This window comes from Lissotriton vulgaris, chromosome 6, assembly GCF_964263255.1.
Source record: "Lissotriton vulgaris chromosome 6, aLisVul1.2, whole genome shotgun sequence".
In the NCBI taxonomy this organism is placed as follows: Eukaryota; Metazoa; Chordata; class Amphibia; order Caudata; family Salamandridae; genus Lissotriton; species Lissotriton vulgaris.
The window spans coordinates 1,272,928,830-1,273,073,008 of NC_141694.1; the positions used below are offsets into that span (position 1 = coordinate 1,272,928,830).

The window sequence follows — 144,179 nt, forward strand, 5'->3', positions numbered from 1 at the left end:
ACTTAGATCACTCCTGGAACAAGAAACCTTTCTGCCAAGGAGATGAACCAAGTAAGCTGCAGGAGTTGGACTGCCCCTCTGCCAGTGTGCTGTTTGCTGGGTTGGCCTGCAGTGGTTGCTTCATTGCCAAGGGAAAGGAGAAGGAACTTTTTGAGGACTTCCATTCATCTACAGAATATTCTCCAAGGGCTTGAACTGTGCTTGCCTCCTGCTGAAGTCTAAGGGCCAAAAGACTTCACTTCCAGCTCCCTCCTGAATTTCTTTGCTGGGAATTCTGACTCCAGTCACTTGCTTGCCGCTGGAACCTGGAAGCGCGACGCATCGAGAAGAAGCGTGTCACCGCCGCAGCTGAAATCGTCGCAACGCCGGAGAAGCGAGCTTACGTTGCATCTCCCTGGAAGCGTGTGTCCATCAAAGCTGTCTGCTGTCGCATCGCCGGAGAAGCGCGACGCACGAGAGCCGCCACCGCATCACCGGAGAAGCGCGTCACAGGGCCTGTCCCGGGTCCAAAGTACAGAGTCGTCGCAATGCTGCCAGGGCGTCATCGCATCGTCATTGCATTGCCACATCAAGGGCGCCTTCTTCTCACATCGCAACTGGATCGTCGCATCGCATCAAGGCGCCATCTTGCGCACCGCAACGGGCCCGCAGAATGAGAATCCACGCATCACCTCTGCACCGGTAAGAAGCACGACGCATCCCCTACTCTGCGCAAGCATTGAGGCACAACACATCATCTCCCCAGGATCACGGAACCGACGCATCTCCCCTTTTGCGAGCCTTTTGTTTACTTTGTTTCACGCATCCAGGTACTTTGTTGAGAACTTTGCAGCATTTATCATCAACTTGAACTAAGCAACATGAATCATCTTTTAAGCAATCTTAAGTGTAGTATTGTGGATTTTTGTTGTTTATGGTCTTGTGTTTGAGTCTATAAAAACCTGTGTTGTGTCCATCTGTAGTGTTATCACTGTATTACTGTGTATATTCACAAATGCTTAACATACTGCCTCTGAGATAAGCCCGTCTGCTTGTGCCAAGCTACCAAGGGGGTGAGCAGGGGTTATTAAGGAGTGTAATCCTCTTATCCTGACTTAGAAGTAAGGATCCTATTTGGACAAAGGTGATAACCATTGCCAACAAGAGACCCCCAGATCTAACAAATGTTATGTAGGTTTGAGGCTGCATTGTATTGGGAAAGAACTGACAGCGACTTCTGTTGTCCACTTCTCCCTCTGTCTCCTCAACCTCCAAAACCCCCTGCCTCTGACAGGTAGATAGGCCTGTTGTTTTAGCTCTATGGATTCCTTATTTATGTTTATACGATTATATGTTTCCTTTATTCCTTATTTCCCTGGGGATACACCTGCCTTCTACTTCTGTCCTACTTTTTCCATGAATACAATGCATCCCAAATCAACAATTTATTCTACCTCCCATTCTACTCACTTGCTCTCATGCATTTTTCTAAATAATCCAGTTTCTTTTCTCTCCAACGTCCCACCAATGGGGAATTGCTGTGTTAGATCTTTGGCTGCGAGTCTGACTTACTCCTGAAAGTACAGCCATGTATCCCCTTTTTTCCCTCATAACATACTATACTGATGAGTCTATAGGTGGTGTTTGGCTAAGACGGTCTAGCGTCCTTAACTCTCTACAACATTTAGATATATAAGAAAAATATCTTATTTTACTGTTAAATTCATGTTAAAATGTGATTGCAATCTCAAAAATAACATACTTTTATACTGCAATTTAATCTACAGAGTCCCACTATTATACCTCCTTTGGCCAAGGACAGGCATCAGTGTATCCTTGTACCATTCCTTGCAATGTTTTTCTATTTCCTTTATCCCTAATTGATATATCTTTCTCATTTATTCAAGAGGTGTCCCATTCCTAAAATGAATTCTACATTGTTGCCCAGTCTCGGTCAAGTCCATGAAGGTTATACCTCCAGGATAAAACTGTGTAATACTTCAACCTAGGTCTTCCAGGGTCCAGCACTGGGTAATCTACAATATACACTGCATTTTAATCTTACCGTCTAACCTGGGTAAAGCCTCATCTAAAATTTTCCTAGAATCGGAGGAATGAACAAAATACAAAACATTTAATCATCAGGTTTAACTCCGGTTAATCCTCAGCTCGTATTTTTCTAGAATATGAGGAATCCACAAAATTAAAAACATGTAATCTTCCGGTCTAACCCGGGTTATGCCTCATCTCATATTTTCTTGATTATGAGGAATTCACATAATAAAAAAACATTTAATCATCCAGTCTAACCCGGGTTATACCTCATCTCATGTATTCTAGAAAATGAGTAATCCACAAAACCAAAACATCACTGTCCTGTCTTCTGTTTCTCTATTGACAAAAATATGTGAGGTATGGAGTCCGAGTCAGTATTACCTACGTGAAGGTACTTCAGGAAGACCCCCATGTATGAATAGACAGACTTCCGTCAATCAAGGTGTCTGCTTACTTGCCTTGATGTATGTACACTACTATTCATTCTGGGCGCTGTCACTATAGACTGGAGTTGACTCCTGGCTGGCTTGCCATATGTTAACAAGGAAAGAAACAATCAAAGACACAGGTCAATGGTAATAGAAACATAGCGTAACTTAGAATACTGCTGGGAGACAGTCAGCACAGTAGGACTAAAGACTGTGTCAATTTGCTGCACACGGGCAGCTGTTTATGCAGTCACAAAAGGTATCACCTTAATAAAAGGATACTTTTGTGGTATACCCTGAGGTATTTTTAGTTTAGTAACTGGACCCATGCTAATATCTAAGAACTCCCTCGGGATGGCCGAACCCGAGGTCGAGTCCGCTCTGGTAGTATCACCTTACCAGGATGGGACGATTCCAATTCTTCTCACCCTTTTCCAATTCTTGAAATTGCCAGTTTCAGTAAGTGAACCTCCAGCATTTAAAAAAAAAACTGGATCATCTGAGTAGCTTCTGGTATTTCCCCCAGGCGCTCCCAACAAAAGGACACCACACCATTGTTTTGTGTTAAAGTTACCTTAGACCAAATATTTCTTAAGTCAGTCTCAGCTAACCACGGGAATGGAATACATGCTTGTATGCTGTGTTTGTAAATTCTTCGGGGCTAGTTAAACATGGTTTTCCATTTAACTGAAACTTACTGAACTTGTGATCTGCTTTCTGGTGAACTCTCAACTTTTTGGTGTCCTTATCTTTAATCACTTACCGCTCTACCACGCAGTCTATTGATGTCTGTGGTAATGAGATTTCCTCGCATTTTATACTTTCTTTCCCAACTTTATCCTTCTGGATAATTCTCTGCATTAAGATCTTCTACTCGTCCTCCATGAAGCAGTTTCCAGAAAGATTGAGGGCAGATTCCACCAGGGCCAAGGCTGGTACCAATAGGCTGGCACAGGCAGTGCTTGTCCTGGATATTTGTCAGGCTACAATGTGGGCGTCAGTGAACATGTTCATGAAGCATTTTGGTCTTGACAGACACAACTAACGAGAAGAACATATTCCACATCACCCTCCTCCCTCCCTGTTCTGTGAAATTGACTATTTTGCATGTAAATAGAGATCTGCACACCGATGGGGCGGAGCGAGGTCGATGAGGAGCCACATAATGCTACCTACTGGCTTGCAAGATCTATGCTGAAAAATCTTCTGGGTCCAGTCTGGCACCTGAGGATATTCTAAAGGTGAGGAATTGGGGGTTACATAGAGTATTCAAAAACACAAGGGGGAGAGTAGAGGTAGGCAAAACAGGGACTTGTCCTGCACAATGCCATGCAAATAACTAAAATGAGTCCCTTCTATATCAGGTAAAGAGAGAAAGAATAAGAAAAATGACCCCAGCAGGAACTAGAAGAAAGAAAGAAATTTCTTTCTTCCTTCTAGTTCCTGCTAATGTCATTTTTTTCTTTCTCTCTTTCCCTGATACGGAAGGGTCTCATTTTGGTTATTTATATAGAGTATTCACTAGAAAGAGCATTCTAATATCTTCGTTTGACTCCTGGAATGCATATTTCACTATTTCAGCCTTTAGTAAGAGGGTGAGAACCTGGAAAGATGCATGTCTTCTTGATCAATTAGTTCAGTCAACGTGGATTCAAAAATATGTTAAGTTATCGCCTCATTACCTTGCTTGGGCTGTATGGTTGACAAACAATAACATTCACTTATAACTTATGGGTTCTGTGAAAAAGGAATTACTATCAAACAAAACTCACAACTGTGTGCCAGGAAAGTCATTTGATCAGGTAGAGCAAAATCTTTTTTAATAATAGACGAGTCTTTTATTTGCATGATTAAGGTTATATACAAGAATCATGTGGGTCAGGTTGTTAGGATATGTTATCAGCATCTGTATAGTAGACTTCTGAATAGTCCTTTCTCTTCCTTTACTATTTGGTGGGACTCATCAAGTATGTTTTCTCTCTCCATCAATAGGCTTGGTATACATTGAAGAATTTGCTGAACAGAGTTTGGCAGGGTCAGCCTGACTAAGTATTTAGAAGTCAAGAGTGCCAAATTTAACATATTCTGTGGCATTGGCTCAGTGAAATTATGGGAGACTGAGTGCACAAGGCTAACATTCTTGTCTGGTAAGCAAGCAATACCATACAGAAAAAAAACACTTGCAGGGAAACAAGGTTAATATCCCTCCCAACTAGACCTGTGCACAGAAGTCTGAGTAGTTGCTGGCGGATACAGTGTTAAAGGTACAAATGCAAAGATGATATCAGCACAGTGGACACACAAAAAACGTAGCTCGAACCGGAGGAGACACACACTATTGGAAATAAGGTTAGTGAAACTGGGACAGAGGAACTAAGAGTCACTCAAAAATGTCTTGAGGAACATACAACAAGGAAAGTACAGGAAATTGGCAGGGAACGCTAAGGGGTAATATCATGGCATCAACATGCACTATTTAGAATAGGAGGATAGGCAACTCAATTACTGTTCATGAAACCTTACAGTAGCCCCATCTTTGAAACTGTATCATATCAGAACAAGTGCCAAATTAAAAATAGAAAATGTGCCTTTGAAGCTCTCTTGGGGGCACCAGCCAGTCAATACAGGTTACAGAAGGAAACACTGCATGACTGTAGCTTCTGACACCTTATCAAGCCAATTGAGAACACCTATTCTCTAGGCCTACATGCAGGAGCACCCTCTTCTGACGTGAGGGGCCCTAAGGTCCAACTCCATCTTACGTTGGCCTCGGCTCCATTTTGACTAAAGGATGCCGCCATTTTCAATGAAAGTCACCATCTTTCCCAGTTTATGCAGAATCATTGTCATGTCTGCTATTAGACGCAGATGTTGCCTGACCTTATCTTTCTAAGAATTGGGAAAGCGTTAAGCCATTCGATCAATGACACAGATACAACCATCGATGAGTCATTTGTCTGGGTTAAATGTCTACTTTTCACCATGTCACGGTTGATTAAGAACACATACAGACATATAACCAAAATAGTGTAGTGTGAATTGACGTCCTTTTACCCTATATGTTCATAAGGAAACTTCTAGGACGCGTACTCTGATGCACATAATCTATGTCAGACATGCTTAAATGTCAGAAATTCTAATTCCTGATAAGATTTAGTATATAAGGATGACCACTTGTCAGGAGAGGTCCTTTGCCCAGAATATTGCCTGAGATTCTGCCAGAGACAGCCCTACTACTGCCAATACACGTTGCACTTCGCAGATGTTCTATCTCTCCGGAAGACTGAAGCTGATAATGCTGAGTCCTGGACGAAGACTGACTGACTTCTACCGCAGCATGTTTGCCCTTTGCAGGGAACACTGTCTTTGCGTCTCCGCTGATAAAGACAGCCTTTGCTGTCAACAAGGTATGCAGTGCATCTCTTCTCCCTCAGAAACTCTATACTGTAAGTTGCTCTGCCTTCCATGCTCTCATAGTATAGCGCATTGAAATTGACATTAGGATGTGAGATTCTAGATGACATTTTTTATTACATTTTAACTATGCAGTAAAGGTTCATTCTATTCTTGTTATTCATAACATGTATTCTTGCTGTTTTTTACAATATTCTGTGTACTTGTTTTAGATGTGCTGAGAAACAGATTGTTCCTGTAGTAATAAATACTTTTAACTTAAAAGTGTTAATTCTTCTCAGTACAGTGTGTGTGATACTGTGAATAACGAAATAAGGTTTGCTACTGTTTCTACAATCTGCCTGATCCCTTTAAGGGTTTGTAAAGTAACCCAAAAGCAATGCTTCAGTATCGTTTACACATTGAAAAGTGTTTCACATTCATTGCTAGTGTATTGAACCAAGTTCATCTGTGTCACCCGTGGGTGGGAAAGCACACCTTGTAGAGTTATGACAACGTTGTAGCTTACCTAATACTTTAACATACTGGATTTGATTCTAACAGATTCTGGAAGTCTTTGGAAACACATATTTTTCCATGTAGTATCATGTTGCAGCATGTAGTACATTTTGGGGGTTGTAGTTTCTAGCTATATTACTACACAATTTTGAAGAATGCTTGTTTCAGCTCCATAGTCATTAATGGCTCAATGGAAGGTGTTTTGGGAACTAGATTTTCCTATTGTCTGATGACAGGAATAAGGTTGTTGAAAAGGTTATTTTCCATTTCCAGGACTTCCAATAGACCTGAACAGTGCATTGTGGGAGCTGTAGTATATGGTATTCAGCATCAGGTCCTATTTCAGGTTTTCTAGTATGCTACACTGTGTTATGGAGCATGTAGTACATTTGACATTTGGATTATGAATAACACTTATAACTGAAAAAAGCATCTCAGTAGTAGTATCATTAACTCCAGTCATGACTGGCAAAATCTTGGCACCTCATCTGGCTGCAGCTACAGATTTGGATAGACTTGCCAAACTCAGAATTTAAGGGAATTTGTTAGAGGAGAATTTAGGAAAATGTTTTACTGAGACAGATGGTGTGGTGGGGTTTCACAATGAAGGAATTGAAAATGTTAGCTTTTTTGCTAGGAGCACATGCATTTTATAACACACTAGCCTTTAAAATTAAAAGATAAAAATCACATTGACACGACCAAGTAAAAGGGGATACTATAGAGAAGAGGTGCGCAGTTTTACTATTTGTCATTAAACACTAAGGGCATCATTATAATGCCGATTGGTAGGACTGCCGGCCGCTATCACAGCGATAAGGAGACCACCGACAAGCTTGCGGGCGATCTGACCGCCGTATCACGATGTGATCGTCAGGCTGGTTGTCGCAAACTCGGGGGCATGCTGCAGTCCTTATAAAGGATGCAGCACATGCCGACGCCATGCAGCACCTCCTGCATGCCCGTGCACCATGTCGTGCATGGCACACGGTGCACGAAGCTCAGTGGGGGCACTGCATGTACCCCCAGGGACACTTTACCTAGGCTTATCACATCCGCAAACCCTGTTTGGGGCCCACTAATCCCCAATCCCTTTCCGACAACCTTTTAATGGCAGTGTTTATGCCACGAAAAGGCTGTCAGAAAGGGATACTGTAATCTCAACGGCAGTGCCTGCCTCAGCACCACTGCCATTATGGGATGCTGCTCCGAACGCCGCCCCGTCGGAATCTCTGATCCTGGCGTAGGCAGCGGTCTGGCGTCCGACACCTGTGGTTCCGACTGCCATCATCGTAATGTGGCAGTTGTACCGAATGACTGTCGGCTGTCAGACCGCCACCGATAGTCTGTCAGTGGTCTGACCGCCTCTATCGTAACTGGCCCCTAAGATTGGTTATATATTTGTTGCTATTTATTATGAATATTATTCTCAAACACGGAAGTAGTTTTCATAACATTAAATAAAATAATAGTTTCACCTTGTAATTGAATTTTGTTACAGAATTTGCAGGTTTAGATACCCACATGTTTCATAAGTTAAATTTAAAGGGAGGTTAATTATTTTGTTTATGGGTATAAAACACCACAGATATCATGGAGTCAGATTGGGATGAATGACAGACTGGCATTACTGGTAGTTTAGATGGACTATTTGTTTGTTCACTAGATAATAAGATAATTTTAAACACAATAGAGCAAACCAGTATTGCTGGGAAAATCTGTAATTAACATACACAGATAAGTGAACAAAGCACACCTCTTGCATGGAAACAGTTCCTTGTATTTTTGATAATCTATCACAAAGCTCTCATTAATCAGCTTGTGTTCGTGAAGAGCGTTTTGTGCCATGAAGATCCATTGATTCGTATTCATCCACACGAAAATAGCCTTTGTGCTGTATGCTAGTGTTATAAATCTAATACAGGTATATGGCACATGACTGATCCCCTTTTCCAGTCTGAAACACCTGAAGCTCAATCAGGTTTTTTGCTTCCGTCAATTTGAGATCCACTATCTACTGTGCCCAACGTGCTGATTGGCCATCAGCTATTATTAAGGAGAACCAAGAACTAGAATTTTGCAACCCAGGAGTGTGTGTCTGAGAATATACAGAATACATTTTAGTCTTAGGAGTGGCGACCAGAGTGATTGCAGTTAGTGTAGTTATTCGTGTCTCATTATTCTATACATCTCCTGTTATAGTAAATTACTGTTTTATTTCTGAAATATTGCCCCAAGCCTACGTGGTGTATTGTGTTTTAGTTTTAATGGAATATTTTTGACCCCATTCTGAATAATTAAATAGATGCTATTGCTCTACCCAAGAGAACCAGTTTATTTTGCCTTGTCATAGTATGATTATTTCTTTAGTGTGAATGAGTTCTAGTAGTTCTCTATAGAACCTTTATGCTAATGAAAGCAGTCCATGGCAACCATGTTTTGTGTTTTTTTCACAACTTACATTTTTAAAGAAGACTGATTTAAAAAGGATTATGTCCACACAGCGATTATTTTTAAAACATGCTTTATTTTCAGGTCGAGCCTGGGCAGCGCATGCGCTGCTCTGCAAGACATGCTGTTTTGAGTTAGGTATTTGAAGCACCGCCCACTCTCCGCCCATATTTTTCATTGGCTTGTGTCGCTGTCCTTTGTAAATGCTGGCTTCTGATTCCTTAGTCACCTTGTTAGTCCCTCCTTAGCACCGCCTTGTCTTCATTTGAAACCTCCCATGAGGACTAGCCCTTTTACTAGCCCTCCCATGAGGACTAGCACTTCTGTTGCTGCACTGTATGTTTTATTTCGTCTTTAAGCACTATTTTCTTTAATGGGTTTTGCCCTACTGGAGGCACGACATGCTTTCCTTACATTCAGGCCCCTATGCGCGCTTTCACTTTCCAAGCAGCCGGGGCAATGGCGGCCGCTTCTTTGCAATGCCATAGGTCTCGCATTTAGGAGAGTTTGAGCTGTTCACATTATAAATGCCAACAGCTTAAACTCTCACAAATGCGAGACCTATTGCATTGTAAATATTTTTTTGTTGTCAAAGCCCCCATGCTGCACTTTCACATGGGTGAAGGCTGCACCCTTTTCTATAGAAGAGCTGTGTTTAAGGAAAGGTGCGCAACCGCTATTAAAGTGAGACCGCGGCATGGGGGTTTTTACAAAAAAAAGCATTTGTTTGAAAACAGATGTTTTTTTGGGGGGAGGGGTGGTGGTTCGCAGGGTCATGTAGTGCTCCACGAGGGGGATCACGCAACCCCCCCATCTTTGCTAATTAAGCACCGGGGAGGTTCTGGTTCCCAAGGCCAGGGTTCCGCAACGGACTCCCTTCATTATTGTATTTGTGCCTCGGGGAGGTGACGGTCCCGGGCCTGCAGGTGCATTTCTTTTATAGATACTGTATGTGTCCCTGGAAGGTGGCAGTGGAGGGGGCGGGCAGTCGGGCCCCCTCATTCCTATTCTTAAGTGCCCCAAGTCCGGCTTCCGTGCTGGTTTCAGTACGGAGACCGCATTACTAGAGGTTTCGGAGACTGTACGAGAGTGTGTGGATAGGGGCGAGGAGGCCATGCTGGTTCTCCTCGACCTGTCCGCCGCTTTCGATACGGTGTCCCACAAAATACTTCTGGGCCGACTGGAGCAGATTGGACTGAGTGGCACTGCCCTGGCATGGGTCCGTTCTTTTCTTCTGGGACGCTCACAGAGGGTTCTACTCAGACCCTTTAAATCTGGATGCAAACCTCTCGATCGCGGAGTCCCACAGGGCTCAACGTTGAGTCCTTTGTTTTTCAATGTCTACCTGGCCCCGCTAGCCAAGGTAGTGGAGGCATGCGGAGTCAGAGTGATCTCATATGCTGATGATACACAGCTGATATTCTCATTTAGCGATCACTCTGATCGTCTTGGCGAAATCTGTTCGTGGATGTCCTCAAATCACCTGCGGCTGAATACTGACAAGACTGAGGTCCTGTTTTTTAATCAAAAAATGACCATCCCACCTTCACTTTGGTGGCCAACGGTTCTCAATCCCCCTCCAATCCCGGTCCACTCTGCCCGCAATTTGGGGTTTATATTTGACGATACGCTCTCCTGTAACCCGCAAATCAACAAGGTTACTGCGACCTGTTTTGGCAAATTAAAAATGATGAGAAAGATCTTTCCATTTTTGCCAATGGAGGCCCGCAGAACCGTTACTCAGGCCCTAATTACCGCTCATCTGGATTACGCCAACAGTCTTTACGCGGGGGCCCCTTTATATCAAATTGAACGCCTACAAGTAGTTCAAAACGCTGCGGCAAGACTGATTGGCAACATCCCTTACAGACACTCTATCTCTGCGTTTCGCAAAGAACTCCATTGGCTCCCAATAGCCAATCGTATCAAATTTAAAACGCTGGTTCTGGCCTATCGAGCTCTGAACGGCTCTGGCCCAGAATACTTAAGAAAGAGATTGAGACTGTCTCACTCAGTTAGAGACCTTCGCTCCAACAACTTGCGTCTCATGCTTGTGCCTAGATTCCGTCGATCAAGAATGGGTGGCAGAGCCTTTGCTGTCCTAGCGGCCAAACATTGGAACAGCTTACCGATCGACCTCAGATTTGCCCCATCTGAAGCTCTGTTCCGAAGTCGCCTGAAAACCTGCCTATTCTCTTCTATGTAGATTGCTCCTGTCCTCCAGTAGACAAATTTAGCGCCGGGACACCCCCGTTGGGGTAGCCGTGCGCTTTATAAAATCCATAAAATCCATAAATAAATAAATAAATAAATAAATAAAGAAGGTGGCTGCGGGGGCCAGGCTGGCCCCCGCATTCTAATTAAGTGGCATTGCTTTTGAAAAAATCAGTTTGCCTCGGGGAGGTTAGCCCCCTGCATTCTTATACGTAAGCGCCCGGGCAGGTGGCTGTCCCTGGGGCTGGGGCAGGGGCCAAGCAGGCCCCCGCATTTCTAGCATTTACTGCCCTGGGGAGGTGGCGGTCCCCGGGCCTTAAGAAAACTTTTGCCTCATGATCCCCCTCCTCCGTCATTACCCTCATGCCCCTGGGATTTGGCACACCCAGTGGCTTAAAAAAAAGATTGGCAGGAGTCCACGCATCTTTTAAACCCCGGTGGGGTCTCTGCGGGAACCCCAGCCCCCACAATGTCTGGCGGCCACAGTATTCCTGCCCTGCCCCCTTTTCTTTATTTTTTGTACTTTTTTTCTGGGAACCCGCTTCAAGCAGAGTCCCAAGATGGCTGCTAAAACTTCTGGTAGAAGTGTTGGCAGCCAATCAACTTTTAGTAGGATTCGAGAATCCACTGCAAGGACTCGAGCCCCCAGATATCTATATTTTTTAAACCTTAATTTCTCTGAAACTACTGAACAGATTTACACCAAATCACAAAAAGCAGGCTTTATGGACCAACTTCTAGCTTTCTGCCAATTTTAGGCTGTAGTTCTGTTCAAAAAATGAAAAATTCCCATCGACATAACATGGGGAAAATGCGTTTTGGGACCCCCTTTTGTCTCGGCCCACGCTGGACAGATCACCCCGAAACCTTCAACGCAGCAGCTGAACCAAAAAGGGGACGCTTTGTGAAAAGTTCTGGAAGATTCGTCAAGCAACGTCAAAGTTATTGGTAAAACACAAAGCGCTTTTCCTAATGAAACTTTGGTCCTAACTATAACTACCTACTATCTACTAGGGATTACCAGCATTTTTTTATTTTGAGAGGGAGAGTACCGGTACATCTCAAGAGAAATGCTATACTTTTAATTGGAGAGTATTGGCACTTCTCAGAAACAAGCAAGTACTCTGGTACAGAGTACCTGCACTTCTATTCAAATTGCTGAAAACCAAGGATACTATAATGGCAACATAACAGAAGGTTTGTAGGCATATATGGATCAATTTGCAACATTAATTTGAAGCTCAATGGCTATGAGAATTGTCAACCACAAAATAATTTGAGTGTCCTAGCGACAGTGAAAGACATTCTTAGGAGACCTCGTGTGCAGGTGTACCAGAATCTTACTGAATTGAAATTCACTTCTGATGTGCAATGTGTTCACCATTTTCCTGTCAGATCCCAGAAAACGCACATTACTTCCAGGCTTCTGTTTAGACGTCATTTTAATCTGAGGGAGATCCTGTTTTCCCGACCTCATCCTGCGTCACCTTTAAAGTGCAGCCTTATACTTGAGGTTAGACTTCAGCTGACCCTCTGTGGAAATGTTTATAATTTGGAAGTGGATTCTATGATTTTGCAAAAGCTGTTTGTGCAGGCTGTGCTTATACTCGGATGCATCTTTTTTTATCCCATGCAGATACAGCAGTGTGGAGGCACTTATGACATGGTCGGAGAAAATGAATTCAACTGAGACCTAGCACAGACAAGAGCTCTGGTCTTCAGACCGCTCGGCAGAAAAGACTTAAGGTTCATGTTGCAGATGCTCCAGCTGAAGAAATGTCGCAATCAGAAGTTATGGCCCCCAAAGCATGGATACAAGGTACAGCCTCTGTTTGTGACTGCTGTAAGAGAAGAAAGACTTCGTACATATTTACACAACTAGAGTATATAAAGTAGTATTAATTGAAAGTACAAAATTCACTTTTGACATGACATGACAGCCAAACATGGTACCGTTATTTTCAGTTGTTAATTCTTCTTATTTTTGCCTGTGGATTTATAGAAAAGTATGAAATGGTGGGTGCCACCCAGTACCTTCCTGTTTTCCAATGTCTTATTATTTGTGAAGGAGTTAAGGGAACATATCTCCAGCAGCTAGAGCTACATTGTTAGAAGAAAACGCCTCCTATAAACGTGCAGTGTAAGGCACAAAAATCTTTAGAAGCAAGTATTGTTCAACTATCGCAAGAAATCTTGAGCTGTAATTAAATCTACAGGCAAAGCCATTTGTATGTGCAGGGAACTCATTCATATTATTAACAGTGATGAATCAGAGCTCATTATGATTTTCTGCATATTTGTGACAGCCACCCACTCCACCACTTTGTCTATATCCCTTAATAGTTCTTTCCAGAAAGAATGGATAAAAATACGGCAGCCTGGTCTTGAAGGCAGCAGTTAATGGATTTGACATCTGAATAGAACTTGACATTTACTTTTTTGTAGAGGTTTTTTGCTTTGTGCGTGAAATGTTAAAAATCTTGAGATAGTTGGAGAGGTATCCAAGTGTGTTTTTCAAATATGATGGACGTCTGTTCAAGCCAGACAGAATTCTCAGAATTGCAAGTCTGACTCACCAATGTGTGCAAGGGATTTAAAAAATAATGGATGATGGAATTTTACAAAAGCACACTTCTGAATACCGCGTATTCAGCCGCTATGAAGGATTTGCTGCATTCCTAAATGTGGGGTTAGTGGTGGATTAAAGCAAATCCTGGAGTGACAACTGTAGCTGAATACCCACAAGCTTGTAAGGTTCATGTGGTAACGTTGTGATAGGTCTGAGCGCCGTGGTTTGACACTCGAACGGAACCAGGAAGCCTTAGCATGTTCCCCACCAGGCTGTGCATTTCAGCCTGGTGGGGCACATGCAAAGTGCGCTTCACTGTTTGGCCAACCCAAGACGGCCGGCCAAACCATTGTGCACTTGGAATGTGCAAACCACTTCTTCCCCTGTGCCATAAGCCCCGCCCCAACCAAGCTTTGAACCTACAAAAAATAAAATGTTAATAACAACGTTATTATCATTTTATTTTTCCTGCACTGAGAGCAGTGGGGCGACGCTCCTCCGCCTTAAAAGAGGGGCCGCCCCTGTTTGAACTACTGAATATTGACACTAACAGTACCGAGGTAGATTATCGAGGATAGAATATCGAGGGACAACATTTCGAAAGGTAAGTGCATATAGGGAAGTATTGATTTACTATTTATAACTCCACCTCTACATACCTTGAAGATTTATTATGTACCACCTAGGTAGTATATATGTGGAGTTAGGTATAGAAGGTCTAAACTTACTTACCTGTTGATTTTTTTTTAATATATATTTTGATCTCAATATTCCGTCCCACCAATATTGTGGGTTCGATATTCAACGTGCACACCACTTCTACCTTTACATTTGTGAATCTGACTCAACATGCCAGCCTGCTTCAGTTTTCCAGTGATTGGTGTGCTGTCAATGACTATCTGTGTGCTTGGTGATTCTTGGAGTGCATTGGTAATGGCCATACTTAAGACTGTGTATTAATTAACCTTTTGTGTGCATTTTCTGATTGTTCATTGACGGGCTTAAAAAGAGAAACTAATTTATAACGGGAAAAAAAACATGATTTGCACAGTTAGCCAACAGCCTTTGCACCTTAGGCACTTCAAAATTTGCAAACGTGATTTTCACCTCAGTAATGCTAAAGGTTGGAAACATTAGCCCAGTTTGCAAGTGCGTCACTGTAACATGCGCACAGTTGAATTATTGGTTGGTGATTTAATAAACACTCCGTACCTCTTGCTCGCTGTCCGAGAGCGCTGCAAACCTGTATTGACGAATGGGACGGGGTAAGCTTCGTTGGCAATAAGAAAATAAGTACAGGAGTTTGTCGGGTACTTCAACAGTACAAAAGCCACACTTGTCGTTTTAATGTGTGCCTCGTCGAATGCTAGGTGGGGTAAGATGTTGTTCCGTCTCTCTACAGTTAGTAAGTGTTTGCAGAGTGAAAACCAAATGTGGCCTTGTCAAAAAGGCTCACACCCGCTTCACATCACTGGAGGGCCCGGCTGGAAGGCTGCCATATTTGCATGGTTGGGTCATGGAAGTTCATCCTTCTTTAAAAGCAGCCCTCTAGCCTGCCTCAGTACCCGGCACATGGCAGCGTAACAGAATGAACACTCCAGCCCTAAGTGGTTTTGGGAAAGTTTCAATCAGGCTGGTATCTTCTGAATTATTAAAGTTGCAGGTTAGTGTTTTTCATTAAGTAAAGAGAACCTGACAGACTTGTGTGACATTCATTTTCTACCAGAACACCAAGTGCAAGGAAGTCTGATTGGTATCCAGGTTGGCCAGATCCATGCCAGAGTTTCAGGATTTCCACATAAAATACATTTACATCTAGTTAATAGCAATGACACTTATTTATATAGTGTGTGGCTTTCCCAGAAAATGTGTTAAGAATTGGCTAGACTCCAGCTCTGGTGTTTTTTCTTGTGTAAGAGTACTGAGATAATACTAAAGTCTGGATCTGGACCCTCGTGTTTTGCCTTTTAGTGCTTTCTTGATGAGAGCTCATACTGCAGTCAGTGCCCATTAAGTCTTTTAGTTAGATGTTTATGCCAATGTAAAAAATACACACCACTTCCCCAACTTAACCATCCTGTAGTAGTAAGATAAATTGCATTAGAACATTAATTGTTTGAGAATTCTTCTTGGAATTCTACCTATTCATTCCTCCCTGGAATGTTCCCGGAAATGCATCCTGTATTTGCCTTGTATCTGTTTGAATGTGTTGGTTTATTCCATATTCTGAAGATCAGCTAGGTTCAGTTACATTGCTGATCTTCAGAAGGTGGATGCTCTATTAAATACCTCTTCAACTACTTCTGGATTGTTCTGGATTTATTGCATTACAACTATTTTACTACATATTGGTGACGAGGATGGGATGTTTTCCTTCTGAATTGAGCATCCACAGATCGATTTTGGGAAGTTTTATTGAATTTTTGTCTTCATCCAAGGAACATTTGTCAAGAAAAATTGGACATTTTTGGATGTTATATTAGTGAGTAATGAACTTCCCTGCGATGTACTCTGCATTTTGGTTACAGTTTTTGAATCTGTTTTAATTCGTACAACTTTACGGAATTGCCTTGTGAAGTATCTGGAGTTAATAATATTCTTTTGGTCTCATTGTCAGGAAGATTGACATTTCGACGTGAGAGATATTTTGCAGCTTCAGCTTCTTTTGCCAGCTGACTAAGTTTTCAAGCGCAGATCGACATTAGAAAGTTCCCTCGGGAAGGTTTTGCTGTTTCATTTCTAGGGAACTGACTTTGCGGTGAGTGGTGCGGCACGACAGTGATTCTAGCATCGTTAATGTCAGCGCGCTTGATAACTGTTTTGTTGGAAACCGCATGCCATTACAAGGAGGCATCGATGGTCACGTCTGCAAACTGAAGTTGGACATGTTTATTTTCGAACAAGGATCTTACCTTTCATCCTCAAATCCTGCTGCATCAGATAACTTCTCCGTGTCAAGAGCTCTACGCTGCTATTCCAGCGTGTTTCGGTGTCGCACACACCTCCAATACTTCGTGATGCGCAATGCGCCCAGTATCATCACGTTGTTGGCATCATCACGTTTTATCACGTATTTGCGGCCATTTTGTGCATCTTTTAGTTACCTTGGTAACTCATTCACAAACTGTTTCTCTCTTCGCAGGCAATTTAAAAGTGTATTTCTTCAACTTTGGTAACTATTTCGATTGGTTATTTATATGTTGTTTATCACATTATAAGTGTTCTTTGTGTTATTTCTTTCATTTGTTTACGTTTTTATACATTTATATCGATACTATGAGTACAGTGTGTGGCACGCCTCCACACCCTTTCTATTCAGGACCAAACCAACCTAGTATGAAATGGGAAATATGGTATAGGCAACTCAATAATTATTTATTAGCTATTGATGGTGACAAATTTAGTGCTTTAAGGAAAAGAACTATTTTATTAAATACTTTAGGGGGTCATGCTGAGGATGTTTTTATACACTTACCACCATCTCCTACTCCTTCTGGAATGGACAGTGGTGACTATGATTGCTTTTCGGAGGCTATCGATAGACTTAAAAAGAGATTCACTGAACAACCACACATTGTCATGAAAAGATTTAACTTTTATACTAGACATCAACTTCTTAATGAGCCAATTGATACCTATGTGGAATGTCTTAGAGTGTTAGCTGCAGAATGTGATTTTGGGGATCAAGTTGATAAATATATTCGTGATCAATCAATTACTCGATCTTCCAATAAAAAGATTCAAGAGCAACTCCTTAGACAACGTAATCCAACTTTGCAGGAAACTATTCAAATTGCAAAGAGTGTTGAACGGTCCATTATATCATTCAATACTATTAATGTTGACAAGATTACCACAGGTGTTACTGCTGTCAACATAAAAGACTCTAATGTCAAATCTCAAACTAATTTCAAAAATAGAAATGCCAATAGGACTTCTCAAAATAATTTTAGACAATTTGCTAATCTTGGAAAATTGGTTTGTAACCAATGTGGTTCAAAGACACATTCTTTTCAGTCTAAGCAATGTCCTGCTAGGGGTAAAGAATGTTTTAAATGTAAGAAGATAGGCCATTTTGGAACATTTTGTCTATCCAATAAGAGAGTGGCTATTCTTTCAGACATAGATATGGAAGAAGAAATACTGACAGAACCCAATCTTGAGAATAAAATTCTCTCTATCACGGAGGTTCATCGTCTAGGTCAAGTTTCTCACAATGATAATGATAAAGACATTGACTCTGAACCTTATGTACCTCCTATGTGTACAATTTCAGTTGAAGATAAAGATATAGAGGTCATGGCTGATTCTGGCTCTCCTTATACAATAATTTCTGATTCCTTCTTTTACAAGTCATGGGAAAATAAAAGTTTAGAACCCAATGACATTCGTGTTTTTGGCTTTGGAGGTAAAGAAATTGAAATGTTGGGTTATTTTATTCCTGACATCTCATTCAAACATAAAATCATTCATGGAAAGGTTTATGTGGCTGTTGATAGTTTACAAGTTTTAGGTTGGAAACATCAAGGAAAATTTAACATTACTTTACGCCCCAATGCAAAAACACAAGTGTGTTTTGTTGAAGACTTATGCTCTGTTAAAGATGAATGCAAAGTTAATGATACTATTTTGCAAAATATTATTGATAAGCATAAACATGTTTTTAAAAAAGAGCTTGGAAAAGTTAAGGGATTTTCACATAAAATAGTGTTGAAAAAAGATGCTGTGCCCTCTAAGCATAAGCTAAGAAATGTTCCATTATCCGTTAGGAGTGAGTTGTCTGAGATGATTAAAAAGTTGTGCATTAGAAGGGGTTATTGAGCCTCTTAATGCATCAGAATGGATTTCTCCCATAGTTTTAGTTAAAAAACGAAATGGCGAACTTAGGATGTGCACCGATTTAAGGTCTGTGAATAAACAAATTGTCATGGAGTGTCACCCTTTGCCTAAAATACAAGATTTGTTAGCAAAACTTGATGGTGCAAATATTTTTAGCACTATAGATCTCAAGTCCGCTTATCATCAGGTGGAACTAACTGAAGATTCTAGGGACATTACGACTTTTATCACACCTGATGGTACCTTTAGATACATTAGGACGCCTTTTGGGCTTTCATCTGCTGCTTCAGTTTTTCAAAAGTTAATGAATTGTTTATTTAAGGACACTGAGAATGTAGTTGCAGTTCAGGATGACATTTTAGTTTTTTCTTACTCTGTTGGAAAACATCAGGAAACTCTTAATAAAGTGTTATCCATTTTAGATGATAGAGGTATGACAATTCGTTTGGATAAATGCAAATTCTTTTCATCTGAGGTTGAGTATCTTGGACACATGATTAATGCTAAAGGTATTTTTCCTAAGAAAGATCTTCTTTCTTCCATTAAAAATATGAACAATCCTCAAGACAAGGATCAACTTAAATCCTTCTTAAGATTGTGTGAATATTACTCCAGATTTGTTCAAAATTTCTCTGACATTGTGTTGCCATTAAGACTGCTGCTTAAAAAGGGATTCAAGTTTTTGTGGACAAATGAACATTCTGAAGCCGTCTTGTCTATAAAATCTGCCATTGTTGACTGTAAACCCTTATCTCCTTATTCTCCTTCTGCACCTAATGTGATTACTGTGGATGCAAGCGCTACTGGGCTTGGTGCTGTATTAAGTCAAATCAAATCTAACAATGAGGTTACCATTGCTTTTGCTTCAAGACCTTTATCGCAAGCTGAGTCGAAGTACTCGACCATTAAAAGGGAACTTTAGGGTGTTCTTGGGCAGTTGAACATTTTAAAACTTATCTTTGGAGAAAGTCTTTTAAAATCAGGACAGATCACAAACCTTTGATTTCCTTGTTGTATAACAATGGAGTAGGGAAAGCATCCACCAGATTAGTCTGGATTCTTACTAAACTTTATGAATACAATTTTAAAACTGCTTATATTCCTGGCTCACAGAATACAAGAACTGATTGTTTATCTCTGTTATTACCTGAGGTAAATTTCACTAATCATTCTGAATATTTTGATGTGTGTTGTGGCATCGGTGGATGACGTAGTTCTTTCTGTGTCAGATCTTATTTCAAAAGATGAGATCTCACCTTGGTTCGTAAGTGTATCAGAATGGTTGGCCACTCAAGAAGAATCTTTCTAAGGATCTTGCTGTCTTTTGGAAAATTAAATGCGAACTTGCGGTCAACGAAAATTTGATTTTAAAGGGGGATTGTTTTGTTCCTCCAAGTACCCTTAGACAAAAGATCATATCCATTGCTCATTTAGTACATTTAGGCCAATCTAGAACGATCAAAAAGGTCAAGGATATTTTTTGGTGGCCTTATATGGATAGTTGTATAATTCATTTTGTTGAAAGGTGTTCTTTTGTGTGCAAATTCTGACAAAGTTTTGAAACCTCAACATTCTAATTTAGTGAAGGTTGAAATTCCTGACACTCCTTGGAAAAAAATAGCAATTGATATCCTGGGTCCTTATGAAGGAATTGCTTCACAAAAGTTGTATATTGTTGTAGCTATAGATTACTTCTCTAAGTGGGTAGAATATAAATGGCTAACACAAACTGATTCCATCTCTGTTGTTGATTTTCTTAAAGAGATCTTTAAAAGAGAAGGTTTACCTTCAATTTTGGTCTCTGATAATGGAACACAATTTACTCTCACATATTTTTAATTCTTTTATTAAGAAAGTTAACATCAAGCATATTAAGGCTGCTTTATATTCACCTAACATGAATGGTCTTGTAGAGAGGTTTAACAAAACTTTGGTTGAAGGTATACAATTGGCAATTAGAACTCATATTGATGTAAAAGCTCCTGTGGCAGATTTGGTCATATTTATGTACTCCTCATTGTACCGCAAAGTTTTCACCTTTTCTTTTACTTAAAGGGAGGAAACCACAACAAGAACTTTCTGTTTCTTGGGCAAAAAATGTGGTGTCAAATACTGACATGAATGCTATATATAAGTTAGCCAAACAAAATTCTGATTTCTCTGACACTATTGTTCCATCAAGGAATTCTACCATAAATGTAGATGATAAAGTTAAAATTAAAGTACCTGTTTTTGTTAAAAAAAAGGTCAGGTAAGTTTTCTGATGTTTTTATTGTTCTTAAAGTTGGAAAAACTTCTGTTCTTTTAGACAATGGATCTTGGTGGAATATTTCAAAATTGCTAAAGTCAATGCATCTGTTAAGAAAAACCTTCCATGTTCTTCTGATCCAGGTTTTTCAAGTGATTGTGTTATTTTGGAAAAAGGAATAGGGTCTGATGTTTCTGATGTTGATGTAATTGATTCAAGTGTTTCAGATGTTTCTATTTCTCATTCAAGTCAGTTACATGTTAATTCTCCTGTTAGTTCTAAGAGACAGAAACGTGTACCAAAGAAATTTGATGATTTCGCTTTATTCAAGTAATTGTTTTTATTAATCTTTTTCTATTTCTTTTTATAAAGGAAGGAGATGTGTAGTAGTAAGATAAATTGCATTAGAACATTAATTACAACTCTGCACCAGAGCACACCCAATCACTATATCTATAATCCAACTAGTATGTCACACACAGATAAATCTGTATAGTAATGAGTCCTTTCAATAATGTAGTTCAAATTCCCAAGTTGTCAATCAAAGGAAGGGATCTGGTCACACTCTTCAATCAGATCTGTATGTTTTTATTGTCCAATCAGATAATTGTTGATACAACAGCAGCCGACGCACATTTCGCCCACAAGGCTTTTTCAAGGCTGCAACAAAATGATGTGTACACTCATTTTAGATAATGTGTTCACACTGTTCAACAACATGTACACACATTGATTATCAATTGTACTACAAATCCAGTTTTTTTGAAAAACAATGAACCCCCATGAAATAGTCAGTGATATTAGCAGCCTTACCATTGATGCAATGTTAGAGAATGGTAAAAACAGACATTTAAAGAATATGAGGATTATAATTTCCTCATCCAACAGTCCCATCTATGTTGGTGGAAAGAATATAGGTAAAATATTACCCTTGGAGAATTCTTGATATATCACCATTATATAGATGGTATGATAAACATATCCATTGTGTGCTAAGAGGCGGTCCTATCACGTAACACCCATGCAACCATCACCAAGTGTATCGTATATTAAAAAAGGCTCATCCCTAATCTGACCATCGGGATTTGAGCTGAATTCATATGTTCTCCTGTATTGTCCAAATGCTAATTAGGTCTTGCGATTATAGCAAATCCAATGAAGAACAAGCATTAGAAATGCAATCGGGCTCGGATTTATTTGAGTTTGAGCTAATGGCATTGTAAATGGCAATGTCTTTTCGACATGTGTTATGGAGTGTGTGCATGTGGTGTGTAGTGGAATTATGTTGGTTGAATTGTAATTTTACCAATGGTGGCATGCTGTGCTTTATATGAATATGTTTAAACGTAAAGTGTACCATACTGCGATTGCTTGGTGGAAAAGTGCACTGCCGGCTGGAGGTGTGTGTGCCTGGTGGAAGGGTGCACTGACGGCTGGTGGGTGTGTGCTTGGTAAAAGCGTGCACAGATGGCTGATGGTTGTTGGTGTTTGTGCATGGTGAAAGCATTCATTGACGGCTGGGGGTGTGTTGTTGTGTGTGTTGTTTTCTGTGTACTGGTGAGTGTGTGGTGGTGAGTCTGTGGGGGTGAGCCTGGGGAGTGAGTGTGGTGGTGAGTGTGTTGTGTTAGGTGGTGACGAGTGTGTGGTGTTGAGAGACTGAGGTGTGTGGTTTGTGTGTGCGTTATGTGTGTGTGGTGTGTGTGTGGTGTATGTGTGTATGGTGTGTGTGTGTGGTATGTGTGTGTGGTGTATGTGTGTGTGGTGTTTTCTGCACACTCACACACTGCCCCTACACATTCACACACTTCTCACCCGCACACTCCCAATTTCACCATGCATAGTCACACACTGTTTATCCTGCACACTCATTCTGCACACTCACACAATGTGCACCCTGCACTCACCGTCACTCTGCACTCACGGTCACTCTGCACTCACGGTCACTCTGCACTCACTGTCACTCTGCACTCACTCTGCACTCACTGTCACTCTACACTCACTGTCACTCACTGTCACACTGCACTCACTGTCACTCTGCACTCACTGTCACTCTGCACTCACTGTCACTCTGCACTCACTGCCACTCTGCACTCACTTCCACTCTGCACTCACTGCCACTCTGCACTCAGTCTGCACTCACTGCCACTCTGCACTCACTGTCACTCTGCACTCACTCTGCAATCACTGTCACTCTGCACTCACTGTCTGCACTCACTGTCACTGCACTCAGTCTGCACTCACTGTGACTCTGCACTCACTGTCACTCTCGCACTCACTCTGCACTCACTGTCACTCTGCACTCACTGTCACTCTGCACTCACTGTCACTCTGCACACACTGTCACTCTGCACTCACTGTCACTCTGCACTCACCGTCACTCTGCACTCACCATCACTCTGCACTCACTGTCACTCTGCACTCACTGTCACTCTGCATGCACTCACTGTCACACTGAACTCACTGTCACTCTGCACTCACTGTCACTCTGCACTCACTGTCACTCTGCACTCACTGTCACTGTCACTCTGCACTTACCGTCACTCTGCACTCAGTCACTCTGCATGCACTCACCGTCACTCTGCACTCACCGTCACTCTGCACTCACCGTCACTCTGCACTCACCGTCACTCTGCACTCAGTCTGCACTCACTGTCACTCTGCACTCACTGTCACTCACTGTCACTCTGCACTCAGTCTGCACTCACTGTCACTCTGCACTCAGTCTGCACTCACTGTCACTCTGCACTCACTGTCACTCTCCCACTCACTCTGCACTCACTGTCACTCTGCACTCACTGTCACTCTGCACTCACTGTCACTCTGCACTCACTGTCACTGCACTCACCGTCACTCTGCACTCACCGTCACTCTGCACTCACCGTCACTCTGCACTCACCGTCACTCTGCACTCACTGTCACTCTGCACTCACTGTCACTCTGCACTCACCGTCACTCTGCACTCACCGTCACTCTGCACTCACCGTCACTCTGCACTCACCGTCACTCTGCACTCACCGTCACTCTGCACTCATTGTCACTCACTGTCACTCTGCACTCAGTCTGCACTCACTGTCACTCTGCACTCACTCTGCACTCACTCTGCACTCACTGTCACTCTGCACTCACTGTCACTCTGCACTCACTGTCACTCTGCACTTACTGTCACTCTCGCACTCACTCTGCACTCACTGTCACTCTGCACTCACTGTCACTCTCTCACTCACTCTGCACTCACTGTCACTCTGCACTCACTGTCACTCTGCACTCACTGTCACTCTCGCACTCACTCTGCACTCACTATCACTCTGCACTCACTGTAACTCTGCACTCACTGTCACTCTGCACTCACCGTCACTGCACTCACCGTCACTCTGCACTCACCGTCACTCTGCACTCATTGTCACTCACTGTCACTCTGCACTCAGTCTGCACTCACTGTCACTCTGCACTCACTCTGCACTCACTCTGCACTCACTGTCACTCTGCACTCACTGTCACTCTGCACTCACTGTCACTCTGCACTTACTGTCACTCTCGCACTCACTCTGCACTCACTGTCACTCTGCACTCACTGTCACTCTCGCACTCACTCTGCACTCACTGTCACTCTGCACTCACTGTCACTCTGCACTCACTGTCACTCTCGCACTCACTCTGCACTCACTATCACTCTGCACTCACTGTCACTCTGCACTCACTGTCACTCTGCACTCACTGTCACTCTGCACTCACTGTCACTCTGCACTCACTGTCACTCTGCACTCACCGTCACTCTGCACTCACTGTCACTCTGCACTCACCGTCACTCTGCACTCACCGTCACTCTGCACTCACCGTCACTCTGCACTCATTGTCACTCACCGTCACTCTGCACTCATTGTCACTCACTGTCACTCTGCACTCAGTCTGCACTCACTGTCACTCTGCACTCACTCTGCACTCACTGTCACTCTGCACTCACTGTCACTCTGCACTCACTGTCACTCTGCACTCACTGTCACTCTGCACTTACTGTCACTCTCGCACTCACTCTGCACTCACTGTCACTCTGCACTTACTGTCACTCTCACACTCACTCTGCACTCACTGTCACTCTGCACTCACTGTCACTCTGCACTCACTGTCACTCTGCACTCACTGTCACTCTGCACTCACCGTCACTCTGCACTCACCGTCACTCTGCACTCACCGTCACTCTGCACTCACTGTCACCCACTGTCACTCTGCACTCAGTCTGCACTCACTGCCACTCTGCACTCACTGCCACTCTGCACTCAGTCTGCACTCACTGCCACTCTGCACTCAGCCTGCACTCACTGTCACTCTGGACTCAGTCTGCACTCACTGTCACTCTGCACTCAGTCTGCACTCACTGTCACTCTGCACTCAGTCTGCACTCACTGTCACTCTGCACTCACTGTCACTTTCGCACTCACTCTGCACTCACTGTCACTCTGCACTCACTGTCACTCTGCACGCACTGTCACTGTGCACGCACTGCCACTCTGCACTCACTGTCACTCTGCACTCAGTCTGCACTCACTGTCACTCTGCACTCACTGTCACTCTGCACTCACCGTCACTCTGCACTCACTGTCACTCTGCACTCACTGCCACTCTGCACTCAATCTGCACTCACTGTCACTCTGCACTCAGTCTGCACTCACTGTCACTCTGCACTCACTGTCACTCTGCACTCACTGTCACTCTCGCACTCACTCTGCACTCACTGTCACTCTGCACTCACTGTCACTCTGCACTCACTGTCACTCTGCACGCACTGTCACTGTGCACGCACTGACACTCTGCACTCACTGTCACTCTGCACTCAGTCTGCACTCACTGTCACTCTGCACTCACTGTCACTCTGCACTCACCATCACTCTCACTCACTGTCACTCTGCACTCACTGCCACTCTGCACTCAATCTGCACTCACTGCCACTCTGCACTCAGTCTGCACTCACTGTCACTCTGCACTCACTGTCACTCTGCACTCACTGTCACTCTCGCACTCACTCTGCACTCACTGTCACTCTGCACTCACTGTCACTCTGCACTCACTGTCACTCTGCACTCAGTGTGCACTCACAATCACTCTGCACTCAGTCTGCACTCACTGTCACTCTGCACTCAGTCTGCACTCACTGTCACTCTGCACTCAGTCTGCACTCACTGCCACTCTGCACTCACTCTGCACTCACTGTCACTCTCGCACTCACTCTGCACTCACTGTCACTCTCGCACTCACTCTGCACTCACTGTCACTCTCGCACTCACTCTGCACTCACTGTCACTCTCGCACTCACTCTGCACTCACTGTCACTCTGCACTCACTATCAGTCTGCACTCACTGTCAGTCTGCACTCACTGTCAGTCTGCACTCCTCCTTGGCTGACAAACACACACCACCCTTTTAATGTGCAGAAGCCTTTTGAAGGGGCACGCTCTCCATTGTAGAGAAAATACAATTGGTCGCTTTACTAGCCCCGCGCGGTCAACATCAATAAGCTATCTAGAAGATGGGTTTCAGGTGTGTGATTTCGTTGAGTGGATGGTCAGTCACTTTTACCAGCTAGATTTATTTGGGATATGAAACGAAAATAAATGTGTGCATGTACCTGTGTGTCTATATTTCATGTGTGTGCGCGCCCCAATGTCATCGTGTTTGTGCGGGCATTGCCGGGGGCCGGGGTCAGTGGGGTGGGAAGGTGACAATATTTTTATGTAAGGTTGTAGTCCTTCAAAAGCTAAAACAATACACGCGTGTCGCGTGGCTGTAGTAAACCAAGTTAAAAGCAGCACTCAGATTTCATACTGGCGAATTGTTAATAAGGATGTGAATGTGAACTAATAATAATGATAAGGTATAAAATTATGTATATTTAGACGGCGAACACGGTATTACTGGAAACTGTCTGAAGAATGCGATGCATTTACCTGCATCTCTAGTCCAGCCGAAAAAGAAAAAAAAGGCAGACGCCCTTTATTCTGAGATGTCCAGAAACAGTAACACGAAATATGCGCATGTTTTCCCTAATGTAATAAGCTGATGAAAAGATTCGCCTGGCAGCCGCGCCGAGCCGTAACAAACAAACCATTACTTGTCGAGAAACAGAAAAGGTCACGTTACTGCGCAGCTCTGGGCAGCATTAATCCAGGGCTGGAAACAGTTGACAGTTTTGTTCCTTCTTTTTTTATCTCCCGTTGTTTACGTAATGTGATGTGAAAAGTAACGATTTAAATTCTAAAATGTAGCGCTGATCCTCTTTCTGAATTCGGCAAAATTGGCTGTCGCTTTGAGGCATAAATATGTGATTTGAATTTGTAAATGTCCGCATTTTAGCAGATACGTGCTAATTAGAAAGCACTCGTCTCTACATGAGGGTTTTCGTGTAAACGGTAGAGATTCGTGTTCTGTGTGCCACACAGTGTGGATTATTACAACAAAAGGATCGAGCGTTATCGTTATCGACTAAACTGTAATTCACTAAGCAAGCGCATAGTCAAGCAAACACATTGGCACCAAGGGCATGCTAATACCTCACGAACACAACTAGAAAAGTTTAGTTTCAGGAAATTATGCTACAACGAGGCCAACGGAGGAGTCGGTTGTGTTACCCAAAAGTACCAAGGACATCTGGTTTGTTAACATTAGCAGAGACCGAGAGCGCACCATGGCATAATATTACTCGTTAACAGTTATCTCTTTTTTAACTAAAACACGCGAACGCACCCGAGCTTCTCATTGGTTGAAATTCGTAGTGTACAGTAATCTTGTCATTTCAGTGAATTCAATCGAGTATGGAAAATATTTCTCTGGGTTGTCACCATTCTTGTGAGTTGTGGGTCGTAAAATCGCTAGTTTTGGCGTAGTAACATTAATAGTGCACAACCACACATACCTGGGTACTTGTGCGTGTACTAATAGACAGAGAGAGACAGTGCTATCTGCGAGAGGTAAAGAGTGAAAGGCACAGAGGGAGAGGCGCGGAGAATGAGGGAGTAAAAGAGAGAAGCAGTGAGTATAGTAAGAGGGGGTGAAAGAAACAGATGTGTGAGGACAGCTATGCCTGTGTGCACGTGAGGATGACGCGTGCCCGACAAACGCACTGCTCTATGGTAAACGCGCGCAGACCATCTGGAATGCATTACACGGGCACCCTGACAGCTCCTAATTAAAATTAATGGACTGCCGTGCGCGAAACCGCACAGAAAATGCCAAAAATGGCAGACAAAAATTACATCTGCCCTATCGCATCAAGACTACTAAAAATACTGCACCGCGAGGACCAATCACCATTCAGATTATAAAATAAAGCACTGCGAAACCACGAGCACAGAGGAATTTTTCCACCCTTAACAATATGGGTCGAAGCTCCTCCCCACTTTTGACGAAGTGGTGACGTCGCCGAGCCCGTAAAAAGGATAATTTGTGGGTGATATCAATGTAATCACTGTATGATTCTGCAAGGAGAAATGATTTGAGTCCATTATCTCAATTGTATACATTTAATTATGAGCATATTCTGTCTACGCACGTATATACTATTAAGAACATCCCTCAAACAGTTCATTATTTAACTGTGAAGATCAGAATTAAAAACTTGTGCCTCCCTTTATTCTTGTGCCTCCATTGAGATCCTATCTTTAAAATATTTTCGAGCAAAAGGGAGAAGACATTATTTTTTATTTGTTTTGACATCTTTCTGAGTCTCCTATTAAATGCATACATTAAGAAATGCAAAGAACGATTAATAATTAAACAAGCAAGAAACAAAGTGAATACAATTAATAGATCCAATTTACTTGTAAATAAAAATAAAATTTAAAAAAAGGGTGATAGTTTTAAGAAATGCAATTTTATCACTCCGTACTCATGTGTGAGTTCCAATGTCTACAAAATACTCAAGAAACATTGGCATCTGCTAACTCGTGATGCATCCCTAAAACTCCTAGTGGGAAAGAACCCAATTGTGACTCATGCTAGAGCCAAAACATTGAGACAACATTTGTGTCCCAGTTTCATTCCGCCACTACAACGTAAGAATTGGCTGTCAAACGTTCCCAATGGCTTTTATCAGTGTGGCAACTGTAATATATGCTGCTTTGGGCTGAACAGAACAGTGACATTCGAATACAACACCGAGAAGATCTATCATAGCAAGTACTTCATAAATTGCAATACAAAATATGTGGTGTATTGTATTATTTGTATTTGCAATAAAATTTATATTGGAAGTACTATCAAACCATTAAAAGATAGAATCCAAGAACACATCAGAGCCATAAAAAACAACTACACCCAATATCCTCTGGCGGTACATAAACTGGAAAGTACATGGATCATCAGATTACGGGCTGTTGAACATGGGATTAACATTGAAAAGGACTTGCACGAGTTCCTATAAAAGATGTCTCAGTCCCAATAGGATGATAACTGGATAGTGATTCATCAAGAATGTCTCTGGTTCACAAATTGAGTCTAGGAACAATATTGGCCAATATTTAGAGTTTTATCTTTAATCCACAATTAATGCTCACTGTGTCTACAAGAATGTACTGAAAGCGTGTCAGTTAACATCTATATTAATAATAACAACTGACATATGACTGACACAGTGGGAATGTTATGATCATTATTTAATGATACACATTTTCTTTCAATGCAAGTTTGATGCAAATAAATATAACCAATGGCATTTATTGCAACAAATCATCTTGACGTTCATATGATAAACGATGCATTTGCAATGATTTTGTGAAACGATTGACTTACAATATGATTATCTTTCTCACTATAGTATTATCTAATTTGACTGAACTTTACAGCCTTAGTGCCGTTCCTTTAGAAGCCTCATTACTATGCACACTTGTTTACAATTAAATACAGACAAGTATAGTGTGCGAATTACTTTTTTAAATTTAAAAATTAGAATTCTGATTTTTAATTTAATATTGTGGACAACGAAGTAATAAGACGTGTGAGAACAACCATTCAATAAATTTGCAAATAAACAAGTTTATTAATGATACTTGTCAAGTTGAAACACCAAGATACTCTCTATTCACCATCTATTACAAAATGGCGGCCACTTTAACACAAGAACAAGGGAGTGTGTTGTGGCCAGTCCACTTTCGATTTTTTATAGCACATCTCGAATGCCGTGAAGTTTAAATCATTGGTGGCATTACGAACGCGGTGCTTACTCATGCCAGTGCGCTACATGGACCTACAACGAAGGAGACTTGAAGACTTTTAAAGGTAGGCTTGTGAATGCGTGTCTCAAAACGAAGCAAGCTAGCTTGCCGGCTTTTCTAATCTAAACGGTTAAATGGGTGGAGTGGTGTTTGCAGGGTCTTTGTAACTAATATTCTGACCAATTTCACGCTTTCTCTATATTTTTTTCATGCTCCTGCCTTTGTTATATAAACAGATGTTCTCCCATAGCTGCACGATGTATCAGGATCGGGCACTGGGTTACCATTCAAGAGAATGATGTTGAGAAACATACGACTTAAAAACAGTTGTTAATGAAGAATAAAAGCAAAGGACCATTAACCTCGATTTTGAGGTAAGGGCCCTATCAGTGTTTGATACCAGTTATTTTTTGTATATTGTTCTTTGCATTTTTTAATGTATGCATTTAATAGGAGACTCAGAAAGATGGCAAAACAAATAAAAAATAATGTCTTCTCCCTTTTGCTCGAAAATATTTTAAAGATAGGATCTCAATGGAGGCACAAGAATAAAGAGAGGCACTAGTTTTTAATTCTGACCTTCACAGTTAAATAATGAACTGTTTGAGGGATGTTCTTAATAGTATATATGTGCGTAGACAGAATATGCACATAATTAAATGTATACAATTGAGATAATGGACTCAAATTATTTCTCCTTGCAGATTACATTGATATCACCCACAAATTATCCTTTTTCTTCATTGGATTTGCTATATCGCAAGACTTAATTAGCATTTGGACATTACAGGAGAACATATGAATTCAGATCATATCCCGAAGGTGAGATTAGGGATGAGCCTCTTTTAATATACGATACACTTGGTGATGGTTGCGTGGGTGTTACGTGATAGGACCGCCTCTTAGCACACAATGGATATGTTTATCATACCATCTATATAATGGTGATATATCAAGAATTCTCCAAGGGTAACATTTTACCTATATTCTTTCCACCAACATAGATGGGACTGTTGGATGAGGAGATTATACACCTCATATTCTTTAAATGTCTGTTTTTTCCATTCTCTAACATTGCATCAATGGTAAAACTGCTAATATCACTGACTATTTCATGGGGGTTCATTGTTTTTTTTAAAAAATGGATTTGTAGTACAATTGATAATCAATGTGTGTACATGTTGTTGAACAGTGTGAACACATTATCTAAAATGAGTGTACACATCATATTGTTGCAGCCTTGAAAAAGCCTTGTGGGCGAATAATTGTTTGAGAATTCTTCTTGGAATTCTACCTGTTCATTCCCCCCTGGAATGTTCCCTGAAATGCATCCTGTATTTGCCTTGTATCTATTTGAATGTGTTGGTTTATTCTATATTCTGAAGATCAGCTAGGTTCAGTTACATTGCTGATCTTCAGAAGGTGGATGCTCTATTAAATACCTCTTCAACTACTTCTGGATTGTTCTGGATTTATTGCATTACAACTATTTTACTACACATCCACTGTAGCTCTCTTGTACACGGACATTGCTTATAATAACCATAGAAAAAACTGTAACGTACAAATAAGGAGCTGTAGATAGTTGCCAAAGATACTGATGGAGGAGTTCCCTTTCTTGAAGGAGCTTAGCGATACAAAGCCTGGCCTTCTGTCTTGGTTGTACTCACGGACGGACTGCAACCAGCCCTGACAATCTGCTCGACCGGCCCTGGAAGCTGGGGGTGGGGAGGGGTTATTGAACCACTCCCTCTTTTGTTACAGGGGGCCGATATTTCAGCACTGCTTCAAAACCTCCCCCCACGGGTCCAAAACTGGACCCACCCTTCCGGCTCACCATGAAAACGCCCAGTGCCTGCTACGGCCTGTCCAACCCTGGTTGTACTACTGAATATTGACGTCAACAGTATTGAGATAGAAGATTTTCGAGGATAGAATATTGAGGGATAACATTTAGAAAGCTAAGAGCATATAGGGATGTATTGATTTACTAATATTAACTCCACATCTACGTACCTTGAAGATTTATGTACCACCTAGGTAGTATATATTTTCCAAAAAAAAGAGGTAAGAATTGGTTAGACTCCAGCTCTAGTGTTTTTTCTTGTGTAAGAGTACTGAGATAATACTAACGTCTGGATCTGCTGGACCTTCGTGTTTTTTTTATCCATCTAACCATCCACCGTAACTCTTTTGTACACAGACATTGCTAATAATAACCATAGCAAAAACTGTAATGTACAAACAGGTAACTGTAGATAGTTGTTAAAGATATTAATGGAGGAGCTCCCTTTCATGAAGGAGCTTAGCGATACAAAGTTGTGGATCTTGAGCACAAGCTAGTGTCTCACATTCCAAACGGCCACGGTCATGAAATACAGCACAGAGTGTCCAGCAACGTTGCTGGTAGTTTCACCATACTCGGCTGAGTAGATCCCGAAACTATGAGAAGATAAAAGTAAGTGTTGACCATGTCGCTGTCTTGGGGCTACCAGTAGTGTGATGCCGCAGATTCACTGATGAACTCCAACAGTGTTGAGTACCCTAAGGACAGAGTCAATTATGAGAGGGAGCAAGAAGCAACATTTTAGGAGTCCGCGATATACCCTCCACTACAAACTGTGAGTAAACACAATGATATGGAAGCAGCTAGAGATCTATAATTGGAGCACCATTAGTGTGCTGTATGAGAATAATCATATACCTAATATAGTGTAACAGCCATGTGCTCAGTTAGGTCTGGAGTTAGATTAGTATATTATTTTCAAACGGTACACAGTCAAAATATCGAGTTGTAAATATCGACCTACCATAATATCGAGTCTGAAATATCGAAGGTGCATAATATCGAAGGCAAGAATATCGTAGGACAGAATATCGACCCAAGGTAAGTAATATCGAAATACTTAATATCGATGTAAGTAATATCGAAGTAAGTAATATCGATAGCATATATATCGATGTTACTAATTTCGATGACACTAATATCGATATTTGTATTATTGTATAGTTTTTTATTATGTATGTGTTATATGTTTAATTTAAGTATTTAAAATAATTACTATTATATGTGTATAAATTTTATATAATAATAAATAATTTTATAAGTAAATTTTATGTTTTTTTACCGGAGCGGGTTGTGGGTTTATAGGGGAATAGGGTGGGAAGTAATTTAATTATGGTAAATTGTTTAGTAATTAGTAGGATTAATTAATTAATTATAATTAATTGGTAATTATGTGAAAATAATAGGAAAATAATTTTAATTAATTTATTAATTGATATATATATGTTCTGTAGCGGGTTGTGGGTTTATAGGGGAATAGGGTGGGAAGTAATTTAATTATGGTAAGTTGATTAATAATTAGTAGGATTAATTAATTAATTATAATTAATTGCTAATTAATATTGATTAATTGGGAAAATAATTAATTGATTAATTGATATATATTTTCTGTAGCGGGATGTGGGTTTATAGGGGAATGGGGTGGGGAGTAAGTTAATAATAATTAATTAATTAATATATGTTTTTATAAATTTATATTTAATTTATTGGGAAATAATTAATATTTATTAGTTAATTAATTATTATTATTTTGTACATATTTAACATTATTAATTAATTGGTAATTAAATAATATTAATTAGTTACATTAATTAGAGTAATTTATTGATGTATAATTTTTAATTACTGTTAATTCAGTAATTGGGAAAAAATAATATTAATTATTAAATTATAATAATTACAGCAAATTTGCTAATATATTTACTTTTTTTGTTATTGTTCATTAATAATTAATTGCTAATGAAATAATATTAATTAATTTTGGGTAAAGGAGTATTTTTAGTGTTTAGGGTCAGTTTTGAGTTTTTGGGTAAAGGGTTTATTTTAGGGTTTAGGGTCAGTTTTCAGTTTATGGTAAAGGGGTATTTTTAGGGTTCAGGGTCAGTTTTCAGTTTTTGGGTAAGGGGGTATTTTTTGGTTTCAGGGTCAGTTTTCAGTTTATGGGTAAAGGGGTATTTTTAGGGTTCAGGGTCAGTTTTCAGTTTTTGGGTAAGGGGGTATTTTTTGGTTTCAGGGTCAGTTTTCAGTTTATGGGTAAAGGGGTATTTTTAGGGTTCAGGGTCAGTTTTCAGTTTTTGGGTAAGGGGGTATTTTTTGGTTCAGGGTCAGTTTTCAGTTCTTGGGTAAAGGGGTATTTTTTGTGTTCAGGGTCAGTTTTCAGTTTTTGGGTAAAGGGGTATTTTTAGGGTTCAGGGTCAGTTTTCAGTTTTTGGGTAAAGGGGTATTTTTTGGGTTCAGGGTCAGTTTTCAGTTCTTGGGTAAAGGGGTATTTTTTGGGTTCAGGGTCAGTTTTCAGTTTTTGGGTAAAGGGGTATTTTTTGGGTTCTGGGTCAGTTTTCAGTTCTTGGGTAAAGGGGTATTTTTAGGGTTCAGGGTCAGTTTTCAGTTTTTGGGTAAGGGGGTATTTTTTGAGTTCAGGGTCAGTTTTCAGTTCTTGGGTAAAGGGGTATTTTTTGGGTTCAGGGTCAGTTTTCAGTTCTTGGGTAAAGGGGTATTTTTAGGGTTCAGGGTCAGTTTTCAGTTTTTGGGTAAGGGGGTATTTTTTGGGTTCAGGGTCAGTTTTCAGTTCTTGGGTAAAGGGGTATTTTTAGGGTTCAGGGTCAGTTTTCAGTTTTTGGGTAAAGGGGTATTTTTAGGGTTCAGGGTCAGTTTCAGTTCTTGGGTAAAGGGGTGTTTTTTGAGTTCAGGGTCAGTTTTCCCTACTGTTGTACTCTCTGGAGTAGGAATAGAAATTTTTAGCCTTACGCTATCCAACGTTTTATTTAATTAATTGTTAAAATATCAAATATTTATTTTATTTTTTATATTACTTACATTTTATTTATGTTACTCTTTTATGTTTGTAAATGTGTTAGTAAATTAGAATATATTTCATTAATTTATAAATTCGTAAAATAATTATTAATACTTATTGTTCAGTGTATATATATTACATATTTACTGTATATATTTAATTAATGTATTCTTAATATATGTATTATTTATTACTTTTAAATATTATTAGATACTTTTAAATATGTTTCTTTTATTTATTAGTCTTATAGACTTAATTTTACATTTCTATATTAAAAAAAAAAACGATATTTTTAACATCGATATTTTTTACATCGATATTTTTTTTTCGATATTTTTGTACTTACCATGTTGTAGATAGGATGTCGATATTTGTGCCCTCGATATTGTTGACTCGATATTCTTGTAGGTCGATATTTTTGTAGTCGAAATTCTGTCATAGATCCTTTTCAAACATTTGAGCTCACGTATATGCCTCGCCACCATTTTTTAAGTGGAGCATAGAAATACGACCACTTCTGGGTGACACTGACGGATAAGGGAGCTTACAACACTGGCACCTAACATTATATAAGCTTGAAAGTTGTTTTAGCCAAGGTTATACTATGAATCAGTGGACAACTGGGCGTTAACTTTGAAGGCCCTGAGAATGACCTCTCCCAGAATTGCTTTTCTGGCTTCTTTTGCAGGTTCTTGCCTCCTGATATAATTATAAAAGTCCTTCCAGACCTTGTCCTTCATGGATTTCCATTACATTTCTTACTTTATTTACAGTGCCTAAGATTTATGGGCGTATGTCTTAAAACAGTGTTTGCACATATGTAGGTGCACTTAGAGTGTTTTATGTGGTCAAACAGAGTTTTTCAAGACTACAGCAGTCACCCTGCTGCAGGATTCACTGGTAAAGAAGATATAAGGACATTTTGTTGTAGTGTTGAAGATGTACTTTACTCAGCAGTTAAATTAACAAGACTATGAAACAACTATAAAATGTGTGCTGAACTTTAATCAAAAGTAAATATGAAGCTGGTTTATTCACACTTTTTAAGGTAAACAGGGCAGGTGGTTAAAATCAAGCAGTGTGTGTGAAATGGCACAGAGATGCTTAGATTTTTGGCAGAGGCAGTGTCAATGCCCTTCATGAAAATTACCACTGATTATCATTGTGTTGGACCTTTGCTCCACTAGACTTGTGTTCCAGTTTCTGATTCAACAGTCTCTAGAAATAAGATAGTGGCCAGTTACTTGGGAAGAAGCTTTCGCTTCAATCCACTCTTAGTTGTTGGCCATCGATTACATCTCTATGACTGCCCCCCTACCCCCCCCCCCCACTATGCAGTAGCCAGCAAACTACTCCATTATTAGAAACAGAGGTCACATTGGCCGCAAAGGTGTGGACTGGGGTATTTTTCCCTGGTGTGGCCTTTTGGTTTGCCACACCGGACACCGAGATCCTCATGGACAGCTACACACAGGAGCAGCAGCTGAGGTTTTTTACTGCAGCTTCAACCTCGGGGCTGATTTTCAAATGGTGACAGTCATGGTAACCGCAGAGGTCAGCTGAGATCAGCTTCACGGTTTTATGATGGAACCCCGTATGCATTTACCCTATAAGCCTTTACAACAGCGTCATTACCCTGACTGTGACTTTACCATACAAGTCATTACGACTTGCTTTAAGGTGCGCTGGACTTTGGAATAGCGTATATTACTATTCTAACTCCAGTCTACGCAACAGTAGAGAAGATGTTGGACTTAAAAATTCAACACCAGTCCAATAACGCGCTCCCTATAGCAAGTCATTGTAACAACTTGCAGGTTAAAGTAACGTGTGGTCCACCTAATTTTTGGTGTTGACAAATATTTTCTAATTGGCATACCCATGAGGAAAACACATCAGTAATTGTTTATTATACCCCAAATGTAAACCTAGCACATTACTGGTTTGAAGTCTTCTGATTTGGGATTCGGTTTGTTTTTTGATATTTTAAAGGGATAAACATGACTACAAATCCCATAACAGTGCTTAATTTGTAAAATTAAAAATAAGTGCCGGGCCCTCATCCAGGAGGCCACTGCAGTTTGCACCTCACATTGCACTGTACTTACACAACTGCTAACCAACACACTGCTACAAGTGTGACGATTCAGATTCTTCGAAGCTGCCAAAGCTTTAAGAATGACTTGGGTGGCAGGTATTAGTTGTTTTTAATGTATATTTAATTAACAAACAAGTTTTTTTGCTCTCCTTTAAATTACACAAGCAGCGCCACCATGTGGCAGCTGTCATAAGTACAGATTCCTGCAATTAAGTGCCTGTGCCTAGGACCGGAAACCAACGGCTTAAATTAAGCACTGTCCCATAATGCAAATTCAGAAGCCAAGACTGGATTATCTACTCAAGTGTGGACCTCATGCCACTTTCTTCCACCACCCTACACTTCCAGCCCCTTTATTTCATATGTATATAGGAATAGGAGGTTAAATATCTCCTAAAAAATGTAACATATATACATTTGTTACAGCAGCCTCTTGGTCTTCGTAGTGCTCAAGGTAAGTATTGCTCATGTGAGTGGGCATAAATGCTGCGCTTAAAGTTAATAAACATCCAAGTGGGTGACTGTGGTACGATGACTGGTAATCTCAACAAGGTTTTGTCATCATACCACAGCCACCCACTTGGATGTTTATTAACTTTAAGCGCAGCATTTATGCCCACTCACATGAGCAATACTTACCTTGAGCACTACGAAGACCAAGAGGCTGCTGGAGCAGCCACGCCCACTAAGGCAGGACTTCTAATTAATGAGTGCTCATTCACGGCATTTGTGTTTTGCAGTTGAAGTCAGCCCTGTGACGAAGGGCGGGAGCCCGAAACGCGTCGGCGTTTGACTTTTTAACAGACTTTGTGCTACTGGCGGTGCACTTTTCTTTGCTGCAGTCCTCAATAAATGGTGCAGAGAATATCACCCGTGTGGGCTTCATCTTTGGAGGCAACTCTTGAATGTTTATAGTGAGCGGCATGCCCAGGCCGCGATGAAAGGCCCGCTGCTGCTGCGGACCTTGGCGATACTGACTGGTTTGTCGCCATACAAGGACGAGGTGCTGCATTGAAGGCTGGTAATCTCAACAAGGTTTTGTCATCGTACCACAGCCACCCACTTGGATGTTTATTAACTTTAAGCACAGCATTTATGCCCACTCACATGAGCAATACTTACCTTGAGCACTACGAAGACCAAGAGGCTGCTGGAGCAGCCACGCCCACTAAGGCAGGACTTCTAATTAATGAGTGGTCATTCACAGCATTTGTGTTTTGCAGTTGAAGTCAGCCCTGTGACGAAGGGCGGGAGCCCGAAATGCGTCGGCGTTTGACTTTTTAACACACTTTGTGCTGCTGGCGGTGCACTTTTCTTTGCTGCAGTCCTCAATAAATGGTGCAGAGAATATCACCCGTGTGGGCTTCATCTTTGGAGGCAACTCTTGTGTGTTTATATATATATATATATATATATATATATATATATATATATATATATATATATATTATATATATATATATATGAGAAAGCAAGAGAGATAAAGGGAGAGAGAAATATGGATATGTATATAACACCTGTAGGGAACCCTAGGCTATCCCCAGTCTTTAGGTGGAGAGCAACTCCTTTATTTGGAGCTCATCTACAAGACCACTAACCATCTAAATCTGCTCAATGCCATCCACGCTGAGCTAAATCTTTAAGGATAGGATTAGTAAGTGCTTTCCACAAAAAGCTAAACAACATGACAGCGGCTTGAAACCGTTCCAGGGCCTGTATTACCAGGGATGGCTTTAGGACAGTGCAACCTGTGCAGCTGCACTGGGCGCTGAATGGAAGGGGGGAGGGGCGTTGACCTCCGGTGCGGGCACTGTGTTAAGCAATAATTTAACATTTAAAAGCAGCTGATGTAGAGTTCCTTTTGCGTCCAGACTTCAGGCAGCAATAAAAATGTCAAGATAACACTTGTGATTAACGTTCTTTCTGGAGAGAGAGATCGGAGTTTTGCCTAGTGGCAGTTTTCAATCGCCATAAAGTAGCATAGAGGGTTAATGTGCCTGCTCCAAAGGACAGATCTGTATTTAAAGTGTAAAGCTGAGCGGATTAGTAAAGTCAGCCTTTACCAGCGCTTTAAATCAAATGAAATGTACGTGAGAGAGAAGCCATGGAGAGGAGAGGGACCCTTTTGCCGGGTGGTAGTCATCGAATCTGAGGAGGATGTCATTGGGATGGGGGGCACTAGAGAAAATTGTCTCACCGGGTGCCACCTGCACTAAAGACAGCCCTGGGTATTACTGCTTTATATTGATAAAATACCATCCCAGTCAACCTGCAGTAAGTATAGACAGCTCCTGATACATATTTTGCTTTTGTGAGAACTTGTCATGGGAACATAGCTTTGCCTAAGCACAAGGGAACACACAGTATCGATCTAAAGCATGCCCATGCTAGCTTAGAGTCGTACATAAATTACGCATATCACTTGCAGGGAACCTGCATAGTTTCTATTCTTTGGGTGCAGAGCTGCTCCTTTATTTGAAGGGCATGCACAGCTCGACCAACAATCTAAATCTGCGCACCTCAAGTGTCTGTTTTCCTAGCAGAATTCTTGAGCGTAGCAACATTAGCCCAATGACATCCATGCCGAGCTAGAAAAGGGACTCAGCATTTTGCCATTTTTATATATAACATATATAAAAACAAGCATTGGCATAGCCAATAGGTCTCGCATTTGGGACCTTATAAGTGTTTAGCCATGCAACAGTTGGTGTTGTTGCACCAAGGATATTCTGCTGCATAACCAAATACTTATAGGGTCAAAAAAGCGAGACCTATTGGCTATGCCAATTCTTGTTTGTTTTTTGTTGCTGTTGTTTAAGTTGCCAGATCTACAATAGCTGGACATAGTTTTTGTTAACAGTTCTTTGCATCAAATTAACTTGTTTTCATTGCTCTGAATGTTGTTTCCATTCTGGTTGTAGGAAGCAGTCATTCCCGGGGGTGTGGGGGCTGTCTAGCTGTGCTCATGCCCCGAACTTTGCAAATGAGAAAAAGCCTAGTGCAGGCGCAATTTACAAGTGTGGAGTGAGTGAGCCCCAGGCAGCTTGACTCACTCACACAGGAGTTCATGCACTCCACCTGCATACTTTAAGGACGCTCGACCCACTCCCTCCCAGGCATCAAACACATATTTACCAAGAAACTCTGAGAAGAGCCTGCCTGCTGACGGCTGGTGGTACGTGTGCCTGGTGGAAGTGTGCACTGACTGCTGGTGGTGCGTGTGCCTGGTGGAAGCGTGCACTGACGGCTGGTGGTGCGTGTGCCTGGTGGAAGCGTGCACTGACGGCTGGTGGTGTGTGTGCCTGGTGGAAGCGTGCACTGACGGCTGGTGGTGCGTGTGCCCGGTGGAAGCTTGCACTGACGGCTGGTGGTGTGTGTGAATTGTGGAAGCATGCACTGACTAGTGGTAGTGTGTGTTCCTGGTGGGAGCGTGCACAGACGGCTGGTTGTGTGTGTGCCTGGTGGAAGCGTGCACTGACGACTGGTGGTGTGTGTGAATTGTAGAAGCATGCACTGACTGGTGGTTGTGTGTGTTCCTGGTGGAAGTGTGTACTGACGGCTGGTGGTGTGTGCCTGGTGGAAGCGTGCACTGTATGCCTGGTGGAAGCGTGCACTGACGGCTGGTGATGTGTGCGCCTGGTGAAAGCGTGCACTGACGGCTGGTGGTGTGTGTGCCTGGTGGAAGCATGCACTGACTGGTGGTAGTGTGTGTTCCTGGTGGAAGCGTGCACAGACGTCTGGTTGTGTGTGTGCCTGGTGGAAGCGTGCACTGACGACTGATGGTGTGTGTGCCTGGTGGAAGCGTGCACAGACGGCTGGTTGTGTGTGTGCCTGGTGGAAGCGTGCACTGACGACTGATGGTGTGTGTGCCTGGTGGAAGCGTGCACTGACGACTGATGGTGTGTGTGCCTGGTGGAAGCAGGAGCATTCACAGTGATGGAAGACACAAATGAAACTGACGAAGAGGGGGAGTGCGAGCAGAGGAGCATGATTCACAGTTAGAAATCACAAATTAAGCTGACCAGGAGGAAGGGGGAAAAGGGAGGGGGTAGTGCAAGCAGAGGAGCCTGATTACAGCAATAAAAACATAGATGGCAGCTGTGCACATGCACGAGCTCGTGAACGCAAGCTGTAGGCCAGCAAAAGCCTCTCGTGTCACTTTTAAAAGCCACTTACTAAATGCCTCGTCTCAGGCGAGACCTAATTAATGAACTGTTGTGTGAAATTGTGAAGTAAGGGCACTTCTAATAGAGTGATGGCGATGTAATGAGTCCCAATCTACTAACCTACAGTGTAATTTCATACATTCGTTTAGAGCAATGATACTCAAAATGCGGCCTGGGGGCCACTTGTGGGCCTCTTGGCCTTTAAATACGGCCCCCGTGGTGAACAGCAGCACAAGCTGCCGTTTGGTTCCTGTGCACTAATATTCAGAAAAAAATGTTAGACAAATGAGCAATCATTTATTAACCTGCAAATAAATGCTTGCCCGTTTATTTAACGTGTTTTTGAACCTCCTTAGACAATCCCTGGCCCACCCAGACCCACTACCGCCACCCTGCTCGCATCAGTACGGACCTCGGTCACACCACAAACCGTACTTTGTGGCCACATGACAAATGTTTGCGCGTACCCATGGTTTAGAGAAATCGCTGTTTGCCATGTGGGATACCACTGATGATATATCACTCCGAAGGGTGTGACTGGGGAATGGTGGGAAAAATGTGAACATATCACTGAACACATATGAGCGTACACCTGGTTGCTTGTCTTTTGTTATTTTAATTTGAAAAAAAGCAGCAATAATTATACGCTCACATGGAATTTGCATCTGGTAGATCTATGCAGCAGCTATGTCGCAAGAAGGCTGTGTCTTAATTATAGAGGCAGATAATGGTTGGTGTTGAATCCGAATAAGGGGGGTGGATTGTCTAGGACCAGAACCCAAAGGCAGTTTCCAGTGAAAAGATTCTCAGACTATACAGCATTCAAATATGCATTATTCATGGAGATATTATTGTAAATGCACGAACGTTTTGGTAGTTGTAAATCCAACTGCGCCCCTGAACAGCTGAAGCGCCTCGCTCATGTGAGAGGCGCGTGAGCGGGAAGACGTTAGGCTGCTTTTCGACCAGTAATACCGTTAATTCATTTGTTTTCCCTCTTGTGAAGTCACGTGATGCTTTGGGAAAGTACCTTGAAGCCCCCGAGTTTCAGAGCTAAACGCCGGTGAGCTGAGCTATTCTACAAACAGCTCTAAAGTTCAAGATTATTTAAACTAGGGAGCAGGGCACGTGGCGGTCGTCTCTTCCAGGGGCGCGTTTTCTGTCTCTTAGCAGCTCATACAAACCAGGGCGCCATCGTTCAGGGCAGGGGCGTAAATTCCCCTGCAGCCCTAGCGGTGCAGCCCCCCCCGATCTTCAGCACCCCCCCAAACCTTCAGGGTTACAATTCCTCCCAAGACCACTGAATATTTGTGAGGTATGGGCGATTCAGGGCCCCCACTTAACATTCTGCATGGAGCTCCCATCTATTTAAATGACGCCACTGGTTCAGGGACAACTGACTGTATTTATTGGCATGCTACTTTCGTCTCACTTGAAACTTATGCCCCTACTGCAGCAGCAGGTATGTTAGATATATTGCAGCCTGCTTTATGGTGATACCATCCTCTGTGCAAACTTCTGTTACGATTACCGATCATTCTTCCAGTTGATATGGCCAGGGTGCAAACAGCTGGCAGAGGAAACCATCTGCCATCTTTTGAGTACTCAGTCTGGCTGTGATCAGCTTCCGGGTGAAATTTGAAGAGCCGAACAAAATGTCGGTGTTTGGAATGCCTGATTTCATTGTGTACCTGTAAACATTACCAAATGATCTTGCTATGTTCCAGATGTGATATTAGGTCTGCAATATCTATAGAAACATTGCAAAATGATCTTGCTATATTCCATTTTTAATCTTACGTCTGCAGTATCTATAAGACCATTACTATTACTACATTGCGGCTGTGAAATATGTCTTCATGTGTGCAACAAAAAGGTATAGAAGTAATTCAGGTTCAGGTTTTAATGTCTTTATTTCGATGATAAAATCATAAAAGACAAATTTGACAAAACAATCATAAACAATTCAAAAATCTCCACATTATACAAAATCTTATAAAAAAATCGGTGTCAATGTATTATCAAATATACAATAGGGCTAAGTCCACAATTAAAAAAGTTATTCAACATTTGTAGGAGAAACAAGACATTAAATAAGACTAATCTTGAAGTGGGATTGACATATGCACAAAAACACTTTGCACATTGCACATTGTGATCATGGGGCAGTTAGATTCCTTCTAGCTCTGATTGCCCATGCCCAACCTAAATACTTGGCCAAACATGTCACAGTAAAATCAGAGGTATTTGTTTTTAAGGCCCATATTGCGTCCGAGGATTTTCTACATGTCAAGCGTTTGAAGATGGGTTTTAACCATTTGGAACGGGGTTCTCTATATTGAGGACAGGCGAACAGAAAGTGGCCCTCAGTTTCCTTGCATCCAGGGCAACAACTGCAAAGTTTTGAGGAGGTTTTGTCCCAGGATGAGGTAAAGGAATTCAAGGGTAATGAGCCCACCCGAAATTGATGGTACAATTTTTTATCCATTGGCCTGGTAATAAGGTCCCAGTATGTCTCACGGGCAGGGTCCAATTTAAAGCTTAGGAAGCGCCCCGTCAGGCCTTCAGAACTAGAGGCGTGTGCCAAAGAAAGGCGGGTTGAGGCCCAAAATAAACCCTTAAATTCCTTTTTCGAGGGGAAGTTGTTAGTGCCTGGGGAGACCCACAGATGACTCAAGCCCATATCACACAGGCTCTTTTTCACCGAGCGAAGCCATGGAATTCGCTCCGAACCCACCATAGCCTTCACCTCGGATAGCTCCTTTGCAAAAAGTGCCAAATCCTCCGAAGTCCATAAGCGCCTCCAGGTGGACACTACTCTTTATCTTGCCATGTCCGTTATTGGAAGACAACCCATATCGTGGCAAAGTGGGATCTGTGGGGTTGATTGGGGCAACCCTACCAGGTTACGAAGAAATCTACACTGGATTCTGTATAGACTCGAAAGGTCCATGAAACCCCATAACTCTGCCCCATAGAGTGTGGCAGCATTAATTTTAGCATCATATATTTGTAGGGCGGGGACGACCCTTTTCGTGATGGATTTATTTTGCTCACGCAAGAGACATCCAGTCAGTTGGGCAAGTTTTAGCTGTTGGGTCTCTATTTGTGCTTTCCAGGACAGCCGGCAATCCAGAGAGACCCCCAGGTACGTCATCGTGTCGACTTGTTCCAGGTTAACCCTGTTTAGTTGTACACTACTACGTATTGGTTTTTTCCTGGAAAAAACCATAAACTTAGTTTTTCCGACATTTATCTGAAGGTCATTTTTATTACAATATTCCTCAAAGTGATTTAAAGCCCGCTGTAAACCTCCCCTGGTCTTTGATAGGAGGAGGGTGTCGTCAGCAAAGATCAACATTGGGAATTTAGTCCCCGCCAGTGATGGTGCATCGGTGTTGGTGGACCTAAAAAATTTGACTACCTGGTCAATAAAGAGTAAGAAGAGGGTGGGGGCGAGAACGCACCCCTGGCGGACTCCTTGTGAGACCGGAAACGAGTCCGTGAATTGCCCTTGTGCACCCCATCTTACCCTAGCAAAATTGTCTTCATGTAGTCTAATGATCATCTCAACCAGTTCCCCCGGCATTCCTAAGTCCCTTAATACCTGCCATAGTTTTCCCCTCGGCACCAAATCAAAAGCTGATTTCAGATCTATGAAGGCAGCAAAGATGGTGCCACCACCAAGTATGACGACCTTCCAAAAGATCATACAGAACCGTAGAACCTGGTCAATGGTACTTGTACCAGATCTAAAGCCCGCCTGTAATGGGGACAGTATTCCTTGGAGTTCCATCCACCCATGTACCCTCGCCAGGATCATGCGAGCAAAAACTTTTTGAAAGCAGTCAATTAAACTGATCGGGCGATAGTTCCCTGGGTTTGATCTATCTCCCTTTTTATGTATAGGGAGGATCTCCGCCCCCTTCCATGTCTTGGGGATACGGGCACCTCTCGCTATGGCGTTAGCTATGCTTGTTAAATAAGGTACCCAAAGGCCTATGTTTGCTTTAAATAGGTCAGCTGGGATTTGATCCAACCCAGGAGCTTTCCCCCGCTTTGTTAAGCCTAGTGCGATCTCCATTTCCGTTTCTGTAAAGGACATAGTCACATTGCCAGGGGGTATTGCGTGTAACAAGTTCGGTGTGGACATAGGGTCAACAACCTCTGGGCAAAATTGGGAAGAATAATGATTTATCCAGACTTCCGGGGATACATGGTTAGATGGAGTACGGAAGTCACCATCCTTTCCACATTTAACAATATCCCAGAATTTAGTCTGGTTATTAGATTTACTGGCGTCCAGAAGGTCCGCCCAAAAATCATCTTCCCATTCCCTCTTTGCTTCCCATTGAACTCTTTTGTACCTTTGCCTAGCCACCTTTACTGCACTCAGGTCTCTAGATTTGACTTTCTCTATTAGATAACTATGGGCCTCTCTACACTCTCTGTTATACCATTTTGCTCTTGGGGCATTCGAACGCCCGGTGCTTGACTTACACGGTTTTGAGAGAAGGTTTTTAAGCTCAGAGAAACATTTATCATGTATGCCCATAATCTTATCCAATTCGCTTTGGCCCCTTTCAACAACAACAGACCTCATGTTATTTAAAGCATTCTTCACCACATTTTCTATGTTGGCCTGTATCACTACATCATTTGATATGGCTGACCATTTCAGGCTCCTCCGGTCATTTGATATGGTTACAACCCCTTGCCCCCTAGAATCTGGTTCCGCTAAACTTGTCAGATCATGCATTTTGAGTTTCAGGGACAGTGGGTTGTGGTCACTTTCCGGACGCATAACAATTTCCATATCAACAATTAGGCTCCAATATTCCATTTTTATGAAAATGTAGTCAATACGACTCTTTCTCACGCCATTGTCAAAGGTGAAGTTGGCTCCAATGTCCGATTTGGTACGACCGTTTACGGCCCTTAATCCCCAAGTAAGGCAAAAAGCAGTCCAATTCAGGGCAGCCTCCGTTGCTTTAACTGGTATTTTGTTAGAAAGTTCTGGGATTTTCCATGTAGCATCTTCTGCAAACCCCCAATTATCCTCCGGCAGGTACAATGGCTCAATTGTACAGTTAATGTCACCTGCTAACATAATAAATGTGCCTTTATTCCAGCCCGCTAGTAGTGTATCTAGGGCGCCTATCAACTTGGGGCATCGTCCACCAGGGAGGCCTCTAGAATATATGTTGATAATAAGCATATCCTGCCCCCTGCCTTACTCAGCCTTATAGCCAATATATCGGGGTTATCCACATACAATTCGGAAACTGAGTAACACCAGGCCTGTTTTACCCATATGGTCAGTCCCCCTGACGCCCGCCCTTTAGTACCTTTTATTGCTGGTTTGAAAAAGTTTATGAATCCAACCATATAAAACGGAGCTGTGGCCCAAGTTTCTTGCAGAAGCACAACCTCATGTTTGCCTATGAACTCCAACCAGTTCTCAGAAACCAGACGTGTCTTGGCTCCGGCAACATTCCAAGACACAATGTGTGATGTTAGTGCATCTGTTTCTGCAAGATTGTTGCTGACAATGGAAGGGGAAAGGGGACTCGGTGAGCAAGCACTTGTTAATCTGATTTCTTCTACATTGGAAATGGAGGCCTCATCCCCGACTAGCCCCCCCTGTATTCTAGTTTTGTTATGGAACAAAGACTGTTGGTCCTTTTTTAATTCCGAGGTAGGGGTGAATGGGTTATGCACTCCTTCCCCATTCGCTGTAACTAGATTTGGTGACGGGGTCTGTGCACGTAGTCAATCAACCCATTCTAGATCTGATAGTGCCTCGAAGTGGTTAAAGAGAGGGGGGTACTGTGGGGGGTAGGGGGTTGTGGGCTCTCGGGGCCTCCCCCCTCTAGATTTCCAATGGTTGGGGCCCATTGGATAATTAAGGTACGTGTGGGGGTAGAAGTAACCAAGGTGCAAAGTCTGAACATCACCAAGACGGGCGAATCTAGCTTTCCTTTGGATTCTAACCACCACCCAGGGGTCTTTAAATGAAATCAAAATACAGTCCCCTTCCAGGTCTTTTTCGCCCTTGCCTACCCAATCAACTCTCCTTACATAAAGGATTTCAGTGGGGGATGACGGAGGGAGTGGACGATGTTTGTTTAGCCAGAATATGACCTTGTTCCGCAGGTCCCCTTGAGACTCTTTGATGCCCTCTCTTAGAGGGGCCACCCCAGTTAGGACGATGGTGTATTGTGACGCTTCAGGGGGTAAGTTAACTCTGGGAGGGTGTCGTGTATTTCTGTTAGCTGTCCTCTGATTCCTATCTGGATGGGGAGTTTTCTTCTCCTTACCCGTTATTGGAGTTTGCACTGAGGTATTATTTAATTGATTTAGCGTGCCATTCGCTAGATGTTGTTTCACTGGCGCGTTATTGGCAGCCAATGGGCGTTTGACCTTTGGTATTTCTTTAGTAGGGGCACTGCTGACAGTAGTCGATGTGGCAGCTGCTGATTTTGCCCCTGTTAGTGGCTTCTTATTATTGTGGGTAGTTGATGTCCCTGGGGGGATTGTTGTGGTTGTCCCCCCTTTTTGATTAGCACCCCCAGTGGAATTAAAGCCCCCTGTCTTGATACTAGAAGTTGTTAGTTTTTGCAAAAGGTCCATGTTGATATTGACGGCTGCTTCCAAAACATCTATTTTAGCAGACATTATCCTGGTTGTTTCTAAGACCGGGAGCAATAAGGTTTTAAACATTGTTTCCATTTTGGCCAACAAGACATCGTCGCTGCTAAAACAAGTTGGACAGGGGTTAGAAGACCCAGAGTGGGCTAATGAGGGACAGTACACTATTGGGGGTTCTTGGTTGGTCTGGGAGTGGGAGGAGCTCATCCTATTGACATGATCCATTTTGGGTTGTTTTTGTACCTTTTCTCCCTGTGGACTTGAGACGTGTTTTCTTTTCCGAGAAATATGGTTAGTGGTATCTTGTTGCGGAACGGGCGTACTGGGTAAGGTAGGAACATTTGATTGTGAGGCGCCAGATGTGCTACTCTCGTCGTCCTCAATATTTTGGCTATCAACTTCTAAGCTGGTCAGGTTATTATCAGAGTTCAGTTCCATATTTTCATTGGCCGTGGGTATTGTGGCTCCATCACCATCTACATGGACTATCACTTCTGTGTCTGTGGTAGAAATACAGTTGAACGCTGCATTAGTTAAAGGGCTTTTAACACGGGCCAGGGCACCTATAGAAGAGCGTTTCCCAGTGACTAAATCCAGGGACAATCTGTGTTCTACCAGTTCTATTTCTTTTTCTAATATTCCTGTAGCTCTGGTGATAGGCATCAAGAGGGCCTGAGACAACACCCTTTGAGGTTTGTATATGCACTAAGCGCTGTTTACCAGATCTTAAAGCCATATTTAGGAAATGATGTTAAGCCTCAAGATGTAACTAAATAAAGTATAACAGGATGTAGATTTAACCAGGACTCTAGGCCCAACCCAACCTCGTCCGACCCCGGACGGCCACAGACGGTCCCGCCCTTGTCCCGGGCTTCTCCCGGCGCCCTCCCGCGCGCTCCCGCGCAGCGGGGGTATTGCTTCTCTTTTATGGCTATGTGATTGGTGAATGAGGGGGTGGGGCCGGCAGGGAGAGCAGCCCAGGTGGTGACGGGCGCGCGGGGACTCCTGGTCCTTGGAGTCCGCCGCTGCAAGCTCGCAGCCCTGCCGGTCGAATGCAGACACCAATCCCCTTGCAGTGATGTGGCGGGCGCTGCTAACCGCGCAGCGGGACCCGCGAAGCGGGTCCGGCAAGTTGTAGCGGCAACAGCAGGCAGCAGGCTCCTTGAACTCGCAAAGGTGAGGTTTACGTCCGCCGGTCCGTTTGGTGTGGCTTGTAACAGATTGCCAGGAAGAATCCGCTTTGGAGGTGCAGAGACGCCGCTTTAATAAGAACAGATGGGGGTGGGGCCGGCAGGGAGAGCAGCCCAGGTGGTGACCGGCGCGCGGGGACTCCTGGTCCTTGGAGTCCGCCGCTGCAAGCTCGCAGCCCTGCCGGTCGAATGCAGACACCAATCCCCTTGCAGTGATGTGGCGGCCGCTGCTGACCGCGCAGCGGGTCCGGCAAGTTGTAGCGGCAACAGCAGGCAGCAGGCTCCTTGAACTCGCATAGGTGAGGTTTACGTCCGCCGGTCCGTTTGGTGTGGCTTGTAACAGATTGCCAGGAAGAATCCGCTTTGGAGGTGCAGAGACGCCGCTTTAATAAGAACAGATGGGGGTGGGGCCGGCAGGGAGAGCAGCCCAGGTGGTGACGGGCGCGCGGGGACTCCTGGTCCTTGGAGTCCGCCGCTGCAAGCTCGCAGCCCTGCCGGTCGAATGCAGACACCAATCCCCTTGCAGTGATGTGGCGGCCGCTGCTGACCGCGCAGCGGGACCCGCGAAGCGGGTCCGGCAAGTTGTAGCGGCAACAGCAGGCAGCAGGCTCCTTGAACTCGCAAAGGTGAGGTTTACGTCCGCCGGTCCGTTTGGTGTGGCTTGTAACAGATTGCCAGGAAGAATCCGCTTTGGAGGTGCAGAGACGCCGCTTTAATAAGAACAGATGGGGGTGGGGCCGGCAGGGAGAGCAGCCCAGGTGGTGACGGGCGCGCGGGGACTCCTGGTCCTTGGAGTCCGCCGCTGCAAGCTCGCAGCCCTGCCGGTCGAATGCAGACACCAATCCCCTTGCAGTGATGTGGCGGCCGCTGCTGACCACGCAGCGGGACCCGCAAAGCGGGTCCGGCAAGTTGTAGCGGCAACAGCAGGCAGCAGGCTCCTTGAACTCGCAAAGGTGAGGTTTACGTCCGCCGGTCCGTTTGGTGTGGCTTGTAACAGATTGCCAGGAAGAATCCGCTTTGGAGGTGCAGAGACGCCGCTTTAATAAGAACAGATGGGGGTGGGGCCGGCAGGGAGAGCAGCCCAGGTGGTGACGGGCGCGCGGGGACTCCTGGTCCTTGGAGTCCGCCGCTGCAAGCTCGCAGCCCTGCCGGTCGAATGCAGACACCAATCCCCTTGCAGTGATGTGGCGGCCGCTGCTGACTGCGCAGCGGCAACAGCAGGCAGCAGGCTCCTTGAACTCGCAAAGGTGAGGTTTACGTCCGCCGGTCCGTTTGGTGTGGCTTGTAACAGATTGCCAGGAAGAATCCGCTTTGGAGGTGCAGAGACGCCGCTTTAATAAGAACAGATGGGGGTGGGGCCGGCAGGGAGAGCAGCCCAGGTGGTGACGGGCGCGCGGGGACTCCTGGTCCTTGGAGTCCGCCGCTGCAAGCTCGCAGCCCTGCCGGTCGAATGCAGACACCAATCCCCTTGCAGTGATGTGGCGGCCGCTGCTGACTGCGCAGCGGCAACAGCAGGCAGCAGGCTCCTTGAACTCGCAAAGGTGAGGTTTACGTCCGCCGGTCCGTTTGGTGTGGCTTGTAACAGATTGCCAGGAAGAATCCGCTTTGGAGGTGCAGAGACGCCGCTTTAATAAGAACAGATGGGGGTGGGGCCGGCAGGGAGAGCAGCCCAGGTGGTGACGGGCGCGCGGGGACTCCTGGTCCTTGGAGTCCGCCGCTGCAAGCTCGCAGCCCTGCCGGTCGAATGCAGACACCAATCCCCTTGCAGTGATGTGGCGGCCGCTGCTGACCGCGCAGCGGGACCCGCGAAGCGGGTCCGGCAAGTTGTAGCGGCAACAGCAGGCAGCAGGCTCCTTGAACTCACAAAGGTGAGGTTTACGTCCGCCGGTCCGTTTGGTGTGGCTTGTAACAGATTGCCAGGAAGTAATTCACTTTATGAACTAAAGATCACAACACAGAGCTTTTGTAATGACACCAACACAGAAAACAACAAATGCCCAAGTAGCTTTATCATATTTTAGGATTGGGAGTAATGCTTTAAACTGTGCAATCAAGAACTTATTGAAATTTCTTAGACATTAATGAAATTTTGTCATTATTTCCTACAGTGCTATAAAGCTTCCGTATACCAATATCATAATGTATCAATGCCATCAGAATTACATTTTTACTGAAGTTGTGTAGAATTTTCTGTGGACATTTAACAGTAAATTGTTTTTTATTTTGTGCTTCACATCTCACTTCTGTTGATCTAAACACCTGTCTGCAATAATTTTTACTACCCAATGTGCTGGCAAGCAATATACGGAACTTGAAATCATGCACTGATGTAGGTTACGAACCGCCGCCTCATGTGCCTCTGGTGCATGGAGTGGGACCACGACCCGAAGTCATTCTCCGACTGTCGGATCATGAATCCAAAGTCTTTGCGGGAGTGGTCCCGAAAGCTCTTGGAGGCCCGGCAGGGGGCTCCGTACCGTTCGAGGTCCCGGTTGAGAGGGAGGTTGCGGAGCCACCACCACCATTCATCATCAAATTCTTTGAGGTCTTCGGGAAAGTCGAAGCACAAGAATAAAACGAAGAAGCAGCGTCACTCTTCGCCTTCTCCCCGTCCGTCGACTGACACGACGTGGGACTCGGAGCATCGTCGCTCTCCAGCTCAGCCTATGGAGCCTGCTCCAGAGATGGCTCTGAGTTTTCCTCCCCTACTTGGTTCCAGAGCATCAGGGCCGGACTGGCCATAGCGGGCACCGGGCGTTTCCCCGGTAGGCCGCTAAGGTGGAGGCCGGTTTTGGGCCCCTGGGGGCCGCTTTTGTTACCGGGCGTCGGCAATGTCGGCCCTCTGTAACAAAATCGGCCGAAACCGGCCATCGCAAACTGCTCACCTGCACTCCCCCTGACCCCAGGGGGGCCCAGCTGAGCAGTTTGCCAGGGCCGGTTTCTGTTCTCAGTCCGGCCCTGCAGAGCGTTCCCTGCCCAACTTCGAGCTTTTTACAAACCAATTCACAGCATCTTTGGGCAGCCCGACTCTGCCAGCGGGCCTTGGGCCCCGCAGACTCAGCTCAGGGCCCTGGGCCTTCGATGCCGGTAGCTCTGGCCCAAGTGCCAGAGGGTCCCTGAGGATCCAGGACTGAATCCAGATCGACACTGGTCGACCTCGCAGTACCTTTCCCGGCGCCGATCCATGTGACGACGCCCCCTGGCACCAGTCATGCCCCCGCCCGGTGCCGATCCCAGCCTCACCCCCAACTTGGATACGGCACCGCACCGCACCGACGTCGCTTGACATCAGTACCGGCGCTGGAAGGTTTGTTTGTACCTCTGTTCATTCCTGGTGTTCCTTTCAGGCCAGAATGGCAACCAAAGGAGGGTGAGGAGGACTGGGAGGGGTCTCTGGACTCTTTGGCTGTTCAACTTACGGAGCCGGACTGGAGAGAGGACCTGGGTGAAGCCAGTGGTCTCAATACTTCCCCACAACTTGGCATGCTCTCCCCCGCTACCGTGCTATGGAGGTGGGAGCCTCAAACTCATTGGTGTTGCGTTGGGCAGCTGAGGGCTTAGGCCTGGAGCTTCCTACGGTGGCTACGGTGACAGTCAGTACTAACCTCTTGACGGAGGTGCTTCAACCGGCGGCGGCCTTTTCAGAACCCCTTCTGCCTTTCAATTAAGCCCTCACCCACGTCCTTCTGGGCACTTGGGCCAAGCCCAGCACAGGGGCTCCTGTAGATGGTAGACAGTCAAAATATCGAGTTGTTAATGTCGATGTACCATAATATCGAGTCTAAAATATCGATGGTAAAAAATTTCGAAAACCAAAATATCGTCGTAGAAAATATCGATTTATGTGTGTGTCAAAAATATCGAAGACATGAATGTCGAAACCAGTAATATCGATGCTGAAAATATCGATTGTCAAAAATATCGATATGTAAAAGTGATGTTTTAAAGTATGTTAAGTAATGATATAGTTAAATGTTGTTTATATATAAGGTAATTTTTACATATAATTTTATTATTTTTAGTTAGAAGTGTAGGAGCGGGATGTAGAGTTGATAGGGGATAAGGGTGGGTAGTGTATTAAAAAAGTATAGTGTAAATATTGAATAATAAATTTCGCATTTGAAGTAAAAATTTAAATTAGCGAAATTTAATTCAAATTATTTAAAAATGCGAATTTTTATATACATTTATTGAGTATTGTTAAATTATTTGTACTTTGCTTTTGGATATATATTAATAAATTGTGTAAATTTATCAAAATTTTTAATTTTTTACTAAATAATTGTATATTAATGTTAGGAGCAGATGTAGAGTTTATAGGGGATAAGGGTGGGTAGTGTTTTAAAAAAGTATAGTGAAATTGTACAATTTAAAATTTCGAATTTCCTTTAGATTTCAAAATTTCGATAATTTTTTAAAATATTTGTAGTAGTCGAAATTTGATCGAAATTTTGGGAGTATATAAAACATTATGATTCATTTTTGGGTATGTACTAAAAAGTATTATAAATATTAAAATATTACATTATATTTTTATAATATTTGTACAATAAATTTAGGAGCGGGATGTAGAGTTTATAGGGGAAAAGGGTGGGTAGTGTTTTAAAAATATATAGGGTAATTATATAAATTAAAATTTCGCAATTTCATATAAATTTGCGAAATTTCTAAAATTTAAACAAATTTCGAATTATGCGAAATGATATCGATTGTTATCGAATATAGTACTTATTTTTTAAGTTTGCTGTTGTGTATGTACTAAAAAAGATTTGTAATTATAATATTTTTATATATTTTCTAAAAATATTTGTCTGATTATTTTATGAGTGGGATGTATAGTTTCAAGGGGATAAGGGTGGGTAGTGTATAAACAAAGTATACTCTAATTATAGAATTAAAAATTTCGCCTTGTATTTAAATTTTGTTTCGATTCGAAATTTTATATACATATTATGTAAATACGAAATTATGAACACTATTATGTTGTTGTTCTAAATCGAGGTATTTTGTGTATGTAGTAAAAAGTATTAAAAATATATAATTTAGTAGATATTAAATAAATAAATGTATCATATTTTTAGGAGTGGGATGTCGAGTTTATAGTGGATCAGGGTGGGTAGTTTTATCAAAGGTACATTTTGTGCGTTTAGGGTCTGTTTTTTGTGTATGTGCGAAGGGGTATTTTAAGTGTTCAGGGTCAGTTTTTGGTTTGTGGTTGAAGGGGTTTTGTAAGGTTTAAGGCTCAGTTTTTAGTTTGTGGGTAAAGGGGTATTTTTAGGTTTCAGGGTCAGTTTTTAGTTTGTGGGTGAAGGTGTTTTGTAAGGTTTCAGGGTCAGTTTTTAGTTTGTGGGTAAAGGTGTTTTGTAAGGTTTCAGGGTCAGTTTTTAGTTTGTGGGTGAAGGAGTTTTGTAATGTTTCAGTGTTAGTTTTTAGTTTGTGGGTAAAGGAGTTTAGTAAGGTTTCTGGGTCAGTTTTTAGTTTGTGGGTAAAGGTGTTTTGTAAGATTTCAAGGTCAGTTTTTAGTTTGTGGGTAAAGGTGTTTTGTGAGGTTTCAGAGTCAGTTTTTAGTTTGTGGGTAAAGGGGTATTTTTAGGTTTCAGGGTCAGTTTTTAGTTTGTGGGTGAAGGAGTTTTGTAATGTTTCAGTGTTAGTTTTTAGTTTGTGGGTGAAGGAGTTTTGTAAGGTTTCTGGGTCGGTTTTTAGTTTGTGGGTAAAGGTGTTTTGTAAGGTTTCAAGGTCAGTTTTTAGTTTGTGGGTAAAGGGGTTTTGTGAGGTTTCAGAGTCAGTTTTTAGTTTGTGGGTAAAGGGGTATTTTTAGGTTTCTGGGTCAGTTTTTAGTTTGTGGGTAAAGGGGTATTTTTAGGTTTCAGGGTCAGTTTTTAGTTTGTGTGTAAAGGGTGTATTTTTAGGTTTCAGGGTCAGTTTTTAGTTTGTGGGTGAAGGGTTTTGTAAGGTTTCAGGGTCAGTTTTTAGTTTGTGGGTAAAGGGGTATTTTTAGGTTTCAGGGTCAGTTTTTAGTTTGTGGGTGAAGGGGTTTTGTAAGGTTTCTGGGTCAGTTTTTAGTTTGTGGGTAAAGGTGTTTTGTAAGGTTTCAGGGTCAGTTTTTAGTTTGTGGGTAAAGGGGTTTTGTGAGGTTTCAGAGTCAGTTTTCAGTTTGTGGGTAAAGGGGTATTTTTAGGTTTCTGGGTCAGTTTTTAGTTTGTTGGTGAAGGGGTTTTGTCAGGTTTCAGGGTCAGTTTTTAGTTTGTGGGTGAAGGGGTATTTTTAGGTTTCAGGGTCAGTTTTTAGTTATAGGGGTACAGGGAAAACATAAATTAAGATTCTATTTAAATTAAACTTATTATATTAAATTAAATTTAATGATATTACATTATTCATTTTTTAACATTTGATTTACTATAGTAATTTATTATTATTTAATGTCCTGCAGTTACTTAAATTAATTGTTAATTGGAGTTGGAAGAGTAAATTTAATATGTTCTGTGTCCTGCACTTACTCTAATTAAATGGTGATTGCAGTTCTAATAGTAAATTAATCACGGTTTTTGAGAAGCAATTACCTAAAGTAAATTTGTTATTGGAGTCGGAATATTGAAAAATTTTATTATGTGTCTTTCAAATATTGATATTATATGTATATGGGTGTATGAATAATAATTGTTATAACTTCAGTGTATAGTATGTTATTTATTTACATGTGGTATATAGAAATAGATAGAACATTACAGTTATAATACATTTGCAAAAATACATAAAAATGATTTTGTCATAGGTAATACAAAATAATGACACCAGTTTTCTTTCCTGTAAATTTTTTTATTCAACACTTGAAATATACGATCACATATACATTTTATCAAGCTATCTTTGGTATACATATAAACAAAAAAGGAGGACAATGTTCTTTTAATAATCACATTTTACAGTAATTTTCTTGACAAGTACTTTTAATCTGTAGAGAAAAAATGGTTAGTTCACATAATGCAATGTATGATATTATACATACATAATACAATTATTGTTTCTTAATAAAACATCAAACATGTGTAATGAAAAACATAAGTCACACATTTTTAATACATATAGTGATATACTGATGATGATATTAACATATGAACACTTTTAAATGTATAATATAATATAAATATCCTAAATAGAACATGTACATCATCATCAATGATTCTTTTAACATTACAATATTCTTATGTATGATTATTATTATTAATAAATACGTTTTTATAATAACAATTTTCACATATTAGTCATATTGTAAACAATTAAATCTGATAAACAAATACAATATTACACATTTAGTTATATAATAATTTTAATAAATATTACATTAAATATTTTTATATTTTCATACTTAATGTAATAAATATTAAAAGTATGTAATATATAATTAATATACAGGCAAAAAGATTTTCTATTCACAATATACTATACTATTTTTTTAACATTATACATAATTTCGAGCCATATATATAACAATAATGGACATTTATAGTAGTACTTTTCACAGTTACATATAATTTGGATCGTTTATTTTGTAACCACTCTTTGTCTTTTTGCGTTATTTTGGTAAAGGGAAAGTCGCGGTTGGAAGCACGTTCACTTTTGAATAGGTACGAATCTACTTTTTTTTTTCACAACCAATTTTATTGAGCAAAAGAGTATCAAGAATGTGGCATCTTCACACACCAAGATCCCCACATCAGTATCAATGTAATGGTGACATACATAGTATTCCATGAAGCAAGTGTCAATGAAGCTCAGCTTTAAAAATGCCCTAACAACCCATCCCAACCCCAACTACACCCCCACCCGTACCCAACATCCCCCCCCCCCCGCCACACATGTACAGAAGCAACACAAAGACGATTCACATAGAGGAAGCAGGTATAATGCAACCAGGGTTTTGCCATTTGGGCCAGAAGAGTCACTGCGATCAAATGTCCTCCTCCTGCTCCGCCGGGGGTTCCAAGGACAGGCCACGGTAGTCGGCCCACCGCTTCCAGATCTTGAAGTGTTTGCGTGGGCAGCCCCGCGCCTCAAAGACCGGTTTTTCAAGACCCATAAAGTAGTCCAGCCCAGCCTTCCACGCAGACAGGGGGGGGGCCCTCACAGATTTCCAGGCCCGAGCCAGGTCACGCTTAGCAACCACCAGGCCCAGGAGCAACAGGTGACGCTTATATATGTTGCCCCCAACCCCTTCCATGATGTGCAGCAGGCCTAGCCGGTGGGTTCGAGGAAGATCCCAGCCCAGGACCTCAGCCAGGCAACTCCATACGCCCCTCCAAAATCCAGCCAGGCGACCACACGACCACACCGTATGCAGCAGGGAGCCAGGCACTTCCCCACAGCGCAGGCACTCCGATGACGCAATCAAACCAGCCTTCCACAGTCGTTCACGTGTATAATAGGCACGATGCAGGTATTTGAATTGTATCAGGCGGAGCCGAACCACAATAGCGGTGCCGCGCGGGGACTCCAGCGCCTCCCTCCAATCGTCCTCATCCAAGGCGCCCACGTCAACCTCCCACGCCTCCCGAAGGGAGCTGAGAGTGGATGAGCAGTGAGTAATAAGGGACTGATAGATCCTAGAGACCTTCTTGTCTCCCAAGTCTCCCATAAACACTTTCGCCTCAATCGGGCTGAACTCCGGCAGGGAGTCGAGGCCGGCAATGCTCGGGGCGAGGGCATGCCTCAGCTGTAGGTAACGGAAGAACTGGGACTGAGGCATCTGGAACTCCACACGGAGTTCCTCAAAGGACTTGAGGGTGGCGCCTGACACGACCTGGCCCAGTTGTGTAATTCCAATAGCCTCCCAACCCTCGAACCCGGCCAGGGCCGCCAGTTCCGGGAGCAAACCGTTGTGCCACAGCGGCGTTTCAGCCGTTAATTTGCCCCACCAACCCATGCGGCGCAGAGACTGCCGCCACACTGCAAAGACCACTTTAGTTACCGACGGCAACCCACGGCGTATACGGGCCGAATAGAGAATGGTGTGGAGCGTACGATCACCCATGAGGTGTCTCTCCAGGGCATAGGCCGGGTCACTCCTATCCCCGTACCACCAGTCATTGAGGACAAGTAGATGTGACGCCTGGTAGTAGGAGAGGAGGTCGGATGTGGCCAAACCACCACAGTAAGTGGACAGAAAGCACGTCCTCAGGGCCACCCTGGCTGCACCGCCATCCCACAGGAAGCGGCTCAGCACAGAGTTCACCTGGCGGAACCACTCCATGCCAATAGGGTGCGGGAAGTGTTGGAGTTGGTACAACAGCCTCGGCAGCGCCACCATCTTAAAGATGGCCGACCTCCCAAAGATTGTAAGGGGCATCCTGGACCACGTTTTGACATCAGCCTGGACCCGTTCCCACACCGGCAGGACACTGCGTGTCCAGGCCACGGCTCGCGAAGTCGAGAGGAAAACACCCAAATATTTCAGGCCGTCCGTCGCCACGCGTAGGTCGGCGGCCCAGGGGTCGGCAACCACTCCGCCCCGTAAAATCCACAGGGTCGATTTAGACAGGTTAAGGTGGAGCCCTGAGACTTCGCCAAACCCCGGCATGATCTCTAAAACTCGAGGGCCCGAGCGCCGCAGGTCGGTAAGGAACAGGAGGACGTCGTCTGCGTAGAGTGCAATCCTATCCGTTAGGGTATCGTTCCAGACAAAGCCACGCAGATGGGCATCCATTCGTATCCGCGACGCCAGGGGCTCCATGGCCAGGGCAAACAGATAGGGGGACAGCGGGCAGCCCTGCCGAGTACCACGTCCGATTTGGAAGCGCCCTGAGACCGCACCGGCTACACGGACCGACGCCGTAACATTGGTATATAGGAGACGGATATAGGACAGGAAGACAGGCCCTAGATTGAGGCGGGCCAACAAGGTGAACAAATACGCCCAACTCACTGAATCAAAGGCCCGGTCCATGTCCGCAAGGAGGAGTGCGGCCTGGTCATCCCTAGCACCCATGGCGTCGATCGCTGCCTGTGCCCGCCGGATATTATGCCGGGTGGCCCTGCGCGGCATGAACCCGGCCTGGTCAGGGTGGACCAGGTCGGCGATGTGGGGCAGAAGGCGGTTCGCCAGGGCTTTCGCCAAAATCTTGGCCTCGATGTTGAGGAGGGAGATCGGCCTGTAAGAGTCGTGCCGGTCCGGCGCCCTGCCTGGCTTCAAAAAGACTACAATCTCGGCATGACGCCAGTCAGGTGGCAGCTCGCCTCTAGTCCGCGCTGCCTCCAGGGCGTTGCGAAAGTGGGGTCCCAGCTGGACATGGAACTTTTTATAAAATTCGGCAGGATAACCGCTCGGGCCGGGCGCCTTCCCAGTATTCAATTGGCCAAGGGCCTCCCCAAGTTCCTCGGATGTAAGCGGGGCCTCCAAGGCCATTCTAGTCTCCTCCGGGACTGCCTGCGGGAGTAGGTCGTCCAAGTATGAAGCAATCTCGCCCTCCACCAATGGGTCACGAGGAGCGTATTGTGCCTCGTAGTAGCGGGCAAAGCTAGCCGCCAACCGACCCGGGTCGGTCATAACCGAGCCGTCCTCCGCCGTAAGGCCGGGTAGCTCAAGGGGCTGGAAAGTCGCCTGGCAAAGCCTATGCAACATGGTGCAGGACTTATCGCCCCACTGATACACCCTGCTGCGCGTGGCGAGCCACGCCTGTCGGGCCTCCTCGTACAGGACCGAGGAATATGTCTGCTGGGCCTGCAGGAGCTGTCGCACGACGCCCTCGTCACCCCCGAGTCGACCACGCTGCTCCAGCTCCTCCACGCGGGCCGCGGCAGTCACAATGGCCTCCCGACGCTCCCGCCGAGCGGCCGCACACCAAGCTATATCAATGCCCCGGATCGTAGGCTTCAGCGCCTCCCACACAACAATGGCATCGACACCCCCCACCAAGTTCTCGCGCCAGAAGTGATCGATCTCTTCGCGTAAATGCGCCACGTACTCCGGCCGCTGCAGCTGCCAGGCGGACATACGCCAGCGAAAGGGTTGCCGTTTAGAGGGGAGGGTCACGGTGGCTAGGACAGGGGAATGATCCGAAAGGCCCCTGGGAGTATCGTGGCGTCCCTGACTCGGCTCAGACAGGCACCCGGTACAAACAGATAGTCGAGTCTCGAGAAGGACCCATGCACCGCCGATACATACGTGAAGGCCTGCACTGCGGGATGAAAATGCCGCCACACATCAATCCAGCCCAGACTACGCACAGTCGCACACAACCGGGTGGGGGCAGCCGCGGGGGGGGGGTCAGACACCACATGCGCTCGCCTCAGGCGGTCCAGGCCCACATCCATGACTTCATTCCAATCACCCCCCACCACAGTCAGGACCTCGGGGATTTCGTCCCACAACGCAAACAGCCGCTCAGACAGTGCCCATTGCAGGGGGGGGGGGGGCGTAAACACTTCCAAAGACCACCGGCTCGGAACCCAGTAGGCCTTTAACAAAGACAAACCTGCCCTGAGGGTCAATCCATTGCTTCTCATGGACATAGGCCACCCTACGATGTATCAATATGGCCACCCCCCGTGATCCCCTCGTAAAGCCAGCATGATAGACCTGTTGATAACCGAACCTCTGGAGGCTAAGGGCCTTGGAGCCCAGCATGTGAGTTTCCTGGAGCAGGAGTACATCTACCATCTCCCTCTTCCCCCACCGCAGCACAGCCCCACGCTTGATCTTATCCAGGATACCCCGCACATTCCATGTCACCACCCGCAGGGTCTTTGAAGGAGACACAAGCGCAGCATCAGCCATTGTCAATATACAGTCCAGAATCTGGCCCTCCCTCCCACCCAGGTGCAACCCGCAAATCGACAAGAATCAAAGCCTCTGACATGTGTGGACCCACCCCCCCAGCCCGCAAACTCAGCGCCCCCTTCCCAACCCAGAACCCCCCCAACAAGTGCAACACCAGAACTCCCCCCCACGCCCCACACCCACCACCCCAATACCTCAGAAAACATTGAAGTATCTGTCGCGGCATGGAGAGACCCGGGCCCAAAACAGAGGACCCAGGGCCCGCCATACCAACGGATCCCCACAACCCCACAATGACACACACACACCACCCCCCCAACAACACTCACATCTGTGAGGGTCTGAGGCCCACAAATGGTACCCTCCGAGCCCCACTGCGTCCCCATGGCAATAACTGAAGTCTTCACATGGGAACCGACTGGCACATCAAGGACAGAATGAAACAGTCTCACCAGCCAAAGCAGAGCAGTTCAGTATGCAGCATACAAAGTGCGCGTAGGCCCAGCAATGTTCAGCTGCCCGCATCGGAGTGTTCCGAGTCCCTGGCACCACCCGGTTGCGATGCACAGGCGGAAGCCGATCTTTTCTTGGAGCGAGACCTCCGATGGCGGCCCTTCCTGTTCGGGCGATCCGTCCGCTCCGGCGACGATCCCTGAGACCTGCCCGGGTCCAGCCCCGGCTGGGCATGGGGCCGGAGTCGTACCGCCTCATCGGTCCAGCGGAACACCTCCTCCGGCGAATCGAAGAAATGGGTCCGAGACTGATATATCACTCGCAGGCGGGCCGGATACAGGAGCGAGTATTGGAGCTTGAGGCCCCGAAGCTTAGCCTTAGCGTCCATGAAGGATCGCCTCTGTTGCTGCACCATCTTCGTGTAGTCCGGGAAAATCATGATAGTATGATTCTCGAAGGCGAGTGAGCCCTTGTTCCTCGCCTCCCGCAGGATAACATCCCGGTCATGATAGTTCAGCAGGCGAGCGATAACTGGCCGTGGGCGCTCACCCTCCGGTGGCCGCTGGGTCAGAGCCCTGTGGGCCCTCTCAATCACGAAGCACGTAGACAGTGCCCCTTCGGGGAGCCAGCTCTCCAGCCACCCGGTTAGGAACCGCTCCATGTTGTCCTTCTCGCACCGCTCTGGAAAGCCAATGAAGCGGAGGTTGTTGCGCCGCGCGCGCCCTTCTGCATCTTCCACGCGGGCCGCCAGTGTCTTTTGGACGCTCTCCACCTCCGCCAATCGCTTCTTTAGGCCACTAATGTCCGCCTCAGTTTCCGTGATACGGGTCTCGGCCCCAGTGATCCGCTCCACCGCGTTGCGAAGGTCCTGGCGCAGGAGCGTGACATCCGCCCCAACCGCTCCAATCTTGGCATCGAGCATGTCTCGGGATTGGGTGATGGCCGCCAGTATAGCTGCATTGTCCGGCCCGGGGCCGCCGCTGCCACCGGCCGCCCCGGCGCCACCACTCGGCCCGGTGAATTTATCGATGGGGCCATGTTTAGGCGGGCCACCTCCTCTGTCCCTGGTCATGGCAAGCGCCGGGCAGGGCGGACACCACCCTCGAACCCTCGGGCACTGTCACAAGTCCTGAGCGGGGCGGCCCAGATGAGGCCCCAGGGAGGAATGCGGGCCGGCCGCCGTGATCGGGTGTCGCGAAAATCGATGTCCCGGCGTCACCCCGGCAGGACAGGCCGCACCCACACTCGTCCCCACAAGCAGCCGTCCAGGGTACAACAGGAAGAATCTGTGGTCCGTGGTCTGTGGGCAGCCGTATCCAGGAGAGGCGGATCGGATGCCACTACCGTCCACTAGTCCATCACCGGCCGCCTCGGGGCACAAGGAACCCCGTCTCCAGACTGTCGCGGGGCCACGCCTCACCGCCACCGCTCGTTGGTCGTTCAGGGGGTGAGCCGATGGGTAGGAGCTGTTGGCACCGTCCCGATCTCCAGGCGATCGCGGCCGAAGAGATGAGCCAAGGGCGGCGTAGCGGATGCCACCCGCACCCGCCAGGTCGCAACTGCCACCAGGCGTCGCGAAACTCGAGGACCCCGGTCTCCGGCCGGCCACCAGGCCGCACTCCGCCGCCGCCTCCCTCCGATCACAGGAAGGGAAGAATTGCAGGATCAACACACCAAGGTAGACAGGAGACTTCACTAGATCGAAAGCAATCACTGGGCACCGACAGTGGGCTCGGGGGTCAGGATAAATGATCGAATTAAGTCCGGGCCGGCGGGAGCTCTACAAGGCTGCGACCGCCATCTTCGCCCGCCAAGCCACGCCCCCACGAATCTACTTTTATAATTTTAAAGTATTGTACATTAAAATTAAAGGTTATATTTTGTTATTTTGGGGTTGGTAATTAAAGTATGACTATTTACATATAATGGAGTGGAATCAATACGTATTTTCGTTCACGACTTTTTGAGCCATTTAAAATAGTTGGAGTTAATGAGTATGTGGTATAATTTAATTAAAATTAAAATAAATAGGAATGTTATGTTTATATATTATGGGATACTCGTTAGTGTTATGTCGGTGGGATTGTTTAGCTGTTTTTTTTTCTCGTATTTTGAAACAGCTATTTCCGTTTCCGATTATTTTTTTTTTGGGAAAGGAAGTGTGTTTCAGTTGTTAGAACGGAGATGATTTACATTCTTCCTTTATATTTTGAGTTCTGTGAAATATTTTTCACACTTTCAGATAACAGTCGTTATTTTAAATGGCTTTTAAATAGTCGTTTAATTTGGATGATGGATAGTTTTAGCAGAGTTAAAGAAAACATAATTAATGATTTGTTGGATTAAGTCTTTGATATTTACACATTGTATTGTCGGTAAAGGATTATCTTTATGATGTTCTATTTAAAGGTAAGTTATAAATTTATGTTATTTTATTTGGATGGAAGCAGTTTTTAAAAACAAATATTGTGATATAATAATATATTTATTTAGTCTTTTTAGAATAGTGTTAAAAAATAAATTAGACTAAATAAATATTTTTTTATTATATTAAAATATGTGTTTTATTAGATTAAGGATATTGTTTGATCTCTATAAATTAATTTAGTTATTGCAATTAGTTCAATGTTTTGGCTATCATTTTTAAATATTCCAGTCCTCTTGTTGTAGGATATAGTTGGACTTGCTGTTGAAGATATAAATACATTTGAGCAGTTTGTCTAGAGATTTTTGGTTTCAGTTGTATGACAGATTGCTGCATACGTAGTTCCTGAAAGCTTTGCTCTTTTTGTATAGCTGTGACTAGCTTGTGTAATGTGGGTGTTGTACGTCCAGTAGAAGAGAGGAAGGCATTGTGCCAACCTTCAACAGCATTGTTCGTTTTTGCCTCTTGGTTGAGTGTTGGTAGATAGACATTCCACCAGGGAATTGCAAATTTTGGCTGGCGTCTGTGGCCTGACCTATGTAGTCTTCCTACCCAGTTGTCCTCAAAGTAATCTAAAAGTGGGGCGAGTCTTTGCTCATTTTGGGTGTAGAAAGGACTTTCAATTAACAAATTGTAATGTTCGGCCACATCAGTTACTGGTACATATGCCAGAGCAATGAGATGTTTGATTTGGCATGCAAAAGTTATATTTGTTGCATACTCAACACTAAGGGCAGATTTTTGTAAATGTCTCCAGAGACATTGATTGAAATGAAAATAACATCCTTGAATGGATGTGTGTGGGTAAGTTTTCAAAATAGAATTAATCATAGCTTGCTCGAAGTCTATGATGATTTTCATTGGGAAGTAGTCAGAAGTTTGTTCCTTTATTTTTTGTAAGATTTCTGAGTAAGTTGTGGCTTGTTTGTTTGGTAATAAACAATATATGAAGGGGATACAGGTATTATGATATTGCCCATGAATTGTGTATAACTGGTAGAAAGGTTTTGGGCATATAGAAAAAGTTCCATCCATCATCCAAGTAGTACTTTCAGTAAATTTTTTTATATTGTTATTAGTTGCAAACATGATTATTCTTTTGTCCTTGCTATGATTATCATAAAAAATAAATGGCTCGTCATTATGAGTAATTACAAGCTCTGGCGGAATTATGACTTCTTCAAAAGTTTTAGGAGTTGGTATATTGGGTCTACTTGCTTTTTTTGTTCTTGCTATTGTTCTTTTAATGGTAGCAATAGATGGTAGCTGACCTCTTGCTTCTTTGGGAACTGTAGGTAGTAATTCTTTCAGAATTACGTTGGTAGGTAGTTCTGATCTGGTACTTAATTCCTTGATATTTTCAAGAGTGGATCTCACTTCTATTTCCGAGATGTTTGGTGGGTGATTATGTTCAGTGGTATTTATAACACTAGTTTCCCTTGTTGTAGCACGGCCATAGCATTTATTGGAGTAATATTTTGTACACTTCCAATTCACTTTAAGGTCTTTTTGTTTCTCCTGAGTATAAATGTAGCCCATATAGCATAACAAAAATTTGCCTTTCTGAGATGTAATAAATGTTGCATCATCAGTCATTCTTGAGTTCTGGTATCTAGAAAAGTTAATATACAAATATTAATACAATCAGAAATGTATAAAACATTTTAAATTAAGCTAGTATTCTTCTAGTAATTTACTTACCAGCAGTAATGTTCTATTTATCGAAAGTAGATGCTTGTTCAGTTTGATGTTGTTCTTCTATTGCCACGGTCTGTTGAGAAATAATTAAGTATGTTATAGGAAAAGTTACAATTTGTTTTTTGGTAACATTTTTTTAACGTTATAACGTCTCTAAAAATAGTTTTGTTTATTTGGATTTAAAAAGAGAAATTTCCAAGATTATACTAACAGATGCATAAAAAGAGTCATTTTTATTTGTAGCAAATTCTATAGAGTTTATAAACACTACTTATGTTTTATTTATGAACTTACCAAGATAATTATAGTAGTAGCAGAATGTTTGTTCTTTGATGTGAATTTTCTCTTTTCTGTATCTTTGAGTTTTGTTTAGAGAGAAAGTTGATGAAAATTACTAATGCGTTTATATGTTATATAAATAATGCACATTTGTTATAAAGCATTGTTACTTATTTGCTAAAAAGAACCGGGGATGATACATGTATTATGAGTAAAAGCACAAAAAAACATATTTAAGAACAGGAAGATTATACTAACAGATGCATAAAAAGAGTCATTTTTATTTCTAGTACATTCTATAGAGTTTATAAAGACTAGTTATGTTTTATTTATGAACTTACCAAGAGAATTATAGTAGTAGCAGAATGTTTGTTCTTTGATGTGAATTATCTCTTTTCTGTACCTTTGAGTTCTGTTTAGAGAGAAAGTTGATGAAAATTACTAATGCGTTTATATGTTATATAAATAATACACATTTGTTATAAAGCATTGTTACTTATTTGCTAAAAAGAACCGAGGATGACACATGTATTATGAGTAAAAGCACATAAAAACATATTTAAGAACAGGAAGAAAACATTTTTTACACAGCATTGTAACGTTTTTTCCTCAAAACATTCTGGCTTCACACTATGTATTAAGATTTACAGGCTAAGAAACAAAGTATAGAGTTTTAAATTAGGCCAATAATTGGCAAATAACGTTAAGTAAATGTTAAACATATGTAGATACCTTTTTTAAATTTAAAGTGTCCTGTATCTTGAAGTTGAAGTATAACTAGATTTGTTTGTAGAGTCTGTTTAAAGGTAAAGTACATAAAGAAATAACAAATTAGGTTACAAATCTTGGTCTATAAGTAATAGCCAAAAAACATTAGAATTTATTAACAGAGCTATATGATTACTTACTTGTAGTTTCAGGACGAATTTTCTTGCAGAGAAGAATATAGATGGTGCTCCCAAAATTGGCAGTATGTGGTCACGAAGAATATTTCCTGCAACTTGTATGGCTGTTTGTGATTGGTTTATATAGTCTATGTGTAATTAAGTTTGCTATCTGATTGGTCAGATATGTAAAGACGAGTTATTATTGGTTAGTTTGAATTTTTTTTAAGTTAAACATTTAAGATATATCTTCTTATATAGTTTATGTTGAGGAATTGAAATGATATATTTATGTATAAAAAAACTCTTGTAATAAATAAAGATTATGTAAAATGAGTACTAAGTATTAAATAAGTATGTTTACAAAGAGTTTATATACAAATTTCGTCAGTTTGCGAAAACACAATTTTGTACACTAAATGTTACTTAATAAATTGAAAATACATTAGTGAAGTCATTTGAAATGTGTGTATTACTTAGAGAATAGATTTATTGGTGTTATATATAAAAAAGGAGTATTATTTAGCTATCGATATTTTGATATAGACGAAAATAGTGCTATCGAAATTTTTGTATTCGATATTATTGTAGTGTGTTATATGTAGTATTGAGTGTCGATATTATGGTATTCGATAATTATGCTAACGATATTTCTGTAGACGATATTTGTGTGCATCGATATAGTTTGCTCGATATTATTGTAGTTTTCATGTTAAGTATAGGGTGTCGATATTAGTGCTATCGATATTAGAGACTCGATGTTATAGTAGGTCGATTTTTTAGAAATCGAAATTCTGTCAGTGATTCCCTGTAGATAGGATGATTGCCCGGTGCCACTGCCAGGCCCGGGCGACAAACTTTTCCTCTCCCAACACCCGACCCCCCAAGAGGAGTATGGTGGTCCAAGCCTCATCCTCCAAGGGCACCTTCCCAACTGCTTCCACAGATAGGGAATCCAAGAAGCTGGACCACCTTGGGAAGAAGATGTTTTCTTCCGCCAGCTTACTATTGCTGTTGGTGAATACTGCATGCCTCTTTGGCCCTTATACCCATACAGTGTGGGATACGGTTGCGCATGTGCAGCCACAGTGCCCGGAGGAGGCCCGGGCCATTCTCACCCATGCAATGGCAGAGGGTCGAGACACAGCTAAATTCACCATCAGATGTAGGCTGGATACCGCCGATTCACTGGGCAGAACGGATTCAACATCAGTAGCCCTAAGGCGCTACTCCTGGTTGAGGACGTCTGGTTTTTCTGGGGATGTCCAATCCACTTTACTGGACATGCCCTTTGATGGCCGTCATCTTTTCGGTGACAAGGCAGACTCGGCGCTCGAGTGCTTCAAGGATTCTAGGACTACGGCCAAATCCTAGGGAGTCACGGCAACCTCTTGCCCCACGCAGTGTGCTTTTCGCCCCTTTCATGGTTATGGAAGGGGTTACCCACCACTTTGGACCCAGTCTAGCCACTAATTCATGCAAGCTACCCAGCCTGTACATGGCCGTGGACTTGGGACCCTGCAACGAGGGTCTGGGGGCCAGCGGGCGGACCAGTCCACCCATAACACTCCTGCAGCAGCATCCAAACCCTCCTAGTCCGACCTTTCAGGGTCAACAGAGGCGAGTTGGCGACAGGATTCGCCATCACCTTCCCCACTGGCAAAACTTCACGTCAGACAGGTGGCTTTTGCAGATAGTTCGAAGGGGCTACTCCCTCCCCTTTGAGACTGCCCCTCCCTCCATGCTACCATCCTTCCATCGAATGACGGAGGATCACTACGGCCCTTCTCTGTCAGGAAGTTGCAGCTCTCTTGGCCAAGGGAGCTATCAGAAGGGTCCCTGTGCCAGAAGTTGGTTGTGGTTGCTACTCCTTCTACTTTCTGGTACCCAAAAAGGACAAAGGCCTGCATCCTATCTTAGACCTCAGGACCTTCAGCCACTTCCTCCAGAAGGAGAAGTTCAAGATGCTTACGTTGGCTCAGGTCCTGTCTGTCCTCCACCCTGGAGACAGGATGGTAGCGTTGACTTGCAGGACGCCGATTTCCATATTTGGGTCCTGCCAGCCCATAGGCATTACCTACAGAGCAAGGTAGGTCATGAGCATTTTCAGTTTACCGTGCTCCCCTTTGGCCTTACCTGCGCTCCTCAGGTGTTCATGAAAGTAATGGCGGTGATCGCAGCTCATCTGCGCAGATCAGGGTTTCCAGTCTTCCCCCTATCTGGACGACTGGTTGTTGAAGGCGTGCTCACTCCAGGATGTTGTCTTTCACCTCCAGACTACGGCGGACCTCCTGCACTCGCAGGGGTTCACTATCAACGTGCTGAAGTCACACCTAACTCCCTCTAAGAAGCTCCTTTTGTTCTGGATACAGCGCTGTTTCAGGCTTATCCTCCCGAGCAGCGAGTCTGGGATATTTGAGCTATGATACCGATGTTTCAGGCTGTATCCTGGATTTCGGTGAGATTGACCTTGAGGCTACTGTGACTCATGGCCTCCTGCATCCTGCTGGTAGATCATGCTGGGTGGCATATGCGGGGGCTCTGTAGTGGGACCTGAAGTTCCAGTGGGCACGGCATCAGGGCAATCTTTCCGATGTTGTCCAGATCTCAGAGGGGACTACACGTCAATTGCAGTGGTGGCTCATGAACCAGGATTAGGTCAGCTGCAGATTCCTTCCCCAACCAGAGTTGACAGCAGCGTCACTCCTCGATGGGGCGGCCAACTGGCAGAGGCCAAGATCAGAGGTCTCTGGTCTCGGGCGGAGTCCGGCCTCCACATCAACCTTTTGGAGCTCCGAGAAATATATCATGCACCCTAGGCATTCCTTCCTTCTGTCAAAAGAAGAGTAGTGCAGGTGTTCACAGACAACACTACGTCATGTGGTACTGCAACAAACATGGCGGGGTGGGGTCGTGGACCCTCTGTCCAGAGGCTCTTCGCCTTTGGACATGGCTGGAACATCAGGGCATATCCCTGGTGGTTCAACACCTGGCTGGTTCTCTGAACGCCAGGGCGGACAAACTCAGCTCTCGGTGCATGGGGGATCACAAATGGCGTCTTCACTCAGAGGTGGTGTCCTATTGTAAATAGATTTCTAAAGGTCATTTCTCATCTCTTTCTTCCTTCTCCTTTCGTAATGCCCCAATGGGACTTGGATCTTGTCCTTACCTACCTTATGTGTGCTGCCTTCGAGCCACTACATAACTGTCCTCTTCGACTTCTTACTTTGAAGACTGCCTTCCTGCTCGCCATCACCTATGCTCGCAGGGTGAGTGAGCTTTATGCTCTATCCTCAAAGCCTCCTTTTCTTGCAGTCCATCCAGACAAAGTGCTCCTTCGCTCTAGGCCCTCTTTTCTACCCAAAGTGGTTAACTCTTTCCACATAACTCAGACCATCACTTTTCCCACCCTCTTCCCACCTCTTCACCCTTCCAAAGAGGAGGAGAGACTCCACCATCTGGACACAAAGTGTGTGCTGTCCTTCTACCTTGACAGCACTAAAGATTTCCACGTGGACGATTAACTCTTCGTGGGTTATGTGGGCACCACAAGAGGTCGGCTCGTACAAAAATGCACCATCTCTCAATGAGTTGTCCTTTGCATTAAAATCTGCTATTCATTGGCAAAAAGGAACCTCCAGTGGGACTGCGCACCCATTCTACCAGGGCAACAGCAGCTTCTACTGCTTTGGGATGTGGAGTTCCGCTCATTGACATCTGCCAGGCAGCCATGTGGGCATCCTTGCACATGTTAACCAAACATTATTGCCTGGATAGCCAGGTCCAGAGAGACAGCTTTTTTGGCCATTCTGTTCCCCAAGACTTTTTGGTGTGGGTAAACTTAGTACGCAGACCCACCTCCGGGGATGGCATTGCTGGGGTATCTATTCTTAGGTAAGGAATCTATAACTAATGGTCTCTTTCAGATGAACAAGTTACATATTGTAGAAAGGTGGAAATCTGACTATATGGTTACCCCCATTTTTTGCCTGGTGTTTTGCTGGTTTTTGACTTAGTTGGACTGGGACCCTTATATTCAGGGCCCCAATATATCTGCTTTCTCTATAACATGGACTCCATTTACTTTAGGTACATACCAGATTGGTTACTGGGTCACCCTTGTGAGTCCCTGAATATGGTACCTTAGGTACCCCGGGCATAGGTGCACTCTAGGCCTACCAGGGGCTGCAGCATGTATTGTGCCACCCCTGGTTAGCCTTCCAAACTGACACCCCTTACTTAGATATAATATATATATATATATATATATATATATTTTAAGGCAAACACTATACACCGAACTGGGAGAAGGAGATAGCCTGGGGACCAGACAACAACGAAGAATTGGAGAAAATAATGCTTTGGTCGAGATACATTGACAACTTTTTTTATATGGAACGGTACAAAGAACGACTTCATAAAATACTTTTCAAAACTGAATGATAACCAAGTTGGATTGTCATTTACCTGCAACACAAGTAGAAGTAGAATCGACTACCTTGACATCACGGTATATGTCGAAAATGATCAAATTAACACCACACTCTACAGGAAAAGCACGGCCACCAATAGCATTTTACATGCTGATAGCTTCCATCCTAAATCGGTGATAAGAAGCATTCCATTTGGAGAATTCATAAGAATGAAAAGAAACTGTTCCAAGGAAGAGGAAGCAAATATAGAAATTTCCAAATGTGCGTCCAGACTAAAATCGCGAGGATACAAAATGAGAGACCTCAATAAAAACATGGAAAAAATCAAGAAAAAAACAAGATCGGAAATCTTAATGCAATCACCAAAGGCAATACAAAACACCTATGAAGCACCTAGGCTGATTCTGAGTTACAGCAAGGAAGCACAAAAGGTCAGAGGATGCGTACAAAAAAATTGGCCCCTACTACACCAGGATTCTGATCTAAAAAGAATTATAGGCAAAGAACCTATGACCTTTAGAAGAGTACCTTTATGAAAGGACATGTTAGGGAAAAGTCATTTTGAAATTCCGAGTGAAACATCTACTAACTGGCTAGAAGAACAAAAGATTGGATTTAACAAATGTGGAAAGTGTAAGGCCTGTAAAATAGGGAAGAACAAGAAATCCTTCAGAGACCCAGAAGGGAGGTTAATTGAGATAAAAACAAAAATAACTTGCACCACTCAATTTGTTGTGTACGTCATCCAATGTGATTGCGCTCAGATGTACATAGGAAGTACAATTTGTACTCTCAAAAAGAGAATATTAGAACATATAATAGATGTAAAGAACAGAGATATGACATATGCCACAGCTAAACATTTACTTGAATGCTAAGGAGGAGATTGGAAGAAAATGTGCTTTTTTGGAATTGATAATAGAGAAAATGAAAGACTGGGTGATCGAAAATCAAAACTGAGACAACTTGAATCGAAGTACATAATCCGGATGAAAACTAAAATCCAGAGGGGAATGAACCTCGATGAGGAACTTTTTGTACATTTGTGATGAAGATTCTGTAACCTAATTGAAATCAAGTGTATGTAATGACAAGGTGGGGGGAGATTGGGCCCAGAAAGGATGATGGTCACATGAAAATGAAAAAGTATAAATGAGAAAAAATTTAGGGGTACTACACCCTAAATACGACATAATATTTTATACGAGGTAATGTGATGAATAGGCAAGCCATGCGATTGCACTGATAGAAACTCACGTATTGATTGCAATTAGGTACTGTACCTTTAATGTATGTGTATATAAAACAAACAGTGAGTGCAATTGTTGCGAATACAATGTGTAAGAAAATTCAACCTTAAATGTAGATATATATCTGTTGCAAAAGGTGTCATTCTGCTTTATGTAAAAACATATTGACTACAAGTCCCAGAAGTCTAAGGGAGGTAGCATGTGATGCAAAGCCTTTTAAGCAGAAATGAAAGTAGTGCCGCCCACCGTGAGAAAGGGCGCGAGCCCGAAACGCGTCGGTGTGACAGACTGAATTGCTGTGGAGTTTGCTAAATAAACGAGTTTAATTATAGTTCCTGAGTGCGGCGTATAGTGTTTGCCTTAAAATAATTTTTGGACTTTTGGTTGGTCTCACGCACACACCCGCTGAAGAGCGCTCTAGCCTTAACCAACATTGCCTGGAGAAAAAAAATATATATATATGTCACTACTATAGCAGGCCTTGACAATCCTGGATAATAAATAAAGTAATAATGGTTCTGTCGGACAGAAATACACACTGTTTTAGTATTTCAATGTTTCCTTTCTTCAGTCTCGTACCTAACCAGGATATCAAGACATTTGAGTAAAAGCAAATTTTACTCAAATACTTTCACATGTGAACACAAAATACTTCAATCACATGTTGAAGTATTTTGTGTTCACATGTGAAAGTATTTGAGTAAAATTTGCTTTCATTTTTCTTTATGGTCAGTGAGTTTTGTTTGTGAATGTATTAGTACACCTGTCTTGATATCCTGGTTAGGTACGAGACTGAAGAAAGGAAACATTGAAATACTAAAACAGTGTGTATTTCTGTCCGACAGAACCATTATTACTTTATTTATTACCCACCCAGGTTCTGAGGGTTACAGGGTCACCCCATTACATGTATTGATTGACAATCCTGGAGGCAGAGTGGTTCGTTTTGGTTGAGAGGGTGCCCTAGCATGAGCTGAGCCCCTCTGCAGCTTTCGGAACCATCTCCTTATAGCTGTTCTTCGATATAGCCATACCATATACTCTTAAGTGCATTATAATCCTCGCAGTTAATGCTAACTTTGGTTTGGCTTTATCAAAACATGTTGTGTAAGGTGTCAAACACTTTGGAATACTACCCCCCGCCAGTTCTGTCGGCAGGGGTAGAATTCCATCCTTCTAGAGGGAGAAGACATGTAGTTACTGGTAAACCTGGTTAAAGTTAAACAGAGCCCCAGCAGCACAAAATGGATGCTGCTGCCACAGGCACGAGTCTGAGCTCCTGCTGCTGGACGAAACTCCGGCAGGGGAGGCCTGGACAATAGGTTTCCTGTCCAGGGAGGTGCGAGCACCTCCCCAGACAGGCTTTAGTGTACTGGGGCATGGTGGGTTGCATTCAGTAATGCTTTTCAGACACTGCCTGGGGCACACAAGGTGCTCCTTGCATTTCCCAGTTCAAACCGGTTGCTGAGGCACTCAGCCCCAGCTCTGGCGCGAAACTGGACAAAGGGGTAGGGGTGTAACCACCCATTCTCCAGGTCCACCCATTGGAGGGACCTTAGAGTTAGTCCAACCCCTAAACTTGCTATAAGTATAGAATCCCAGTCCCTAGGACTTTAGATTACCCTGGACGAAACTCTGATACATAATGCCTGGGCCTTCGACATTCTATATCGACTGGAAGACGGAAGAAATCTCCCTTGTGGGTAAGAAGTGACTACCTGTCCAAACAGGCACCAACAGCATCTTTGGCGGTCTGCATTTTCGAGGCTCCCGCCCTATCCCGAAGAATCTGCGACACAGGACACGGATTTCCAGACATCTCTGATGCTGACCTGCGCTCCCAGCAAAGCTGAGACCTGTAGCGGACACGAGAGACGTGGGACCGGAATTCCTGGACATCCTGCATTTTTGCTACTGCACCTACTTCCGGAAGTATCCCGAAGTTGTGCATTAGGATATTTGAAGCCCCTGCCCCGAGCCCCTTTTGCACTAAAGCTCAGAGGCCTACACTCAACGAGTGTCCCGTGGGCTCACTTTGTTCATTTCCGCTCGAGGTCCCTTCGCGGTTCCTAGTCCGTTGGCTAGCAAGCCCCTGCAAAGGGCCATCTTTGATTTCTAGAGCTTTCCTGGTTGCTCCAGACTTGCTCCCACTCCTCTCCAAAAGAGGAGTACCTCAGACCTTGCTGGTCTGCACCGAAGCCCATCTTGTCATCCTGCGTGTATTGCGTTTGCCAAGGATTGTTGCGTCCAATCCAGATTCCGACACCTCAGTCAACTAGATCCTTCGTGGGACAGCTCGAATCCAGCTCCTGGTCATCGTCGACGCCTCCTGGTCCTCGTGGCTAAAGCGACAAGCTTCACCTTTTAACCTGAAATCACCCGACATCGGCTGGCATCTTCCTATCGCCATCCTGGTCACTGGCTAGTGACCCAGACTCTGTGTCCTCTGCTTTCAGGTTCTTCACATCTCCGATCTACCCTTGGATCCATCCTGACACTTTTCCTCTGGGCGCCTGCAGCACTTCTTCCCAGCTCTCCATCGGAATCGACGGCGAAACCCGACACCAAAAGACACCTATGCACCTGGCTTCCCTGGGTGAGGTAACACGAGTACTCCGGTGCTCCCGTGGATCTTGACTCTCGAAGTGTCCTAGCCTAAAAGGGTTCAATCGTAGTTCACCTAGAAGTGCCCTTAATCTTTAAAATTGTAACTTGTTCATTTCCCATAGAAAGTCAATGGTAACTCGCAGCTGTGTTTAGACACTGCACGTGTCTACCCTGGGCCTCCTACATCCTAAACATTGGTGGTTCTAGGCAGCCCATGCAATTCCGCAGGCCCTAGGCCTGCTTTCTAACTCTCACGTGGTTCTTATACCACTATTTTAGTATATGGTTTGTGTGGCCCCTAGGGCATAACGTATACTGTGCAACTTATCGTATGCTAATTAAGTTCCTTGTATTGTACTTTTACCTCTGACCTCATAAAGAGTCCAGAGTCCAGAGGGGCTGTGTTTAGAATAAATACATATATATTTGTTATATACCTTGTATGGTGTGCTTTCATTTGATCATTCTGTAGGAGAGTAGGGTCTGCAGTCCTATGGTCACCCCAGATTTTTTCTTTTTGCTTCACTGGTTTACGACTTTCCCTGGCTGTGGGCCTGCTAATCAGACCCACAGCCTAGCTGTTCTCTCTCTAAATTGACATCAATGTACTTTAGGTGCATTTACCACTTGGTATTGGGTCACTCTTGTAAGTCCTTGTACAGTGTACCATAGGTACCCAGGGCATAAGTGCACCCAAGGCCTACCAGGGGCTGCAACATGTGTTATGCCACCCCCTACTGGCCATCTAAACAGACAGAACTGGCTGGTAACCAAGCTGGGGCAAGGTGGTGTAATCACCCTTTGCTTTAGATATAGTATACCTATATCTAACCCTAAAATGGACACATATACTCCTATAAGTCACTCCTATGGCAGGCCTTAACAATCCTGGAGGCAGGGTGCTTGGAATTATGTGAGATGGTGCTCTAGCATGAGCTGAGCCTGTCTGCAGCTTTTGGATAACGCTATACCATATACTCTTAAGTGCATTATAATCCTCACGGATATTGATAACTTTGGCATAGCATTATCAAAACATGTCGAGTAAGGTGTCGTACGAATTGGAATACTACCCCCTCGCCAGTTCTGGCGACGGGGGTAGCATTCCACCCTTTTAGAGGGGCAGGACATGTATGTAACTGTGAACCCCGGTTAAAGTTAACTCGAGCCTCAGCATCACAAAATGGATGCTGCCACCACAGACACAGGTCTGACCTCCTGCTGCTGGGAGTCCTTCCAGCGAGGGAGGCCTGGACAAAGGATTTCCTGCCTTGGGAGGTGCCAGCACCACCCCAGGCAGGATTTTGTGTATTGGGTAGGACAGGCCTGAAAGGAATGAGACATGCCTGGGGCACACAAGGTGTCCCTGTGCACACACCGGTTCAAACCAGTTGCTGGGGCACTCCAGCCCCAGCTCTGGCGCGAAACCGGACAAAGGATAGGAGGGGTAACCACCCCCTTCCTGGTCCCACCCATAGGAGGGACCTAGTCATAGTACAGCCCCCTTCAGGAGAATAAAGGTAGGAGCTGGTCCCATTCCAAATTAGATTAATCCTGATTTGAAACTACAAGAAGAAACTCTGGACTTCGACGTTCTGCTCCACAGAAGACTGAAGAAATCTCCCTTGTGGCCAAGGAGTGACCACCCTGCACAAGCAGGCACCATCCAGCGTTCCAGCGGTTCACTTTGTCATCTTCCATGGTGGATCCAGACTTCAGAGCCCGACGAGACCCGGACTTCCAGACCTCTCCGACCTCTACCCACATCTGCAGCACAGCTGTGATCCGTGGGTGCGATGAGACGCGTGGGACCGGCCATCTTGAAGAAACTGCACTTCGCTTCCAGCACGACTTCAGAGGCATCCTCGACGAAGTGCTTTGGGGATTGAGAATCTCCAGCCCGAGCAGCTCCTGCACAGAAGATCAGCCCTCCAGCATCCACGAGATCTGCGTGGGGCCCTTTTGCTTGATTGCTGCTCGACGCGTTGTCTGGTCACTTGCCGGCTGGCTAGTGGCCTCCTAGACGACGATCCTTGAAATCCACACCGCTGGTCTGGTTGCTCCAGACTCGCACTTGCTTCCCTGCAAAGGAGAAGCACCCGGACCCTCCTGGTCCGCACCAGATGCCTTTTCCACTCACCGCGTGGGTTGCCTTTGTCAAGGCCTGTTGACGCCGAATACGGAACCAACACCGCCTACAGCGAGAGCCTGAGTGGGACAGCTCGTGCTTCCATCCTGGTCGTCGAAGACACCACCTGGTCCACGTGGCTGCAGAGTCAAGCATCCACTCCACCTGATCGCGACAACAGCATCTGGTTCCTTCCTGGTTCCACGCCGGTCACTGGCTAGTGACTTTGAACATTGTCCCCTCTGCTTTCAGGTCTTCATCTTCCTCGATCCACCCTTGGATCGCTCCGGACAGCTTCCTCCTGGTCGCCTCCAGGATCTTTCTTCAAGGCTCCACAGACTTCAACGCAGAAACCCGACATACTTTCACACCTATGCACCCGCAGCCCGTGGGTGAGGTAACGAGAGCATTTCGGTGCTCAAGGATAGATTGACTCTCCTAGTGTCCAGGTATCCAGTCGTTTTAGTCCTAGCTAGTCGGAACTGTCTGTTAGTTACCTTTTCGTAATTTGTACTGTCCATTGACTTTGTCCCGCATCTCGCGTGTGAGTTCACACTCTGCACACGCGTCCCGTGGGCCTCCTGCTACTTACCTAAAGTTAGGGTAGTGTAGTCCCAGCGATCCTTCAGTCTCTGGACAGCTCCATTCCTTCTATCGATCTCCTTATACCATTTACTTAATTTATGGTTTGTCGTATCCCTAGGGCACCATTGTAATTTGTGCAACTTAACGTATTTTTCTTAAGAGTCTTGTCATGTGCTTGGCCCTCTGATCTCATAAAGAGTTCAGAGGTGTTTTGTTAGTAATAAATATGGTGTTTATTTTCATAACAACCTGTGTGGTGTCCTTTCATTTGGTATTCAAGGGGTTATATGTGGTAAAACAGCTGGCTTCACATGCCAAAAGAGTTTAGCCTAAGACTGCTTTGTCCATGCTACCATGAGGATAGCTGGTCTATAAGGTTGACTTACAACCAATCACCATAAGGGTTGTTTGGACTGAGGTGATCACTAGAACTAGTGAGCATCATATATCAGGCCAACTTCTCACACATTCAACAGATTATAATTGGTAAAACAACTAGTTTAACTCGCCTCTCAGTCTTAGCCTGAAGGCTGCTCTCCACAGCTACCACTAGGATAGCTTTCTATAAGGTTGACTTTATAACCTACCATCAATAAGGGTCGTTTGGACTGGTGCAAGGTGCCCACTAGAATAGTGGACATCATATACCAGGTCAACTTCTCACACTTATCTTCAGTAACAATATATCTGTAAGAGACATACATTAGTTGTAGATCCCTTACCACCCCACCCATCCTCTCCGTTGTGCGAAATTACTTCTAGGGATAGGGACTCCCTTCCAGGGCCCTAGTTATGTGCATCAGTGATCAGTGTCTTGCATGGCTCTGCGCTTCTGGCGTGGGAAGTCGTGTCAGAACTGACATCAGCGCGCAGGAGCGGCGTCTATATAGACATCGCAATGTCATCCCGGAGACCACCACGACGGACGTGGAGTCGACCGAATCCACCTACCAACGTGCAGGGGTACTGCTAAGAGAAAGAAATTCCGGATCCAGTCTGGACGCCTGGGGGTAATTCTAAGGTAAGGAATCTATAACTAATGTATGTCTCTTACCGATACATTGTTACAGAAGGTAAGTAACTTATTCTATGCCACTCTACACCACTCCACTCTATGACTCTTCACACAACCCCACCCCACTCTATGCTACTCTACTCTGCACAACGAACACCACTCCACTGTACACCACTCTACTGTAGACCACTCTACTCTCAACACTTTATTCCACTCCAGTCTACACCACTCTACATCACTCCACCCCACCCCACACAGTGCCACTCTATGGCATTCTACACCACTCCACTCTACTCTATGCCACTCAACTCTTCCCTTCTCCACCCTATGCCATTCCATTCTACCCCAGTTACTCGACGCTACTCAGCGCCACTCTACACTACGCCACTCAACTCTATGTTACTGTACTGTAGGCCACTGTACTGTACACCACTCCCCTATACCCCACACCACACTACACCACTCTACAACACCCCACTCTGAGCCACTCTACCCTATGCCACTGAACTATATGCCACTTCAATCTACACTACATGACTCCACACCATTCTACTCTATGCCACGCCACTAAATTTTATCCATGCTGTACAACATGGCTGAAAGAGATTTGCTAAGCCAATAGCTCTCTCATAGAAGAGGCCTGTTGGTTTTGCCAATGCTTGTTTGGATTTCTGCAGAGCAATCATGGAGGGAGGGAGAGTTCAATTCAGGGAAAGAGATGATTCCAAGTCCAGGAACGTCCTCAGGAATACAAGAAGGCAATTGTACTGGAAGCACTAAACAGTATTCCATTTCTGTTTTCAACCTCTCTAATTGGACCCTATTACCACCTGAGCAATCAATTCTTAGATAAGGATTGACTTTTGTTCCAGCGAGTCCTGTTTTTTTTTGTAAAACAATTTTTATTGCAGATTCCAATATGATCATTACAACGCATTTGCAATTATGTTTGCGCAGGACCCCAGTGTCTCTCATTACTTCTGAGTAGTATGTACACAGCCTTATAACCCGCATCCCTGAGGCCTGGTGGCGTTCATCGTAATCAGTGCATTTTCTTCATTACTCAGTGTAGGTATGTCCAGTGGTCAACCGCCATCTGCTTTTAACTTTTTTTTTTTCCCCCCCAACAGGTCCCCCCCCTCCAGCATCCGGTCAATGTGTATTTCTAATCTCGGTATCATTGGGGTGCTATACCTCCCTCCCCCTTCGCTCTTCCCTCCCCCTCCCCTCCGGTGTTCTGTGGTGTCCAGTGCCTGCGTCCGGTAGTAGTGTACTAAAGTATGTGGGTAAGCTGCGGAAGATGGAGTAAATCATTGAGTGTGTGTGTCCATGGTAGGCGCAAGGATCGGCGCCGCCTCCCCCTGGACCCCAGGGTCTACTGTGTCCCCCTCCTCCTCGCTCTCCACTGCACTGTCCCTGAGCGCTTGGGCTAGGATTTCCCATGCCAGTGCCATTTCCTGAGCTCTCTCGTCTGACCCCCGTCGTGCTAGTTGGTATCTGATTGTGCTCTCTGCCGCCGCCCACTTCTGAAATTCAGTCAGCCATTTCCGGTGCGTCGGCGCCGTCTTTGACTTCCATCCCCTGGTGAGTTCCCTCTTCGCAATAAGTAGGCCCATGTCTATGAATTTGCTCGTCAGTTTATTTTTGCGCGTGTGTGGGAACCAATGTAAGAGTGTAGTCGCACTGTCATATTGCAGGTCTCTGTCCGTGACTTCATTCAAGGTGTCGCCCACTTCCCTCCAGAAGTCTTGCAGGTGTGGACAGCCACTTAGCATGTGCAGTAAGTCCGCGCCTAAAAGCGCACATCTGGGGCACGCTGCGTCCACCGCGCCAAAGTATTGTGATATTTTATGCGGGGTGAGGTAGGCCCTATGGAGTATGTATAGGTGTATTAATTGGAAGCGGGCGTTTCTGGTGCTTTTCCTGGCTCTCTGAACCAATTGAGCCCACGTCGTGTCCGGGATCTCTCTCTGCAGGTCTGTCTCCCATTGGGTTTTTAGGCGAGTCAGGGGCTGCAAGTTAGCCTCAAGTAGTCTAGAGTGCAGACATGTGACTGCCTTGATCGTCCCTGCAGCCATCATCGTGTATTGGCATGCTGGCGATGTTGGGGGTTCGAGCAGCCCTTCCCCCCAGTGCGCCTGGATCACGCGCACCACGGCCGCATGCAAAAGGTAGCCACCTCTCGGGAGGTCATATTGCTCCTGCAAGGTTTGGTACGGCACGAGCACCCCATCAATGTATAGGTCCCCCACCATCTGCAGGCCAGCCTCCTCCCAACCTTGGAGGTTCGACCAGTCGCCGCCATGTGGAAATGCTGTCAGCATACCCAGTGGGATTTCAGGTGCGTATGGGTGACCGAGACCCGCCCGCTTCTGCATGCGATTCCAGCAGAGCCTCAGCGTCCGTTCTTCCTGGGACAAACCACTGAGCGCGAGTTTCTGCTGCAAGGTAATATACGCCAATACGTGGCGGGGGGTGCCAGTGTCCCTTTCATGTTCTGGGCCCCGGTATACCCTTGCCACCTCTTGTGTGAAAAACTGCAGCTGGGCAGCTAAATAATAGAGTTCAAAGTCCGGGACGGCGAGTCCGCCCTCGTTCTTTGGGCGGGTCAGGGTCGCTAGAGCTATCCTCCGCCTGCCAGTACCCCATAGAAAGGACACCACCTGGGACTTCAGGCGTCGAAAGACGCTTCCCGGTATCCACACTGGGAGAGTCCTAAAGAAGTATAACAATCGTGGCAGGGCTATCATTTTAAGCAGAGATACCCGGCCTGTCATGGATAGCGGAAGAGTGGCCCAAAAGGTCATGTTACCTTGTAATGTACGGATACAGCGGCCGATGTTGCCCTCCAGCAGGTCTGCGGGCTCATGGTAGACATGTACCCCCAAATAAGGGAGGCAGTCTGGTTCCCAGCGGAGCCTGGGGCGGGCCCTGGGACATCGCTCCGCTCTCCGGAGTGGGAAGAGGCACGTCTTTGCCCAGTTCACTCTCAGGCCCGAGACCTCCCCGAATCGCGCCAAAAGGCGCTCCGCCCCCTCCACCGCTTCCTCTGCATTGTCCAAGAACAGCAGGAGGTCATCCGCGTACAATGATATGTAGTGGTGGATCCCGCCAACTTCCAGTCCCTGGTAACAGTCTCCTCTTCTGGCCAGTGCCGCTAACGGTTCCATCGCGAGGGCAAATAACAAGGGGGAGAGCGCACACCCCTGCCTAGTACCCTTATGCACTGTATAGGGATCCGATATCAGCGCACCTATTCGTACCCTGGCTCCAACCGACGCATAGAGTACTTTCGTCCATCGCATATAGCCCTCACCTATGCCAAAACTGTGCATCACCCTGTACAGGTAGCACCAATCCAGGCTGTCAAAGGCCTTCTCTATGTCAATCGCCATGACCATAGGGGCACTGGCGAGTGGTGGGGGATCCGCCACGAGCCTCAGTAACCTGCGGATATTGTGTGACGTGTTTCTGGTGGGTATGAAGCCCGACTGGTCCTTGTGAATCAGGTCCTGCATGTGGGCTATTAATCTGGCGGCCAGTATGGTACTCAGTATTTTATAATCGGTCGTCAGCATCGACAGAGGTCGGTACGACGCCGGATCAGTGCCGTCCCTACGCGGTTTTAATAGGGGAATCATGATCGCCTCGCGCATCGAGCGGGGCAACTCCCCTTTCTCTTTCGCCTCGTGGTATACGAGTTGGAGTCGTGGTGCTAGGATATCAATATATTTACTATAGAATTCCACTGGTAGTCCATCCACACCCGGCGTTTTATTGCGCGCCATTCTCTTTATGTTACAGCGAGTCCTGTTATTAAATTTGAGTTGTACATGAAAATATTATGAATAAAGAAAAACTTGTTTTGAACTGCCACTTCTGAGTTATAGATAACTACATTTCTGTAGCAATAGCAATTTCAGGACAGATTCTTGCCAATTAATGGGGCTCTATTTGATATTTTAAAATATAGTGGGTAAAGTGGAGTTTAATCTGTTAATCTACCCATTAGTATACCCCTAATTCAATTTATAAATGAGAGCCGTCTGGGACATTGCATTTGGTGAGGTGCTATGTCAGTATTCGCATTAAGGAATACATTCCCTGATTTAGAGTTTGACAGAGAGGGTACTCTGTCGTGTTTGTGGCAGAGTACTCTAACAAACTCTACATCAGGTTCTTTATTCCTAATAGCAAATACTGACAAGGCACTCCAGGCTTTCAGTTCACTCTTCCTATTGTAAGTCAGGCAGACAATTATCTATCTATCTATCAGCGGTGCCCTCGCTGGCTCTAACGACTAAATGATTACTCCATGGCCTGACTGAGTGCTGGCTGTCAGAGTAAGGGCATCACATCGCCCTCCCTATTTAGGACTGATGGTCTGATGTCCTTTTTTTCTGCCCGTCACCACTACTGAAAACCTGGCAGTGATTAACAGAAAAATTAAGATAATTACTCCACACTCATGAGAAAAAAAAATCCATGGGTTTTGAGGTCATTAGTTTTTTGTTTTTCAAAAACAAACTGTGACTTTGGGAGGTTTTTTCTTTTAACCAGAATTTGATGGACGACCATCAAAACTAATGGCAGCCACTCCCCAAACTTTTAATACCTTCAGAGGAACTCCTGTAACGTCAGTAGCTTTGAAGATACCTAGATCTCCACTGGGCTGGCAGTGATCTCTGTCCGTCAAGCTGGCGTATTTATTGTCCTCCACCATCCTGACAGAGTAAATGCTTCCATAAGTCACTTTGGTACGCTGCACTGCATTACAGGGAAAGGGCAGGAATGCGCAGTATTTAAAGCAATATGGCACATTCTTGCCTTTTCCCCTGCGTTGGTGCACTTTTAGAATTCATAGCGCCAACACAAGCACCCTTGCTCCATGGGGGAAAGGTGCCTGCGTTGCATGCAAGATTGCGTTGGTGCAAGAAGGGGCACCTTCCTGCACAAAAACAATCCTGGGAGGCATATTCTTCTTTCTGTGTGTGCTGCACACATAGAAAGAGGAAGAAACGAGAAAAAATATAGAGATATTTCTCCTTGTTACGCCTTCCTTGGGAAGGCGTAACTTTTTGGCGCATTTCCAAGTTTGCCACTCTTGGTAAATCTGGGAATACATCAGAAACCATTGGAGTTTCATACGAACACCCATGGAATGTCTTCCCAGGGCAGAATATCCCAATGCATCGATTTGCTCTACTTTGCGCTACTCCAGATTCATGGAGCCACACAAAGTGGCTATATGTGGCTTCACAAACCTTACTTAAGGTCTGCGTCGTGCATGTACCACGTTGCATGGTGCAAACGCGAAGCAAACCTCCTCATAAATATACCCCTAAATGAGGCCCAAAGTACCCCAACCATCTGTATCAATAGCCCGATTATACTCAGCACGAGGCACTTATCTCAAACACCCTGTTCTGTATTATTATGTAGAAGAAAAGATTGATGGTTATTTCGACAATCATACTGTACAATACAATAGCTGCTGATTGGAGCAATTCACTTCATACATTTCTCTGTTTTTATACAAATCTTTATAATTTAGTTTATTGCTTGTTCAGCTTCGGCTTATTTTTTAACAGCTACATACAACACCACTGCGTTTCTGCATGGTCTCCGGTCTCCACCTGTAGCGCAGCGTCAGACATCAGTACATACAGGCACTTTCATTTTAAAGGTTCACTGTTCATGGTAAATGTGAAAATACTAAACTGTAGCCATTAAACAATCCAAACAGAAATATGTATGATTTCATATCTACATGTGTGAGAAGCGGGAAACATTTTAATTTAAGAATCTGCAACACTAACGTACACCCGCTCGATCTCATTGATTACCAAGATCTTCTAAAATAATAAAAGAACAATTTCAGACACGAATTGTAGGGTCAAGGCTACGATTCTAACCATTCACCTACCACTTAAACAAGACATATCTTTAAAGTTTATTTGTATTTTTCTGGTGTCCTACTTTGCTTTCCTCAAGCAATTAACTGATAGGCTAACTAAGAGAGAGAGATTTATGTTTTCTCACTAACATTCTGAAATAATTTGTTAAAAAGGAAATTTTCGATCTATTACGAATCATTGTGCTGGTCATTCCTTTAGATCCGGTTTAGGGGAAATTAGCTTTAGGAAACCAGCACTATTTGAAATTAATCTTGTTATCTGTGTCGTACTTTATGCGAATGAAATGCGATGAAATCCCCAGGGGCTGTGTCCTCAGTAGTATTGTAGGAAGCAAGCAGCGTTTCTAAATTACTAAAGTGGATTACACAGGAGGTCTGTTATCAGTCAGCAACCGCAGTGTATGTCCCACGGGTAGATAAAATGCAAAGGAAGCCATTTTGTATTCCTTTCAGCAATAAATAGCTACTGTCAGGAAGTGATATCCAAGTTGAAACTAAGTGACTGATGCGCATTCATCTGCAGGAATATATTTAAAACGGGTTTTCTTCAAACATGCTATATTTCAGTGTTTGCACCCAATATGGATGTGAAAATTCCCAAAGGGCACGTGGTATGTCGTTTTAACTATCTGTAATTTCATTCTAGACCGACGTAGCCTAACATTTGCATTGTTTCAGCATTGGCTCTATATACTATTCTGAATAACCACGCTTCGGGGTATCGGGGGTTCAGGCTCAAACAGTTATTGTAGCAATATAAGCACTTTCATGGCCGAAATTTGCTCTCTCTGTAAGAACACATATTTCAATCTTCGCATTGCTTTTATTCTGTTCACTGTGGTATTTGAAATGGTAAGCAAAGTCTGTTGCATTGTTCCCATTCCCTGTAAGTCTGAGCTGGTCTCTGGAATGCCAAGAGTGAATGATGTAATAGAATGTTGTTGTGATATGATGTTGTGCTGTGTAGTTCATTGAAGTTAGGTGAATATCTGGAGACATTGTGTATGAGTGTTGTTTCAGCAGGTTATGTGTTGCAGTCTGGTCTCTGTTGAAGAAATTATGAGGTGAAGTGATGCATGGTTAAACTTTCCATTTGTGTTTTGTTTTGTGCCTTGAATGTGCAGACTTGGGGATGAATGGGAAACTCTTTGTCCAAGGAAAGCAGTGGGTCCCATGCATTGGGTGTTGCGTGACTGCGCATCTGTGACGTAGTGTTCTGTGTGCATAAATGTTGTGAGGCATCAATGTGAGTGTGCAGACGTGGTGGTATGGCCTCATTTCGGTGGAGGCCGCAAGACTTGTAACGTTGCGAGGCATCAGCGGAAGTGACGTCACAACAGGAAGTGACTTCACGAAAGGTGGCTTGCACCATCAGGCTCATTGCCTCCCCTCGCTCACCCCTTAGATGCGATTGCATCTGAGAAGTCAGCGCGTGAGCAGCGTGCTGTGAGCTCCGAGCTCCTCGTCCCAGAGAGGCCAAAAAGTGAAGTCCAGCTGTTTGGCAGGGGGGACGGGGTCCAGCCGGTAAAATAAGTGGGGGGGACGCCGTCCATCCACGTGGTACCCCGACTCGAGCCCTGGTATGGCCTCTTCTCAGTGGAGGTCACAAGATTTTCATTAGATTATCTGCTGAAGATTCATGGTCGTCCCAAATCTCCAAGAGCTCCTTCTTGATAAAGCACAGGGCTTTGGCATTGACGAGATTTGTTAAAAAGGCTTCCTTCCACCCCATTTTGCCTGCATTGGAGATTTATAACCCCCAGATCCGAAGTGCTGTACTGTATGGTGCGAAGTTGTGGGGTTATTGTAATACGTCTACTATGGGGATAGATGAAAATAACTTAATCAGGTCACTCTTAAACCTCTGCTGTGGCACTCCTCTCTGCCCCTGAGACTAGAGCTTACTTTAAAAACAATATCAGAACAGGCCAAGCTTGGCCCTATCCTATTTTGGTTTCGAGTATGGAGCACCACAGAGCTGACACCTTATAGAGATACACTTGCAGACATTATTAGTCGCTATAATAGCCATAGGATCTCTTGGTTGGATTCTTGCAGCTGTAGTATTGAATAATTGACTTTGATAGGTTTTAAAACTGGTCTTTTCTTAAATTTCATATGTTGTACGCATTGGTTGTTTATTGATTATCTACATTTTTTATGTTAATATATTGTGTTTTGTTGATCTTTTATTGTATTTCTATTTTTTTCATACTTGTGTGTCAATGAATTTTTATGTTTATCTCACAAATAAATGAAAATTAAATGATTGGGGCGAGGAAGACAGATGAGAAGAGAAAACCTATTGTACATGCCTTCATTTCTGCATTTTTATGTTATGTTTGTTGTTGCTTATGGTGCTGCAGCTAGTAAAAGCCACCTTTTTACCTGTGGCCTGCTGAACTCCTGCTGTTGCTGGTGAAAGCTGTTTTATTGAGATGAGATGTTTCTAAGGTGGTACCATAGACATGAACAGGCGTAGGAGGCCGGGGGATGCTGGTGCCAAAGGATCCGAGCCACATAGAGGACTGTTTTTGTGAAATATGTCCAGCAGCAGTGTAAATACTTTTCTGCTGCTGTGACTTCACAAGAGTGTGTAGCATTCTTTGTAGGTCACTGCTGGGATATTATGGCAGAGTACAAGTTCCATATTGTGCTAGTTTCCACATGCAGTACCATTCTAATTTTTTTTAGTTATGACTCATTGCTTGTATTATATGAAGTTGGAAGCACATTTGAGATGCCCACTATGTTACACTACCAAAGAAAAATGCTGGAGTTCATGCAGATACAAGATACGTCGTTGAGTTTACTCCAGTAGAAGAGATACTGTCAGTTTTGTACTAGTGTAGACAGCCTATATAAAGTGTTAAGGCGGCCACGGGTGGTTTGGGGGAGATAATGGGAGATAATAAGAAAGTAAAAAAAGAAAAGACTTACCTGCCACTCCGCTCCCACTGATGCCCGCCTTACTGCTCCTCTTGTTGGTGCCGGAAGAGGATGGGCTCGCATGGCACAGGCTCCACACCCAATTCAGACACTACTCTCATAGCATGAAAGCAGCACCAAGCTTGGTCTGAGCGGCCACGTTTGCCGCTCAGACTGTGCACTGGAGCCTGTGGCTTTTCTCCAACCCAGCTGTGTAACACACCTGGATTGGAGAAACACAAGTGCCCATGTGTTTTTGGCTGGCCCAGGACGGCCGGCCAAACATACATTAACACACTTATAAGTGCACAATACTCCTCCTCAACATGCCCTCCCCGACCAACAGCATAAATAAAATGATAATAATGTTGTGTTATTATCATTTTATTTATCATCTGCTGGTGAGGGCAGTGTGGCGAGCCCCTCCTCCATTATGGAGGAGCCGCCCCTGAGTGTAAGGCAAAGGGTTCCAACGATAAACCAATCAGGTGGCTTAGTAAGATGAGCGCTTCCCATAGAAACATGCAGTAATCAGGTCTTAAGATCAAATCCTAGCAAAGCCAACTTCAGCTTCCATCCTGAAGAGATGAGTAAACTGAGTGCCATTAAGGCCTCTTTATGAGGATAACTAGCAACCAAATTTGTATTACAAGTTGTGCATATACACCACACTTCCAGTTTTGTCCCCCCCGCCCATTTTACCGGGGGAAAAGCATGTGATTTGCACATCCGAAAAGGTATGAATGAGGGGTGACTGGCGGGGATTAGTATGGAAACCCACTTCTCTGGCTACTGAACATTTCTCCAGGAAAAACTTAGGGGCGGCATATGTTCAAAGACATATCGGAGTGCCAAATTGAGCCAAAATTGGCAGCGCTACTCTCCGACATTTCCAAAACATCAGGATGCGCCATATTTACAACAATAGGGCACACCCCTGCATTTTCCCTAGTTCTGGCACTTTAGCGCCAATGCAGGCATCCTTGTTCCATGGTGCAAGGGTGCCTGTGTTGCAGGGAATGATTGTTTATGTGCAGGAAGGTGTCCCTTCCTGCACATAAACAATCAATAATGACAAATTGTTACTTCTATGTGTGCTCAGAATGTAGCACACATAGAAGTAGCAAATCATTATTATTTAATGATTGTTTTTGTGCAGGAAGGGACACCTTCCTGCACATAAACAATCAATCATAGCGTTTTGCTCTTTCTATAAGTGCTGCAGAACGCAGCACACATAGAAAAACCAAAAATGAGGAAAAATAGAAGTATTTCTCCTCGTTTCACCATTCTAACGCATGCTCTATCATGGCGTTAGTTTTTGGCACTGCCTCAGATTGACAGATCCTTGTAAATCTGGAGCAGCTTTAAAAAGCAAGGGGTGTTGCAGTGGAACGTCCACAGCAACACCCATTGCACGCCCCTTTCACGCAGATACAGCATTAAGAAATTGCAGTAATTATTATTATCTGTCACAAACCCCAACAAAAGACCTACTACGTGTGTTACTGTGTCTTTAATTCAGCTAGAGGCCACCTTTTCAGTAAAAAGACATTGCTAGTGATGGCCGGAGTAAACTTGGCCGTTTGTTTGTGTGTTTTTTTTCTTTCTCTTGTCAGAGCATTGTTTCTGGTTCAGATACATTAATTGTCACCTTCCACAACACCCTATTTATTCGTCAGTCGTTAGTAACAAACTTGGCAACAAGTGCGCAAGCTTTCCCATTGACCTTTTACCTGTGAATGGAAAAGGTATCGTTTATCAAATACATATATTAAATAGCTACATTTACCCCACCTGTCTTCATCCGCCTTCTCCTCTCCTCTGTCACCAACTGGTTCCTGGGTGAGACAAAAACAGGTCAGTTGCCATTACGCCAGTTGATTGCTTCTAAGCTCAATTCTACCTAAGCGCCTTTCTGCTCACACCACTGCTGTCGTGGTTCTTTTAGCTGCCCCGAACCCAAGCAAAATCAGCTAGTTATCCTGAACTGTCCCCTGATTGGATCATAGAGACGCATTTACATTGGCCATTAGGCTGGATCGTAGAGCTCATTTCATTTGTGGCCTTAACAAGATTAGCCTCAGTGTCCCTTGGGGAAGGAGTCCAGTGCATCTGACTACTGTGTCAGCTGCTTCCCTGCGCCATAGTTGCCTTGAAACCCCCACCGCGGCTCCATAGTTGTGCCCGCTTTAATTCTTTCAGTAACCACTTAAGACAAGCCTGGCCCGTGCAATTGCAACCCACATGTGGGTAAATCAGTAATCCTGAGCGAGACAATTATTTAGAAACCTGACAAGACGGATTTTAGCTGTCATAATCAGAAACGGTGTACACCTCGTCACAGCTGCCTTATTCCCCAATTAAAGATGAGTGTAAATGGTTCTGTATTTTCTACCAGTGTTGATATTACATTACAGCACGACTGGCTGAGCATTCAAACTTAAGCATTAAACTTGGGTGACCAGAATTTGAAAGCCCAAAACCGGGTCATTTCACAAAAATAGAAGGACTACTATTTTAAATCAACCGAGTGTAGAGATTGACAGCGCTCCTCAGCAGAGAAATACAGAAGAGGCAGTAAGAACAAATACAATGCAATTTTTAAAGCCAGTAGCATGCCTGTTAATTAAATTGCTTTCTTATAACTGATGCTAACTATACCTGCTTAGGAAATCATAACTGCCAGCTGTACATTATTGATGCCTCTACTCCAAATTTAATCAAAACGCAATCAACAATAAGAGAGTTCTTTTGATGTTCCCCGATTTACTATGAGACCATCCTTACCATGATCCTAACACTATCCGCATGATATCCCGCCCCACCCCCGTCCTGATGAAGAACCCCAGCAAGGCAACATCCACTGCCTGCATCTGTCTGGGCCTGCATCTGTCTGTGGGTCGAAACGTCAACAGCTCCTCTCTCTTGCAGCTTCCGTCCTTATATATGATTTATTGTATTTCTCTTGGAAGCATGTTATTCCTGTAAATAATTTTTTGAACCGTTAGTCCGTATTTCATGAACCATTTTTACTACAGTGCTTAGTAATGACCAATGCTATGTCACCTCTTTAATCACTTTACTCCTCTCCCTATACTCTCACACCCCCTCCCTTCTCCTCCTTGGGGCACTTAATACATGCTAATTCTGATAAATAAATAATTTTGTATGAACCAAAAATACGTACACATTGTGATTAAATAACAATGTTTTTACTATTTCTAGAATTAGACTCTTAATTATCACATGTGTATATATATTCACGTTCTCTGTTCTGGGACCCCCCTTCTCAGTACCATACATCACCCAGGTCCCAGTGACTACTTTGGGTATAACCCGTGTTTCTGTAACACAACATGAAAGAAGTCAGCAACAGGGAGTACGCAGTGCATGCAGGCAGCCCTAGGCAGTAGATAAGAACAGCGGCATGCGAAGTGGGGATAGCTAAGTCATATGTAGGTAATTCACCTGGACCGAATGCAGGCGTGAGGAGATCGCCAGTACCCTAGGGGCTAGGCATGCCTCTTTCCAGTCATCCTCATCCATTTCGCCCACCCAGGTCACTCATCTCTGCTGAAGGGAATCAAATCCATTAGGGGCATGGATAATCAGAAACCCCTAGGTATGTAATTCCTATGTGGTCCCATTGGGTGAAGCCCTCAAGGGTGGAAACTGTTGAATCCACATGCCCTGCCACAGAGGGGCCAATCCCATCCGGCACTGTCTCACCAAATCAGACACAAGACCGCTCTCCAGGGAAGCACCGCCCTTCCCAGTGGCGTAATGGAACTTAAAAGGCCTCCCCTGCAAAATGCATGCAGGGTGGTCCCCACACTCTGGATTCAGTCCGAAGCCATGGGCCTGCCTGCAATGGAGCGGGCCCCTGATGCTCGGAGGCCCCCCTGCACTGCGGGGGCCTTTGTTAATCCACCGGCCCCCCTGAGTACATGATGACGTATTCTGGGGCAGTCAGGCCCTGTAAAGTAGTCCAAGGAGTCCCTCAAAGCCTACCAAATGGAGTTCCAAGTGGTAGGCATGCTCTTCCCAGCCTCCAGTAAACCAATCATTGATGGGCACATTATATATATATATATATATATATATATATATATATATATATATATATATATATATATATATATATATATATATATATATATATATATATATATATATATATATATATATATATATATATATATATATATATATATATATATATATATATATATATATATATATATATATATATATATATATATATATATATATATATATATATATATATATATATATATATATATATATCGTAATTTTCTTCAAAACCTCCACAAGGGCGAAAAGAAGAAGCGGACCCACACGACTTTAGGCAAGATGTTATTTATTCCAACCTTCTTTGATAATATATATATGTCCATCAAATAGAAGCACTCAACGGGTTCCCAATAATGCATTTTGTTCAGTTGAAATGGCAGATGTGTTTCGACAACAGTATGTCTTTCTCAATGCCCTTAGAGTGGATTCACTTGAAGCATTCGTTTTTGTAGGGCACCCCCGCTCCCATTGGTTAGAATGCTGTCAACTACAAATCAAACAAAGCTAGTGGACAGCATTCTAACCAATGGGAACAGACGAAGCCCTTGTGGACTCACACTAAATAAGGAGAGGAGCACGCAGCACCCCTCCCTGAGCTGATTTTGGCCCTGGAGACCCCATCCTTCAAGGCCTGGCCAATAAACGGTGGCCTTTCAGTTAAATTGGGAGAAGGTAATGCAGCCCCCATCCCGGGCGAATTTTTACCCGGGGACCTAATCCCTTTGGGCCCAACTGTATTTTAAAAGGAGAGAAGGGGATGCAGCCCCCCTCCCCGTGCCAATTTTGACCCGCAGACCCCATCCCCCAGGGCCCGGACACTTATTCAGGATGGGGGGTGGCTCAGTGGCTCCGTGGCTCCCTCTCCTAGAGCCATTTATGAACCTGGAGGGTCAGCTCCAGCTATGTCCCGGGGTGCCCAACCCCAGGACATGGGGGTTTCCCTGCCCGTACTGCACAAGCTGAGAAATCTGTGTTTGCTCTCGCTTGGTGGGAGCAATTTCATATCTCCCGCCAAGCGTGAGAAAACACGAAGCCCGCTTCCAGCTCGCGGAAGCTTTAAACATGGTTGGGAAACAGATCTGAATATTGCTACCGCCTGCAGGCAGCAGCATTTTTAGCTGTTCCCTGCGGGCGGGAGTAATGCACCAGGGCTCCCTGGGGCTGAAATCGACCTCGGATGGGGGACGCTTCCCTCCTCCCAATTTAACTGAAACCCTTTATTGGCCAGACCCTGAAAGATGGGGTCCCCAGGGCCAAAATCGGACCAGGGAGTTGAGCTGCGTACTCCCCTCCCTATTTTAAAAGATAGAGGTCCCTGGGGATGGGATCATGGGGCAGGAAATCAGCCCAAGCAGTAGGGTTGTCTACCCCTCCCCATTTACAATATGGCTGGGCACCAGTAGATGGGGTCCCAGGGCCAAAATCCATCCAGGGAGGGGAGCTGCATGCCCCCTCCCCCATAAATCCAGCAGTCGGCCCCAGGGATGTGGTCCCCGAGGCCAAAAAAGGCCGGAGGGGGGACCACATAACCCTTTCCCCTGAAGAAATGTGGCCAGCTCAAAGGGATGGGGTCCCCATGGCCAAAATCGTGCCAGGTAGAGTGGCTGCATGCCCCCTCCTGGGATGGCTGCCTTTGAGAGATTGACCACAGGGCCTGACCACAGGCCAGGCCCTGTGGCCAACCTCCCACCGCACATGGCAGTTGGGTTAACATATGGTTATTAAATATTCATTTACGTAAAAAAAAAAAAAAAAATGAAATTCGCAGAAAAAACACCAAGGTTACTGGGATGTTATAATTAGGGAATAGAATTGAAAAAAACTTAGAAATTCACTAAAAAAGCCAAATGTTACAGGGATGTTATAGTTAGATTCAGATTTTAAACACGCAAAGCCATAGAAATTCAGCAGTTATAGTTCTACTTATCTCAAGAAACTATAACGTGTGCCCTAAGGTAACAATAACTCGCCCCCTCACCATGCACTGCTAATTACCCCACATGTTACATCAGTCATGACATCTTCTATGACATCATCAATAATATCACTGCAACATTTGCAATAAAATTATTGATGAGAAAACTATGCATGCTACAGTTACCTTAGGGCAAGAGTTATAATTTCTTTAGATAAGTATAACTACAACTGCTTAACTGCTGAATTGCTATGGTTATGTGTGTGTGAAAAATTTGAACCTGATTGTAACGTCCCTGTAACTTTTGTCTGTGTGTGAATTTTATATATATATAGGCTGGAGACTTGTCTTTCGCACTATGGTGACTGATTGATTTTTACTGCAATAAATCTCACTGCAACAAATATGCTGTGGACCCTACCTGTCTTCTTCGCCGAGCATTCGGTGGATCAGGCGTGTGGTTTCTACATTTTTATATATATATATATATATATAGAGAGAGAGAGAGAGAGAGAGAGAGATGTAAATATACACAGTTAAATATTTTAAGCAAACTTGTCTTTTAAGCAAACAGCTGGATGGACGGACATACGGGCGGGCGATAGATAGATAGATAGATAGATAGATAGATAGATAGATAGATAGATAGATAGATAGATAGTTAGATAGATAGTTAGATAGATAGATAGAAGGATGGATAAAACTTCTAGAGCAGTGATCATCAAACTTTTTAATGCCACTGTCATCCCCCCGTGGAAAAAATAATAATCGCCCCCTCAGAATTTTTCACAATTGTTCTATTAAATTGTATTTATTAAAAGTATCCACAGTGTGTGGCTGGGCTTTTTACGAGAGTCCCTTCCCTTTTGGCACACACTCGCAACTAGGATATAAATGACGAAAGATGTTAGTGATGGCCCATTACAGAGCACAGTCCCTCTTTTGGCCAGAGCCTGGAGCCCCCCGCTCCCCTCCCCACCCACCCGGTTTCACCTGAGGCCCCCCGGGGGGTGCAGGTTACCTCAGTGTGAAGACCCATGTTCTAGATTTTATTGTATTGTAATTGCATTTATATAGGGCATACTACCCCTGACTAGGCGTCAAAGCGCTATTTCGGTGAGTAGCTCGCTACTCCGGACCCATAGAGGATTAGTGTTGAATTAGTATAGTGAAACATGCAAGTACATTTTAAGTGGTGGATAGGTTAGTCAGTTATTTGAATTCGGAAGGATAACAGAAGGATAGAAGAGAAAAAAATGTTTGTATTTATATAGTGCTTGTTACCCCTGATGGGGTGATGAAGCAAGCTACTCTGGAAACCCATGAAAGATTAGTGGTGAATTATTATGGTGAAATTTGAAAGTAATTTGAGTGGTGGATATTAGTCAGTTATTTGGAGTGAGAAGGATAGCGGAGGGATAGAAGGGGAAGAAAGGTTTGCATTCATATAGCACCTGTTAACCCTGATGGGTGTTGAAGCGTTTTTCTGGCGAGTAGAACGCTACTCCGAAACCCATAAAGGATTAATGTTGAAAATTACTGTAGTGAAATATGAAGTAATTTGAGTGGTGGATATGTTATTCAGTTATTTGGATAGAGAGGGAAAGAGGTTTGTATTTATATAGCGCTTGCTACCCCTGATGGGGTTTTGAAGCGCTTTTTTGGCGAGTAGCATGCTACTCTGGAACCCATAAGGATTAGTGTTGAATTAGTATGGTGAAACATGAAAGTAATTTGAGTGGTGGATATGTTAGTCAGTTATTTGGATTGAGAAGGGTTGGGGAGGGGTAGAAAAGGGAAAAAGGTTTGCATTTTTATAGCACATGTAACCCTGATGGGGTGTTGAAACGCTTTATTGGCGAGTAGCACGCTACTCTGGAACCCATAAAGGATTAGTGGTGAAATAGTGTAGTGGAATATGGAATTTAAGAAGTGAGCATGCTAGTCTGTTATTTTGATTGAAAAGGATAGTGGAGGGATAGAAGAGTGAAGGATTTGGATTTTGTTTTTGAGGTCATAGCAGTAGGAGGAGGCTTTTGAATGAGTAAAAAGGGGTTTAGGAGGGAAGAGTCGGAGGGAAGAGTTTAGAAAGGCTTGTTTTGGGGGATCTGTATAGTAAAAGAGGCATCAGATGATGCAAGAAGGGGTAGAGTAAGAGAGAGTCTCGAAAGGGTTATTTTGGGGATCAAAGTAGTGGTATGGGGTTTGGGATAAATGAGAGAGTGGATGTAGAGATATATTAAAAGATGTATAGGGTGAGAGATCGGGTAGTGCATTGGAAAGAGTAGTAGAAAGAAGTTTGAGAAGTCAGAAAGATGGGCTAGATTATATATTAAGAGAAGTATAGGCTGAGAAATAGGGTAGTGCATAGGAAATACTAAATTAGAGGAAAGGGATGAATATATAGATCCATTAGTACATTGAAAGTATATAGATGCATAAACGAGGTAAGTATATGTAGATTAAAGATATTGATAGAGGTACAGGATGAGAAATAAGGTAGTGCATTGGATATGCGTTTTCAGGAGAAAAGTAACAGACACACAGATACAAGTACATGGAAGGTACATAGATACTCAATGGAAGCTAGCACATGTAGACCAAAGATGATTTTTTTTAACAGCATAATTATTCTACATGTTTATGCAAAGCAATACACAAAGATAGGTACGTATCTATAGTGAAAATACATTTTTATATACAGAGAGATATGCTGTAAATTTCTGTTTGAGTGTGGTGCTTATGTGGGGATGAGCCAATTCTTGAGTAGTTTTCTGAAGATAAGATGGTTATCGGTGGATCTTATGTTGGGGAATAAAGAGTTGCATAGTTTGGCTGCTTGAACAGAGAAGGATGTGCCACCAATGTTTTTTTTGTATCTTGGGATTTTGAGGCGAAATGCCCCTTTAGAGCAGAGGTTCCTTTGTTGAATGTGCTTGGTGATTGTATTCCTGATGAAGAGCGGTCCCATTCCATGTATTGCTTTGTGGGTGAAACAAAGTAGCTTTAACATGGATCTTCTGCAAACCGGTAATTAATGCAGGGCTTTCAAGGCAAGATGGACAACAGCTGATGAGAAACAGTACAATAGCAGGTAAAAACAAGCATTGGCAAAGCCAAGAGGTCTGCCTGGCTGTGAGCTTTGTCAAAGGTTGTTTTGTTTTGTCATGGTTTTTGCAAAACTTTACTGCAGGGGAAGCTGCAAGGTGCTCCATAAACTAAATAAAAAACAAACTTTGGCAAAAAGCAAAAACATTGCTTTGGTCTCAAAAAGCACACATTGCCACTGTAGTCCCTGTCTCTAATGTGGATGTGTTTCCTGTGAAAGGGCAGAATGCTGTCTCTCACTGTGAAGTTAGTCAATGAGTGAAGTGAGCTGACCCATTGCCCCCTGTTGTATACTGGAGTGGGTGGAAAAAATGTGAATGACACAATACAAGCTAATAAAAAGGGCTAGCTGAAAATGCATAGAAGTATATTGTACATAACATTTTATTAAAATCAAAAGGTATGGGCTATTGTCAGACCTTAAATGAAATCAGTCCTGAAACAAAAGGTACCCAGAGTTCATCTCTTAAATCCCTTGCATTCTACCAAAAATGTTCAAATTCAACCATGTTTCCAATGTCAAATTTTGCGATTCCTTATTTTGCACCGGATTTTCATTCATACATCCCATTTAGCAAATTCGCATTCGCAAAGGCCGAAATTCTGTGAATTTCGGCCTTTGCAAATGCGAATTTGTATGATACATATGGCCCGTAATCCCGTAATATCTGTATATCTGTTATATTTGTACAGGGGGGTTGTAACCTGGCCAGATTCACCACTAATGAAGTGGTTTGGGGTACCCTGGTGCCTAGTCTTATTTGACTGTTCTGGGGTGAGATGAGAATGATCCACGCATGACTTCCATTTGTTGTACGTGCCCTATGAATCCATTGAGAATGGGCTGGACAGCTGCCAATGGCCGTTTACTCTATGCTGGCTTTGCCACATCTCAATAGGCTATGTAAAATGGCTAATAGTATCCTGCCCTTATTAGTTGTTATACAAATTATTTAGTTTAATCCAAAACCCTCTTGTAGGAGCTCCAAGCTCCGATTGGACACAATGTAAAACCTTTCTCCCGGTACTTTGATTTGCTTTGCTTCAGGGTCTGCTTTATTCATATGCACTCATGTGATCTACATTTCAACAGACTGTGCATGTCTAACTGCTTGAAATGGTTTGAAAAATTAAAATCCTAAGGGATCTCGCGTTGTGTTTTCTCTTTCTATACCCTAGGTTCAAAGATCATTGTCAATGAAGATGTCACCCTTTTGGAAAGAGAAGGGCTTAAAAAGGCTCCTCTGCAGTTGAAGCGGGTGCCAACAAGAGGTGCTTCACCATTACTGGTTCGGAAACTGCTGCATGACAGACGGCAGACAGAGGAGATTCAAAAGTGATAGTTCATCATAAAGATGGACATGAAAAATGATACACCATAAAACTGGATTCCATGTAGCTCCCTTTTTTATGTAGAATTAAGTAAGAGAACATTTGTTGGGGCGGACTTTCTGGGTAAAGAAGACTATTGCTGCAAGCAAAGACTAACACAAACATCTAGTCAAGGACCAACTTGTATTTTTATTTTTGAATTCAATGGTGAGGATGTCAAGATGTCTTTACTATATAAAATCTTGTTTTATTTAACCACACCTTTCATTGTTCCTTGAATCGTCCCTAAGTAGTGGACAGTGTTGTTTGGTATGTTGTATTCTTCCCACAACAAGGTGCAGCTAAAATCCTGTTGAGGTAGGTGTGTTATCCCAGTGCAACCGAGATTGCAAACCGGAGCTTGTATTTGATGCAAGTTGATTACATGCAGAGGACAGGCAGGGCAGGGCCTTGGGGTGTGTCTGAACGGTGCACAAAGAAATTGTTCATATCATATTCTACTCTTGAGCCCACTCCAGTCAGCCTTTTTTCCAGTGCTCCAGCCTCGGACTCCTGAAAAGACCCAATGTATAGCGATTCGCCTTTTTGCAGGGGCAGCACCCAACACCCACATTCCTATTCTCATTTTACAGTGCTTCCTCTTGGGCCTTATACTTAACAGACATGTTTTAATAGATTTATGTATACTGAGGCTTGCTATTCCTTTCAGGGTTATTACTACCTACCTCACTCCAGAGACCCTCCACCCCTAAGCACACCCATGTCAGGAGCAAAAAAATCAGCCTTGGGAGCACCATATCTGCCTCAAAGGGAGAGCCTTCCCGGATAGATCAAGGCCAGCTTGCATATCTGTTTTGTGAAAGTAATGAAATTGTATTAATTTAAAACAGGCATTTGGGGAGATCTTCTTAACTTGCTCACATGCTTTCTTCCATTCTGTACTTGTAAGGTCATCCAAGCAATCCCGAGTTTTCCCCACATTCCCGCCCCTGTCCTGGAGTATAGAAGACACTTATCAGTTTCCTACATCCTTTCATATCCAGTCGTTTTTGCACTGGCTCATGTTCAGTTGGGGCCACGGGGAACATGTTCCAGAGATGAAGCGAGCTGTATGAGCTACTTGAACATATTATAAGAATTGATCCGTTTGCAGCTCAAAGGGCTCCTGCACCTGTTCAAACATGACAAATCTATCATTTAACAACAGGTCCCCAGCGGTTTCAAACCCTCCCTCTTGTTAGTTCTGAAGAGAAGTCCCTTTCCATATCTCAAAATGGTTTGGTAGTCCAAATAGGAATGTACCCAATGAATGGGGACCTCTTCAGGACTCTGATCACCACCATGTGTCATACTTCTGTCGTGCTGCGGACATCCCCATAACTCCACGACCCATCATAAATAGCTCCATTGATGTATTCCTCGATCCTATACCCTCTAGGAGCTATGTAGGTCCCTCCTCAAATGGATTTACCTAATGTTGTAGTTGCACTGCTGCATAATATAAAAATACATATTGACAGCCTAAGCCACCTACGGGAATTTCAGTTTATTTAACTTTTCTCAACTCTGTTTCCCAGCCTACAGCAAAGTGCACAATAGGCTATCATATCTGCATAATGGAGCTATGGGGATAGAGCACATCATGTTCTGCAACACATAGAGACAGTGACACAGAAAAACCATCTTTCCTGGAGAGATTCGACTAATAATCGAAAGGGGAAGTGTTTCCCAGAATTTAATAGAGTGGTCAACTCACCACCACTCTGCCCCTATTCAGTGAATACTAGCCCAGCTGGCATCGCATTACCCAAACCCCCAAATAGCTAAAACTATCTCTTTCCCACTCCAATCTCACATTTGTGGATAGGTCCTCCCCGTTTCACCTCACTTGGCCCAAAGGGACCTGCCTTGATTTATTACATTTAGTTCATGTGCCCAAAACTTCTGAAAACTTTTCCAGTTCTTCCAGTAAATTGGAAGAAGTCTACGTGGGTCTCTTAGTTATACCAATGCATCAGCTGCATACAAGGAGAAAATATGTGCCACATTGCCCACTCGTATACCCCACGAGTAAAGTCCCTTCTGCTGACTACTAGTGAACGGCTGAATCACTATTGCAAACAGTGGCAACAGAGGTCAGCCCTGTCTGGTTCCTCTTTCCAAAGCCCACGAGTCCGCTATTATTCCTCCTGTACGTACTCTGGCTCTAAGTTCCATATATAATTATTGAACTAAGCTTATGTGTGTTGGGCCAAAGCCCATACCTTTCAGACCAGCCCATAGAAACTGGTAGTTTACCGTGTCAAATACGCGTTCCAGGGACGCTACCGCATACTCATCCTTTGATGACTACAGCGTTTGCATGGTGTGTGTGAGTCTCCTTATATTATATCCAGTATTCCTACCTGGAATGAACCCCATCTGGTCCGCAGCAGTCATTGAGCCTATTACCCCAAAAAGTCTATTAGCAAGGACCTTAGTTAACAGTTTCACATCTGTGTTAAGCATCGACAGTGGCCTATAAGACGTAAGCAACTCCCGGTCTTTGCCTTTCTGAGGAATTATCACTATTACCACCTACCTCTGGGAATGTGGAAGCTGCTCCCCCTCACATGCTTCCATAAACACTGCCATCACTTTTTCCAACAAAAGCGGGGATATCTCCTTAAAACCTCTGCCGAGATGCCTTCCACCCCCAGTACCTTAGCCTTTTTCATACTCTCCAACGCTTCTTTTAGTTCTTCCACTCTAATCGAGACCTCCAGATTTAGGCATTGCTGCTCAGTCAGGTGTGGAAGTCCCACCTCCCGCAAGTACCATGTAATATCACCAGGAGGAACATTCAGCCTCTGATAGAAGGCGTCTTTCAAATAAATCATAAACTTCTCATTGGTACAGTCCCTCATCATGATGCTCAAACCACCTTTCTCTCTCAGCCTCATAATGTGCGTCTGTGGTCTTTTCTACTTCAATAGCCAGGCTAACATGCTTCCTGGCTTATCTCCTGCCCTGAACTACTTTATTGACCGTTGTTCTAGTGTCCCCTCTGTTGCATCATGGCCACCTTCTCTCTCTAGTGGCCAAAGGGTCTATGTCATCTGTTGTTCCTATAGTGCCGGTGTTTGTTGTAGGTCAGACTGAGAGCGCTCCAGTTGGCACCTATCCAGGGCCGGACTGGGAACCAAAACCGGCCACGGCAAAGTGATCGGCCTGCCCCCCCTCCCCACCCTGGGGGGGGGGGGGGTTGGAGGTGCCGCCGAGCTCTTTGCCGGGGCCGGTTTTACGGACGCTTTTGATACAGGGCCGATTTTGCAGCTATGCTGCAAAAACGGCCCTGTAACAAATATGGACCCCAGGGGCCCAAAACCGGCCCCCATCCGTGCGGCGCACCGGGGGATTGCCCTGTGCCCGCTATGGCCAGTCCGGGCCTGCACCTTACCCCCAAATTCTAAGGAATTTGTGGTTAAATGTTCAAACTAATAACACGATGAGAGCAACGCCCTTGTGCGCACAATGAGATATTACAAATAGTATCAACAATCAGTATCACAAACAACTTCTCTGGCGCTCGACTTCTTGCAGCCCACCGTCAAAGCCACTAAAACTCAAACAAAAGTAAAAGGAGCGTCAAAGTAAACCATGTTATCTAGCATATTAAAGTACTGCAGTCCATGAAGAATCAAAAAGTTCCACGCAAGCTTCCTTTGCACTTGTATTCCGTTCTTTTATTGTAGTAGGGTGTTGAATATTTTTATTTGTACAATGTTTTGAATATCCTTATGTTTGATATCTTCATCAAGAAAGACTGTTAGGATGAATACAATTATCCCCCTACTACAATAAAAGAACGGAATACAAGTGCAAAGGAAGCTTGCGTGGAACTTTTTGATTCTTCATGGACTGCAGTACTTTAATATGCTAGATAACATTGTTTACTTTGGCGCTCCTTCTACTTTTGTTTGGATTTGCGGTTAAATGTAAAGCGTTGGTTAGTATATTCCTCCATGTGTTCCTGCAAAGCGTTTGTCAGTGCCTCTGAGCTCATTGACTGTAACAGCATGCTCGGTCTAGCAAATTGTGGCTTCAGGGTAACAATCAAAGACACATGGTCAGAGACAAACCTATTTAAGTAAGACCGTTCTAAACATTGCTATGTCTTCCCTGCGACCCAACACGTAGGCCAACCTGCTATACCCCCAGGTACACTGGAAAAGTAAGAGTATACTTTATCACCTGGGCGATGAAATCTCCAAACATCTACCAAATCAAAGTCAGTATTAGAGTCAGTAAGCACTGTTACATGCCTGACTCCATCCCAGGTCAGCGGGGAAATTTAACCATTCTCAAATTCAGGATACAGTTAAAGTCCCCAGCCCATATTACTCTCTCTGTAGCCTAAGGTGCGGTCACTCCCACAGTTTCAAGAAATATTTATTGTCATCCATTATAGGGGCATAAACTCTTATCAGCCAGGTGTCATATCCCTCCAACAGTCCCACCACTAAATTGTACCTTTCTGTCATCGCCCCTCGGGGTTTCAAAGAGGTATCCACCGCTATCAATGCAGTTACCCCCTAGCGTAGTTCGAGTATGCGGCTTACCCAGTTTGTTGGCCTCCACCATTAACAGATGTGGCTCCTGCAATATTGTAATCTGCACGTAGTATTGCTTGAAATAAGAATATACCACGTATCTCTTTCATAGGGAGCATAATCCCCCCCGCAGACCCCTCCCCAAACTTTCCCTCTCATAGTTGTCCCCCCTCTGTGCTTCCATCTATGTGCATTGATCCTCCACTTGTGTCATGCTCAATCGCTCAATATTTTTACCCAAGCACACTATCAGTAACTTCTCATAACAATGTCTTACTGCACCCACCCCACCCCACAGGCAGACGCTTAAAACACCAAATAGTGCTCCGCCTAAGTGTGCAACTGGTCACTTGAGGAGATCAAGTGACTGTGCACTAAATCCACTCCTCCCTCTAAAGGTTTATCAAACCCTTAAAGAAAACTAAATAGTAGAAGAATCTGCAGGCAGACTCTATCTGGCTCAGGGTTCAACCCACACTAATGTTGTCCCCTACCTGAAACAAGGCTGCCAGCTTGGTATTACAAACACTGCACTGGGAGGGGGTAGCAGACCCAGGAGCTCACCCCGGGTGTTTTATCCCACAAAAAGTGGGGCTCCAACAGCATCCACCTTCTCCCTCTCGGATTCAGTGGTGTAAATTGCAAATGTAATGCAAAGAAGAGTCCATTAATACGAATGGTCAAGTTGTGTCATCTTCAGTCAGCGATTGATTATACATAATAGGAAAGGCTACATTGTCCTTTCCTTTAAGAGACATTTTTCGAAGGTAGAATTTGTTTAGGCTATTGGTGGTTTCATATGCTAAAGTTGGGATTTTTTTTACCTAAAATGACAGCTTCCTCTGAGTTCCTTCCTTAGCTTTGCATAATTTCTATCACATTCCAAGCATCTAAACACATTGTTTATAGAATGGCTTCATGATTCCCAAAGCTTTTTCATCGGCATAAGTCCGCCTTAGCTAAGAAAAGGCATAATGAACACGTCTGCGTGACGTGATTCACAGAAGTACAGGCAATAGTAATGCTTATGTGTGTATGATGCATGCAGCTTCGTAATACAGGTCACACATGTAAATCTTGACTCACATTAGAAGCAGCGAGCTTCCAAGGATATTGTCCGAGGAGTGGCTAGGGAAATTAAATGAAAATTAGTATGCCTCTGTCCTCATCCACTATCCCAGTATGAAGTTGAGGAGTACACAACATAAAACCTAGTGAGGGCACTCCCTGTCTTGAAATTTGCTATCAAGCCCACATCACTACTTCATTATTGCACCTCCTCCAAATTCATTAAGCAGACTTCAGTATAACATCTAAAACATTGCGCAGTTATTCAAGGCTGTCATGTTCACCTAATTTAAAAGCATCTTAATGACTGCGTTCCACCTCTAATTCATTTTAAAGTCAACACAGAAACTTAAAAAAAATGTTAACCATAGTTGAAATTCTACAACTTCTAGTAGATCTTTTTAAGGTGTCTAATAGCATTTTCAGTTACATTTCAGAAGTGGTATTTATAGGAATCCTTTCCCTATAGCAGTATTCCATCCATTTTACCATGCAATAACTTCCCTTGCAAATAGCACACAAATCTCTAAAAGTGAGCCTCCTTAATACATATCCCCATACATCCGGTACAACCTACACCACGACGACATTTTTCTCCTACTTCTTCCTAGTTGCTTCACCATTGGCTACCCTTCATTTGTACCTAGGCCAGGTTTCTAAATACAGCTTGTATCGATGCTCCGCACATACTCCACAGAAGTGGCTGCGGCAGCCCCCCCATGTGCGTGGTGGAGCTTTATCCGGCTTTCCCTGCTACACATCCCATGGCTACACAGACACTCACTAGGTTCCTCATCCTCAATGTACGCGGCCTGCAAACAGCTCGGAAACAATACGTGGTGTACTCATACCTTAAGCGGCAGTGCGCCAGTATAATTTTCCTGCAGGAGACCCACACTACAAACCCCAGAATTACACCGCCTACAAACATGCTGGAAGGGGATGCCACACATGCCACTTCCTACTCCGCATACGCTCAAGGTGCACTGGTCTGGATTCGCCCGCGGGTACCTTTCCAGGTCCTAGACACAACCATAGACAGGGAGGGGTGATTTGTGCTCTTGTAGGGCCGGTTGGATGTCTCCAGAATCCTGTTGGGCAGCATTTACGCCCCAAACGTAGATCAGGGTTCCTTCTGGGACACACTATCCAGGGTCCTTGCATCAAAAACAGACAACCGACGGATCAAGAGGGAGACTATAATTGCGTGTAGACCTCCACCTGGACTGTTCACACCCCCTTCTCCCTCGCTCCCCACCGCACACCTACTGTTTTGCCAGGTGGGTCAAACACTGGGCACTTGCGGACTCCTGAAGAGCAAAACATCCCAACTATCGGGTGTACTAGTTTTACTCTGCACCCCACTCTTTATAAGTGCGCCTAGACCAAATCCTTTGCTCCCCGGCCCTCCTGAGCGGGGTGCACCTGGCGAAATATCTGGGCACGGTGATCTTGGATCAAGATGTTCAGCAGTTGATGTGTGGTGGGGTGCCCCTCTTCCCTTGCTCCAAACTGGAGACTTCCCATCGACTGCCTGAAAGACCCAGTCTTCCAGAGTTCACAGGAGACCCACATACCCCAATATTTCACAGTAAATCAAAATGCTGCATCCACCAGAACGGTGGAGTGGGACGCTTTTAAGGTCGTAACCCGGGGTTGTGCTTGCCTGCAGGAGGTGGCGGGAGTGGGTCAAATTATCGACAGGGGGATCGCAGACATAGAGGTCATGCCCTAAAACGAGAAGTGGACAGGGATGACACTGGAACACTGGCACTGACTGCAGCCAAAAATCAACACACCTCCCTCTTGGAGTGCTAACTGTGGTTCAACGCAAGATCGGCGCACACCGCTGGCCTCTCCACCGAATCGCCCCTCAGCATTCTGGGAGTGGTAGTGCGAGTAGCAAAAGAAACCGGAAAGTTCAAAGTGTATCACCTTGGATGGTGTAAATCAGTTCTTGAAAGTTCGGTAATCTCTAGACCCGAGACATGGCCCGGGTTTCGGGATTTGTATCCCTCATCAGTAGAGATAAAGTTCAGGGGTGGTGAAGAAAGCCGCCGTAGATCCGTCAAGGGCTTTGTTGCCTGCTCGGCACGCAGGTGCGTTTCCCAAAAAGCCTGTCGGCTTTGGAGGCTCGCAAAAGCCCTTAAGTAGAACGCAAGATGGGCGCACACCGCTGGGCTCTCCACCGGATCGCCCCTCAGCATTCTGGGAGTGGTAGTGCGAGTAGCAAAAGAAACCAGAAAGTTCAAAGTGTATCACCTTGGATGGTGTAAATCAGTTCTTGAAAGTTCGGTAATCTCTAGACCCGAGACATGGCCCGGGTTTCGGGATTTGTATCCCTCATCAGTAGAGATAAAGTTCAGGGGTGATGAAGAAAGCCGCCGTAGATCCGTCAAGGGCTTTGTTGCCTGCTCGGCACGCAGGTGCGTTTCCCAAAAAGCCCATCGGCTTTGGAGGCTGTGTGCGGTGTGCGCCCATCTTGCGTTCTACTTAAGGGCTTTTGCGAGCCTCCAAAGCCGACGGGCTTTTTGGGAAACGCACCCGCGTGCCGAGCAGGCAACAAAGCCCTTGACGGATCTACGGCGGCTTTCTTCACCACCCCTGAACTTTATCTCTACTGATGAGGGATACAAATCCCGAAACCCGGGCCATGTCTCGGGTCTAGAGATTACCGAACTTTCAAGAACTGATTTGCACCATCCAAGGTGATACACTTTGAACTTGCCGGTTTCTTTTGCTACTCGCACTACCACTCCCAGAATGCTGAGGGGCGATCCGGTGGAGAGGCCAGAGGTGTGCGCCCATCTTGCTTTCTACTTAAGGGCTTTTGCGAGCCTCCAATGCCGACGGGCTTTTTGGGAAACGCACCTGCGTGCCGAGCAGGCAACAAAGCCCTTGATGGATCTACGGCGGCTTTCTTCACCACCCCTGAACTTTATCTCTACTGATGAGGGATACAAATCCCGAAACCCGGGCCATGTCTCGGGTCTAGAGATTACCGAACTTTCAAGAACTGATTGCACCATCCAAGGTGATACACTTTGAACTTGCCGGTTTCTTTTGCTACTCGCACTACCACTCCCAGAATGCTGAGGGGCGATCCGGTGGAGAGGCCAGAGGTGTGCGCCCATCTTGCGTTCTAACTGTGGTTCAGTTTCAGCGCCTACACCACAAGGTCCACCACGAAGATAAGTCCGGCCGCCTGTTGGTCTGGCTCATTCATAGAGATACTCTTCTCAGCCCTATACTAGAAATTTCCGCTCCTGAAGTGGGCACCCTGCATGATCATTCTGCCATTTTAGGAGCCTTCCATGATTATTACTCCACAGAATGCGTGACACCCACTCACCCTGCCGCCGGTGCAGTGGATGCCTTCTTGGCTGGTCTTTCTCTCCCCCGTCTTGAGGTGGCAGCTCACTACCGCCGAGGTGAAACAGGCTATCCATGACCTGGCATAGATAAAAACTCCTGGGCTGGTTGGCCCTTCCGGTCGCATATTACATACCATTCGCACTATTCTTGCACCCCGCCTAATGGAAATGTTTAATGAGGCACTGAACACCGGGGAGCTGCTGCCCTCCCTTCACAAATCCTTCCTGGTCTCCCTGCACAAACCTGACAGAGACCCTTCCCTTTTGGCCTCCTGTCAGCTGATAGCCATCCTCGCTGCTGATTACAAAATACTTGGCAAAGTTCTAGCAGGCAGGTATGCAAAGGTCCTCCCTAAACTCGTACACCCTGATCAGAATGGCTTTGTGCCCGTTAAGAGTACCTCCCAAAATATCTGGTGTCTTTTTTATGTACAGCACCAGGTCCCAGCCCGGTACCCCCAGGTGGCGTGCCTCATCCTGGATTTCGATAGGGCATTCGACACACTGACGTGGGAGTACCTGCTCTGAGTGATGACCCTCAGTACGACTTGGGAGGCTCATTTCACCAGCCTTTTCGGTGGGCAGGGGGACCAGACAGTGTTGCCCTTTGTTCCTCCTTCTCTTCCTGATAGTGATGGAGCCTCTCGTTGCTCCTCTCCATCGCGAGTGACGAGAATGGGACACCCCTAGCTGACTGCCTACATCCGGTGTCCCTATTTGCGGACGACTTACTTCTCTACCTCTGTGATGTACGCTCGGATCTCACACCCCTGACTGCCACGTTCCACGAGTTTGCCGATGTGGCACGCCTCCTTGTTAACTGCTAAATCATGCGTTTACCCTTTATGTCCTGGTTCCCCTCCCCACCCGGAGAGGAGTTACTAGATGGGGTCTCACTTAGTTGGTGAGGTACCACGGTCCGGTACCTGAGAATTGACCTGTACCACTCGGCCACTGATCTCCTCAAAGGGAACCTGGGACGGGCCCTGTCATAGCTGCTTTTCTGGAAACAGCTTCTGCTAGCGATAACAGGGAGAATAGCCTTGTCAAAGATGGTTATCCTTCCCCAACTCCTGTATTTATTTTACACATCTCAGTCTGGTACCTCCCTGCTCCTTCTTCTGAGACCTGGACATTCTATTAAGAGAACTGCTCTCGGGGAATCGGCGCCACTGAATTACCTTGGCAGACTTGCAGCTGCCTAACCAGTATGGGGGTGGCCTAGGTGCCCCTTGTTATGAGCCATATTATTTGGTGGCTCAATTGCAATGGCTATCCCGCTGGCTAGTGGATGGAGCTTGGGTGAGATGGGCCAGGGGTAATGCACCCTCTCGGCAACTGGAGCAAGTTACCTTCTGTTTCCAAAACACACAGATCCATCCCCAGGGCCCCCTCACCACAGCTCGATGATGTATGGTCATGGTACATTTCCTTACGCATCACATTACATTGTATGTCCCTTCGCTCTCACTGCAAGGCCCTCTGTGCCCTGCCGGGATGTACACTGCACCAGAACTACGCTGTTAGCACGAGCTCTCCCTGGACATGGTGGGGGACCTTTTCAATGAGGGAAGACTACTCACCCTTGACTAATTTAGAGCTAAGCACCATATACGCCCAGGCCAATTCCCTATATACGGGCAACTCTGCAACACTCTCTGTGTTCTCTGGTCTATGGCAGTTGACCAGTCTTTGGCCTACATGGACCTCCAGGGGCTGCTTCAGATGAGCACCGGGAGCCACATGGAGAAGTGTGGCTCAATGGTTAGAGCGGCAGACCCTGATGCAGAGGTCTAGCCCGGGACCAGGGTTCAATTCCCCGCCTCGGCGGGTCTTGGGCTCAAAAATTCCACGGACCTGATAATTCTCACCTCGGTGCCTATTCCAGTCATGGAGTCCCACTCTGCAACTCTGGGCAATAGCTTGCTTAATCTCCACCACGGCCCCCACAACGCTAAGGAATGCCTGGCCTCCACCTTGGGGGTGCCCAGGAGTGGACGACTCGCAGGGAAAGCCAGGAGGGGTTCCACAGCGGTATTCGTACAAGCGCCTTGAGACCCTTGCGGGTGAGTAGTGCGCTATACAAGTATCAATTTACATTTCAATTTACATTACATTACATTTACATCTTGTCACCTGGCTATACAGGGCGCTCAGGGAACACACCCAGCCTTCACTCTCGACTCGGCGTTCTTAGTGGGAGGACGATATTGGGAGGGGACTAAGAATAGGAATTAGCTTTGGAATTCCCTCAATCAGTCTTGCAGAATGCACATTTTAAAAGCATTCCATTTTCTAATTACGTAACACCTGATCAACTCAACCGCTGCTTACTCCCACGCGCACCCTGCTGCTCCCGGTATCGTTCAGCATCCGCCGACCTCTACCATATGCTCTGGTCCTGTCCATCTCTTTCCCCCTACTGGTCTTACATACATGCAATCTTTTGCGATGTCACAGAGCTCTCAGACTTGGACTAATGGGAGGCCAGCGCCCTGGGCATCTTCAAACGCTGGAAGCAGCACAATGTACGGGCCCGTTTTCCCAGTTTGGCCCTCCTGTTGGCGAAGAGGACTCTGACAATGCGCTGGGGAGCCGTCAGCGCCACCAGTGAAGGCATGGTGTGGGGCAGTCTGTAAGTGGGGATGGACGGAGGGCGATGCCCTCAGATATAAGGAGGCCCGTCGACGACGCTAAGTCAAATTCTCCTACACCTGGGATGCACTACTGGACCAATTTGACCAACTAGCCCCCATATGAACCCCTCTCCCGCCTTACCTCAGGACCCGGGGGACCTCTTGCCCCTTTCTGGGTGACCCCAGTCCGATCCACTGCTCCCAGAGGTTCCATCCACCACACTTGACGCTATCTGGGCAAAATGCCCTCTCCTCACATCAAGGCGTCCTTGTGGGTCATGTCTTCCACCTCCAATCATGCCGTTCAAGTTGAGACTCCGGAAACTCTTCATAACTCGACCAGCTTGCCGCTTCCTTGGGGACCCCAGTCACAGGACCCCAGTCTGATCCACTGCTCCCAGACGCTCCATCTATAATGCTTGACGCTATCTGGGCAAATGCCCTCTCCTCACACCAAGGCGCCCTAGTGGTTCATGGTTCATGTCTTTCCCCCTCCAACCATGCCATTCAAGTTGAGACTCCAGAAACTCCTCATAACTGCCAGCTTGCCGCTTCCCTCAGAAGCTCAGATTTTCCTGTTATGGACCCGGCCCCTCCACGTTCTCCTCCCACCCCCTCCCCCCCCCCCAGTTCCTTATTAACATGGTTGCAAAGGACACTCTTCCTGGATTTAGCCCAAGACAAGGGTACGCCGGACACATAGACTGAACACACATGCCTTAAGTGCTATTATTGCCCCCCCCCCCGCCCCCCCCCCTCTTAGCACGAACTGGTATCTGCTCCTGATGTTGCACTGTTGCTGTGTCTTCATTTACTTGCTGATGATAATATGATTTACCCGAAACAATGTTACCTTATATTTGTTTTCTGAAAAACTTCAATAAATTCAGTTTGAAATAAAAATTGAGTTTCCCTGCTCAAATGTTACTTCTTAGTCATATTTCATATTTAGACAAATGCAACCAAGTTATTACTGTTGGCTTGTGGCATTTTCCCATTGTTATGAATAGTTTTGCCTAGTAAGGTGTGACTAGCATCTGTAATCCTTCTCCTAGGTGGATGTTGTTGTCCTTGAAATTCTGACTTCTTCTTTTCAATGTCACTGATGGTGATTAGTTTATTAAAGCTAAGGGTGCCCATCATTGGTCCTCGTGGCTAGGTCTCTGTCAGATTTTGATTATATCTACCGAAGATAGCATGCTCACAATGAATGATATTATCTAACAGGAATCTTCTAGATCGCTTGTGGGCACCCTGAAAATGTGAAATGCATCTGATGCTTCTGAACCTCCCTTTTTTAGAGACTTCCAGACAGTGGCGGCTCCTCCGCAATGGCGGAGGAGTGTCACCCCACTGGCTCAGAGCCAGCAGCTGAAAAATAAAATCATATTTTACTATTGTTTCATTTTTCAGCTGGTGGCTGAGGCAAGGGTGTTCAAGGAGGTGTAGGGCTGGGCTATGGAAGGGGGGTAGGAGGAGTGGTATGTGCACTTTTGAGCGCGCATGTCAGTTTAATCGGCCGTCTTAGGCTGGCCAAACTGACATGCGAACTAAGGTTTCTCCAACCCAGCTCAGGACAATCTCCATTCGTCTCTCATGCTTGAGAGCAGCATGGGAATTGGATGGGGAGCCCGTGATGCTGGCCCAGGGACTGCTGGGACCAGGAACTGGAAGCAGAGGAATGCATGGTGCTTGGTAACACCAGGTACATTTTTTCATTTTTTTATTATTCTTAAACCCCCCCCCCACACGTTCGCACCGTACCTCTTCCCGCTCCTCCTCCACCCTGCTCATCTCTCTTTTTCGGTGTCAGCCGTCCCTGCTTCCAGACTAGTATGTCAGGTGGATGGAATGTATAGCGTAATGATGAAGAGTGGAAGGAAGGAAAGGAGTGGGTATTATAAATCAGTGGGGCCTTTGTTGAAGGACCAGTGCAGGTGTGCAAGGTTCTTCTGAGGAGCTCGCAGTGGTGTTGCTGAATTCCAGGGTTGCCAAATACCAACCTTCCTCTTCATGCCTCTTTCTTCCATGATCCTACACTTCCTGTCTCTTTATCTTACTCTTCAGTGTTCTTTTCTTTTTCTGCTTTCTTCCCCTTTCCTTACCTGTCTTTTTTCCCCATCCTTTCTTTCTTTTCTGACACCCATGCTCTGGATCATAGTCTGATAAAACCCGCTCCTGAAAGCACAAAATAAGTATTATAGGTAACCATCTAGGAAAGTATATATGGGTAGCGGTCTAGAAAAGTATATATTTTATGATTCTGCTGTATTGAATTACACCCACAATTGTGTAGTTATCATCAGTTGCAATATGTCTATAGTAATCCACGACTTTTCTTCTAACAGGATACAGTCTATAAGCCCTGAAGACATGGTTTTGGACTCCCATTCTGCTCTGGAGCCTCAAGTTGACGTCACCCAGTACTGTGTATGCTGGTGTTTGTTTCACATTAGCACCCGTCCTTTGACTTTGAAATAAATGAAGATTTTTACAGTGACCAGTGAACCTATCTATTCTGCACAACCAAGCCTTTCGAAGGTTCATTCCATTACTATTGGAGGTTGTATAAACCAAGAAAGGCCATGGTGGTCATAGGATGCAATGAGAAGAATGAACCAGGGATAGTCAAAAGCAGTGACAATATTTCATAGACAAAAAATGCCATTGAACTTCGCACAAATCTCGAAGGACAAAAACACGAATGCAAGGACAAGTATGGAAACGTACACTCAGCGAAGCTCAAAATACATGTATTTAAGATGATGGGAGATGTTGTCATTTTTGACCTTACAGTGGTGATACATTTAAAAAAACAATTATAATAGGACAATTAAAAAATGAAAATAAAAATATATTTTTCATGCTAAAGTGTGCCGAAATCTTCATTCATAATTCAACATATTTTAAATTTCCTCCATACAATGTTTAGCTGGAGTAATTTAAAGAGAAGCACTTTTTCCCTGATTGTTCTATTCTATTGTAATATAGAGATTTATGTGTCCAACCTCTATGCTGAAAAGGAGAAACTACAGTAGTGGTTAGAAGTTGTTGGTACTTCCAGTAACTACAACACACTTGCAGTTGACAAGCTACATTGCCCTTCATTTCCTCTGGTAAGGCTATTCTCTTGATTGGATCTCCTTCTAACTTTCAAACATCTTGTCCTCATTCTTCTGGTGCTCAGTGCTCTTGCTGCAACCTCTGCCAGTTGCATACATACACTCAACCTCTACCAGCTTGCATCCACAAGGTATTTTCCTCTCCTGTTCTCTACCTATATCACATCCATTGGTGACACCGTTTTGCTCCTTTTCTTCTTTCGCATACTTTGTACAAGGAAAGTTATCAGACTGTCTTTGGCTTTTAGACACTGGATGGCACTTACCTTGCTTATCTCCATTAAGACTAAAGACAATTATTTATTCCTCAGAGTCATAAGTCCTCATTTTATATACTGACATTTTGACCCCCTCCCTGAGTCCAGAAACCTTGCACTACAATTTCATCACAATAAGAAGCTTTAATCATTAATCACAATCCATCTAAGGCAGCCAGATTCCAGCTGCTCAGTATTAGGAAAATCCAGAGGTAGCTCACATCCATGCTCCCAGGCCCAATAAACGCACAGGGGCAAATCTACTAAGATGTCATGCTACAGAATACAGCAAGGCAACTCGCTGTGCTGCATCGCTTGAAATGGAGAAATGGAGAAAGTAGAAATGCATCACATCTAGTAAAATATGGCACACTTCTGCTCTTTCCTAGCACTGTAAACTATTTGCTGCCTAGCGCCAATGCAGCCACCCTTGCACCATGCTGCACTAGTGCCTGCATTAGGGGCAGTATTGGTTTTGTGCAGGAAAGGCATACCTTCCTGCACAAAAACATTCCGTAGAATGCAGTACACATGGAAAGAGGATGTAACAAGGAGAAATAAATATATTTCTCCGTGTTATGCCATCCTCTGGTGGGAACACCATTTTAGAACAAACCCAGGTTGACAAGTCTTTGTAAATCTGGGTTTGCATCAAAATACAAGGGTGGCTGCACGGGAACGTTAATGCTTCACCCGTGTAGCGCCTACCGAACACAAGGTAACGCAAGGCAGCGCAATTTGATGCCTTGCCCTTGTATTTACTAAACCATGCAAAGTCATAGAAATCGACTTCGCATAACTTAGTAAATGCCAAAATTTATTTTGTGTTGGGCTGCCCCACAAAAGTTATGCAACCCCAGCGCAAAATCCTAATAAGTCTAGCCAGACTAATGTGATAGCCTATTGGTACCAGTTCCCCAATTTGCTCTTTCTCCCTTTAATAAGATTATAAATTTAACTTTGAAGACATTATAATCTGCCTTCTCATCCATATACCCACCTTGTTGCATCAATGGCAAGCTGGATAGCGGTCTATCGGCCACATGAACCATATAAATTACCCTCATGTTTGAAGCAATACAGGGAATGGCTTCTCCCTACTTCTCATGACTAATCTCCTCCATGCACTATAATGCTCCTTGATCAGCCAGACTCTGAAACCCCTGCAGACACTCTAGGTTTAGCTTTTGTGAGTTCATTGGTCCCCTTATTTCGAACAACTTTATATTCCGGCTCAGGATTACCCCTTTCCTTTCTGAGTTTAAAGGAGAGCCTGTATAAGACATCCTGTCCAAACACTAGACACAGGCTCCTCCTTCTGTGCCTTCTACAGTATGTAATTATGTATATATCAATAAATGTAAAAATATCGACATCTTGCACGTCTAGAAATATTTGTGGCCTTGTATCATCCACAATACTTATCTATGATAAACTTTTTTATGTCATCCACTTAATCACTAACCTGATCTTATGTACTTACGTAGCCTAACGTTTGTACTATGTAGCATTGTACCTACTAGGATGATGCATCCCACTTTCCAAGGCACCACCACTAGTTGTGTGACATTACAACGCATGCCTTTAACATGCATCCTTTTCCACACTGTGCCTTTTCCATGCAATGCCTTTACTACGCAAGTCTTTACCATGCATACACCTTTACCATACATCTTTATAATGCAAGGTAAGTATATATAAGGTACGTAAAAAATATGTGTGTGTGAATACATGTATATATACATATTACTTAAAACTAATTAATATTTGACTTTTATTTAGCGAGACACCCTAACCCCCCTTTTTTAAGAATATTGTACATTTAAATATTTCTTGATTGGGGAGGAGAAGTCCCAACCCCTCCCCATGTTTAAATTATTATAAAAATCAATCTTTTCTTTTTGAAATCTCCCTTTTATTTGTAACCTCACCACCCCAAACCCCTACACCCTACAAACACCCTTACCGCCCAATAACCTTACCCTCCCCTAAACCTTACATTAAATATATATGTAGATAGATAGATAGTCACTGAAAAATAATCAAAGATCAACGTCTCTAAGCCCAATTTGACACAGCCCCACGGTCTAACTCCTCCCCACAAACATTTGTTTCCTCAGCGCTATATAACATTTTCGTGAGCAGACCAAGAACATCCATACCTTTCCCTTGGCATGAAGACCCTACTCTGTATATTCCTTTTTTAGGGTTTCTACCCATTTTACTCAGGAATATAGCAATCTTGTGATCTAACATAGGAGTAACTGCTGCCATGTTGGAGACGGGCGGCAGTGGCGATTCAGCTATTATCATCATCCAAGTAGAGCTATCTAGGGATGATTTAATCTTGACACCAACAAATTTGCCACTGAACATGGGAGAAAGCCACTCATTGGAATTAGGGTGCTGTATAAAGTACGATTGGACTTGTATTACCTTCAGCACCAAAAAACTCATTTGATACTGAATCAGTTTTATCTTTCTTAGCTGGAGACAAGGTTGCGTCATCATAAAAAAGCATCATAATAAACATCATCATCATAATAAATATAGTTGAATAACCCAAGTGGTCTTCTTAATTGACCCATCTTAGGATTCACAGGGCTCGGAAAATCCACTCTCATTGTCTGCAAGATTTAATCAGGAAGATCTATTTTTAGGGACTACTCGCCCTTTCTGGCTAGCTGAAAATCCTCTAACTTCAGTCACAGAACAAAAAGTAAATGTAGGAAGACAAACTGACTTCTGAACTCTGTCTCTGAAAGCGGAGCAAATGTGAAAAGATAACAAGATTTAAAGGCACCTTTATTGCTCACAAAGTGAAAGAGCAATAAAGATGCCTTTAAACTTGTTATCTTGTCACATTTGCTGGCTTTCAGAGACAAAAGTCAGTTTGTCTTCCTACATTTATTTTTCTTTATGTGACTGAAGTTAGAGGATTTTGTAAAGTGAAGTATGTGATGATTGAACTGTGCAAAGCATGTGTAATGAAAGGCTGTAAGATGTCAGGCGTTTTTCTGACACAACACTGAAAAGACTAAGTGACTGTTCAAACATTTCAAATATATTTCACTAGTTATGCAGACACATTTTTGTAATTCTGTGGTGAAAAAAATATTTTTATTGGATTAAAACAAATATGAACACTTTACTTGGATATGCAGATTTTTATTATTTTTGCTGAAATCTTTTTTCCAAAGATTGTTTATCAGTAAAACTACATGTTAGTGGGAAAGGTTTGTGGCCATTTCAATGAAAAATATGCTATCTGTAAATGACAGTACACTACCACATCATGCTTTAGTAATATATTTATGAAAAGTGAGTTTTTAAACATGAACTGGGAATTATTACTGCTCCTGCCCAGATGACAGTGCTATTAGTGAACTAAGAGGCAAGCCAGGGATCATGTCTACCCTAAATATGGGCCTTATCTGTTATACTGGAGCAAACATTTAGTTTAGTAAATAAAAAGTTTGTTTGTACTGCAGAAATAATGAACTTGCATATTTGAAGGTGCTCTTTTATGTGATAATAAAGAAAAAGGCAGCTCCATAAGTCAAAATATTTGCCTAGGATCACACAGCTTGAGACCAGTTCCCAGGTCAAGTACATTACAGTTAGGTCGAGTAGATTATTCAAGTTACTAGACCTGCTGGTCTGGTAAAATTGTTATGGTTTTTCGAACCCTAATTCATAAACTAATCACATCTAACTGAATGAATATCCGTAACTATGAGCGGTTCAGAACCGCAGCCATCGGCATGAATTCTCATGCCAGTTTGTATGTCCCAATGTTTAGATTTTGTGTGTCTTTTCCCTCCCACTTGCATGAGAGTATCCGAGATCGCAGAGGCAACTGACTGACTAGTGTTGGATGCAACCGCCTTAAAGAAGGAATCCACTTCTTTGGGTACAGAGGAGTTGAGGAAGTCAATAAAGTTTTTCCTAAATAAATGCTCCTTTTGTATTATCATTAGAATCAGTCAGTCAGTCAATTCCTTTATTTTCGATAAATTAATATCATATAAAGACAAAAAACACAGTCATAAAAATATACAATCAATTACAATAAATGTGAATTAGATAAAAAATTTCCTAAAAATAGAACAATGTTTTTCTTAAAATTCATTCCGAATCATCTTGAGCAGTAGACATTTGTTCTAATAATCTGCACATGCATATACTGAGATACATGAACCAGGGAACAAAAAGGCCCACTTATATCTGTTTTTTTAATAACAAATAAGCAGTAAACTTGATTAGAATAATGCCAACAAAGTAGTCGACTACAATGATATAAAACATTCATATTTATGCAGGAAAGAAAAGCAACATTTCAAGCAATTGCTTTTGACTCAAGAGGTACATCTAATAAAGACGTGAGGTGCTGCAGCTTTGTGAAAGACGTTTAAGTGCATGCTTCTGCCTTCTATAGTAATAACCTCTTGCCACTTATCAAACTGCTATTCTAATATACCATAGAATTGACCTGCAAGATCCCTGCATTTCCTTTACCTCTAAAGTACAGCTCTTTTTATGTTCATATATAACAAAAATCACAGGATTACGTTATAGTATTCTGAAGCTTCTGAGAAACATAGTACATCTGAGACATGCTAAAGTTCTGTAGAACAGCCACCCAGTTCCTTGTAATCTTCATTAGTTTGTATTGAGCTTAATGAGCCTATGGAAATCTACAGCTCATTTAACTCTCAGCTACTGGGCTTGTCGATGGCCTCGGTCACTGACACTATTTCACACCTATGCCTCACTGTCTTTATTGGCTCTCGGTTTGCTTCTGAATATAAGTCAGCTAGCCTTCCATCCTTCAAAAAAGAATCCACACAAAAAAACCCTTCCTACACAATCTATTTATTTATAGCATTTCCTTAGCGCAAACTGTCTCCAAACTGGTATCCTGGCGCTCAAGCTTATGTATAGGCATAACACTGCTGGCGTAGAAAGAGAGAAAGCACATGAACAAGGGGCAGAGTTATTCAGGGAAAAAGCCAGGTCTTCAGAGCTTTCCTGAATTGCAGCAATTCTGATGATAACCTAAGAGTGGGTGGCAATTTATTCCACAGCTTGGCTGCCTTATCTAGAAAAGCCCGACCACCACTCGAAAGGAAGATATCTCCCATTGGGTTTTATCCCTTCAGTCTATGTGGTTAAAGTACAGGATCTGTGCCATGTCGAGCTTTAAACAAAATTAACATGGCTTTTAAGATGATCCTTTGCCTCAGTGGAAGCCAATGTAAATGCTTCAGTGCATTGGATGCGGAAGATGTACGGGTCTGTTTAAAGCAAGTTTAGCTGCTGCCACTTGGACTCTATGCAGTCTCTTGATCAAATATGCTCTCTGAGTAATAGGGCATTGCAGTAGTTCAACCTACTGAGTAAGACACTGCAAACAATAAAAGATTTTGCTTGGATAGGTAGTAAATGTAGCACCTTCCTGGGCCACAAAGGACTGCGAAACATGTACTTGCGATTTTAGTAACATGGCTCTCCATAGATCGCTTGTGATCAAATAAGACACAAAGATTGCGGACTTTGCCAAATGGTCACAACTCCTCTCCTGTTGAAATTATCAAAAAGTTGGGGGTAAGTATCATGGGGATTCTGCTCACCGAACAATACATAAATTTTGTTGTATTGCCATTTAGTTTGGGAGAATTTAAATTCCTCCAATTAACAATGTCGGACAAGCAGTTGTAGAAAGCAGCCACTACATCCTGCTGGCCATTATTGAGGGACAAGATCATCTGAGTATCATCTGCATAATTGACCAGCCTAATGTCATGCGCCTTTATAATAGTGATAAGTGGTTTCATAAAGACGTTAAACAAGACTGGGTTAAATGCCGAGCCCTGCAGGACTGCAGGCTTTTAAATTTGGAACAATAAGGGGCACAAAGGCAACAACCTGACATCGATCCGACAGGTAGGACTCCATCCACTTCAGCACTGTATCCCCCCACTCCAATTAAAGCTAATCTGGCCAGAAGGATTTTATGGTTGACAGTGTCAAAAGCAGCTGATAAGTCAAGCATGACCAAGACTGTCGAATTACCACTGTCGACCCTCATCAATAGAGACGAGTAGGGTTGACTTGGTGCCTTACCAATGTCTGAATCCGAATTGTATATCCTCTAAGAAAGAGTTAGTTTCCAAATATTGTGGCAGTCCCATGCTCACATATTGCTCCAGTATTTTCACTGGAAATGGAAGGAGCAATATGGGCCTGGAGCCAGAGTGTCTGCTGTAGATTTTTATAAGAGGGGCAAATTATGGACTTCTTCCATATTCTTGGTACATCACCAGTTTCCAAAGATTGGTTACATGATTGCAACAGTGGGGTGGGAGGGAGTGAGTTCATCTCCCAATTCTTTCCACAACAAGGAGGTAGGAGATCAAGGGGGAGCCAATGAAGAAGACACAACAATAGTTCTGAGCATTCATCAGAAATAGGTTTGAAAGTATCAAACCAATAAGCATGACTCTTAAAGAAGTCTGGTTTATTTTTAATCATAATAGAACCAAGCACTGGCACTTCTACGTGGGTATTAGTATCACCGACAACGGCTGTATTTCGTAAATTGTTTGGAATAGTCGGACCAGAGGGTGCCAGCTAAGAGGGGACACCAATGTCTCCAGGATCTTGCTGATCATCTTATCGAAGAAGTCAGCAAAATCATCGCAAAGCTCTTGCAAAGGTGTAACTTCCTGTTTCACATAATCTGGATAGGATAGTTCCCGAAGGATATTCCAAAACTTTTTTTCATCATTAGTGGCTGCAAGGATGGTGTTGGTATAATAATCAGCCTTAGTTTTGCTGACCTCTCTTTAATATTCATATAACGAGATTTGTAAGCATTGTATTATCTGCTTCGGTATAACAGCCACGCCATTTTCAATCAAGTTTCTTGTGCTCTAATTTAAGCATTTTTAGGGATTCATTATACCAGGTGCAGGAGGTCTATGGCGGGATTTCAGATTGTTAAGGTGTAATTACATTATCCAGTGTTCCTAAAATATCCTGCTTGTATGCTATATAATTGGATTCCACTGAATTCTTAGGGTCAAAGGTATTTGAAAAATTAAAACGTGGCCAGAGGTTAGCCTATATAATGTATGCCATGTCCTCCCTTTTCTTGTTGTAGTAGTGGCCAGCTTGAGGAGACAAGGGGGCATATTTACAAGGGAATGGTGGAGCGAGGCGTTAGGCACAAAATGCTAACGCTCCGCTCTGCAGGGATGGGCCGTATTTACAAAGATATGGCGCATCCCTGTGTTTCCTAGCTCTGGCACTAAATTAAGCTGCCTAGCGTCAACGCAGGCACCCTTGCACCATAGTCAAAGGGTGCCGTGTTGAAGAATGATTGTTTATGTGCAGGAAGGTGACCCTTCCTGCCCATAAGCAATCACAAATGGTGATTTATAACTGCTATGTGTGCTGCATTGTGCATCACACATAGAAGTTGCAAATCGTCCGTTTTTTAATGATTGTTTATGTGCAGGAAGGGACAACTTCCTGCACATAAACAATTGTTCATGGTGTTTTTCTGTTTCTATGTGTGCTGCGCAATACAGCACACATAGAAACAGCAAAAACGAGGAGAAATAAGCATTTCTTCTTGTTTTGCCATGTTAAGTCCAGGTTTTCTCTTGTCTTGAGTTTGGCACTGCCTCCTATTTACGCCACCCTTGTAAATTGCGGGCGTCGTCGAAATCAATGGGTGTTGCCGCGAAACGCCCATCGCAACACCCATTGCCCACCCCTTTCACGCTAAGTGTAGTGTGAAAGGGGACCTTATTTACAAGGTGCCATTAAGCCATATTAAGTGGCTTAACGCCACCTTGTAAATAAGCCGAAGCCCCTATCGCCACAGGAACGTCCTTGAAAGCGACGTTCCTGTGGCGATAGGGGCTTGTAAATATGCCCCACGATTCCTTCATCAGTACATGAAAAGATATTAATTCATGATAGTCCAATGCAGAGGTAGAACATCTTTCACAAGGATCAGTCCATCAGGGGCAAAGATAAGATCCAGAGTATATCCAGCCTGATGGATATAGTTGCTGTGGTCCCATGAGCCCTGGAACTCCTTAAAAGGGAGTGATAAGTCCCCCTACACCCACAGATTGAAGTCCTCCAGAATAATGACGATAGAATGTGCAAGCGCCATATTGGAAAGGACTTCAATTAGAGGGTGGAGATGTAGATTTGGGGTACCTGGGGGTCTATAACCTAGGACAACTGAAAACGCTTACCGGTTTTCAAGGTAAAGCCCAGAACCTCTGGACCTCCAGACTCATCAAGTGGAAGTAAGGAAACTGTACATTTTTCAATGTAAATAGCACCTACTCCGCCCCCATTTTAATAATATGTGGTTTGTGAAAAGCTTTTAAACCAAGTAAACAGGACATAACTAGGTCTACTGCTGAGTCGAGGGTAGTCCAGGTCTCTGTTACAAACAATGCATCCTAATTACCAGATTCTAGCAGTAGATTGATTTCATTAGAATGCTTTACTAATGACTTGGCATTAATGAGCCACATTTCAGAGCAGTAGGCTTTTTCCTATTAACAGGGCTCATGGTGGCCCTGGGCAGGGAGCGTAGGTAGGGGGCCCGGAAGAGGAGGTCCGGGCGGGGCGGAGCGCGCAGGCCAGTAAAGAGGGGAGGGGGTCAGAGAGTTTAGAAGTGGAACAGAGCCGGAGGCCGCCAAATCCCTGCCAGGGGCCGCCACGCAAATATGTATCCATCCTCAGAGGATTAATATATTAAGGCTATATATTGGTGTGGTGGCCCCTGGGGTTTGGTGGCCCTGTGCAGGTGCACAGCTTGCACAGGCCTAGAGCCGGCCCTGCTATTAATAGTCAAAGGGGGCTGTATCCCTACATTAGTAATGGTGGGCATAGGAGGGGGCATATCATACTGTTTACAAGTCTGCTTACCAATTTGCAACAGTTGATCTCTTGTGTAAGAGATCATGTGTCCTGCTCTAGCCAAAGGGGTCCCCCAAGCCTCTGGGATACCTCCGGCAGCATGGCTAGCGCTGTGCTGGGATTGCCTTTGGTGCACCAGCGTCACAACCACTGCACGCATCCACTGCGCAGTCGCGCCAGCATCTGCCTTAAGTAGTGTTCCAAAAACACTAGCCTAACAGTCGTAATGGTGGTTGGAGAAAGCCCTGCTCTGATAGGCAAGGACCGACGTCTAACAACACGAAACCAGCAATAAAAGCCCTCTGGCTAGTTTCTGGAAACGCCCCGTAAATGTGCAATTATCAATGTGCAAAAAATGCAAGGTTTAATATTTCTGAGCAGCAAAGATCCTCCAATAGCTGCACGGTCGAGGCAGCACAACAATTTCCCTTTGTTTTTAAAATGGGTCCAATTGAAATTGGTAATACCCTAACATACCCTCAGTCCAGAGGCTGGTATTTAACAGTTGGCCTAATCTATGTTGGTACTACAGTCCCACTCAGAACTGTCAGATTTTCTATCTTTCAGAACATAGTTAAAAGCTCAGTGATTGAAACTGTGCACTTGAAGAACATTTTGAGACAATAGAGCTCGTCATGAGTTGTGCCGCTCGCATGCTCATGATGAGCTCAAAAAAGCCGCACAGTGCGAAAAAAGCCGCCGCACGCATGTGGTTAAAGAAAGTCTAAAAAAGATAGTCAGTACAAGCAACACAAAAATTGCAATTTCACATAGTCTATCATGTACAATAACATCTACCCACATCTCTACATTTCACTTCTTTTCATTTTTCCATACAGGCTTTTCCAAAAAGGTTCTCTATTATATGGCATGAATGCTAATCTCTTTGGAAGGGACGGAGTGGAAAAATAAAAATACATATATCTCTAAAGCTCAAGAAGTATACTAAAGATACAGAGATTTGTCGGGTTCCAATAACAGTGTTGTCGCTAAGGTTACAGCGGCCGTTCAGATTTGGGCGCCAGACTGTTTACAGCAACCCTCCAGAATAGGAGTTCAGACATCACTAATGATTATCACTCAACTATCTGATTTAAATATCTATTTACAAATGCAAACAAGAAAAAATGCACATTTTTAATTTTAAGAAAAAAACCTCAATTTTCTCAAACAAAAGCTTGCCATTTTCATTGTTAGAAAATACATTTGCTGTCCAAGTATCAGTGTATTATTTCCATTAGGTATTCACATGTGCTACTGCCAAACATGGATAGATTCTGCCTTGCTTACCCTTGTATCACCACCCCTGCCTTAGAAGCCCTCAGTATGTCCAGTATGCTAGTCTCAGCATTTTCCTACATGTAGGGACAGTGATGCAGTGGATACCTCAATATTCCAAAAATCACCACCAATTTAACATACATGCAGGCATCATATAATTGATGTCACCATGCAAGCGATCACCACCAGCTTCTTAGGACCTGCAGCTTGCGGAGTGGGCACCACCGTGCCTTAAATGCCCCCATATGGAAATATTTAATTCTAATATACCACAAGAGGCACACTCACAAGCATACACAGAACCAAGCACTTAAGCACACGCAGACACACTCTCTCACACACTGCAACATTGGAAACAACTTTTGGGTCAGGCCCTCTCCAGCTTCATGGCCGGTGGCTGCGACAGGCGATGAGTAAGGTAGATTCCACTCCTCCTCCATAAGGGAGTGAATTTCCTTCATCTTCTCCCATGCTGAGTGCTTAAAACAGGGAAGCCAGATAAAGCAGGAGGAGGGCAATATGGAGGGGAGGAGGGATTGCCCATGCCCAGCTTTTGGCAGGTCTGGAAATGTGACCCCTATCAGAAGCTGGGGCAGGCATTGGATTCCATTCCCTGCTTCCATCTACAGATTGTAATTGATATGCGGGAGTCATTGATAAGCATCCTTACCAGGTCCATTTATCAGGAATGCTGTGCTGCTCTGGCATACCCATTGTGTTCATAATAGACCATGCCTCTCAGTACAGTTCTGCCTTACACCCCGTACACTATCATAAGCACAATCCATGGATCCATCTGCACTCTACTGTTTTCTGCAGTTCAGTAGTCAGGCACCCTGCTCCCTCCAACTGTCATGGACTGAAAGATCAAGTAAGTGTGCAGGACTAACCTGCACACTGTCATTGTTGAAAGCAGGTGTCTGCTGCTGAGCATCTCACAGATGGTGGGGCAACATTCCAATGTCCCAGTTGACAGGCCGCCACCCTCTAAGCGCCACAACCTTTACACAACGAAGAAGCCCCTTTTACCACTCCTTCGTCCTCCACTGGCTTTGAGACCAATTGTGCCAATTAGCAGTAATCTCTCCTACTGTCAACTCTAGTTCTTTAAGAGTCGCTTCCAGCCAGAGTGTGATGTCACAAGAAACTGTAAATAGAATCCGCCTCTGGTTTACTTCCCCTTTCCATACATAACTAGAGTAAAAAAGGCTGAGGCGGTGATGTTATTAACAACAGTACTTTTTGCCGTATTTAGATCTGCACCCAATAATTTGAAGAAATGATTGGTGAAACATTGGGCCTCTTTTATGAGGAAATGACACAGCACTGCACTGCAAGCCATTTTGCTGCGCCAAGCTGCTTCATTTTAAAAACAGAGGGATGCGCCGTATTTACAGCAATGCGTTGCATCCCTGTGCTCTCCCCTGCGCCAGCGCAAAAACAGCAGCGATGCGAAAACACAGGCATCTTGCACATAGAAAGTGAAAAAACAGGACAAATCAAAGTATTTCTCCTCGTTGAGCCACTCTTGCGCCTCCCTGAAGAGTCGTAGGATTCTGACGCATTACCAGGTTTTCCAACCCTTGTAAATCTGGGAATGCGGCTGAATCCATGGGTGTTGCATGGAAGCACCCACAGCAACACATATGACTAGCCACTTTCACGCAAAGTAATGTATGAAAAGGGATCATATTTACAAGGCCATGAAAAGCCATGCATGGTGGCTTTGCATGGCCTTGTACATATGGGCCTGCACACTAGGCCGCCGATGTGTCAAAAAAAGTGACAGTGTGTCAAAAAAAGTGACGCACTGGTGGCACAAGGGGTTTATGAATAACTACTTGTAAGTCCTAGTAAAGTGGTCCTACCTGTGCCCAGGGCCTGTAAATTAAATGCTACTAGTGGGCAGGGTATGCTCAGACGTGAGTCCCTTGCTCACTTTGCCACTGGATTCAAGCAAGCCAGGCTGAAGACTGCTGGAATGCCAGAAACCGGTCCTCTGAAGCTTGTTTCCGGTCCAGGGAAGGCATGGCTTGGCAGTTCGGGCTGGACTGTTCCCATGAGGCACAGGGTCAGACTGATTTGCATATAGCCATGTCTGAATTGGGGTGGCAGAGTGGGCTAAAGAACGGTGATGGATTAAACCCAGATCTTTTGACTGGGTGTGAGTGTTTGATTGGTTCAGATTTTCCGGCCATTATCACCCCCTTTTGTACCAACTAGTGGGCCTGCAGCACTGATTGTGCCACCCACTCAAGTAGCACTTAATCATGTCTTAGGTCTGCCATTACAGCCTGTGTGTGCAGCTTCAAACTCATCACTCTCAAAAAATGGAAGAGGGTCAAGACAAATCTCCACTACCCCGAACCCCCTGGTATAGCAGGTAAACACAGAAAGGGGTAGAGAGGACAACACCCAACACAAGTAAACAGACAAACGGGGACACAAGTTGTGTGTTTTGAAAAATTTCCCTCACTCACACACAAATGTGTGTGACATGCGCACTATAAGACGGTCGAAACATGTTGGCTTTTGCAGTCTAAGGAGGGGTATTTTGGGAACTTGATTTTCTCAATAAACACTTCCCACCCTTCACTATTGTTAATCCTGACCGTGGAACCTATGAATAAAGGTTTCACAGGTATCCATGAGCCAGTTTTATTAGCACAGTCTATCCACTGCACCTTTGTCTATCACTATACCCAGTCCAAGGGTAACACTTACTTGGTTATCACTGTCTTGTCACTTTTGTGTTGTCTTGTATTTTGTTTCCTCTTCCCTTTACTCCTCCCTGTGCGTGGCTACGCCAGGGCATTTTGTGAGCAGACCCGATGATGAAGCATGTCACACACATTTGTGTGTGAGTGAGGGCAGTTTTTCAAAACACAAGACTTGTGTCACTGCTTGTCTGTTTACTTGTGTTGGGTGTTGTCCTCTCTACCCCTTTCTGTGTTTAAATGCAGCTTTAAACTGCCATGTCGACCTGGCAAAATAAACCCAAACCTTCCTTTTTAATACAGAAATGTCACCCCTACAGTAGGCCCTGGACAGCCCAGGGGGCAGGGTGCAATGTATGTAAAAGGTAGGACATGTTATTTTCAGTTTTACATGTCCTGCCAGTGAAAAACCCTTACATTTGCTTTTCACTACTGCAAGGTCTACATCTCCCACAGGATAACATTGAAGTTACCTTATTACATTCAAAAAGCTATAATTTCCAAATGTTTGGTGTTTTTGGAATTGTAATGAAAAATCTTATCTTATGGTGAAGTCAGATTTTTTGTTACAATTCTGAAAACGGCAATTTTAGAAAATTGGCATTTTCCTACCTTGTCCGTTTAGTGCCTGCAGACTGTCTCTGGGTCACAATGGCTGCGTGTAGTTGACATTTGGGCTTTGTGTATTCCTCCTAGAAAGCCAGAAACAATAGAGAGCATAGGTGTGCCTGGATGGGCCATCACAGGCATGATGGGAGAGCTGAGCTGGGCACATTCCTACTTAGGCTTGAAAAGGCTGTGACCTGCTTCCACACAAGGGGCTGCGTACCCCCTACAATTAGTCTTGAGCCAGGACAGGAAAAGCAGGATGCCTGAGGACTCCAATGGAAAACCTTTAGAGTGGTCTCTCTCTTCAAAGGAAGCCCCAGGTGTAAATATTGGACCCCAGACATCAACTCTTCAGTACACGTCTGGCCCGGTAGCTACTTTTGTCAGGAAGAAGAATTGCTGTGCTGCTGAAAGGATTGTGTAGTATAAATGATCAAGAAAAGAGAATATAATATATATACATAAAAACTGAATTTATTTAAGAGACAAGAAAATAGATGTTGCTCAGTCAGAAAGTCCAGGGTAGTCTTACAGGAATCTAGAATGTAAAACATAAGATGCCGTACATGCCTAACAGAAGGTTCTAATAACATTTAAAGAGCCATACATGAAATAAAAATGTAACACATCTCTTCTCTTTAAATGTTAAACATAATCCTTCATTCTAATGGGAGCTTTAATAACTCTACCATTAGTTTTAATTCTAGAGGAAATAGAATCTGCCTTATCAAAATCTTTAGTTCTGCAAGGGTTGAAACCTAAAGAAGGAACATCACATTTGGCTATTCTTCTACATTCCAAATGTTACCATCTTGTGTCATTACACTATTGTGATATGTTTTAATGATCTTAATAGGAGACCCACATTTGGAAGATCCTTTAACGTTGAACCCTGGTTTTCGTACTTTTACCCAATCACCAACAACAAAAGAAGGTTCTCTCACCTTCATTCTAGAGTCATATAAAGTTTTAATTTTGTCTTGTTTCATTTGCACATCATATCTTGTTTGTTCTAAATCAACATTACAATTTTCAGTTGACATTTTATTTTTAATCCACCAAGTACACAATTTAGACACCGGATTCCTACCTTTGAGGATAAAAAATGGACTAAAATTTGTGGTAGAGTGTGGAGTAATACAATATATCCACAATTTTTCCCTTAATGATATTTTCCAATCCTTTTCCAATTTCCTAGCCATCTCAACACCATCCTTAAGAACACGATTAAACCTCTCAACCTGACCATTACTCTGAGGTTCATAAAGAGTGCGATGTTTAATATTATACAAATTCATAAATTCCTCCATATCATGAGACTTAAGTTGTACACCATTGTCTGTTATAAGAATCTCAGGGAACCCTTCTCTAGAGAAAATCTCTTTAAAAAACTCTATACCAACTGAAGTAGTGGCATGGTGAACAAACTTAACTTCTGGCCACTTTGAATAATAGTCAATGATGACTAATGCAAAACGAGACTCTTGTGGCAATGAATTGAATGGACCAGATATATCAAAAGCAATCTTTTGCCACAGAGAATCTGGTCATGGAACAGGTCTTAGAGGAGCAGGAAAAACTTTCAACATGTTATCACTGTTTACACACTCAAAGCACTCCTTAACTGTTCTATTGACAGATTTGTCCAACCCTGGCCACCAAAGGTTTCATCTAATTAACCTTTTCATAGATGACATTCCAGGATGCCCTTCATGAGCAAGTTTTAAGATAAGATTCCTCATTGATTCAGAAGGAACACATTTACCATTTTTGAAAATAAGATTATTTTTGAAAATAAGTTCTGAGGAAACTTGCAAAAATGATCTAAGTTCAGAGGAAATATTTCTTTCATTAGACCATCTTCTAAGAATAAACTCTTTAACCTGACAATAAATGTTATCAGCAACAATGCTTTGATTCCACATTCCTTCAGAAATTGAGGAAAATTCTGGTGAAACCAAATCAGACACAAATGCAACCACTTCAGAGTCAATGGAATCAATTTCAGGCATTTGACAACTAGGAAGATGAGACAGACAATCTGCTGTAGCATTATGTCTTCACGGAACATACTCTACAGAAAAACTATATTCCTGCAGTCTAGACATAAGTCTGCTGATCCTAGCCGTAGCATTCCACCCACCACCAGGAGATAGAATTGATACCAAAGGTTTATGATCGGTCCTGAGAATGAACCTGTTACCCCATATACAATTCCGTACATGCTCAATTCCCCAAACACACCCCAATAGCTCTTTCTCAATAACAGAGTATCTTTTTTCAGGCTCATTTAAGGTGCGAGATGCAAAGGCTACACACCATCTTTTCCAGCTTTTTGTGAGAGTACACTGCCCAAACCCATACATGCTAGTATCAACAGTTACTACACAAGTTTTGTTCAAACAAAAAGCTTTTAAAGTAGGGTCTTCCACAATTTCTTTTTTAATGAGTTGAAAGGCTTTTTCTTGTTTCTGTGTCCAACAAAATTCAACACTCTGTCTAGTAAGTTCTCTCAAAGGCTCCATCTTGGTAGCAAAATCTTTAATGAATTTGCTGTAATATTCGCAAATGCAAAAACAACAGTTGATGGACAGAATGCAGAACAATGTCATACATTCACCCCAGTACAGAGATCTGGGCCTAAATCCATCATTTTTTGCACTCCACACCACTCCAGTTCAGACATGGCCATATGCAAATGAGCCTTCACCCTGTGCCTCATGGGAACAGTCCAGCCCAAACTGCCAAGCCATGTGTTTCCTGGACCGGAATCAAGCATCCTAGGATCGGTTTATGGCTATCAGCCGTCATCAGCCAGGATAGCTTGACTCCAGTGGTGTGGAGAGCATTGGACTCACGTCTGAGCATACCCATCCCACTCGGGGTGACAAATGCAAAAACAACAGTTGATGGACAGAATGCAGAACAATGTCATACATTCACCCCAGTACAGAGATCTGGGCCTAAATCCATCATTTTTTTGCACTTCACACCACTCCAGTTCAGACATGGCCATATGCAAATCAGCCTTGCCCATGTGCCTCATGGGAGCAGTCCAGCCCGAACTGCCAAGCCATGTCTTTCCTGGTTTGGAATCAAGCATTCACAAAGCCCAGCAAAAGATACAAGTTTTTCTTTATTATCTGGAGCTGGGGCATTGACAATGGCTTCCATGAAGGACTTCTTAGGAACAACACCATTCCCTGAAAGCGTGTGACCTAAATACTCTACACTTTCACAAAACATTTTACATTTGTATAACTTCAAAGTCAATCCATTCTTTTCCAAACGACTACAAACTTCTTTTATGTGTTCAGCATGTTCCTCCAAATTAGCTGAAAAAACAAGAATGTCATCTTGAAAACATCTAACAAATGCATCTAAGTCCTTAAAATGTGATGCATTGCCCTCTGAAAGACTGATGCCCACGAGGCTAAACCAAAAGGCATTCTTTTACATTGAAAAAGACCTTCTGGTGTTATAAATGCAGTATATTGTTTTGAATCTTCTGTGAGAAGAATCTGATGATACGCAGTGCGTAAGTCAAAAGTGGAAAATATTTTGGCACCCTCTAGCATAGAAACAACTTCATTAATATTTGGCAAAGGATGGCAGTCCACAATTAGATTTGAATTTAATGCTCTTAAATCAACACAAAGTCTCAAACTTTTATCTGATTTCCGTGCGAGAACAATGGGAGAAAGCCATTCTGAAGAATCTACTTCCTCTATTATATCTTGATCAATGAGTCCTTGTAACAGTCTCTTTAAATCCTCTCTCACACTTATAGGCACGTATCTAAGTTTTTGTTTGACCGGCAAAGTGCCACTTTTTAATTTAATTTTATGTGAAAGATTGTTGAGCTTTACTAATTTCTCAGAGAAAACTTAAGGAAATAATTTAGTGATATCATCACATCTTTTTTTATGTGCATAGTATCATTAGCTTCTGATATTAATAACACAGGATCTTCACTTCTAGGATTCAATATAATACCCAAAGACCATTGGTCCCTCCATCCTTAAACATTCACACCTTTAATTGCAACATACAATTTAATATTGGCAGTACATTCCTTGAGCTCAATAACCGTGTCAACAAAACCTTCCATGTCTATAATAGATCCATCAAAAGCCCTAGCAATGATGTCAGATTCTTTTAAATCTTTAAGAGAAAACTTGCCTTTCAAACGATCTAAGAAAAGCTCCTTACTGACAATAGTCCAAGGAGAATCAGCCATAAGCTCTAATTCAACACTTTGAATATATACAGTACATTTTGGAGGTTTGAGTTTACAGGAATTAGTTTCTACTACTTCTTCACCCATAGATAATAACATTCCAGTCTCACTTGCACCATTATTATCAGAATAATCACTAGAATTAATATAAGATACCTTTCCTTTAACACTAGAAGTGTCACTTTTTTTTTGTCTTTACAAAAAGCAGCAAAATGTCCACGTCTCCCACACTATTTACACTCTCTGGAGAGAGCGGGACACCCAGCAAAAGATGCAGCATGATTGGGATTCCCACATCTAAAACAATGGAAACCTTTATCAGGTTTCCTATTAAAGGTTTGACTTAAATAGTTAGATCAGTGGGTCAGTCTGATTCAACATCTTGGACTTTTACATGCTGCCGACCTGCACGCTGACTTGCACGCCTTAACGCTTAATAGGTAGCGCTTAATAGGTAGCGCTTCGCGCTTTTTAAAACACCCGTTTTTCTCATTTGGGTTTATTTAATTTCCTTTACCCCTCATTTTAAGAGGGTTTCCTGGCCCCTACCTGCACCATAATAGTGATTACCACCGCTGCTTAGCGGGTCCGGGTCTGTGGGCTCCCAGCCTGTTGCGCGTTATTTGGCCGCCATCTTGGGTGTGGATGCGCCGCTCTAGAGGTGCCGGACCGAGCGCTCTAGTTTTGCGGACCTCCTCTGCCCGCCCTTCTTAAGGCTGGCCTCTAGTGGGTTAGTCTGATTCAACATCTTGGACTTTTACATGCTGCCGACCTGCACGCTGACTTGCACGCCTTAACGCTTAATAGGTAGCTCTTAATAGGTAGCGCTTCACGCTTTTTAAAACGCCCCTTTTTCTCATTTGGGTTTATTTAATTTCCTTTACCCCTGATTTTAAGAGGGTTTCCTGGCCCCTACCTGCTCCATAATAGTGATTACCACCGCTGCTTAGCGGGTCCGGGTCTGTGGGCTCCCAGCCTGTTGCGCGTTATTTGGCCGCCATCTTGGGTGTGGATGCGCCGCTCTAGAGGCGCCGGACCGAGCACTCTAGTTTTGCGGACCTCCTCCGCCCGCCCTTCTTAAGGCTGGCCTCTAGTGGGTCAGTCTGATTCAACATCTTGGACTTTTACATGCTGCCGACCTGCACGCTGACTTGCACGCCTTAACGCTTAATAGGTAGCGCTTAATAGGTAGCGCTTCGCGCTTTTTAAAACGCCCGTTTTTCTCATTTTGGTTTATTTAATTTCCTTTACCCCTGATTTTAAGAGGGTTTCCTGGCTCCTACCTGCACCATAATAGTGATTACCACCGCTGCTTAGCGGGTCCGGGCCTGTGGGCTCCCAGCCTGTTGCGCGTTATTTGGCCGCCATCTTGGGTGTGGATGCGCCGCTCTAGAGGCGCCGGACCAAGCGCTCTAGTTTTGCGGACCCCCTCCGCCCGCCCTTCTTAAACCCTCCCTCTAGCGCGCAGCGGTGACGCTCAGCGGTAGCGCCTTCACTGCGCCTGAGTCGTGCCAGAGTCCTGCCAGTCTGCGCCCGTCAGCGTTCCGGAGGCGTCTGGGGGCGTCGGGCAGGGCGTGTCTCTGGCGGTCTCTTTTTTTTCATCTTACCATCATGCTACAATATTAGGCGCAGGAGCTCTGGTCCCTACAAAATATGAGGGGTTCTTGTCGCAAGGTATTTCCGGCCCGCCACAAGGGTAAGAGCCGGTGCCCTGACTGTGGCTGGTGGCCACAGAAAAATCAGGTCCCTGTGTTAGATAAGAAGGCTAATAGTGTCAAGCATCTTTGTTTGCTTTTAAATACCAGATCTCTTAGTCGCCACGCTTTGGACATTTATGATCTGTTGGTAACAGAAAAGACCTTGTGCCTGATGCTGACTGAAACGTAGCTTGGGGAGGCCTCTAACCCCGATATTGCCGCAGCTATTCCCCCCGATTACAATGTCTTCAGGCAAGATAGACTGAAAGGGCGAGGGGGGGTGTGGCACTTGTGGTGAATAATCGAGCCACCTGTACCACCATTCCTATGGAGGCTATTATAGGCTGCGAATCCCTCGCCTTCTCCATTGTATTATCGCCACACCAATCTTTTAAAGGACTCCTTGTCTACAGGCCCCCGGGGCCGACTGGCACTTTTTTTGAAGAGCTCCAGTCGATAATTGCGACATTGGTGCTCAGATCGGAGCAGTGTATAGTGGCCGGCGACTTTAATATCCATATGGATGACGCAACGGATGCAGACTCGATTAAAATGATGGACGTGACGGCTCCTCTAGGCCTTTTGCCGTATCACTGTGGACCGACGCATGAAAAGGGCCATATCTTGGATCTGGTCTTTGCGACGACCTCTATAGAGATTCTAGCACCTATTTAGGTGCTATGGTCGGATCACAGACTGGTCAAGTACTATGTGTCGGAGACAAGAAAACCATTAAGTGTTTCTCGGCAGCTCTCCCAAGGATCTAGGGCATTCCATCGGGTGACTCCAGAACTGCTGACACAGGCTTGTCTGGCCCATCCGTGTATCCTGACAGGGGATTTAGTAAGGGATTCAGAGCGGTTGCAATCGTGGCTTTCGGAGAGGCTGGACGATCTTGCCCCGGTGAGGCCTCCTCGCAATATTGCCAAACGGGCGTCCGCCCCCTGGTTCACCGAGGCACTGGCGGCTGCACGACGGCAGTGCAAGGTGGCAGAAAGAGCGTGGCGTGCGCAATATGATCCGGTGGCAAAACTCGCCTACAGAGCCTCTGTTAAAGCATACCATCGCGACATTCTCTCTGAGAAGAGAGGCTACTTTTCTAGAAAAAATGAGACTGCCTCCAATTCTTGCAAAGAGTTATTTGCCATTGTGAGGGAATTCATGTCCCCTCGTGATTCTTCGACCCAGGCACCTCCCATGGAGGCATGGGCGAGTGCCCTTGCCAACTTCTTCACCTCCAAGATCAAGCTGATTCAGGATTCCTTTCCTTTGAAGGGGCCTGAGGCTTTTTACTCTTCGGAGGGTGGCCCTGGCTCTGCAACTAGTGCTAACCCGATGCTGGCAGACTTTCCACCACTCTCAGTCTCCTCATCTTTGGACCTGATGGCCTGCCTTAAATCGGGCTCACCACGGGACGCATGCCCCGCCAAATTTCTGGCTAAAATGGCCGAAGTCATCAATCCTATTGTGAACCCCCTTTTGAACTGCTCCCTTGGTGAGGGTGCAGTCCCCCAGATCTGGAAGCAGGCGATGATTATTCCTCTGCTCAAAAAGCCCGGTCTGGACCCGGAGGTACTGGCTAATTATAGGCCTATCTCGCTCCTGCCCGCCTTTGCCAAGATCCTCGAGAAGCATGTGCACAAGGTGCTCTCCGAATATCTGGAATCACATGATCTACTGCACCCCACTCAATCCGGCTTCCGCACCAACTTAAGCACCGAAACAGCACTTTTGGAAGTCTCGGAGGCTATTAAGGAGGTGCTGGATTCAGGTGGCAACGCGATGCTGGTGATGCTCGATCTGTCGGCGGCCTTTGACACCGTCCCCCACGAGGGTCTCCTCGCTAGACTTCATGAGATCGGTCTGAGGGGGACGGTGCTCAGCTTGTTTCGATCTTTCTTGGCGGGCCGTCGACAAACGGTCTGGACCTCCTCCAGTTCCGCCGAGATGCCGTTATTGGGAATCGGAGTCCCTCAGGGCTCAGTATTGAGCCGACTCTTTTTAACATCTTTATGACCCCTCTGGCGGCATTGGCGGAATCTTTCGGGGCCCAGATCGTTTCCTTTGCCGATGACACCCAGCTCATTTTCACATGTGGGAAAGGTGCGCACTTTGACGGTGAGAGTATCCGAGGTTGCCTTGGGGCTGTTTTTAATTGGTTCCAACTTAATAGCCTCAAGTGCAACTCGGATAAATCTGAGGTACTCTTTTTTGGGTGCAGTTCGGATCCAGAGTGGCAGGAATGGTGGCCAGAGAATATGTTCCCACCTGCTGGTTCGTCTCAGGTGGCCAAGAACCTGGGGATTAGGATCGATAATGGCTTGACACTGCGATCCCAGATAATCGGTCTTACTGGCACCTGTTTTGGTTTGCTCCGGATGCTCCGCAAGTTTCATCCCATATTATCGGAAGATCACAGGAAGATAACGGTGCAGGCTATAATTGGTTCGAGAATGGACTATTCTAACATTCTATATCTCGGCCTGCCGGAGTATCTGCTACAACGACTGCAGGTGGTGCAGAATTCGGCAGCACGTGCCATTTTTGGACTATCTCGCCGTGTCAGAACCTCGGGTCTCCTGCAGTCACTTCATTGGCTCCCCATCCGGAAGCGGATAATTTTCAAAGCCCTGACTTTGGCTTATAAAGCTCTTCATGTTTCAGGAGCAAAATATTTACAAAAAAGGGTAGCTTTCTACCACCCCACAAGATCCTTGAGGTCTGGGTCTTTGTTCCTGGCCGCGGTCCCTCGTATCAAGAGGGCACGCATAGGAGGTCGATCTTTTAGACTGTTTGCTCCGCAGCTTTGGAACTCTCTGCCACTGAATTTGCGCAGTTCTCCAAATTTATTGATGTTCAGGAAGGGCCTTAAAACCTGGCTTTTTACCTCTTAGATATTAGTTTTCTTATGAGTCTGGATTTCCCCTCTCTCTTATGTTTTTTCTTTTTGTTGTGTTGTGACGCAGTTGTGTCTCAAAGCGCCGGGACACTCTATGAGTAGCCGTGCGCTATATAAGTTAATTATAACATAACATAACATAACATTTAGAAGATTCATCATGTGATGATGAAATATTTGCTCTAATATGTGGTGGATCATGTGGAACATCTCCTTTTAAAATACATATATCATCAGTGGAATTTTTACTATCCTTATGTACACACTTAACCCACTTTTCAGATTGTTCCATGGCCTTGGAAGTTTGAATGACCTCAGATAGGTTGGGGTCACCCATAATCCGCAATTGTTCTTGTACTTTTTTACTTTTGATGTGTACTATTATTTGATCGCGAATCATCTCATCGGTGATGGGGCCAAAATTGCAATGTACAGATGACCCACGTAATCCTGTAAGACAATCTACAAATGTTTCATTCTCTTCTTGTTCTCTAGTGTAAAACGTATATATTGAGTGCAACACTGAACGAGGGTTTAAATCTAGTTTCTAATCTATTAAGTGCATCTTCAAAAACATTTCTTTCACCACCTCCATCCCCTTATGGAAGGGTTCTAAAAACAAGTTGACCCTCAGATCCCAGACAATGCAAAAGAATATTTTTTTTCTTTCTGCAGAGAACCTTTCACCATCAATAGCTTTAATGTAGGTCATAAATTCATCTTTCCACCTGGACCATGGTAGTGGAGGATCTCCCTTTACCTGAAGAAATGTTGCTGGAGGATCGAACTGCATATTGGTATGTAAATAATTACATACAACCAATGAACTAAGTTGTAAAATATATAAATAAAGCTAAACCTAGTTAAATAGAAAATATCACCTTAAAAGTAAATTGCATATTTTCAACCAAAAAATATATAATGTATATAAATCAAAACTTAACTAAGCATTATACTAGAAATAATGCAGTAACATTGTGTGCACATGGACATTGTACATAAGGTAAGTCAAATGTCCTACAAGGGTTGTGAATGTAGTACAGAAACATCAAATAAACATCAGATGGCCAAAATATTGGAAATAATGTTCTGTTCCCAAAGATGTAATAATGTTAGTATTTAAAATCGTAGATTTCAAAGTTGTAAAAATTAAATCCATTGTTCAAATTGTCAAAGGAGATGTAAATATACAGTTATTCTTCAAAACGAAATGAAGAAAATAAGCAAATGTACCGCTGTACAATCACTGTTAGTCGCTGATATCGTTGCTTTACAATCGCTGTTAGTCGCTACTATTGTTGCGTTTCCTGTAATTCTCCGCCGTTCTCACTCCTGTAAGTTGAATGCGCTCCGTTCACAGTAGAGCAGATAAACAATAAACAAAATGGCCCCCGTACGGGATCTCAGCGTTAACCGGCTTGACTGTCAAATGCGATGACGCGAAATATCACAAGAACGGTGACGCGAGAATCACTCGTAGGAGCAGGAGAAAGTAGAACGTTAGCAAGATCCAAGCGCCGGCAACATCTACGCAGGGTACTTGAAAAAAAATAAGGAGCAACGGACCGGAGAGGCAACAAATCAAGTAAACTTTTTAAAAATACATATCTTCGTTGCAGCTGATTGAAAATTTTCTGAATTTTCACAGGATCGCAGCGAAAAATAAATCCATACAATCCTTGTAATCCAAATATTATAATTCAGAAGCACGCAAGATGAACATCTTGTTCGATAAAAATCAGGATACAAAAAAAAATTAAATCCATAGTCTGTGTCCACAGTCCTTGTCGCCAAATTTGTAGTATAAATGATGAAGAAAAGAGAATATAATATATATAGAAACTGAATTTATTTAAGAGACAAGAAAATAGATGTTGCTCAGTCAGAATGTCCAGGGTAGTCTGACATGAATCTAGAATGTAAAACAAAAGATGCAGTACATGCCTAAGAGAAAGTTCTAATGCCATTTAAAGAGCCATACATGAAATGAAAATGTAACACACTGCCACTCTGTTGAATGTCTGCTTTGAAGGACTGCTGCCCTGGTGTGCTGACCCGCTACTCTCCTGCCTGGGTGAGAATTACAGGACCTGCATCTGTGCACCGACAACCACCAGAGTGATTCCAAGGGCTAGTTGGCTGGCCTCCTGACTTGAGCCTAAGGGACAGAAGACACCAACCACCTTGAACCCAGAACCTGGACTCTGCTATTTGTGAGTCTACTCTCCCAAATGATGCCAGCCCAGTTCTGGACCCTTGGAAGTGGGCCTGAGGTGCTCTGCCAGCCTCTGTGGATCCAGCTGAGTGGACGCATCTCGTCTGCTGCGCGGCGACAAGCCTATCGGAATTGACGCTTTGCTGCTCCTGCGTGGATCACCCTGTCGCAAAGACCCGCATTACATCGCAGACCACCGCCTGATCAGAACCGCCGCTGCTGGAAGTATCCTAAGCACAGGCCCTCGCATCTCTCATTGATGGCAGCCTTGACAACGAAGATGGACTCTGCATCGCAGCCTCACAGCTCCTCAGAATCAATGCATTGCCCTGACTGCACGACGCATCCTCGATGCCGTTCTTAACACCGCCAGCCCCATCAACGGGATCCTCAACGACGATGACCCCCTTGCATTGCAACCACGCCGCATCTCGGAACGAATGCATCGCCTCAGCTATGAGACAAGTCTCAGACCTCCACAATGCTGCACGACTCTATATTTAAGTTACTTTATTCAGTGGGCTTAACTGTGTCCCTTTAGATGGCCCATGCTCCATCGCGGTTGGCCTGAACTTGTGACTTTTCCCCAATCTGGGGTGACCAGAGATCCACTAATGGTGCTTTGTGGCACAATTTTCATGAAAATCTTTAAAATTGCATAGCTCCAGTTCTACTGATTGGATTTTTGTCATTTTGGTCTTGTTTTATTTATTTTATAAACTATTTTCCTAGACGTGTTTGGGCTCCTTTTGGTATGGTGTTTTTCACTTTATTAGGGTTTGACGTATTGCACTCATACTTTACACATGTCCACTAAATTTATCCAGACTGCTCTGTGCCAAGCTTCCGGAGGGTTGAGCACAGGTTAATTTAGGGTTGGCTTGTGCCTCGCCCTGACAAGGATTGTGGTTGCTGCTTGACCAGGGCTCACACCCCAATCAACCAACAACCGACTTTCTTACAAATCTCATTTGTTCATGGATGCTGAAGGAAGTGTTAGGGATAAAGAAATAACACTTTGTTCCCATAATAGTGTGCATCCCTCCCTTCCTTGATGTGCTCTGGTTCGGTGGAGCTGGGCGAGGAGTGGGGGCTGGACAGCAGCAGGAAGCACAACAGATGTAGAGAGGCTGGAGTCTGGAGGCTCATGCGTCAGTGGGTATAATGAATCTCAGTGGGTATAACAAACAACTGTTATATTGCGCAACAGAAGGGCTATGGACACAGGCACTCTGGCAGGGCAGCATGGGCCTGAAAACGGAAATTGCATAGATGGACAAACAGTTGTCTGCAATATTGCAGGGCTGCGTTATCGTTCAGAGGCAATTCAACAGCATCTGGAGAGACATGGGGCTTTGAGGGAGGCAGCATGTGATGGCCCATGACTACCTGCAGGGGCTTAACGTAGTCTTATGGCTCAGGTTGACTCGAGACCAGAAGTAGTGTATCCGGCCACATTGGATGAATTTTGACCAGCTTATTCTTGAGCATACGGTTGCAATGTTCCACTTTATCTGATTTTTTAGGGTGACAGGCACAGTGGCAATTCTGCTTAATTCCTAGGGCCCTAATACTTCCGGAACTATAGATGACACAAAGTGCATCCCCTGGTTGCTAGAAATACTTAACAGGACCCCAAACTTGGTAACGTAAAGCAGGTACTTAAGAATAGGTGCCACACTTGGGCATCTGAATATAGCCCTTGTGTAGATGTGAGAGATGCCCAAGGAAGTTGATGGGGGGCAGGAGTGGTCTTAATGCCTTTTCTAATAATGTACACTTGGGACGTGGCACAAGAATAACAAATGTGTTGCACAGCTTAGGAAAAGAACGATGCAAACCAGTGGTTGCTGGGGCATGGGTCCCTTAAATTATGGCGATGGCCGTGATACAAATTGGCGATGTTGAGAAGTAGAAATTTTGAGGCCACCACTCACACTTTCCCATCTTGCTTCACTCCATCAGGGCCTGTTTTCCAGTTCAGTTTGATGGATAACTGCTTTTTTATTCTTAGGTGGCTGGTCTTGTAACAGAGAGAAGTTTTTGAGTGTAGGCACCGGAAAATCATCAGTGAATGAAATACACATGCAATTTTATGTTTTAGAAACAGTGCAGCATTTTTATTGGCCTCATCAGCAAACCCATTATCCCAAGATTATTCATCTTGAGAAGACTGGAGGCAGTATATTTAACAATAGCAATTTTACATCGTGAGTGCACCTACCAAGTTGCTCACATAGGACGCGTTCTTAATGGTTGTTCCAGCAGAAGTAAGAAATCCCTTTTGCATCCAGATAAGGCTTAAGCCTAAAATCAAGTAAGCTTCTAAACGAAGGGCAGATGCAGCCGCAGACCTCAAGCAAGACAGAAGAGCTCTACAGGGCCCCCTCTGTTTCCTCTCCTCCAAGATGTACATGGAGGAGAAACCTCCATGTAAACTCTGGAGGAGAGGAAACTCGTAATATGCTTGGCAGGACCGCAGCGGTCCCGCCAAGCATATTGCGGCCTCGTGACCTCCAGGGAACGGCGGTACCATGGTTGCGGCGATGGTCCAACCGCCCACTCGTAAAGGGGCAGGTGGACCACCGGGGCGGCGGTGGCTGGATCACCACAATACTTTTTGTCGGATCAGGTGCTGGGCTGCACTCTCTATCCTAGTTTCCATGTCAAAATCTGTCCTTTACTTTTGGCATGTGGAGCCTTCATGTGGAATCCATTTCAGCTCTCTCCCCTCCTCAATCAAGAGTAGGCAGTTTCGAGCCGGCCAGGGCGCCGTATTGTCCGAGACTAGACAGAACAAATGCATGCTTATGTGAAGACCACATGTTTATTCAGGAAAATAGGCAAAGTACAATATTGCAATGCAAAGCTGCAGCATGTCCCCTCTATCAGCAGTGAGCATCTAATGTTAACACTATCCTATTTTGCATGACCTTTTATAGGTTTTCTGTATACATTGCTCTGAATAGGAATATATGTGAGAGAAACAGAAACTCAGATGGCAGGGGAGTCTCGTTCTCACGAGGGAACAAAATATGTAAACTTCCAGATTCTGACTGAGCCGGGGGCGCAAGGGAGGCTCCTGCGTCCCCTGCAGTCAGTGGTGTCTCACATAGGGCGTGCTGCGGGGTGGGGTGGTGGGGTGGGGTGGGGTGGGGTGTTGCGGGGGACGGGCAGGGTAGTAAAGTCGAACATACCATGGAACGGATCAACGTTACGTTCCTCCGTTGGGTCATATGTCCGAGTTTACTACCCCCCACTCTGCCCCTCCCCGCCCCACCCCACAGCCCTGCAGCACACCCTATGCAAGCCGCCACTTCCTGTTGTGCAGGGAACCCCTATACTTTTCACTTCAAAGCCTCCCCAGAGCATGGCCGGCTAAATAAAATACAAGCATTTGCTATGCAATGCAACAGGTCTCGCATTCGCAAGAGTTTCAGCTATTGACATTGTAAATGACAATGTCTTTTATTTATCTGTTTTGATAATTAACACATAAATAAAAGGCATTGTCATTTACAATGCCATTAGCTCAAACTCTTGTAAATGCAAGACCTATTTCATTTCAAAGAAGCGTCTGCCATTGTCCAGGGCTGCTTGGAAAGTGAAAGCATGCATGGCGCGCTGAATGTTGCACGAAAGCAGGTCATGCCTGCAGTAGGAGAAATTCATTAAATAAAATAGTGCTTACAGACTAAATAAGACATATCGTATAACAACAGAAGTAAAAGGGCCAGTCCTCATGGGAGGTTTTAAATGAAGACAAGGTGGTACTAAGGCGGGACTAACAAGCCTATTAACGACTCAGAAGCCAGCATTTACGAAGGACAATTACACAACCAATGACAAATATGGGCACAGAGTGGGCGGGGCTTCAAGGCTATACTCCAAATAGCATGCCTCGCAGAGCAGCACATGCGCTGCCCAGTCTCGACCTAAAAACTCAGAAGCTGCAAGGCTGAAGCCTCTTGTGCTCCTTCACTTCAGACTGAGGCTGCATTGATTAACCCCTTCCATGCTCATGACGAGCTCAGCTCGTCATGAGGCACAGTTGAGCTGTGCTGATGACGAGCTGAGCTCGTCATGAATAAAGCAAAATAACAATTTCCAGCACAGGGGAAAAATAACCACAGCAGTGATGTGGTTAATATGTGCCCATCGAGCTGATCCACCAAATCCACTGAAAATAAAATCAGGAATAAGGCCTCACGGCCGTCCTTGGTATTCACCTATTAGCCCGCCTTCTGAGGCCTGCCATAGCCACTTTCTTTAACTGGCCAGAGAAAGCCATATGATGATATCAGATCATTATGGGCATGTTGTCAGCACAGGTACTGCTTCACTTTCTGCTGGAAGAGATAGGGTCTTTGAAGAGCAGCCTTAGATCAGAGCCCCTTTGGAGTTGTACCAAGTGGTCCTAAGCAGCACCAGCCTGTACTGTTCAGTGCCTGTGCAGTGAATGAGGTTTGTCTGCAGGCCACCCTGCCTAATACTGTCCTTCCTGCAATCACAGTGACTGGCCCCCTCCTGAAGGCCCACACTTTGCTCCAGGGGCGTTTCGCAGGCCCCTGCAGCTCCTGTGGCACAGGGGACCCCAAATCTTCCAAAGGGCCCCATCCATTTAGTGGTCCCCCATTCAGCCAATAGCAATGAAGACCTGTGATATATAGGAGACTCAGGGGACCCTCATTACATTCTGCAAGTGGACATCATTATTTTGCAATATGCCACTGTGCTGAGCTAGTCATTTGTAAATCCTCACTTAGTATAGAGCATGAGATTGAGGCTGCATACATAGGCATAGCTTTAAGGAGTGTGTTTGGGGAGTTACACTGCATAATATATGTATTCTCTAGTAAGTGGTTGGGTATAGGTGATTGCAGTCAGGAATATTCAGGTTTCTATTGGATTTCACCTGGGATTTACACACACTCACACACACTCTCTCTCACTATCTTTTGCTCTCTCTGTGGTAAAAAAGGTCTTCAAGAATGATGGTCATTTTAAAAAAGATTGGTTCCTCTCACTGAGCACCCCTAACAATTTAAAATTTGGTAACATTCGTGCCAAGAATTTTCAATTCTATTAAGGACAGGAGGCGGCGCACCCAACGTGCCAAGGTAGGGGGAGAGACAGGCTTAAAAGGCTTTTGCAAAGCTATAAGCATTTGATCCTGCAAATCATGTCGAAAAGGTGCAGTACTCACCTCGTAATCCTTAATGCATTGTACCACACACAGCTTCGGATTGTGTGGAAAAGAAGGATAAGACACAGAAGATGTGTTACATTTAGTACGGCGAGAAATGGTAAAAGAAACACCTTCTGGAGAGAAAGTGCGCCCGGCAAGATCTAGAGCACGAACATCTGACACGCGCTTGCAAGACAACAGGCATAGCAACATAGTCAACTTGGCCGACAATTGCTTACGAGAAAGCAAGGAATTAGCAGGCCAGGAATTCAAGAAACTCAAAACCACGGAGACATCCCATAATGCGACATACTTAGGGCAAGGAGGTTTTACCGTCCGAATGCCTCTGAGTAATTTGGAAACCAAAGGATGCTGCCCAATAGGTTTACAATCCACAGGAACATGACCAGCAGAAATAGCAGAACGAAAGGTATTTACCGTTCTGTATGCCAAACCAGAAGAAGCAAGAGAAGCAAGAAAATTCAGAACTAAAGTGACATCTGCAGAAGAGGGATCCCGTGACCTTTGTGTACACCAATCCCACCACCGTTTCCAAGCTGATGCATAACGTTTGTGTGTGTTGGGGGGCCCAAGCTTCACCGATAAATCGGGCAGCGTCTGAAGAAAGGCCTGAGACTTGCCAGCGTCCCCCGAAATCCGCCACGCTACCAGACGGAGATGTCCCGAAAGAATGAGGGGGTGGGGCTTCAGAAGAGGGTCCAGCAACAGGTTCCACCTGTTGGGGAGAAGGAGTGGCGGGGTGCAACTCATCTCCAGAAGAACTGGAAACCACGCCTGAGCCCTCCAAAGAGGAGTGATGAGCATGATCTCTGAGAGAAAATGCCTCGTGCGGGCCAGAACCCTGGGAATCATCATGAAGGGAGGAAACGCATAGCACAGGAGAGTCGGACAAGAATGGAGAAAGGCATCCGTGGCGAGAGCTTCCGGATCCGGATGCCAGCTGTAAGACAGGGGGAGCTGTCTGTTCAGGTGAGAGGCAAAGAGATCCATGTGGCATCGTCCCCAAGTCCGGGCCAAAGTCCGAAGCACTCGAGGGTGAAGACGCCAGCAGCGCCGGACTGGTGCTTTCTGGCACCGGGCAATCCCCCGGTCGGCTGGAGGGGGGTGGGGGCCGGTTTTCAATCAGAGGGTCGGTTTTGTGAGTGAGGGTCGATTTTCGGTCCGACCCGACCGTCACAGCGTCAGTGTGTGTCAGTGTCACACAGGTGCGTGTGTGTCGTCGTGTCTGAGATTGAGTGAGACTCCAGTCTACTACTCACTCAGTCTTAGACTCCGTCTCCAAGTTCAGCAGGCCTGCCGTGCCGCCCATACTGCAGCAGCATCAACAAGCCTGATTGACCGGCGGTGTGTTTGCACACTGAAGTGCAACCTTAAAAAAGCGGAAGCGTTTCAGGAGGGAGGAGGGAGGTGCCTGTGCGCAGCGCGCAGTCATGCCCTGCCTCCTCCAGCGCGTCTGCCCGTTGCCGCCTAGGGTGCAACTGATGTTTCCGCATGCGCATTGCATAGTTGGCAATGAAAACTGCGCAGTCAGGGTGCCCTACAGGTTGCAGCCATCATCAGCACGACGAGTGACGAGAGCCAGCCAGGAGAGGACCGGAGCGGCCACCATAATTTAATTATTGTA

At 44.3% G+C, this 144,179-nt stretch overlaps 1 long non-coding RNA gene across 1 annotated transcript; it reads left to right on the top strand.

Annotated features, from left to right (window-relative positions):
• The first annotated feature begins 12,672 nt into the window (after positions 1-12,672).
• LOC147708762 (uncharacterized) lies at positions 12,673-112,225 on the top strand. Its single transcript, XR_015296518.1, has 3 exons — positions 12,673-12,858; positions 97,535-97,894; positions 111,706-112,225. It is a non-coding gene; the product is annotated as an uncharacterized LOC147708762 (long non-coding RNA).
• Positions 112,226-144,179: the final 31,954 nt, after the last annotated feature.